Source organism: Pristis pectinata, chromosome 23 (genome assembly GCF_009764475.1).
Source record: "Pristis pectinata isolate sPriPec2 chromosome 23, sPriPec2.1.pri, whole genome shotgun sequence".
Classification (NCBI taxonomy): domain Eukaryota; kingdom Metazoa; phylum Chordata; class Chondrichthyes; order Rhinopristiformes; family Pristidae; genus Pristis; species Pristis pectinata.
The window spans coordinates 4,870,544-5,012,117 of NC_067427.1; the positions used below are offsets into that span (position 1 = coordinate 4,870,544).

At 44.3% G+C, this 141,574-nt stretch overlaps 1 protein-coding gene across 1 annotated transcript; it reads right to left on the minus strand.

Annotated features, from left to right (window-relative positions):
* Window positions 1–13,396: 13,396 nt before the first annotated feature.
* On the minus strand, window positions 13,397–97,584 carry LOC127582017 (nuclear receptor subfamily 5 group A member 2-like). The gene is made up of 7 exons (XM_052036941.1): window positions 97,341–97,584; window positions 86,872–86,990; window positions 86,443–86,584; window positions 71,846–72,489; window positions 30,442–30,561; window positions 22,483–22,630; window positions 13,397–15,129 (listed from the first exon to the last, which is right to left on the minus strand). The coding sequence occupies exons 1-7, from the start codon at window positions 97,402–97,404 to the stop codon at window positions 14,882–14,884; spliced, it is 1,485 nt and encodes a 494-aa protein (XP_051892901.1). The 5' UTR covers window positions 97,405–97,584; the 3' UTR covers window positions 13,397–14,881.
* Window positions 97,585–141,574: the final 43,990 nt, after the last annotated feature.

Consider the following 141,574-nt stretch of genomic DNA (forward strand, 5'->3'; position numbering starts at 1 on the left):
GGGCTTCAAGACCTTCCTGATGGAGAATAGAGGTGTGTAAAGACTTTTAAAGACAGGCATACCCATACCTGCTTCCCCCCTCCAGCTCAAAATGAATTGCCCTCACTAAGTTCCAGGGCCAACAGAAGCAAATAGTGCCCAGTGATAGTGTTTGTGCTGGAAATCTGACAGAAAATGATGGCAATGGTCAGCAGGTCAGGAAGCATCTATGGTGTGAACTATAAGCCCTCTCTAGATCTTGAATGCCCAACTTATGGATACGTGTATGTGCGAAAAAAAACCCAAAAATATTATTGAATTCAAATGAGAACCAGTCTTGAAAACAAAACCTGTTTACATGTAACCTCCCGCAGTAATTATCTCTGAAGAACACAGGCTGCCAGTTTCACCACGGGAAGCCACTTAAGAGAGTTGTTTTGAAAACTGACAAGCAATCGCTTCTGTTGATACTTGTGCAATGATACTCTATTAAACAATGTAGCTTCAAGCCCATCTAAAGCAGCCATTGAGAATGGGACATGCTGATTCTGTCCCATTGTAACTAGGCAGAGGAAGACAATAAACAAATATTCATATTAACTGGCCCTCATTAATATCATTCATTACAATACTGTGGAGGTGCAGTTACCGTATTGAGTGACTTTGTGCATTTTCCAGCTTATGGACAAAATCGACTTATGGACGTCTGTAAGAACGGAACCCGTTCATAACCTGGGATGGCCTGTATGGAGTATTGTGGCTTTCAATTTATAAGCTCTTTGATAAAATTACAACAATTGTAATTTGTATGACGTAATGTGTAAAGTGGGAGTAACTGTGGGTTATTTTGGTTGCTTTTCACTATACAAATTCTTCTCTTTTAGGAGATCGAGCTGACAGCGTTCAGTGTCAGGTACGTGCAGATACAGTGCTGGTGCTTTCCTGCTGCAGTGGGAGAGAATGAACTGGGCTATAGCTCACTCCAAGCCCTGAAACAAAGCAAAACACAGAGGTTCCAGCTACTGCAGTCATGGGCAAGAATACGCACACACCAGTATCTAGAGGATTATTTTTTTATTCATTCAAGGGATGTGGGTTTCACGGGCTGAGTCACCATTTAGTTGCCCATCCTAAGATGCCCTTGAGAAGGTGGTGGTGAGCTGCCTTCTTCAACCACTGCGGTCCTGGAGGTGTGGGTGTACCCATAACGCTGTTAGGGAGAAATGATGCTCCAGGATTTTGACCCAGTGACGGTGAAGGAGCGGCAATATATTTCCAAGTCAGGAGGGTGTGTGGTTTGGAGGGCAACTTCCAGGGGGTGGTGTTCCTCATGCTTTTGCTGTCCTTGTCTTGGTAGAGGTGGTGGGTTTGGAAAGTGCTGTCTAAGGAGTGTTGGTGAGTTGCTGCAGATAGTACAACCTGCTGCTACTGTGTGTCGGCAGTGGAGTGAGTGACTGGTGGTGGGTGGGGCGCCCCTCAAGCGCGCTGCTGTGTCCTGTATGGTGTCGACCCTCGTGTGTTGTTGAAGCTGCACTCACCCAGGCGAGTGGAGAATGTTCCCTCATTCTCCTGACTTGAGCCTTGTAGATGGTGGACAGGCCTTGGGGACTTGGGAGGCGAGTTACTCACCATAGGATTCCTAGCCTCTGACCTGCTCTTGTAGCCACACTGTGAATCGTGGAACATATACAGTTCTGGCTCTGATCTGCTATGATAACCCAGAGAATGCACAATCCAGTCCACTGAGGGTTGAGGCTAATTCCAGGCCGTGACTCTCCATCAAGTAACACCTCACACTTCGCTTGATATTGCTGCCCTCGACAGAAAATAAAATCCAGAAGAGGAACAAGGAAGCGCGAGACTGTGAAGGGATTTGAAAACAAGGGTGAGAAGTTTAAAACCAAGGCAGTGGTAGTCACCAAGCACAGAATTAATGAGGATCATTTTAACTTTGAGTTGAATGACAGGTGCAGTGTGAACAGGGCTATCAGTGAGTCACATCTCCTGATTTTTATTTAACATGGAACAGAGAACACTACAGCACAGTACAGGCCCTTCAGCCCACGATGTTGTGCCGACATTTTATCCTGCTCTAAGATCTATCTAACCCTTCCCTCCCACATAGCCCTCCATTTCTCTATAATTCATGTGGCTATCTCAGAGTCTCTTAAATATCCCTAATGTATCTGCCCCCACAACCTCTGCCGGTGGTGCGTTCCACACACCCACCACTCTCTGTGTAAAAAACTTACCTCTGAAATCCCCCTTATACCTTCCTCCAGTCACCTTAAAATTATGTCCCCTCATGTTAGCCCTGGGAAAAAGTCTCTGACTGTCCACTCGATCTATGCCTCTTATCATCTTGTACACCTCTATCAAATCACCTCTCATCCTCCTTCTCTCCAAAGAGAAAAGCCCTAGTTCACCCAACCTATCATCATAAGACATGCTCTCCAATCCAGGCAGCATCCTGGTAAATCTCCTCTGCAACCTCTCTGAAGCTTCCACATCCTTCCTGTAATGAGGCGACCAGAACTTAACACAATACTCCAAGTGTAGTCTAACCAGAGTTCTATAGAGCTGCAACATTACCTTGCCGGCTCTTGAACTCAATCCTCTGAGTAACGAAGGCCAACACACCATATGCCTTCCTAACAACCCTATCGACCTGCACAGCAACCTTGAGGGATCTATGGACGTGGACCCCAATATCCCTCTGTTCCTCCACACTGCTAAGAGTCCTGCCATTAACCTTGTATTCTGCTTTCAAATTTGATCTTCCAAAGTGTATCACTTCAAATCTTTAGTTTAGTTTTAGTAGAAACTTAATTTAGTTTTAGTAGAAACTAAAATCAGAAAATGTTGGAACAATTCGGAAGGTCCAGGCAGTATGTATGAGAAACACTAATTAAGTCTGTGATCCTTCATCAGAACTGGGACAGGGAAAGATACAAGTTAGTTTTCAGTGGGGAAGGGATGTGTAGAATAGAGGGAATGATTGTGATAGGATGAGTCAATGTGGCTTAATGATAACAGATACCAGCACGTTAAGTTTCTTGGTGTGTGTAATGCGTTGTTAAAGTTGTGGGACCTGCCCAGCAGGCCTATTTAATACGGGTACGATAAAAAACTGAGCCAACATGATCAGAAAATGGGAAATTCAGGAAACACTCAGCAGGTCAGGCAACATCAGGGGAGAGAAATGGTTAATGTTTCAGACAAGGGACCTGAGAAATAAAGAAACAAGATAATTTAGGTATCAGGGAAGGGCGATGGGAGGAGCTTCTCTGACAGGGTAAAGTCTTGTGGAAGGTACGATCAGATTAAGCTGCTACAGCTGGGTGCTGTGTGGCCTTTTGTGAATCATGCACTGGGACACCCAGATCCCTCTGCATCTCACAGCTCTGAAATCTCTCACTGTATGCTTCCATTTTGTTTTACTTTTCCTGTCTAAGTAGATCTTTTCACATTTTCCCACCTTGTATCCCGTGACAGATCTTTGCCCACACACTTAACCTATCTATATCTCTTTATAGTCCCCACTTACCTTCCTGCCTGTCTCTGTGTCATCAACAAATTTAGCAACCACACCTTCAGCGTCTCTGGTGCAGCCCAGCACTGATCCCCATGACACACCGCTCATTATATCTTGCTAACCAGAGAAGAACCACTTATGCCCACTCTTGGTTTCCTGTTAGCCACACAGACTTCTGTCCAGGCCAAAATGTTACCTCCTAGACCATGAGCTTTTATTTTACACAATAACCTTTGACGTGGCACCCTATCAAATGCCTTCTGGAGACCTTAGTATGGTGTATTGGTAATTGGTATTGTCACATGTACCGAGGTACAGTGAAAAACTTTGTCTTCCATACCGTCCACACCGATCATTTCATCACTTCAGTGCATTGTACAAGGGAAAACAATAACAGAATGCAGAATAAAGTGTAACAGTTACAGAGAAAGTGCAGTGCAGGCAGACAGTAAGGTGCAAGGCAATAACGAGGTAGATTGTGAGGTCAAGAGTCCATCTCATCGTACAAGGGGACCGTTCAATAGTCTCATAACAGCAGGATAGAAGCTGTACTTGAGCCTGGTGGTATGTGCTTTGAGGCTTTTGTACCTTCTGCCCAATGTGAGGGGGGTGGGTGAGGAGGTGGAGAAGAACGTATGTCTGGGATGGGTGGGGTCTTTGACTATGTTGTACATTTACCATTCCCCATTATCTGCAGCACATGATACTTTAAAGAATTCCCATCAATTGATCAAACGTGATTTCCCCTTTCATAAGACCATCTAACTATTTTGAATTGTTTTAAGTGCCCTGCTATAATATCTTTAATAATATCTTCTAACGTCTTCCAGATGACATGTTAAGCTAACTGGCCTAGAGCTTCCTCTTTTCTCTTTCTGTTTCTCCTCCTTCGGCCCAACTTGTCCATGCCGACTGTTGCCCAGCGAGCTAGTCCCAACTGCCTTCTCCCTGCCTATGTCCCTCATGATCTTATACACCTCTATCAGGTCACCCTCAATCTCCTACATTCCAGGGAATAAAGTCCTCGTCTGCACAACCTCTCCTTGTAACTCAGATCCCCAAGTCCAGGCAACATCCTGGTGAATCTTTTCCGCAGTCTTTCAAGTTTAATGGCATCTTTCCTGTAACATGGTGACCAGAACTGTACACAGTGCTTCAAGTGTGGCCTCACCAACGTCATTTATAACTGCATCGTAACTTCCCAACTCCTGCACTCAATGCCCTGACTGATGAAGACCAGTGTGCCAAATGCCTTCTTCACCGCCCTATCTACCTGTGACGCCATTTTCAGCAAACTATGCATTTGGACTCCTAGGTCCCTCTGTTCCATAACGCTCCCAGGGACCTACCATTCACTGTACAAGTCCTACCCTAGTTTGATGTCCCAACATGCAATACCTCACATTTTCTGGATTGAAAGCCATTTGCCAATCCTCAGCCCACACACCCAGCTGATCAAGATCCCCCTGTAATTTTTCATAACCTTCCACACTACCTACACCACCACCTATTTTAATATCACCCACAGACTTACTAACCATGCATTGTACATTCACATCCAGATCGCTTATCTAAATTACAAACAGCAAAGGTCCCATCACCGACCCTTGTGGCACACCATTAGACACAGACCTCCAGTCCAAGAAACAATCCTCTACCGTCACCCTCTGCTTCCTACCACTGAGTCAATTATGAATCCAATCCACGATCTCCCCCGGATCCCATGCACATGTGTGCACAGGTGCAGTGAAAAACTTACTTGCAGCAGCATCACAGGCACAGAGCATCAGATAAGCAGCATACGCAAGAAAAGCATAAGTTAAACATAAATTATGCACAATTTTTACAAGTAAGAACACAATTAGAACAAAATAAAGTCCATTGTCGTCAAAGTGGTCACAGTGTTGCTAGACTGAGGTAGTGATTAGGGTTGTGCCGGTTGGTTCAAGAACCGAATAGTTGAAGGGAAGTAACTGTTCCTGAACCCGGTGGTGTGGGACTTCAGGCTTCTGTACCTCCTGCCTGATGGCAGCTGTGATAGGGTGAGGCCAGGGTTGCTATGGGGATGGATTGTTAGTGGGGAAGTTAGAGTGTGACACAGAAGTGTGATGTGTTGTAATTAGGAGGCAGGTTATGTTAATGGAGAAGGGACACAAAGTGAGCCAATAACACAGACTTACAACAAAAATGGCCAGTTCTGATATAAGGCAAATCATTGGAAGTTGGAGAATTCGATATTGAGTCTGGAAGGTTATAACATGCCCTCTCCATTTGATCCCACTGGAGTATTCACACCAAGGTAAGTTTGTACCAGAGATGGTTCTGTGTTCCCAGCTTGTTGAATGAAACCCCCACTTGGTGAAATACATGCTTCGCACTCCCCTCCAAAACAACACCCAACAATCTCACGGCCAATCCTTTAAGGAGTCAGGGTTGATGGTAGACCGACCGCCTCAGAACTCCAGGGACCCGGTTTCGATCCTGACTTCCAGTGCTGTCTGTGGGAAGTTTGTATGCTCTCCCTGCAACCGCATGGATTTCTCCCGGGTGCTCTGTTTTCCTCCCACAATGTGCAAGTAGATAAGACAAGATCTTTATTAGTCACATGTACATCGAAACACACAGTGAAATGCATCTCTTGTGTAGAATGTTCTGGGAGCAGCCCACAAGTGTCGCCATGTTTCCGGCGCCAATATAGCATGCCCACAACATCCTAACCCGTACGTCTTTGGAATGTGGGAGGAAACCTGAGCACCAGGAGGAAACCCACACAGACACAGGGAGAACGTACAAACTCCTTACAGAGGGCGGCCGGAATTGAACCCGGGTCGCTGGCGTTGTAATAGCGTTATGCTAACCGCTACACTACTGTGCCTGCCAGTTAATTGGTGTAGGTCAGGGGCAGGATCTGGGAGGAATTGATGGAATGTCGGGAAAATAACGTGGGGTTAGTGTAAATGGGTGCGTGATGGTTGGTGCACTCTCAGTGAGCCTGTGGGTCTGTTTCTCTGCTGTTTGATTCCATCACTAAAGCTTCCTCAACTTTTACTTTTCTCGTGAACTTCTTACTAAATGAGCTTGCTGTTGTTAAAGCCTCACAGACCCCCTGAAACCTTTGGCACCCCTCTCCCCTCCTGTTGTCAGTGGAATCATGGAAGCAGGCTGAGGACAACTCACCTACAGCCCTACAATTTAACACTGGAACACAACCACTCACCTTCTCTCCTTTAGCTCATCATCCTTCTGAGCAAGGGAAAAACTAGATGCTTCTCTTGGAGCTCAATATTTGTTCCAACAATATATTTCAAACATTCATGTTATTGAGAACAAGCTAATGACATCAAACTCTCAGAGGACTGGATGGGTGGCTGGTGAATGTTGCTTCTACACTGAGATAGGGAGAAATGTCTTAACACTGTGTCTTGTGAACCTTTGGAATCCTTCACTCCCTGAGTGTTGCCGAGGTTTGGGCACTGGATACATTGCTCAGTGTCGGTCCATGGGTTGTAGGGATCAGGCAGGAAAGTGGGAAAGGAATTGAGGATCAGTCATGGAGACACAAGATGCTGCTGATGTTGGAATCTGGAGCAACAAGCAATCTGCCGGAGGAACTCAGCGGGTCGAGCAGCATCTGTTGGGGGGGGGGGGGGGGAGGGCGAAAGAATTGTCGACGTTTCGGGCCCAAACCCTGCATCAGGGGAGATGAGGGGTGGCCGGTATAAAGAGGAGAAGGGGAAGCAGTGAGTCAGGAGCCCGAGGCGATCGGTGGACTGAGGAGGGGTGAAAGATGATGGGCAGGTAGGGGAGGGAGGTGGAATTGGGGGACAGTGGCAGGTGGATGATAGGTGGAGGCAGGCGAAGAGGGAGAAAAACAGAGGCAGATGGAGCGAAGTGGGGGAGGGGAGCGTGAAGGTTGGAGACGGCTGCTGGAGGGAGATACACAGGAACACCAGAGGACCAACCATGATCTTAATAAATGGGCCATCAATCCCAAGGTGCAGAATGGCCTACTCTTGTTGCTTACATTCTCATTATTTGACACCACACAATGCCCAGATCCTTGTATTAATTTGCAGGATTGTGAAGCATTGACACAGCCATTCCAACTGAGGGAATCACAGACCCAGTGAGTAGCTTTTTAGTCAAGATGTGAACGAGGACCAAAGTTCTATTTGTTGAAGTTGGACTTACAAACCAAGGTCTGTGCACAGTCTCGTTTGTATTCCTGGAGTGCACTGTAAACCTCAGCCAAACAAGACCTCGTCCATCAGTGATGGAGCTCAGCAAGATACCGATCACCATCTCGCTAAGTAAATGAAAATCAAAACCTGCAGGTGCTGGAAATCCAAAATAAAAACAGAAAATGCCGGAAACACTCGACAGGTCAGGCAGCATCCGTGGAGAGAGAAACAAGGTGAACATTTCAGGTCAAAAACCTTTAGTCAGTTCTAGAACTGATTCCTTCCAGTCTTTGATCTGAAACATTAACTCTCTTTCTCCCTACACAGATGCTGCCTGACCTGCTGAGTGCTTCCAGCATTTTTTGTGTTTGTTTCAAACCCAATAAATATCTTGTCTCTCTTGTTTGTCAATACATTAAACATTAAGCCATGTAGTGGAATAAATCATGCTCTGGGATAGGAATATGTAAGATACATTTGCACATCTGAGGAAGGAGTTTTGCCTGCTAATACTGTGAACAGAATTACTGGGGAGAAGCCAAACACACAACTTGTGTTTTCAGATGAAATGAGATCTGGTCTCCCAGGCATAATCGACCTGGTGTAAAGCAGTGTTTCATCATGCAGTACCAGTCACTACACATTGGCTCAATGACTTACTGGAGTGATCAGGGAGGACTTGCTGGATGTGTATAAAACTCTAGTCAAGCAACCAGATACTGTTCTGGTCACCCCACCACAGGATGTGATCGCACTGGAGAGGGTGCAGAGGCAAATTACCAGGGCTGGAGAATTATGATGAGAGACTGACTAGACACAAGAGAGACTGCAGGTGCTGGAGATCTGGAGTAACACACAAACCGCTGGGGGAACTCAGCGGGACAGCCAGACTACCTCCATCTACTGGCTATACCGGCTATCTTCCCTCTTTCTTTCCAATCCTGACGACGGGTCTCAACCTAAAACATCAACTGTTCATTTCCCTCCAATAGATGCTGCCTGACTCGCTGAGTTCCTCCAGCGCTTTGTTGTTGTGGGAGATTGGCTAGGCTGGGCTTCTTTGGAGAGGCTAATGGGATAGCTGATAATTATGGGAAGACTGTGGGTGGGAAATGTAGATGGTAGTTGGTCAAAGGATTATAGAAAAGATGAGGAAATGTTTTTCATACAGAGCAGGGTGGAAGGCTGGAAATCACTGAAAGGATCACGGAGGCAGAAACTCTCATCATGTTTAAACGGTACCTGGATGGGCGCTTGATGTACCATCACCTACAAGGCTACAGCCCTAGAGCTGGGAGTGGGATTAGGGTGTGCACCTCATGGGCTGCTTGGAATATTTTTGCTTTGCTGATTCATCGCTTGTCAAGATGAATTTTCTGAAATTTCCTGCATTGGTGCAAGTTTCCAGGCATTCCCGAAGATGTTGCAAACAGATTGGAGACAGGAAAATGGGTTCTCAGTTCTTTTCTGTGTTCAGCCGCTTTAATACTTGTCCTTGTCAATGTACAGTCTTTGTTCATGTCAAGTGGGAGCCATTGTTTTAAACAATGATGTCTGTTACGTAAAATCACAAGGGTAAATATAGTATAGAATGCCAGTAAAGTATCTTAACATTGTAATGATTTAGTTTCTTTATTAACATAATTTATACATTATTGCAAGCACACACAAAAAATTACAAAATTTTAATGCAAGTATGACAGAAAACAGTAATTTAGGGCAGAGATTAAAATACAAACATTCTAAAAAGCAGTCAGTTAAATTTGTTGTCAATGCAAAATATTCTTTCTTTAAGAAAGCACCTTTTTCCAAAAATATATGTAGGAAATCCTAATAAACACTTGAAATAAGCAGTGCTCCTAATTGTAGCACACTGAAATATTATCTTTTGGACTGTTCACTTTAAAATAAAATGTTTCAATGCAGAAGGCATGTTGCTCAAAACACATTTTTAGCATAGTTACACTGATAGCTGGTGTGGAGCATAGTTTTGTTCTTCTGATTCTTAAATATAACACATGAGGAAATACTGTTGTACAGGATGTGCACAACAGCCCAGTTTTCAGAGCAGATTTATTTTTATCAATTATTGCCGGCAAAATATGTCTCTAAATTAATCCTGAAAACCTTCGGAAAACCTAAGACCGTTATTCAAAGATTTCTGAAATGAATTAGATTTTATTTCATTCACTTAGTGTTCAAATGTTACTGTACATTTATCTGCAGGGGATACTCCAAACATCTGTGCACCTCAATTCACTCTAGCTGTCACTAAACATTCCCTGAGCATAGAGATTATCTAGCATTGTATCAAGAAAGTGTAGGGGAGTTTGCATTTGGTATTTTAGGATCGAACAACAGAAATAAAAGGATTACTGTCTCATTACCACGTTGTGTATGGGGGTTGCTGCGTGTTAATTGGCTACTGTGTTCCCTATATTACGAAAGGGACAATCCCCTTAAAAAAATACTGCATCGGCTGAAACCTTCTGAGGTTGTAAAAGATGCCATGACTTTATCGCTATTCCCTGAAAATATTTGATTTCAGAATATATTTTGTTTCAAAAATCTGTATCTGGCACATGTAATAAATTTCTGTGGAATATAAATATGAAGTGAGGGTGAAATGTCCTTTTAAAAAATCTCTTTCAGAAGAGATTCTGTTGGAATCGAGTAATCGACATCTGGCTGTGTTCTGGAGATGTTGCAATGATGCAGTCAAAATGTTACACCCTGTTGGGACTATTGAAGCAGTTTGTAGTTTTGTTGTGTAAAGGTTTGAACGAGCCTATAAAAAGATCAGGTTTCAATAGATAGCTTGTCATAGCTTTACACTGCTCTTCTATGTCGAACCGCAGATGCTGATACTGTCCATTTATTCCTTATGGCTTTGGAGAAATGAAGCATTTAGAACTGAGCATTTGGTCATTGTCAGTTAAGTTTTGGAGGTCATCGTGACTTTTTAAGATAAAACATCAAAAAAGGTGATTTAGAAGCAAATGCTATTTTTACTATTATTTTTGGCACACCTCAACACTTACAGCTCCACACTTAATATTTTGGATATAAACAGTAATTAAATGAATTGTAAATATGATAAACTTTATAGAACTGTCAATATGAATTCAAAATAAAAGTTACAACAAAATAATAGGCCAGGATTTATAAGCATATTTAGTGAGGCACATTCTAAAAAAACATAACTGTCTTGTATCATGAAAAGCAAACTATGCAGTCGCTCTGAAACTGCTGTTAATTGGAGCTTGCTGTGTGTTGATTGGCTGCTTTTATAGCACTGACGTTGCTTCCAAAGCACTTCATTGGTTTTAAAGCTCTTTAGCAAGTCCTGAGCTGGTGAAAGCAGAATGGAGATACAAATCTTTCCCTACCACCTGTCCTTTGCATGAAATGATCAGGGGGACTTCCTGATCACAGTTTCAATTCTAACTGTAAACTACATGCAAATTACAGTCATAGAGCAATACAGCAAAGATACAGGCCCTTCTGCCCGACGAGTCCATGCTGACCACGTCCACCTAGCTAGTCCCAATTTCCTGCGTTCAGCTCAGACCCCTCCCCTACCATGTACCTATCCAAGTGCTCCTTAAGTGATACTATTTATTAAATTCTCCAGAATATATTCTCAAAATAATTTATTCCAATTAAGTGAGTAAGAAATAAATTTAATAAGTCCATAGTTGCAGAATAAGTTAGAAAACCTCAATTAGGTTGTCACAAGATTTGAAAGGCAAGGATGTGAAATGATTATACATTTTGATAAATGAAATGACAGTGGTAATAAGGCGTTTGGTGAAGTACAACGGCCCGATTCAGGGGAATGTATAAGCCACAGTTTGTTTCACTGATGAGGGAATCCCCCTCAACCCGATGGGCTAAAATTGCTTCCGGAGTTCAGATGGCAAATTGCCTTCCCTCTTGTTCCCCATTCCTTTTTTGCAAGAGATCTGCAAATAATTTGTTGTATTACAAGAGCATGCTTTCTTGAAGTGGGAATGATTATAGGCCTCAAAAGAATTTAATAAATGTTTTGTAATGTCTAAGGTTAATTGCTTATGATTCCAGACACATTTCATAATAACGCAAGATGTAATTTTAGATACGTCCAGTCTGAACATTATCATGAATATTTTTCCAAGGTCTTCAGTGATTGAAATGACTGGAAAAAAAAAATCACCATGGGCCCAACCTAATTGTATAGATAGGGGATCCCACTGAGATACCAAGTTTAAAGAGGAAATATTTGGAAAAGAAGAAATTTTAGGAGTCCGCCTTTCAGAGTTAAAAATATCATATAGAGTAATACAGCATGGAAACAGGCCCTTCGGCCAACTCATCCATGCCTGCCAAGGTGCCCATTGCCCATGTTTGGCCCATATCCATCTAAACGTTTAAATGTTGTTACTGTACCTGCCTCAACCACTTCCTCCGGCAGTTCGTTCCCATATACCCACCACCCTCTGCGTGAAGAAGTTGCCCCTCAGGTCACTTTTAAATCTCTCCCCTCTCACCCTAAACCGATGCCCTCTAGTTTTTGATTCCCCCTTTCTCTGGTAAAAAGACTGAGTGCATTCACCCTATCTCTGCCCCTCATGGTTTTATACACCTCTATAAAGTCACCCCTCAGTCTCCAACACTCCAAGAAATAAAGTCTTAGCCTGCGCAACCTCTCCCTATAATTCAGGGCCTCAAGTCCTGGCAACATTCTTGTAAATCTTCTTTCCACACTCTTTCCAGCTTAATGACACCTTTCCAGTAACAGGGCGACCAAAACTGTATGCAATACTCCAAGTACGGCCTCACCAATGTCTTGTATAACTGCAACGTAACGTGCAAACTCCTATACTCAGTGCCCTGACCGATGAAGGCCAGCGTGCCAAACGCCTTCTTCACCACCCTGTCTACCTGTGATGCCACTTTCAGGGAAGATTTACATGTTATATAATGGGATTTCTTCTTCATTTGAGTAAGTTTCCTTGAAAGGCCTGTTGTACAACTTCAGCTTATTCATTGGAAATGAATATGTAGGTGAGCTTTGAACCTTTCACATGCATACTTCACCATCCTGATGAAGAGCAACAATACCTTCCAATCCCCAGCATCACCTGTGGCTTAGTGGCTTGTCTCTTGCCTCTGAGTCAGAAGGTTGTGGGTTCAAGGCCTCTTGGAGACACCTGAGCAAAGTGTCCAGGCAGACCCTACAGAGGAGGTGACTTTCAGAGGAACACAAGAAAATAGGAGCAGTGGAGAGCCACTCGGTCCCTCAAGCCTACTCCACCATTCAATATGATCCATGAGGGCCTCTTCTGCGCCAGTTCCCCTCAACCCTCAATTCCTCGATCTCTCGAATATTTATCTATCTCTACCTTGAATATATCTAATAATCTGGCCTCTACACCTTCAGGGGCAGAGAGTTCCAGAGATTCATTAGCCTCTAACAGAAGAAAATTCGACACACCTCAATTTTAAATGACTGCCCCCTCAGTTTGTAACTAATTCCCCTTGTTCATGACTCTCCCAGCAGTGGAAACTTCTTAACATCTACCCTGTCCTGTCAAGCTCCCTTAGCATCTTATATATTTAGAGTCAGAGAGTCATACAGCATTCTATCCAAGCTTGTCCCATTTGCCCACATCTGGCCTGTATCCCTGTCGAAGTGCCTGTGTTTGAATGAAGTCACCCTTCCTTCTTCTTAACTCCAAGAAATACAGACCCAAACTGTCTAAACTCTCTTGATAAGACAGCCCTCTCATCTCAGGAATTAGCCTGGTGAATCTCCTATGGACTACCTGAATCTCCTTTGGACCATTGGACAGGAAAGGTACAAGTCGAGGAAGTGCAGGGGAGTTTCCCCAGTGTTCGTCGCTCAATCAACCTCAGTATCTGCTGGCACTTGATGTGCAACATCTATACTACTGGACTGGGCTCCAATAGTATTCCATTGGCTGTAAAACACTTCAGGACATCCTGAAAGAGATGTGACAGGCACTATAGAAATGCAAGTCCTCCTCTTGTTTCTAATGTTGACGATATGGAACTGCTGTATCTACTGGGTTGGGTAACCTGAAGTATTTTTATGATTTATAAACAGGAACAGCACTGGTGTACAAATTTTATCAGTTTATTTCTCTAAGAGGTGAGCCAACATGCAAGGGAGCAAAATACAACTGTTTATGCAGTATAGTTGTTATGCAAAAAATGTTAAATATGACGGAATTAGCAGTTGTTTACTCATTAAATATTAATTTCCATAAAACATTTGTTTTACTGTAGTTTTATTTTGTACAATTTACCATAATACTCTGAATAAAACAAACTCAAAGCATAAAAATAACAAATACAACTGCTTGCAACTCAATAAAAATACAAGTGCATTTCAGCTTTCAAATATTAAATAAGGTACAGGTGTGCAGTTCTAGAACTGTGTAAAGAGAATTACTGAAGAGAACACTGTTGTTTGTAATCCTGTTACAGCTTTCAACAGCCAAGGGCTCTGAAAATATCAGGACACTGACTCATTTTACATTCACTGTTACTGCAATTTTGAAGATCCCTGTGTAGGACAAGGCGTCCATCTCACGCACAGTCGCGGAATAATGGGACGTCCATTTGGGAGTGGGATATGGAAAATCTTTGCCTTGTGAATCTCTGGAATCGTGTCTCTGCTGGTACAGGGCCAGTAGATGTTTGCACAGAGACTTAAGGTAGGAGAGTGAAATTCAAGCACTGAATCTGTCCTGACCTTAGTGAGAAGTTCAGGGAAACGTGGCCAACTCCAGCTTCTGTTTCTTACCTTCTTAAGTCTTGAAAGAATCAAGTGTAAACTCTGAACACCCAGTGAACTCCCTGTAATCCGAAGCGGCCACTGCACCGCGCAACTTAATGTGATTCTTGACAGGCTGACAGTTTCACAGCCCCGTTAAACATGAATTAACAATCCAGTTCAAAATAAAGCCAACATTTATGCAATGAAGGGAAAAAGTCAGCATCTGAAAACGTTCTCAGCTATTTCAAGATTACATAGGTCCTGTATACTTAAAAATCATTTTGTTACTATCTAATTACAGTGATTGTTTTAGTAATAATATAAAGTAATATAATATGTATTTATACATATAAAATGGAATCCACAACCTGCCTTCGGGAGTCTGAGGGTCGAGGCTTGGTCCTAAGCTCGTTTAGCGTGAAGCATCTCTATCAGCAGGTTGTTACACGGTACCTCCCCACCCAAGTGTTTGTAGTACAGGTATTCTTCAGCCTGTTTACTGATGGCGTGGATTTCTGGTAACCGCAGCAACAGCTGTCCAAACTTCTCCCCGTGATGGGGGTAGTTGCACATGGTGTAGTCCAGGAGAGCAGCGTGTACCTGCTCCTGAACACTCTCGATCAAGTGCCGGTTCTCTAAAATTTTCACATCTGTTGGGAACAAAGATCGGAGGAGCCTTCAGTCACTCACATCACTCAGTCTCGTCTGACCTGAGACCTGTTTGGGTGCCTCACTCGTAGAGTAATGCAGCACAGAAACAGGCTCTTTGGCCCAACTCATCCAAGATGCCCCTCTAAGCTCGTCCCATTTGCCTGCCTTTGGCCCATATCCCACTAAACCTCTCCTATCCATGTACCTGTCCAAATGTTTTTTAAATGTTGTTATTGTACCTGCCTCAACCACTTCCTCTGGCAGCTCGTTCCATCTACAGACGTGAAGAAGTTGCCCCTTGGGTCCCTTTTAAATCTTTCACCTCTCCCCTTAAACCTATGCCCTCTAGTTTCTAGTTCCCCTTCCCTGTGAGTGCATTCACCCTCTCTATGCCCCTCAAGATGTTATACACCTCCATAAGGTCACCTCTCTGCCTCCTATGCTCCAAGGAATAAAGTCCTAGCCTGGCCAACCTCTCCCTGTAACTCAGGCCCTCGAGTCCTGGCAACGTCCTCGTAAATCTCCTCTGCACTCTTTCCTGTTTAATGGCACCTTTCCTGTAACAGGGTCACACAGCACGGAGACAGGCCCTTCGGCCCACTGAGTCTGTGCCGACCCTCAACCACCCGTTTGCACCAATCCCATTCTGTTACAGATTTCCTGACACAGGAAGGGGGCTGTTTGGCCCGTTGAGACAATGCCAGCTCACGCAGTAACCCATTCCCCACACAGTCCCATCAACTGCCCCTAGATTCACAGGAGGGGGAAGGCTTAGAGGGCGGGTAAGGAAGACTTCTTTCACCCAGAGGGTAGTGGGATCTGGAATTCACAGCCTGGGAGAGGGCAGGGGGCAGAACCACACCCCCCCCATCAGCTAAACAGCGCTTGGATGGGGATGAAGAGCCATGAGGAAGAGACTCTATTGTGGGAGGTGCTTCTCTGACCAGCACAGGAATGAGGGGCTTCACATCTCATTCAGTTGCTCTGACTCGACGACCACGCTGCAGGTGTTGAGAGGTAAAAGAAACCAGGCGGTTCTAACTTCACTATTACAATAACATCCAATGCAAGCTTGAGGAACAGCAACTCTCCTTCCATCTGGGCACGTTGTGATCTGTAGGACTCAATGTCGAACTCTCCAACTTGGGGTAACTCACTCTTTTTTTCTGGGCGCACACTGAGCCTCCTGTTTCCTCCTCCACCTGCTTAACACCCACACACCCAATCTACTAGGTCCCCTATCCCCTCCCACCACTGTTCCCACCTGCCCATGGCGTAACGCTATTACAGCACCAGCGACCCGGGTTCAATTCCGTTCGCTGTCTGTAAGGAATTTGTACGTTCTCCCTGTGTCTGTGTGGGTTCCTTCCTGGTGCTCCGGTTTCCTCCCACATTCCAAAGGCGTACAAGTTAGGAAGTTGCGGGCACGCTGTGTTGGTGCCGGAAGCGTGGCGACACTTGCGGGCTGCCCCCAGAACACTTGACGCAAAATATGCATTTCACTGTGTGTTTCGCCGTACGTGTGACTAATAAAGAAACCTTATCTTATCTTATCCCTGATCTGGTTCAACCCATCCCCTTCTTTTCTTATCAGATCCCATCATCTGCAGCCCTCTGTTGTCTCCACTTATCACCTCCCAGCCTCTGTCGCTGGCTCCACCCCTCCCTCCCCCACCCAGATCTATCTGCCCATCAACCCCTCCTCACCTGGACCCACGTATCGCCTGCCTCACCCCTCCCCGTCACCTCTCCATCCTGACCATCTCCCCTCTACATTCTCGGTCCTGATGCAGGGTCTCGACCTGAAACATCAACCATCCCTCTGCCTCCACAGATGCTGCCTGACCCGTTGAGTTCTTCCAGCAGTTTGTTTATCTAAAAGCCTCCCCTGCCTTCTCTGATACTCAAATCTAGCTTGTTTTCTCTCTTTCTTTCCCAGTTCTGACGAAGGTTCCCAGACCTGCAACATCAGCTGTTTCTCTTTCCACAGATGCTGCCTGACCTGCTGAGTGTTCCCAGAATTTCTGTTTTTTTAATTTCAGATTTCCAGCATCTGCAGTTTTTGGTTTTCATTTACTGGGCATGCACCACCGAAGTTCAGAGAAAATCCAGTGAAAGTGCCCCAAATTATGAAAGAGTTTGTTAAATGCAGAAACCTCGGCCCAACCTTTGAGGGCTACTTGGGTTATGAGAGCTCAAATACCAAGTTTAAGGCAGTTTGTTTAAAGGGCAAATCATGTTTCCATTAAACTGTGCCATTAAAATAGAAAAACGTCCCGAAGCGACTCACAGAGAATTATTAATCCAAATCAACTGATGCTGAGTCCCACAAGGAGATATCAGAAAAGAGTGTTTAGTGGGAGAAGAAAGAGGGAGTGAAGTTTGTGGAGGGAGTTCCAGAGCATTTAGGCCTTTGGCAGTGAAGACATGGCTCCAGTAATGGAGGGATTAAATTCAGGGACAATCAAGAGGTTGGAATCAGAGGAGCCCAAAGTTCCAGCAATGTTACAGGGATGGAGGAGATCACAAGGACAGGGAGAGACTGGAGCAGGATACGGATTTTAAAAACCAAGGCATTGCTTAATGGAGAACCAAAGGAAATATGTGTTGCTGGTGAACTTTAACCTGTTAAAATACTAAATTCAACTAAGAATTGCCCATTTCTGAAAATATATGTACTTCCCCAGCACAGCAGTCAAAATGAACTCACACAAGCCTCCGAATCAGATGGACTCTTCATTTACAAGCCTACAGTTGAAACACTTCCGTGGTACAAAGCTGACCCTAACAATTGTTGACCTGCTTTAAGTTGTTGCCTTGCCTTTCACAGTTCTCATTATTGGGAGCCGTCTTTGTTCATAAGAGGGCTTCTGCTAAATTGCAATCACTTAAGGGAATGTGAGTAATAAAAGCCCTTCCAAGCAAAGGATCTGCGTGATTGAAAGGCAGCATAGGTCAATTTGTTGAGGCTCTATTAAATGCTTCTTTAGAACAAAGCTAAAGCATATCTTCTTCACAACCACTGCTTTTTTTGCAAAATTCTAATTTTAATTAAAACTCTTTACCTGCTCAGGAGGAAAATCAATATGGACAATAAATGTCACACTCTTTTGTAAATATTTTGCTTTGTGTGCACTGTGATCAGCTGAATGTAAAATCCATGCACTCCTGAAGGTAATTAAAGCCTCACAAGCAACATAAAAACCTGGCTGTGGAGCTGATTCTATGGAAAACACAAAACACCTCGACACAATGTTTTCAGATTTTAAAAATGGGTGAAATCCGGTGAAAATAACCCTGAAGGGAAGAGGTGGAGGGGGTGGGGTAGAAAAGGCCCACTTCAATGAGTTTTTTTGTTGGGAAAAAGTAATAAATGGAGCATGTATAGTGAAGCCTTTAATTCCAGTGTGCCTTTGGAAAAAAGCCATGTATCTGCTGTCTGAAAGGAGATTTCTCTGTGTGTATCTCAATAATAATTTTTTCTCTTGCAATTAGCATTGCGGTATTGCTGCATAACAGCTTTTCAAATCAAACTCCTGGATTGTTACAGAAAACTGAATTAAATGCCTACTTGACTCTGATAGATAAGTACGTGTCATAATCTCGGCAGCATCCATTTTCTCTCCCAAACTACAGATTTTGAAAACCACATTTTTATACAATTAATTACTCAATTGGGGTTGTTATTTGAGATCAGCACATTGTTGACAAGGTACCTGACACACTGCAACTGAGACAGACTTCCCAGAACACGGAGTTACCTCCAATCATTCCCAGAACATCAAACCCCGCAAGAGCCATTGGGAAGATATACTTTTAATGGTGGTTCCTTGATTTTAGGGACCTCTATTTACAGGCGGGAGAGACAGACTGGGCAATAGGTAATCCCGACTACTCCTTCCCACCAGATTATTTATTGGAATGTTATTGGGAATGTTCCAGCTTCCCAAACCAGGGAATGTTCTGCAGCCCAGTAGGAGGTGGGGCTTATGGTGATGAGTGAGAGGGGAGAACAAATTGAAGTCCAAACAAGGGTAGTTTGGAAACAGCAGTGAAACGAGACGGCAGTGATTTGATGAATTTTGCAAATGTTCTTCATGACATGTTTTTTGGTGTTGCCCCTGTCAACTGTATCCCTGTAGGGGAGCAGTCAGAATATGGCGGGTCCCATTCCCGGGAAGTCTCCAGTGCAGTGGTGTTGAAGATTCTGAGTGAGATATTGGACTCAGGGCTGGTAGCCCCTCGGGTGCACGTAAACCATTCCTACTCCTAAGAAGACCAAGGATGATCTGAGACATGTTCCCATCTGCCAACAGCCCGACTGCATCTGATGGACGAAGCTGTGATTCTTTCAAATGTTCTGAGCAGAGTCCACGGCCCTTGAACCAGCCAGGTGACTTTGTGAAATGGACAACTAGGAATCCCTCGCAAGGGCTTCTCAAAAAGCCACAGGGAACATTGGTAGACATCAGAAACCTAATCACCAGCACACCATCATCCAGACAGGTGAGAGTAATGAAGACAACTACTCGCTACTGAGGAACCCACACATGAAAGGGTAAGACATCAGCTTTGGGGGGGTGTAGGAGAGAGACTGGAGGAGCTCTCACGCATGGAACAGCCTGTCTCACCAATGTGTATGGGAGCTCCAATGTAAGGAAAAATGGCCAGGAGTTACCAAACCTGCTGTCACTCACTCACACCCTTCCCAGCTCCACCAACCCTTCTACCACCGCTGTAAGGCTCACTGGCCTGTAGTTTCCAAGCTGGTTTCCTGCTACCAGATGTTCTGGTTTCCTCACAAAGATGAGGGGGTTGGGAGGTAAAATGCCCTCTGTAAATTGTCCCTAGTGTGTGGGTGAGGGGTAGGGTCTGGAGGGAGTTGTTGGGAATGTGGAGAGAGTAGAAGATAGGACCACAGGTCCTTGCCTGAGGAATGGCCGACTTCTGGACAGCCTGCGGATAGGAGCCGGCATTTGGGAGACCACTGGGATGGATTCACCGGCTGCTCCAGGGCAGCAGGTATCTTCTGCCGGGTGGGAACTCAGTTCATGGCAATGTCTGAATGCTTGAGTTAAATGCCCCAGGTTTAACTACATGTTGCCCTTGGCTGGCCGATGTTTTTACTTAAATATGTTTCTGGGTTGCAGCATTTCCGACTTGTGAACTGTTCTGGTTATGAACAGTTCTCAGGAACGGAACGGAACTGTGGGATTGGTGTAAGTGGGTAGTTGATGGTTGGTGCGGACTCTGTAGGGTGGAGGGTCTGTTTCTGTGCTGTTGCTCTCTATGACACTATGCTTAACTTGTTGAACACTGAGTATTTGTAGATCCACCGTAGTAGACAGGTTAGTCTTCGACATGCTGCACATCCCTTCAGTGTGATGGCTGCTTCAGAGGTTCAGTGAGGGGGAGTGCAAACTAATTTTCACATTGCCCCTGTGTAACACACGGGTCCTCAGAGACTTTACTTCTATTATTCCTATCTTTCTGGGTGATACATCAGCCCAATCCATCACAGGCACATCCCTCCTCACTATCGGGAGTATCTACAGGAGGTGCTGCCTCAAGAAGGCAACGTCTATCATCAAAGATCCCCACCATCCGGGCCGTGCCATCTTCTCGCTGCTCCCATCGGGCAGGAGGTACAGAAGCCTGAAGTCCCGCACCACCAGGTTCAGAAACAGCTACTTCCCTTCAACCTGCTTCAACTTGCACAACCCTAATCACTTCTGCAATGGACATTTTTTTTGTTCTAATCGTATCCTTTCTTTTATAATTTGTATAGTTTATGTTTATATTTTTGTTGTGGATGCTGCTTATCTGATGCTACGTGCCTGTGATGCTGCTGCAAGTTTTCATTGCACCTGTGCACACACAGACTTGTGCAGATGACAATAACTCGACTTTGACTTTAAGTTTGAGCAGAACTTTGACTCAGCGTGTGGCCCCTTAAAGCTGCTGTCCTCTTCCACAGCAGAGATGGTCAAACTTTGGCTCAACTGCAATGCAAAACCACCGAGATACACAGTTATTTATTTTGTCTACATGGGCTAGCCAAGCACGGGAAGACAAAGCCAGTTTAACCAGGGAGTTCCTGGCCGCTGGTTATGCCAAGTCCGCAGCCTGCGTTAGAAAAGCCATTGGGACGACTCAGTGCGACAAACACAATCATCCCCCATGGCTGAGCCTCAACAAGCTGTTTGTTTTCTGTTCCACTATCGTGTCTCTGTGAACTGTACTGTCTGGTCAGGTGCTTCGAAAGGGAAAACACTGTTTGCCTTTTAGTTTACTTTCTCCATTGCAAAAATTGTGGCAATGAATCAGCTACACGCAATTAATTAATTAAGTAACTGAATATTTAATATGGAAATAATTATTGAGTTCTATAACTTTTCAAAAATAAAATAAGGTTAATTTAACAGCCGACAATTATTTGGCATAATCATAGCAATTTCACGCCCTTCACTGAATGTCAAGGCAGCTACCTTAACTGATTTTACAACTTGACTGTCAGGCTGAGCCCTCACAACATCTAACTGGGTCAGGACTGTCACTGGAAGTGCCGCAGGTGGTTTCCTCCTCCCCTGATCTGGATGCAAAGGGCCGATCAAGAGGCAAATGGCCTGAAATGTGACCCTAGCCCCGCACAACTGCATGAGAGCTTTGATGGACGGCAAAATCCTACTCCCAGCTTTGCCAGCTGTCGATGCTGTAAGGATCTTTTAAGTTTTTAAACATTCCTGACATTTTATAGGCATTTAAAATATATTAAATTAAGTAATACATAGAAAAATATAAAACTGTTACAAATATAACCTTCAAATTAAAAATATTAAACATAAATAATAAAAAATCTTAAACGAGCAGAAATACTCCTTAAAAAAGCACCTGACTTTTGCTCTACTTTCTATCCATCTCCTTACATCCTCCACAGAACCCTGTGGAATCTCAGTGCAGGGTTCTGACCCGGCTCAGGACAGAGAGCTGATTCCCGGCATAACTGCTCGGGAATTTTAAGCGTGGTGGAGTTCCGCGAAGGAGTCAGATCGGGGACTACACCCATGCAGAAACTGCCGGACTTGGTCAGAATCCCACCCGTTGAATGCTCATTCCCAACTCAACACGAACTGATCCTGAGGTAAAAATGCCTCTGTCGAGCAAATGAGCCAGACGTTACTGATGAATAACCCAACACAGTTCTTATCTGTCCCCTCAACTATATGCCAGCAACAGCTGGATATGCAGGGTAGTCCATTCACTCTCTGGATTAATATGGCCTTTCTGTGATCCTGAACATGCCCAAGTGTTGCAGTTAGTAATGAATCAGTGATCAGTGCGCTGTGTCTTACCAGGACTAAAGAGGAGGAGGAACTTGAAGCAGACTATGTCCCTCCGATCGACCTGTAGCGACTGAAGTTTTGCCGCCAACTCTTGAGCTCGCAGCACCAAGTTAATGAGGGTTGACCCCGCCTGGTTGGCGATTGTGGATAACTCAACCTGGATGGGGAGAGGAAAAGGTCACAGGTGGCTGGTGTGAGGACTAGCTGAAGGGTTTTCACAAGTTACACAAAGTAACGCGCTCTTTACTGGGGAACCCGTCCAGTTTGAACTGGCACAATTCCTGACACTTCTTTCCACTTTACAAAAAACACCGTCCCTTTCTCAGAACCAAGAAAACAATTTCCAAGTTTCCAATGTTTCACAATGATCAAATTTCAGGCAATCTCCCAAGCTGTGTACACTGTCAGCCTCATTCATGTTACATCAGGAATGAGTTGGATCTGACTGTACGTAACGCAGGGGAGAGTTACACACAGGCACACAACTAGGAATTCAAGGTACAACTGTGCATCTTATTGGAAACAGCAGAACCCATTTCTTGACAAGGGGTCTTTAACCTGCACAGTGGCACAGTGTATCATGGCTCCAATGAGCCAGGTTCAATCCTAACCTCCGGCGCTGCCTATGTGGAGTTTGCATGTTCTGCTATGAGCACAGGAGGAGTGGCTTCCTCCCACATTCCAAAAACATGCAGGTCGATCTGTTAGTTGGTCACTAGTGTGTAGGTGTCTTCCGCATGTCGTGGAAAACTCTGACCAACTTCTACAGGTGTACGGTGGGAAGCATTCTGACTGGTTGCATCGCAGCCTGGTATGGAGGCTCCAGTGTACAGGAACACAAGAGGCTACAGAGAGTGGTGGGACTCAGCTGGTTCCACCATGGGTACAGCTCTCCCCACCATCCAGGACATCGGCGATATCTCAGGAAGGTGACATCCATCATCAGGGACCCCCACCATCCGGGCCGTGCCCTCTTCTCGATGCTGCCATCAGGCAGGAGGTACAGGAGCCTGAAGACCCCACACCTCAAGGTTCAACAACAGCTTCTTCCCCACTGCCGTCAGGTTCTTGAACCCACCTGAGAAACCCAAACACCACCTCGGACTTATTCTCTCTCTCTCAATCTTACACTATTGTCATATATTTTGTTGTTCATTTCTTACACATGTAAGTTATGTATAACTTATTTTAATTTCAGTTTACATTAACATGTCTGTCTTTGTCTTGTAAAGTACCCTGCTGCTGCTGCAAAAGGCTGATTTTCCTGGCATCTATGCCTGTGGATGTCTGCCTATGACAACAATAAATTTGAAGTTGAAGTGAGTGGTAGAATCTGGGAGGGAGTTGATGAGAATGTGGGAAGATTAGGTTACAGGGAAAATTAATGGGGTGGATGGGATTGCTCTGTGAACCAGCATGGACTCAATGGGCCGAAACGGCCTCCTTCTATGTTGTATGGAACATGAGAAACTCTGTTTCCCTTTCCACAGATGCTGCCTGACCAGCTGAGCATTTCCACTATTTTCTGGTTTTATTTCAGATCTCCCACATCTGTGGATTTTACATGTCGATTTTCTACGTCTGCCGACCAGTCTCTCACAGCCTCGGTGGGCAGGTCACTCGACTTACAATGTTTGATTTCAAGGTTTTCCGCAAGATCTTCTGTTTGTGAAAATCAAACCTGCTGAAGTGTAGCAGAAGGGAGGGTCCTGGAGGATGTGCAGTAGGGCTTGGAACTGGGCCATTGTGCCAGCTTTTCATTCAGTTGAGACGTGGACAATGTGCCATCCTTCAAAGGTAATATTGAGCTGCCTTTTATAGCAGTTTAGGAAAAAACACTTCAGTGATGGGAAACATTGATTAAATGGTGTTGTATGGTTAATCAATATAAGCTTGTTTGCAAAGCACATGAAGTTCCTGATGTTCCAGACACCAACTTCTCCTGAATGTGCTTTTTTAACGTTCCTACTTCTAACTTAAAGTTGTTGAAGAGAGGCCACAAACCAATTTGTGTGGAGGAACATCAGGTCCCTCTGACTACCGATCTCTCTCCATTTAAAAATAGTTTTATTATGTTGTACTTAGCTCCCTTCTCGCCCTGTCGATATCTCCCTGACACCTCTCTGCATCGTCCTCGCGACCTACACTGGCATCCACCTTTGTGTCATCGGCAGACTTGGATATATTACACTTGGTCCACTCATCGAATCGGTGATGAAGGTGGTGAACAGCTGGGGTCCAGCAGTGATACCTGGAGCACGCATTCTAGACACAGCCTCCCAGCACAAACGTGACCCGTTTGTCCCTATTATCGTTCTGCCCGCTTACCGGTCCTCAGTACGTGCCGGTATATTACCCTCCTCCCCCCCCGACTCTTGTGTACTGTCAGTTTGTGAGGAAGGCGTATGGCAATGCTCGTCTTCATCAGCCGAGGGATTGAGTACAAGAATCAGGACGTCACGTAACAGTTGTACGAACCGTTGGTTATGTGCAGTTCTGGTCACCACACTACAGGGAGGATGTGATTGAGTTAGAGGGGGTGCGTAAGTATTCACAAGGGCTTGAGTTATCAGGAGAGGCTGGATAGGCTGGGACTGTTTTCCCTGGAGTGAAGGAGGCAGAGAGGTGACATGATAGAGGTTTATAAAATTGTCAGGGGCATACATAGGGTAGATAGCCGTGTCTGTTTCAGGGGTGTCTAAAACTAGAGGGCATAGATTTAAGGTGAGAAGCAGGAGGTTTAAAGGGAATCTGAGGGGTAAATTTTTCACTCACTGAGTAGCTGGTATCTGGAATGAGCTGCCCAGAGGAGGTGCTGGAGGCAGGGACAGGTGCAACACTTAAGAGGCACCTGGACAGGTACTTGAATGAGCGGGGCACAGAGGAAGGGGGAGCTAGTGCAGGTAAGTGGGATTAGTGTGGATGAGCATGGTGGTTGGCATAGACCCGATGGGCTGAAGGGCCTGTTTCTATACTGCTCTATATTACTATTCAGAGTCAATGAGTTGCTGATTCTTTTGAAACTAATAACTTTCTTATTTAATCATTTCAAGGTCTTTGCCTCAGCCTTCCCTCAAAATTTTGTTTCCAAGAGGTTTAACAACCCATAAGCTCCCTGACAAATTGAAAGCAGCTTTATGAAATGCCTCTGGACCATCGCTCCAGCTCAGGGGCAATTAAGGATGGGCAATAAATGCTGGCATTGCCGGCAATGTCCACACCTGTGAAGGAATGGATTTAAGAAGAAACTTTCATCCTGCCAGTTGCTGGCTTTGTGCCTTCATTTTAGCTTTTATCACTAGCTCAGCAATAATTACTTCTGGCTAAAATTAACTGCAGCCTTGTGAACATTGGGGCTCCTTCCCAAACCACCTGCTGTAAACACCAATGCCAAACGCAACCTTTGTGTGGGAAACGAAGAGTGAGCTGATGAAATCCATCACAACCGTGTCCGCCTGTGGTCTGTGGACACACTCAGTCTATCTGCAGATCAGTGTTTGTTCCCTGCTACAGAAACAATTTCAGACACATCCAACCAGACACGGCGCCAGCAAGGGATAATTTGACTATTTCCCATCTGAGAAAAAGGTTTTATTTTTGTCAAGTCTCCACCAGTTTCAGAAGCTGATCTCTGAAAGGCAATAGTTGGCAAAACAGTGGCAGATTTTTTTAATAAATATGCAGACCCGTGAGTGAAACTTCGTCTGTATTTAAAGTGGATCTAGAAGATCATGGTGATCTATTCAGAAAAGGAGTCTGAGAATATGAATTGGGTCTATAAGTTAATCAAAACTTCAGAACACAACAAGTCCCTGTTCACAGGCTCCGACCCCTGACCTGCTCTTAATCCCCACATTTTCCCCATGGGTAAATTGGTTTATTATTGTCACACGTACCGAGGTACAGTGAAAAACTTTGTTTTGCATGCCATCCATGCAGATTGTCTACTGAGAAATTTTAGTCCAGTCTTTTTTTTGTTTGTTTTTCTTTAAATTTTTCTGTTTAGCTTAGTTTGGTTTGATATATTGTTTATAATTTTTCTTATTGGTTTGAGTTTTTTTCTCTTTCTTTTTTTATATAATAGATTTTTTTTTTTTATATTATATTCATTTACTAAGAGATCATTAGATCTACAGACTTCTTTATCTTTTATTGTTCTTTATGATTATCCATGCCATGGTTGTTCTCCTGATCTCCTTGTATTACATTAATCTGTATTAATTTGAAAACTATTAAAAAGATTGAAAAAGAAAGAAAGAAAGATTGTTTCGTCACATCAGTGCTTCGAGGTAGTACAAGGGAAAAGCAATAACAGAATGTAGAATATAGTGTTACAGTTACAGAGAAAGTGCAGTGCAGGCAGAGAATAAGGTGCAAGGGCATAACGAGGTAGATTGTGAGATCAAGATTCCATGTTATCGTACTAGGAGACCATTCAATAGTCTTATAACAGCAGGGTAGAAGCTCTCTAGGTCAGTCATCCAAACTCATTACCCTTGCTAGAGTGGGGAAAGGGATGCAAAGTGAAGCAGTCGCACCCAGCAACTCCCAATCACCCTGTCCCTACATCTCTCCATCCTCTCCCACCCTCCCCCAACCTGCAGATCTGACCAAAACCTGCTGGTGTTCTGGGGCAAGTTGTCCCCTGCTGAGTGTGACCATCGGTCCAAGACCACACGCCAAGGGACCCCCAGGAGCTAGGCGCACCCACCGCCACATTTTCTATGGGAAAGGGCCCAGTTTAGTGTCCCTCTGCTATTCCACACTGAGAGGCTCAAACCTGGGTCAAACCCCACAGAACATTTGTTCCAGCAATATGCATATAAGAAAATTGATGCTGTGCTGACCACAACATGAAAATGGAATGATGTGACTTGTATGTAGAAGAGCAACAGAGGGATTGTCCCATTTACTTGTTAGTCTTATGAACAAAGTCAATTTTTGGAAACAATTAGAGGAACCAAACCTGTGCAATTCAGATGAATTAACGGAACTCCCTTGAATTTATTCCCCTTCCCACCCCTCCCGTCAGGCAGAAGATAAATTCAAGAACAGCTTCTGTCTCACTGTTATAAGACTCAATGATGAACTCTTGATCTCCCAATCTACCTCGTCGTGGCCCTTCCACTTTCTGTGTAACTGTAACACTATATTCTGCATTCTGTTTTCTTTTTACTACCTTGATGTACTTACGTAAGGAATGATCTGTCTGGATGGCACTGTATCTCAGTACATGTGACAATAATAAACCAATTACTGTAAAATGTCCTGTGTTGTGCTTTGTAACATCTGATGGAAGTTTTTAACGCTGTACTCAGCTGTAAATCCTTGCCTCTAAAAATTTACTTTTGTATGTGGATTATAATTCCCCCACGTGATTATTTCAAGAAAGGAATTTAAAAATAAAAGTGTTGTAAAGTTTATTTATATTTCCATTCAATTCCATAACCGTGACTGGATGCTCTTACCTTCAGTTAACACCGTGTAGTCTTTGAAATGCTCATTAATGGTGGTGCAGTTTGCTTCCTGTTATATTCCAAGAATTGCTCATTGCAATTGGCCATTCAGCATGTGTGATAACATCATAGGATCCTTTTAAGAGTTTAGGATCATGAGGAGTGATCCATGTAAAATCCCAAGGGGGTGTGACAGATTAGATGTTGGGATGTTTCCACGAGTGGCAGAGTTTCAAACGAGGGGATGTAGTTACCAGATTAAGGGTGGTCATTTAAAATGGAGATGTGCAAGAATGTCTTCTCACAGAGGGTGGTGGGTCTCTGGAATTCCCTACCGTGGAAGGTTGTGGTGGCTGGATCATTGGGAATGTCTAAAGAGGAAGTAGATCAGTGTTTGAACGATCAGGGAATTGAGGGCGATGGGGAATTAGCACAGAAGAGGCCTGGGGCAGGTCAGCCATGGTCATATTGAATGGTGGGGCAGGCTTGAGGGGCCGTGCCCTCCTCCTGCCCCTGTTTGCTTGTGTTGCCTTTGAACTGAGACCAGTCAGCAGAAGATGTCAGATCGGAAGCACTTTGTGGTCAGCTTCCTCCGTTCTCCGAGTCCCTGCACACCACAACTTCTGGACCAGTCCTGCTGCTGCTCCCATTTTCACCTCTTTCTTTACTTGTCCCGTTCCCACCCTCTGCCCCCGGCTCCATCATCTAGTCTCTCCTACCTTCCAACCAGCAAAGTCCATTGCCCTTCCCCCCCTCCCTCTACATCTTGTTCCATCCCGGAAACATCTCCCACTCCCGATGAAGGATCGTCAGCCTCAGGTGCTAACTCTGCCCCTCCCTCCACAGCAGCCGCCTGACCTGCTGAGTATCTCCAGCATTTTCTGTTTTATTTCAGGTTTCTGGCATCTGCAATGGTTTGGATGGTCACTGTAACCGGGTGACGCATTTCAACAATATTCATGCAATAAACTTTCATCTGTTTGAAAGCTTGATTTTCACAGCAAATCAGAGCTTTAATCCGAGCATCAAATTCTATTTTATCAAGTTAACTCCATCCCTGTATTTTTCACTGCACTGATCACACGTGGAGGGGGTTTAACCTGGGGAAGAGTAAGCAAGAAATCTTCTACAGGTTTGATTAGTTACTGCCAGAAAATTGGGCCAATTGCAGTTCAGCTCAGCCCGACTTATGGTTGCCTGGTGTCACCTGATGACATCATAGGCTGTATACCTGATGATGTCATAGCTTTGTGCACCTGATGTGTTGTGCACTTCATGATGTCATAGGATGTGCATCTGATGATGTCATGGACATGTACCTAATGATGTCGTAGGTCTGTGTGCCTGATGATGCCATGTGTTGTGCACTTGATTATGTCATAGGTTGCACCTGATGATGTCATGAGTTGTGCACGATCACATCATAATTTGTGCACCTGATGATGTCACAGGTCACACCATCTGCATTTCCCCACTGTTGCCGGGGGGGCAAACTACGACCTTCGTTCTTCGCTCACAGAAAGAGCAGGAGGGCATCGCGCCGGGGACGGAAATGAAACGGTGTGCACTGTGATATCGATGTCTCCGGTGCTCAGCACTGTGGGACATGAATTGGTGGCGCTCTCCTCACCGACCACAACCTCAATGTCCAGAACTCATCTGAGCTGCACACAGTGACCCCTGGACCACCCTACAGCTCATGAAAGTGTGGGACATCCCACAGCACAGGGCGGTCAGGGCAGACCCAGGTGAGCACCTGCCTCCCTCCTCCCCCCCACCCTAGCAGCTTTTCCTGCCGCTGTGTCTATCACATGGACAGGCTGGAACGGGAGGAGCCCAGTGTCTCCAGGGTCTGGAGGAGGTTACAGCGACAGGGAGTGGTGAGACCAAGGAGACATCGGAAAACAAGGGTGAGCACTTTAAAGTTGAAGTAACGATTAACCAGGTGTAACTGAGGGGCTGACACTGGAGCGATGGGTGAACAGGACAAGTGCAAGGTAGCACGCAGACAGGAGAGTTTTCAATTACCTCACGTGGAACGAGGGACATTGGCCAGGAGGATGTTGGAGTGGGCAGGAAGGAGAGGATTGGGAGAGGGAAGCAGGTGGCCTTAGTGATGGCAACAGTGGAACGGGGTGCTTGATGGTTGGTGCGGACTTGGTGGGCTGAAGGGCCTGTTTTCGTCTCCAGGTCGAGTATGTCACGGGGATCAGTGCCCCAGGAACAGTGGTTCCGATGGGGATCAAAGACATTGGGTTTGGTCTTCCCAAGAGTTTTCCCCCTCCAGGCCAGGACATTGAGAAAACAACCCGGGAAGTTAGGGAGACAGGGAGAGAGGAGGTGTGTGGTGTTAACCACCAGCCTCGATGCAACCCTCAATGGGGAAGGTAGGTCAGTGGGCAGACATTCCCAGTTCCTGTGTTCTGTGTGAGTGACCCCCTTTGTCAGGGCTGTGTATCTGAGCACAGGCTCTGGCCCGGGGAGGGACAATGACTGCGCCTGTAACGGTTACCTCTTGGGCGGTCACCAGAAGAATGCTATTCTCCTTCCCGTGGTAAACCTGTCTGCAGATGTGGTCCAGGACCAGCAGCTCGCTCCAACAGTTCTGCAGCAGTTTCATTTGGTCATCCACCTGCAGATCAGAAGACGACACCATCAGCGGCTATAGTGGCTGCCCCAAACTCGGTCCCTCATACAACATAGATCATACAAAATAGAACATACAACATAGAACAGTACAGCACAGGAACGAGCTCATTGGCCCACAATGTCTATGTTAACCATGATGCCAACTTAAAGTACACATCTGCCTACATGTGGTCCGTATCCCTCCACTCCCTGCCTGTTCATGTGCCTGTCTAAATGCCTCTTAAACATTGCTGTTGTATCTGCCTCCACCACTTCCAGGCATATACCGCTCTCTCTGTAAAAAACTTGCCCTGTAAATCTCCTTTAAACTTTCCCCGACTCACCTTAAAGCTATGTCCTCTAGTATTTGACATTTCCACCCTGGGAAAAAGACTGTCTACCCTGTTGATGCCTCTCATAATTTTATAAACTTCTATCAGGTCTCCCGTCAGCCTCCGACGCTCCAGAGAAAACAACCCAAGTTTGTCCAACCTCTCCTTTTAGCCAATGCTCTCTAACCCAGGCCACATCCTGGTGAACCTCTTCTGCACCCTCTCCAAAGCCTCCACACCCTTCCTGTAATGGGGAGACCACAATACTCCAAATGTGGACGAACTGGTCTTTGATGAAATCCACACTGTGATTTGGCAGAGATTTTGTACAATTGCAGCTATGTGCACTTGTTGCAAGTTCCATGGCCTGGACGTTGATCCAAGTCCAGTGTCACTAAATGCATCACATGGCTGCATCATTGTTTGCCTCTGACTCTGAAGTTCATTCTGTTACCTTCACTGGGAATGAACTTCAGAGACAATACACAGCATACTGACACTCCGATAAGTGTGTAATTACTGTGGCTGACTAGGGGGAATTTCTAAGCAACGTGTACACTATCCAATTCCCTCTCTACCTAGCAATAACCCTGCATTGTATAACAAACAGATGTCTTGTGGCATCACACACACCAGTCTAGGAACTGCCATGCAGATTCTGATAGGAAAAGCAAAACAGGACATCATCCAGATCTAAAGCACCCATTGAGATTAATAGATAATGTGCATTATTTGATAAATCAAATTAAGCAGCTTTGCATTTGAATGGTTTGTGTTTACATTCTGAAGTATTTACTTTTTGCATTGCATTCTCAGTGTCCATTGTTCCATTGCTACAAAGCAGGCAGACCTGTGACCGGAAAAGCAGGGAATTGCAGAGGGACAGTGTATCACTGATACTATCTGGAGACACAGCAGACAGCAGATACTGGAATCTGGAGCAACTAACAATCTGCTGGAGGAACTCCGCAGGTCGAACAGCATCTGTGGGGTGGGGTGGGGTGGGGGGTGGGTGGGAGGAAATGTCGATGTTTGTGGTTGAAACCTTGCACCAGGACTAATTCCTTTCTCCTTACTGGTGCTATTGGACCCGCCGAGTTCCTCCAGCAAATTGTTTGTTGCTCCAGATTCCAGCGTCTGCAGAATCTTGTGTTTCCAGGAATCGTTTATCATGTTGTAATTAATTTCTACTCAGTAATGTAAAGACCTCAGCAAACTAGGAACCAGATATTCCAAAATTAACCAGAATTATCAATGGTTCAGTTTGAAAGTGTTTTTGTTTCTCCTAAATAATCATCAAAAAATATTTGTATAATGTGATGTTAAGGATTCACACAAACACATTCACCCATTCCCTGAAGAATATGTGCACACAACCCTCCAAATTCAAAGCCCCACTGGATACCCCAACCAGTTCCATACACTTATTAGCCCCTGTCCTAGTGACCTGCCCTGTCTCCCTCCTCCTCTTGCCCCTGCTCTAACCACTTATACCTCTCATGGGTCTGTCTCTTGCTCCCAGGGATGTCTCATTATTATCTCATTTTGCCCTGCCCTGTCATCACGTTCATTCCTGCCCCCTACCCTGTCACAAACCTCTCCCCATTTGTTTGCACCCCTCCCCCTGATGTCCCAGGCTCCGTCTCTGCTGAAAAGTTGCAAACATCTCTGGTTCTGTTAACGTGTCAATTTTTCAATTGATACATTAACTGTTTCTTTCTCTACGAAGGCAGCCTGCCCTGCCAAGTGTTGTAGATGTGTTTTGTTTTATAAATCAAAGGAACTAGAATCTTTGGGTGGGGGGGGGGGGGGGTTGGTTGGTGGGGGTGGGGCTACGTACACACTATGGCCCTGATTCTGTAAGACCAGCAAAAATGAATGGCTGAATTGTGAGGATCCTGACGCTCACCTCAAAGTAACATCTGAAGGCTGCGCTAATGTTCTATACTAGGGTTGCCCAATGCAGCTGGCGTTTAGCTGAGGGGCCAGGTGTGAAGTGTATGTGGCACTTCAGTTCAGCTGTCATACATGGAAACAGGCCATTTGGCCCATCATGTCCCTGACAACCAGTGGGCATCCATCTGTACTAATCCCATCTTCCAGCACTTGGCCTATAGCCTTCTATACCTGGGTGATTCAAGTGCTTTTCTCAACACTTCTTAAACACTGTCAGTGACTCTGCTTCCACCACTCTCTCAGGCAGTGGATACCAGGTACCCCCCACTCTCTGGGTGAAAAAAGTCCCTCTTAGATCCCCTTTACCTTAAATCTGTGTCCTCTAATTTTATCTACCTCTGACATAGAGGAACATTTCCTGCATTCTGCTCTCTCTATCCCCCTCATAATTTTATATACCTGAGTCATGTGCCTCTTAACCTCCTCTGCTCCAGGGAGAACAGACCCAGCCTTTCCGGTCTCTCCTCATAACTGAAATGCTCCAAAGGTTACTGCAATCATTGCCATCAACAAGGTCAAGTGGGTCACAAGCAGTGACTAGGCCTCAGGTGGTGGAAGCTAAGGTTTCCCTTCACCTTGGCCCTCCTGACCAGCTGTCAAAGGAATATAAATATCTCTGAAGATCAGAGGAAAGAGTGTAACAACTAAATAATTTTTAAAATATTAAATAAAAGAAGTGACACATTCATTTCAAAATATAAAACTGCTGTTAATTAATTAAAACATAAATATACAGTGATATAAAGAAAAATATGCAGAAATCTTATCAAAACATAATGAAGGTCGGTGAGCCATTCAGATGGATGGGGCCGTACCAAGTTTGCTAGATGTGGCTGGCACTAAGCTGAGGGCCAGGTGCGAAGTGCATCTGGCCCCTCAGTTCAGTGGTTGAGGAACCCCTGGATGTGATCATGCAGGATAGTGGTGTTGCCATCTGACCTCCAGCTGGGTTCTGCGTGGCACAACTTGGCAATGTGCCACCATGCCCACTGCAACTCATTGACATCAGGAAACAAGGCAGAGTACACAGCCCTGTCTGTATCAATGGTGCTGAGGTGGAGATGGTTGAGAGCATCAAGTTCCTTGGTGTAAATATCGCCAACAATTTGTCCTGGTCCAGCCACATGGATGCTATGGGCTACGAAAGCACCCCAGCGCCTCTATATCCTCAGAAGGCTAAGGAAATTCAACATGTCCCCGATGACCCTCACCAATGTTTACGGATGCACCACAGAGAGCATCCTATCTGGATGCATCACAGCTTGGTACAGCAACTGCTCTGCCCAAGACTGCTGAAGATGCAGAGAGTTGTGAACGCAGCTCAGCACATCAGGGAAACCAGCCTCCCCTCCATTGACTCCGTCGACACTTCCTGCTGCCTCAGGAAAGCAGCCGACATAATCAAGGACCCCTCCCACCCCGGGCATTCTCTCTTCTCCCCTCTCCCATCGGGTAGAAAATACAAAAGCTTGAAAACATGCACAACAAGGCAGCTTCTATCCCTCTGGTATAAAACACTTGAACGGACCTCTCATACAATAAAGATTAACTCTATCTTGGCATGGCCTTGCACCTCACTTGTCTACCTGCACTGCACTTTCTCTGTACCTGTAACACTATATTCTACATTCTGTTTCCTTTTCCTTTTGTACTACCTCAATGTACTTACGTATGGAATGATCTGTCTGGATGGCACGCAAACAAAAGCTTTTCACTGTACCTCGGCACATGTGACAATGATAAACCAATTACCAATGGCCAACTATATGACAATTCTCTGTAGACCCACCAGCTGTCTGGCTGGATGTCCGCCCTGGCCAGTGACAGGGATTAGAGGTGACCTCCCCCGTCTTTACATTCCCATCAATGAACAGCCATGACCAAGACAGCTGATCTGTTCCAGATCGGAAGTATTCACACAGCACCGGTTCTTAAAAGGAGGAATCGATGGAAGTTGGGTGCGGTGTGAAACTTTTCAAAGGACATTTCAATTTGCTTGAACAGTAATCCACCATCAGCACACAGTGCCATCTCTGACAAGCCAGCTCTGCAGATACTCCACTACGATACTCCAACACCACTTCCCAAACCTGTGATCCCTACCGCCAGGAAGTTGGTGCATGGGCACCGCCACTGGCAGGCTCCCCTGCAGACTTGGACCCATATCGCCATTGTTGCTGGATCCAAATCCCTAACAGCACTGTGGGAGTGTCCTCTACACAGCTCAAGAAGGCAGCTCAGCACCCACCTTCTCAAGAAGAACTACAAACATCAAGTGAACGCTGGCCAGTAATTCCTACATCCTGACAAACAAATGTTGATTCCAACAGCAAGCAGCTGCTTCTGCTTCTCAGCAGAGCAGCCCAAGAGCCAGGAAGTTACATTACAGCTTTATCAAACTCTGGTTAGGCTGCATCTGGGGTATTGCATTCAATTCTGGTCACCCCATTATAGGAAGGATGTGCAGGATTTGGAGAGGGTGCACAAGGGGTTTACCAGGGTGCTGCCTGGATTAGAGGAGAGGTTGGACAAACTAGTGTTGTCTTCTCTGGAGCAACAGAGACTGAGGAAAGACCTGATAGAAGTTTATATAGAGGCATAAATAGGTATAGATCTTTTTCCAATGGTTGAAATATCTAATACTAGAGGGCATTCATTTAAGGTGAGTGGGGGTAAGTTCAAAGGAAATTGTGCTCAGTTCTGGTCGCCTCACTACAGGAAGGATGTGGAAGCCATAGAAAGGGTGCAGAGGAGATTTACAAGGATGCTGCCTGGAATGCGGAGCATGCCTTATGAAAGCAGGTTGAGTGAACTCGGCCTTTTCTCCTTGGACAGACGAAGGATGAGGGGGGACCTGATTGAGGTGTATAAGATGATGAGAGGTATTGATAGGGTAGATAGTCAGAGGCTTTTCCCCAGGGCTGAATTGGTGGCCACAAGAGGACGTAGGTTTAAGGTGCAGGGGAGTAGACATAGAGGAGATGTCAGGGGTAAGTTTTTTACTCAGAGAGTGGTGAGTGTGTGGAATGGGCTGCCGGCAACGGCGGTGGAGGCTGATATGATAGGGTCTTTCAAGAGACTGTTAGATAGGTATATGGAGCTGAGTGAAATAGAGGGCTATGGGTAAGCCTAGTAACTTCTAAGGTAGGGACATGTTCGGCACAGCTTTGTGGGCCGAAGGGCCTGAATTGTGCTGTAATTGTTCTATGTTCTATGTTCTATGAAATGTGTGAGCAGGTTTTTTTTACACAGAGGGTGGTGGGTGCCTGGAATGTGCTGCCAGGGGTGGGGGTGGAGGCAGATATGATAGCGGTGTTTCAGAGGCTCTTAGATAGGCGCATGGATGTGCAGAGAATGGAGGGAGATGGACCACATGCAGGCAGAAGGAATTAACTGCCATTAGCTTAATTATTAAGGCATAACATTGTTGGCTGAGGGGCCTGTTCTTGCACTGTACTGTTCTATGTTCTATGTTTTATGTTCTAAACTGCACTAATAGAAGTTCAGAAATAAAACCAGATGACTCATCAGGTCAGGCAGCACCTGGTGGAGAGGAAAACAGATCTAACGTTTCGGGTCAAAGACCTATCATCAGAAATGTTTGTCTGCCTCTTTCTCTCTGCCTGACCTGCTGAAATCTCGACTATCTCCTGTCTTATTTCAGGTTTTTGTCATCTAAAACATTTTACTTTTATATTATTGGTTGGGAGAATATGCTTGGGATCCAGAATTTCCAAATCAATCTGCTTTTTGGACAGAATTTTATCCTGACTGTAAACGCCTGTCCCTTTAACAAACTTGCAATCTGTGCACTGATTTATTCTAAGCATGCAAAACAAAAGCTTATTAGCAGTGTTATGTTTCATCATTTCTGGCCCTGGAGCCAGAGAGGTTTTGGGTAAGTGATTACCTTTATGTAACATCAGCAGAGGTATCTGCAATCTGCAAACCGAGCCCAGCTGCCAGCGGAGAGTTGGTGGGATTATGTCTCCCAATCTCCCTCAGACCCTTGGTCTTTGCGAAGATGCAAGGAGCAGCCAGAAGCCACACATTTAAGTATCTGCCGCAAATGACAGGCTTCCCAAAACACAGACTAATAATTAAGGGGGCTTGTTAGGGACACCCAGTCTGAACATGAGCAGTCAAAACATGATTAGGAATTTAAAATTAATCTTTGTATTAAATTGGGTGTCTACAAACGTTCAGTAAAAAAAAATCCCCCTTTCACGCCATCTCAAAGCTCTTTACAGCCAGCGAAGTACTTTTGATGTCTGTTGTAATGCCCAATCTGTGCACATCAAGATCCCACAAACAACGAGCGGTAGTGATAATTCATCTACTGGTGGCGAGCTTAGACCCAAGGCACTGGGAAGAAGTGTGCCATCCCTCTCTGAAACAGCACCAAGGGATCTTTCACGTCCACCTGGGAGAGAAGACGGGGCCACACTTTCACAGCCCGCCTGAAATCTGGTACCCCCGGCGGTGTGGCACTCCCTCAGCTGTCCACCAAGTGCCAACCGAGGTTTCTCTGCTCAGGTGTCTGGGGTGGGATTTGAACCTCCTGACTCAGAGGCAAGAGTGCTACCAGGTCAAAGCTTAAGCCATAACGCTTCAGGTTACATTACGATCCCCCTCCCCTCCTTCCATCTCACTCCATCTGCCTCATTTTTTTTACTGCTCGGCCTCCATCCACCTGCCTATCATCTCTCACCTCTCACCTCTCCTCTTTATACCCGCCACCTCTCCTCTCCATTTTCAGTCCTGATGCAGTTTCGACCCGAAACGTCGTCTGTTCCTTCCTCCCCCACAGATGCTGCTCGACCCGCTGAGTTCCTCCAGCAGATCGTGTGTTGCTCCAGATTCCAGCATCTGCGGTCTCTGGTGTCTCCACATTACAAGCACCATTGTTTCACATGTGTATAATTACATTCTATAACCTCTTGTACTGGGGCATTTCTCAGTCCAGTAAAAAAAAGCAGCTGAGATAAAGAATTATTGGTCGTTTCATCCCAAAGTGGAAGGGTAATGAAGCAACACCAGACTGGTTGCTGGGAGACCACATTAGGAGAGTTTGGATGGACCAAGTATTCACCAGAGTTTAGAAGGATGAGAGGAGATGTACACGAAACATACAAACTCCTGACAGGGCTCCACAGGTGGGGTTTGGGGGTTGGGGGCCAGGGGGTGGGGTATCAAAGTCTTAGGTTACGGGCAAGAAATTTAGAACTGAGTGAGGAGAAATATCTTCGCTCAGAAGGTGTTGAACCGATGGGATTCTCCAGCGCAGAGGGCTGTGGAGACCAAGACTCTCAATATATTTAAGAAGGAGGTAGATAAATTTCTAGGCACAGAAATACATCAGGGGGTATGAGGGGAGGTGAAGAGTGTGGTACTAAGATCAACCGAGATTCAGCACAGTCCTGAAGGGCTGAATTGCCTATTCCTGCTCGTTGCATTTCTACATCGTTGTGTTTGTGTCGAAGAGCTTGCTGCCATTCCTGACAGTGTGTTTGCAGGTTGTAGGAGAATTAACCCTGACAACTGGAAAATGGATGCCTGTCTGGAGCGTAAATGACCTTGTTGATTCAGAGTCTATAATGCAGGAACAAGCAGAGTGTGCAGAGCATTACAGGGGAATATAGGGACCTCGAAGAGGAATGTGTTTTTTTTTAAGGGTTCTTCTACAGTGTGGTGTTGGGTGACCAAAAGGCAATACCTCAATCCACTTCATTGTGTAGAAAGTGTTGGACTCCCATTCGTTTCTTGTCCACGGTGGCCTGAAGTGCCTTGGGTGAAGACATCACACCGTAAAACAGCTGGATATGGTACCAAAGCCCCTCATGGGTGTTGATTGTTAGGTAGTGTTGACTTCCTTATCCACAGTTAATTGAACATACATATGGTTCAGGTCAACTTGGTAAAGACCTTGGCCCCTGCCAGTTCAGTACACACATCCTGTGATGTGGCTATCGGGTGTTGTTCACCACCCAGCAGTTGGTGAAGGGTGATCTGATAACGCTGCAGATCTTTGGGCACCACAGCATTGGGAGTTGCCCAGTGATTCTGTACACAGTTGACCAACACACCGTCTCGTTTGGCTCCTCCTCCACCTGAGCCTTCAGAGCACATGGTGCTGGTCAGAGTCTGCTGTAAATTTGTTCCAGAGGTTTATCCAGATGTGGTTCCAAAGTGCTCATGCCAAATAATTCTTCCATTCCATCTTCAACTCTTCAGGGCAACCTTTCCTTCACAGAATTGGTCTGTTTCTGCAGTTGGCTGCTGGGATTGGTAGCTTCGCATTTTGGACCACAATGAGAAACTATACATCGTATTGACCAGGAGATCCCGTCGTCCTGACAGAACGTCTTCAGATTCAGCACCCTCTTCATTAATGGCGCTTTGGTGAGCCTTTGATAAGTTGGACCGACCATTGACATCTGGGTCAGACTCTTGATGTATGGCTCAGTCCCTCGATGTGTGGGTCAGACCCTCGATGTGTGGGTGAGACCCTCGATGTGTGGGTCAGTCCCTCGATGTGTGGGTGAGACCCTCAATGTGTGGGTCAGTCCATCGATGTGTAGGTCAGATCCTCGATGTGTGGGTCAGACCCTCGATGTGTGGGTCAGACCCTTGATGAGTGGGTCAGTCCTCAATGTGTGGGTCAGACCTTCGATGTAGGTGTCAGTCCCAACACAGTGAGGACCTTTGCCACTGCCAATTCAGCGTACACACACTGTGATGTAAACCACAAGCCAGCCGTCAGCAGCTGTACAGATGTTCACACTGAGATACTGGTCACTAACTTCCATCTTAATTTTAAGACTGCTACCTTTCCCACAGCTGCCGCTGGTAACACAGATGTTTCAGCTTCAACACCACGTAAGCCTCTCCCCTCAGGCTTTCTGCAGTCGGTGCTGCATTTACACTGGGAACCCACTCGGCTGACATTATTCAGACTTGTCATTCTGGCTCTGGCTTTGACTGAGGTCATGTGTCCCTCCCTTTTGCTCCAAAGTGTCAGACCTGTGCAGCCCTTCCCACCTGTCTCCACTTCTGCACCGAACCTGCTCACGTGACTTAACCCCCCCCCCCCCTTTAGTACGAGACGTCTGCTGCCGCTTTTTGCCAATGCGCTGGCTGAAACTCTTTTGCAACAAACAATCTGCTGGGGGGATCTCAGCGGATTGAGCAACAGAACAGTCCTGATGCAGGGTTTCAACCCAAACTGTTGACAATTCCTTTCCCTCCACAGTTCCTCCGGCAGGTTGTCTGTGGCTCCAGATTCCAGCATCTGAGTCTCTTGTGTTTCCTGAAACTCTTTTGTGCTTTTACAAACCAGCTCCATCGAGATGGTGATTTTAAATGCTCACTTGAACATTGAACCTTGTGTCATTAATTTGGATTAAAGCCACCAGTTTGTTAAACTTCAGGTGAACTTGCCCTGTGGTGTTTGATCCAGGAAGGTGCGAGCAGATTCTTCAACCCCACGATATAATCACTAATGCTCACACCTGCCTTTGGCTCCTAGCTCCAAATTTATAGCCCTCTGTCATTTCCAAGGGTGTCAGGTTCCCCATCCCTCCATCACCTCACCCTCCTCTGCAAGGCTCTGAGACAGCGTGTATATCCCAGCTCCGTATCACAATCCCCACTGGTCAGGTTGCATTCTTATAGCTGTGGCCTCCATCCTGTGGCCTCCTTCTTAGGAGACACACTTCCACCCTCACCCTCAACTTTAACAATATTATTTGCCCTAAAGAACATTTCGACCCGCCTTACTGAAGAACTGAAGGGCTTTGTCATAGGCTCCAGGCCTCCTGATTTGGGGTCTGATCTGCCATTTTGCACCGTTCCCACTTCAATAGTTGCAAGGTTTCTCGGCGATCTGTGTCACCCTTTTCTCCTGCAGCTGAACCCCAGTGCTGTCACTTCAAGTCTGCCTGGGGAAGTGATGGTGACCAACCATGAGCTCCCGGCCACCGACCACCACCAAAAACACGGATTCATTTGACAACTTCTTCACTTTGGCTGCTTCACATCTCTGCCGTCCCATCCTCGTTGCCAGTGTAGAGATCTGCCGCTGTGCATCCATAGTCCAGGATGGAGTAACAGGCGGACCAACACACAGCAAACACAGAGATCTAAAGCGTGTGCTGACCGACACAGTCATGCATAATGACACATACATGATCGAATACATCACGCTGTAACAAGGTTTAGAAGATTATGGGCCCAATGGAACTAGCTTGCATGGACATCTTGGTCGGCATGGAGCAGTTGGGCCGAAGGGTCTGTTTCCCTGCTCTATGCTGTATCACCTACTCCTGCTTCTATCCAGAGTTATGGAGTCACACAGAAAGGAAACAGGCCCTTCAGCCCAACTAGTCAATGTTGACCAAGATCCCCATCCAAGCGAGTTCCATTTGCCTGCATTTGGCCCTTATCCCTCTAAACCTTTCCCATCTGTGTACCTGTCCAACTATCCTTTAAAAGTTGTTATTGTACCTGCCTCAACCACTTCACCTGGCAGCTTGTTCCACACACACCATCCTTTGTGTAAAAAGGTTGCCCCTCAAGTTCCTGTTAAATCTCTCCCCTCACCTTAAACCTCTGCCCTCTAGTTCTTGATTCCCCAACCCTGGGAAACAGACTGAGTGCGTTTACCCTATCTATGCCCCTCATGATTTTATGCTCCTCTAATAAGATCACCTCTCAGTCTCCTATGCTCCAAGGAATAAAGTCCCAGTCTGTCCAACCTCTCCCCATAACTCAGTCCCTCAAGTCCTGGCAACATCCTTGTAAATCTTTTCTGCGCTCTTTCTAGTTTAACATCACCTTTCCTACAGCAGGGCGACCAAAACTGAACACAATATGCTTCATGGACGATTCCACATAGTTGGCCTGGGAGCAGCGATTCACACAGCCTCGGGCAGTAGAACCTCACTGCCCTGGGCCCCACTGAAACAGCCCCATGTCTCCCTTCCGATGCCACTACACCACGTGCTTCGACCCGCTGACAGATTTCCCAGCCGAGCATCTTTCTACGAAACAATCTCACAACCATTCTTGCTATAAATGTACGTTTCTTTGCCAGTGACACAGCCCTTGTTTATTTCATGTTTTTATAACATGTACTAATAATTGTGCTGTTCTTGGCAGCAGGGTTATCATTGCCAAAACTGAATGATACATTGTGTAAACACTAGAATTGCAAACTGGATTCTTTCTGCATCTAGCACTGAGAAACATTCCCTTTCACAGGTTTTCCAACTTTTTCATCAACCTCCCACCACTTGCTGATAGTAACTGGGCAGGACACGGTGGGACTGCTTGCTGCCTGGTGGATTGTGTGTGCTCGGTTTTAGGGGAGCCATCGTACTTGATAAGACAGCAGTGTCCAATTACAGTGGGCAAAGAAAGTAGGTTTCATTCCATGTGGAGGGGTAGCCAAGCTTCACCCTATACCACCTGCATCTGACACGATGCACATCCCCGAAGCTCAGTCCCAGACAAAGAACAAAGCACATCTTCTGTGCTTCTCCCTTAACTCTTCAAGTTCTCTGCTTTCTGGCTCTGGTGGTAGTTGTTGAATTGTAGACAAGCTCCCCCTTCATTACAAGGTTATCTATTTAAAGCCTATTCAAACAATCATACAAATTGCAAATGTTCTGTCACTCTCTAATGGTGCTGACAGAGCCATTGCTCCTTTTCATACCAGCAGTCTCAATTATTAATTTCATATTGCATCCTCATTAACTCTCAATGCCTACTCCCAGGCCTGCCTCAGGTTCTGGGAAGGAGGAAATGCTTCAAAGTCCCCCTGTAATACATGCTGCTAACTGTGATTGAATGTGGTGTCAGTGCTTATGCACTGCCTCTGAAATTCACTTCTATAAGGAATAGAAGCAGGGCGAGGCCATTCAGCCCCTCATCTTGTACCTTTCAATAATATAGAACATCGAACGTAGAACAGTACAGCACAATACAGGCCCTTCAGCCCGCAATGTTGTGCCGACCTTTAAACCTCGCCTAAGACTATCTAACCCCTTCCTCCCTCTATTTTAAATTCCTCCGTATGCTTATCTAGTAATCTCTTGAATTTGACGAATGAACCTGCCTCCACCACCACCTCAGGCAGCGCATTCCACACACCAACCACTCTCTGGGTAAAAAACCTTTCTCTGATATCTCCCTTGTACTTCCCACCCATTACTTTAAAGCCATGCCCTCTTGTATTGAGCATTGGTGCCCTGGGAAAGAGGTGCTGGCTGTCCACTCTATCTATTCCTCTTAATATTTTGTACACCTCTATCATGTCTCCTCTCATCCTCCTTCTCTCCAAAGAGTAAAGCCCCAGCTCCCTTAGTCTCTCCTCATAATCCATACTCTCTAATCCAGGCAGCATCCTGGTAAATCTCCTCTGCACCCTTTCCAACGCCTCCACATCCTTCCTATAATGAGGCGACCAGAACTGGACACAGTACTCTAAGTGTGGTCCAACCAGAGTTTTATAGAGGTGCATCATTACCTCGTGGCTCTTAAACTCAATCCCTCGACTTATGAAAGCTAACACCCCATAAACTTTCTTAACTACCCTATCCACCTGTGAGGCAACTTTCAGGGATCTGTGGGTATGGACCCCCAGATCCCTCTGCTCCTCCACACTACCAAGAATCCTGCCATCAACTTTGTACTCTGCCTTGGAGTTTGTCCTTATAAGGTGTACCACCTCACTGGCTGATCTTTTACCTCAGTACCACTTTCCCAATCTAACCACACATTGGACTTCCCTCCATATCTAAAGGCCTTTCGCTCCATCGCCAACAGGATTAAGTTCAGAATACTGACTCTCTTGATGGGGATGGATAATCCCACTGACTGCTGTGGATATTTGCAAGCTGGCTGCTGTGGGTCTATCCTTTGCTCCGGACTTCCACACCCCCAAGTACGGAATGCTCAGCAGGCCTACCAGCTGGACCACAGTGTTGTCCTGAGTTAGTTCTGGCTGTCAGATGAAGGCTTGCTTTGCTCTCGGAGGGAGGGGTGGGAGGTCCACATGTTGGTCCACAGGACGTGAACCCTGGACACTCTGACACCAACACCGGTGATGCTGGGCTGGAGCCCCTGTGTCTGGGGCTGAGCCTGTCAGCTGGGAACTGGGGAGATGTGGACGTCAGATCATCGTGAGGAGACTTTACTGAGCAATAACAAACATGCTCATGAATTCACCGACGTGTCAACTTACAGAATTGAGGTGATTGTAAATGAGGTCGGCAATAAGATCTGCACTAACGAAAGTCTTGCAGCTTTCACACCCCCTTTCAGAATCTCTCCAAGCTCTCCACCACCAGTGAAGGGCTTGGGCGAGGTGCAGACACCATTATAATGCAGGAAATGCAGCAGCCAAAGTGCGCACAGCAAGATCCCACAAAACAGCATCGGTTAAGATGATGTTAAATGAGGGGTAAATATACCAGCAGGGAGAAACACCCTTTAACATCCACGGCGGCACGGTAGTGTAGCGGTTAGCGCGACGCTATTATAGCGCCAGCGATCGGGGTTCAATTCTGGCCGCTGTCTGTAAGGAGTTTGTACGTTCTCCCCGTGTCTGCGTGGGTTTCCTCCGGGTGCTCCGGTTTCCTCCCACATTGGAAAGACATACGGGTAGGTTAATTTGGGTTTAAAATGGGCGGCGCGGACTCATTGGGCCGGAAGGGCCTGTTACCATGCTGGAAATAAAATTTTTTATTTAATTTTTAAAAAAATTTAACTTAACATCAGACAGCGCAGCACCCCCTCTGTGTTGCCCTGGTTCCTGTGCTCAGATCTCCACAGTGGAACTTGAACCCACAAACTTCTGAGACTCGGGTGAGAATCCAATCCATAGACCACAGGTGAAATATTACAGAAGGAGTCCTATTGATACCACAGGGCAGTGGATCTGAAAGGGTTAACGTTAGTTCTTTAATTTAAGGTACAGAAGTTGTGGATACAGAGGAAGCATCCAGATAAACACACCCCACCTCATCCATCATTACCTCGTTCAGCCCCATCACCCTCACTTCCCAATGATGGTCTGGGTTTGATGAGTCACTGAGAGGAAGCCGTCTCCGAGGCTGAGGATCAGTGACCAGAAGCTGCAGGCTAACAATAATTGGCAGCAACACCAGTGGGAGAGATGAGGGAAAGTTTTTACACATCCAATTATGACATGGAACACATTGTCCGAGAGGATGGTGCAAGCAGATTCAGTCAGAGCTTCCAGCAGAGAATGGGCTCTGTTCACAGACACAGTTGTGAGGCAAGTGCAGGGAGTGGGCAAATTGGATAGCCCCCAGTGGGCTGTAGGACCTCTTCCTCTGCTGTATCACATAGAACATAGAGCAGTACAGCACAGGAACAGGCCCTTCAGCCCACGATGTTGTGCCAAACTAATTCAACTAATGACGCCTAAATAAGCTAATCCCTTCTGCCTGCACATGGTCCGCATCCTTCCTGTCTCTACATATTCATGTGCTTCTTAAACACCTCTATGGTACCTGCCTCCACCACCACCCCTGGCAGCACATTCCAGGCACCCACCGCTCCCTGTGTAACAAACCTGCCCCGCACATCTCCTTTGAACTTTCTCCCTCTCATCTTAAATGTGTGCCCTCTAGTATTCGACATTTCGACCTGGTGGAGAAGTCTACTCTATCTGTGCCTCTCGTAATTTTATAAGCTTCTATCGGGTCTCCCCTCAGCGTCCGCCGCTTCAGAGAAAACAACCCAAGTTTGTCCAACTTCTCCTTATAGCACATACCCTCTAATCCAGGCAGCATCCTGGTGAACCTCTTCTGCACCCTCTCCAAAGCCTCCACATCCTTCCTGTAATGGGGTGACCAGGATTGAATGCAATACTCCACATGCGGCCTAACCAGAGTTTTATAAAGTTGCAACATAACTTCTTGAACTCAATGCCTCGACTAATAAAGGCAAGCACGCCGTACGCCCTCTTTACCACCCTGTCAACTTGTGCGGCCACTTTCAGGGAGCTGAGGACTTGGACCCCAAGATCCCTCTGTACAACAATGCTGTTAAGGGTCCTGCCATTAACTGTGTACTGTCCCATTACATTTGCATCACCTTATGACTTGATGTACACCAGCTCTCTAATGAGTTCTTCAAGAGCAATAATGGACTAGTGAGGAAAATATCATTAATTAATCATTTTGTTCTGCTGTTACACAGACACTGTGTTGGCAGCTGGAATTTTATTCTGATGTTTTTTTTTACTTTCATTTTGATATTTGTCGTTAGGTTGTCAGGGCCAAGGAGACACAAGGAGTCCTGACGCAGGGTCTCGACCCGAAATGCCGACAATTCCTCTCCCCCACAGATGCTGGTCGACCCGCTGAGTTGCTCCAGCAGATTGTGCGTTGTCAGTGCTGAGGAACTGGGTGTTTTGTATAGTGGGCACTCAATGCCACCTCCAGAAGAATCACAGCTCAGTGATACCTCTTCCACTCTGACGGGCCAATGAACTAGTAACCAGTGGGGCAGGACTTCCCCAGTGTAACAAGGTGACTTTTCCTGTTTCCTCACTTGTTGGGATCTCTGAGGCTAACACCCTGTCACTAACTCAGGCCTGTTTCAAGATCCTGGTCGATCAGAGTAACCCGTATGGGACTGAGGTGACATAACTAACCTCAAGTTGCCTGATTGATTCAGACTTGAGCTGAAGGAAGACCCCAAAGGTGAAAATTCACCATTTTGATTATTTGCTTTTCTGTTCGTTCGGGGTACGTGGGCATCGCTGGCAGGGTCAGAGTGCCCTGCCCGTCCCTAACTGCCCTGGGTGAGCCCCTTCATGAGCCACTGCCACCCCTCTTGTGAAGTGCCAGTGGGAAAGGAGTCCTAGGATTTAGAACCAACGATAATGAAGGAACGCCAGTATGCTCCCAAGACGGGACATGACCTGCAGGGAAAGCTGCTGGCGGTGGTGTCCCCTGTGTCTGCTGCCCTTGTCCTTCTTGCTGGTAGAGGAATGAGCTTGGGAGAGGCTGGTGGAGGACCCGAGGCGAGTGACTGTAATACATTTTGTTTCAGGTTTCCAGCATCCTCGGTATTTTATTTTTGGATTCTAGATCATTGATGACAACTTACCAGGGAAGGGGCAGTCATTGGGCACTGATCCTCCTTGGAATGGTGAGTGGAAAGGTCCAGCTCCTTGCTGGCGCTGACCATCCCCCTGCAGAGAGCAGCCACTGGCAGCTGTTGGTCAGCTGGACTCTGCCCGTGGGCTGTGGGCGGTGGACATGACCATCAGGGCAAGCAGAATGTACCACAGCCGTCGCTCTCCCTCATCTCACTCTGCACCTCCCACCTCGGGACACCGGGACACCACTGCCTCACACAGGGGTGGGGGGGGGGGCAGCACTGTAGCTTGTGGGGAGGATGGTGCACTGGCCGAAAGGGGGATCTCTGACTGGTCTGACAGGAGGGTTCAAACCCGAGAACTCGAGGCAAGCCCAGCTCAAACCCAGGCACCCAACTCAAGCCCAGTTCCCAACTCAAACTAGTTCCCAACTCAAACCCAGGCACCCAACTCAAACCTAGGTTCCCAACTCAAACCCAGTTTCCACCCGAAACCCAGTTCCCAACTCAAGCCCAGTTCCTAACTCAAACCCAGACACCCAACTCAAATTCAGGCACCGAACTCAAACCCAGCAGGACCCAATTCAAACTTGAGGACCAGACCCAAACCCAGATATCAGACCCAAGTCCAGGGACATACCAGGATGTGTTGAGTTAGCTTGAGCCGGGTGCATGTTCTGACTGTACAACTGGGTCAGGATGTGCCGGGTCAACTCAGTACAATGCAAATAAAGAAACATATTTTAGCGATTCTTGTTTTATCTTTCAAGCAAACAACCCCTAAATTACTACCAACTTCCTTAGAATTAACCCCAGTGAGGAGAGTATAGGGCCAGCAGTGAGAAGCATCCCCAACCGATGGGCAAGTTAGGTGTGGAAGGTATTATTAGCCCTCGGTTGGCTTCAGATTGGTCAGGGACAGACTGGACTGGAGACAGGATTTTAATGTCAGGCCTGAGCAGGCCACTGCAAGGAATCAAGGATGCCCAGTGTTAAGGGAGACTGGATAAACTCTGCAGAGTAAACTATGTTTTACACATTTATTAACTCCACTTAGTAATGCGTAGTATCAGTAAAGTGGGCCCGTAGCATTGTCAAGACCAAATTCACAGATATTGTCCTCAGGAACAATTATCCGTGCTCCAAGGTTTATAGAAAACCACTGTGTATGTATTGGAGCCAGTGACCCTGCAAACACAACTGACTGACAACCTCCCAAAGCCGATCACTGCTCTGCTTTTCCCTCCTATATATTGGGCTTCCCCTTTTCCTATCTTCAGTCCTGAAGAAGGGTCCTGACCCGAAACGTTGACCACCTGCTTTTCTCCACAGATGCTGCCTGGCCTGCTGAGTTCCTCCAGCATCATCATGTTTTTCATCTAGATTCCAGCATCTGCAGTCCTTTATTTCTCTCCCAAGCTCATTGTATCTGATAAAGAGTCTTCAACTTGAAACATGAACCCTGTTTCTCTCTCCACAGACGCTGCCTGACTTGTTGAGTGTTTCCAGCATTTTCTGTTATTATGTCACATTTCCAACACCTGCAATTTTTATTTTGATTGTCACTTACTGTGTCCTTTGGGCATCATTTATTTTGATGAAGCTTCCTCGAATTGAAACATTGACTCTGTTTCTCTCCCTGCAGATGCTGCCTGACCTGCTGAGAATTTCCAGCATCTTTTGCATTTGTTTAAGATCACCAGTGTCTGCAGTTTGTTGCTTAATGATTATATGTTTTTAACTCTAAATACAGGAGAGAATTACTGTTTCAAAACCCTTAGTTTCACTCCTTGGAAATAGCAGCTACCCAAACAGAACATTATACAGCCAGCATGTAAAAATGCCCATCTTCACAAAAATATGTGCCCGGAGGAGCACATAGACCTGGGAAGGGTGACAGCCTTTAAATAGTTAGTTTCCTTTTCAGCATTTCCCTTGTAAGATAAGATAAGACATCTTCATTAGTCACATGTACATCAAAACACACAGTGAAATGCATCTTTTGTGTAGAGTGTTCTGGGGGCAGCCCTCAAATGTTGCCACGCTTCCGGCGCCAACACAGCATGTCCACAACTTCGTAACCCGGACGTCTTTGGAATGTGGGAGGAAACCGGAGCACCCGGAGGAAACCCACCCAGACACGGGGAGAACATACAAACTCCTTACAGACAGTGGCCTGAATTGAACCTGGGTCTCTGGCGCTGTAATAGCGTTACACTAACCGCTACACTACATGGATCTGCACAACACAAGGTTGCAGGGCTCCTGAAGATATGACTCTGAAGGTAGTGTGACAAAAGTCATCACACTGCCATGGTACTCTCCGAGCTCTGTCAGCCCTTGGAGCATACTCCAGGCCATGTTTTCTACAGTCCTCTCCAAGCACTGTCAGCTATGCCCTCGGGGTAGACTCCATGCCATGTTTTCTGTGAGCCATGGGTGAAGGTCCTAACACAGATACAGACTGTATCTACCCCTTCACACCAGAGAGGTATCCAGGCTGCTTATCATGAGCATCTCACATGTTGTTCCTATGAAATGACTCTGACAGAGACATTCAAAGACTGTTCAGACAGATTTAAGTAATTTAAAAATATATAAAAACACCTTAAAATGGTGGAAAATAATTAAAAACAAAACAAAGTAAAACAAGTAAACCAACATAGTTTCATTACCTTCCTCCAAAGGGTCAGTGATAGTCTCTGGTCCCCAGACTCAAGGTGGAGGGGCCAGGTGTGAAGTGCATGCTGATGCTATAATCGATATAACAGAGCTCCAGAGCTGTGCTCAAGGGACGGCACCTGAGCTTCAGCTCATCTCAAAGTTTTGCATTTAACCTAGCATGCACAGAAATCTAGACTGAGGTAGGCCGTCAGTTCCCTACCAAACCACAGGTAAACCCAATCTGCACCATTGTACCTACTCAGTGAGGAGGGATTATGAAATTCCTTCTGTTCTCTGCTCCCCAACTCACACAAACACCCAGTGTACATTCTGTCAGTGAGTGATGGTTCCATCCCTGCACCTTTCACCCACACCCAGGCTCGAAGTTAACTTCAACTTCTCACCTGTACAATCATATCAATAACATTTAATCCTCTGTACTGATGGTGTCGGGCACTTCCTTACCAGGGCACTGTGCCAGTCTGTGCCAGCCTAGTCTCCCCTCTGCCTGTGCCCAGGGGCCATAAGAGCTGGGTGAGCAGGACGAAGAAAGGTAACTGTGGACAACTGGTGGCTCAAACACTGTCACAAAGTCATGTTGCTCTGAATCAGGCCTTTCGGTCCATCATGTCGTGTTCACCACCCATGTACCCAGCTATACTCTGTGGAAAGAATTGGCAAAGCAAGGTGCGTGCGGTGCCAGAAAATGATAGAACATAGGACAGTACAGCACAGAACAGGCCCATCGGCCCACAATGTTGTGTTGACATATCTATTCCCTCCTACCTACAGAATGTCCATATCCCTCCATTTTCCTCTCATTCATGTGCCCATCCAAGCCCCTCTTAAACGCCCCCAGTGAATTTGCCTCCACCACCCTATCAGGAAACACATTCCAGGCATCCACCACTCTCGGTAGTGTAGCAGTTAGCGTAACGCTATTACAGCACCAGCGACCCAGGTCCAAATCCCGCCACAGTCTGTAAGGAGTTTGTACGTTCTCCCTGTGTCTGCCTGGGTTTCCTCCGGGTGCTCCGGTTTCCTCACACATTCCAAAGATGTACGGGTTAGGAAGTTGTGGGCGTGCTATTTTGGTGCCAGAAGCATGATGACACTTGCGGGCTGACCCCAGAACACTCTACATAAAAAGATGCATTTCACTGTGTGTTTCAATGTACATGTGACTAATAAAGATATCTTATCTTACCTTATCTCTGAGTGAAAAACATACCCCTCACATCTGTTCTGACCCTACCCCCCTCATCTTAAATGAGTGCCCTCTGCTATTGGATCACCCAATAATGGGAGAAAGATATTGCTTGTCCACTCTATCTACATCCCTCATGACTTTATACACTTATAGAGCTGAAGATAGTGGTAACAACCAATAAACGCATCCGAGAGACGGAGACTTGTCCACAAATTCTCCCAACCCTTCCTCAAGCAGCAATCTTGTTCCTGTGCACAACTAACATGTGCCCTTGTGGGGGAAAGCTAATCCGGAGTCTGGTGAACCATTATCATGTTGGTCAACACCAAAGTGAAAATGTTGGAGATATCCAGCAGGTCAGGCAGCATGTGTGTGGATGAGAGATGGTTAATATTTCTGGTCAATGACTTTACAACAGAACTAACACATTCTGGGTCCTAATGGAAGATTGACAGCTCGAGATCTGCTCTCTCTCCACAGCCTCTGGCTGACCTGAGCATTCCTACCACTCTCTTCCCCTGTGTCACACTTCTGGGATCACTGTATTCCCCATTTGCCTGCTGCATTGCTGCAAATGTTGCATGAGGTGCAGTGAGTGGTGAGGTGGTGCTAACCTCTGACGCAACTCCACCCCACACACGGAGCAGCTGTCAACAGGAGAAGATGCCATCAGTATCTCAGCGCTGTGCTTTCACAGCCTTCACCTCCTCACAGATCAGGGCTAGTGTCCACCCCTGTCTGATACGTAGCAGCTTACAACAAGTGAAACATTTATTGTGATTGGAAAAGTAACACATTTATAGCTCTGTGATGCCATCGTCAAGCACACAAAACAGCATGCCAAATTTACTGCTAATTTGCATCTCAAGGCCGTTAATCCCAAACATGGTGTCAGCAGAGGGGAAACCAGTCGCCATCGTTACTACTTCCTGTCTCTGTGGCCTTTGGCAGTTTGGATCTGAATTCATCTTTTCTGTTTGCTCAGTAATCTCCCTGTGCTGTTTAAGTAGCTTCCCACAATTTTGTGCAGCATATATCTTTCAGATTAAACATTCTCCTGGGTTGTCTCAGCCACCACCCTGTGTGGAAACAACTTTTCATGTGCCAACACCTCCACCTGGTTCTTAACGTGGTACTACAGGCCCTTCAACCCATCACTTCCATGCTGACCTTTTTGCCTGTCTACACTAATCCCATTTGCCCACATTAGAACTGTTATCCTTCCATGCCTTGCCTTTATAAATGCCTGTTTAAATGCCTCTTAAGTGTAGTGATTGGACCTGATTCCAACACCTCCTCTGGCAGCAAGTAAAACACACCACCAGGCTCAAGGACAGCTTCTATCCCACCACTGAACAGAAATCTTGTATGATAGAGATGAACTCTTGACCTCCCAATCTACCTCGTCATGGCCCTTGCACCTTATTGTCTGCCTGCACTGCACTTCCTCTGTAACTGTAACACTTTTCCTCCGGGTGCTCCGGTTTCCTCCCACATCCAAAGACGTACGGGTTAGGAAGTTGTGGACCTGCTATGTTGGTGCCGGAAGCGTGGCGACACTTGTGGGCTGTCCCCCAGAACACTCTACGCAAAAGATGCGTTTCACTGTGTGTTTCGATGTACATGTGACTTATAAAGATATCTTACCTTATTCTGCGTTCTGCTATTGCTTTTCCCTTGTACTATCTCAATGTACTGATGTTTTGAAATGATCTGTATGGATGGCATGCAAAACAAAGTTTTTCACTGTACCTCGATACGTGTGACAATAATAAACCAATTACCGATACCAAAGTTCCAGATATCAACCACTTTATGTGTAAAAAAATTTACCCTTCAGATCCCCTTTGAATCTCCTTCCTCTCACCTTAAACCGATGCATTGTTTTTCATCCTCCCACCATGAAAAAAAAGATTCTGATGCTCTATCCTATCTATGCCCCTTATAAAGTTATTAACCTCCATCAGCCCCCTTCAATCCAGGGACAAAAAGCCCAGCCTGTCCAATCTCTCCCCATAACTAAAGTCCTCCAATCCAGGCAACATCCTGGTGAGTCTCCTCTGCACTCTCTCCAGGATGTCCTCAGGCTCTGTAACATCCTCCACACAGTTTCCCGACCTCACTACTGATGGAGGTAGGCTGCATTTGCATTTAAAGGTTGTTGGATTCATCTCCCAAGAGGTTTTCCAGATCCCCTGCCAGACCCACATTCCCCCCTCACTTGCTGCAATGTGACTTGCTGCCATAACTTTGGATCAGATGACTAAGCAGTGACAACTGAAAGACCTTTCAGAAAAACAGCTCTGCCGCTTGCTGTCAGGACCACCAATAACAATAACCATTTCCGTTTATATAGCACCTCTGCCAGGGCAAAAAACATCCTGAGTTGCTTCACAGGACAGTTATCAAACCAACATCTGATGCTGAGGCACAGGAAGAGGTATTGGGGTTGATCAAAGCTTGATCAAAGAGATTGGTTTTAGGGAGCTTCTTAAAGGAGGAATGAGAGACATTGAGGTTTAGGGAGGGAATTCTGCAGCTCGGGACCCAGGCAACTCCATCCAGTCTGGTCTATAGTCAGGTTTAGGAGCTTCTAGCAGGATATTATTAAGGTGACATACAGAGACAATGAGTGGCAGTGATTGGTAAATTCCCCTGTCAATTAAGCTTGGTGACCATACTGTAAGTGAGATTGATTTTTTTTTGCACATACTTTGCCTGTAACTATCCTCCACTCACTGCTACTTTCTGGAAAATTTACCCTGCTTTTACTGGGAGAAGTTGCTGTAGCTCCTCTTCCCTCTCTTCTTTAAAAAGACTCAGCTTTTCTGAGTGCCCTGGCCTTGTTCGCTGTGCGGTCGGCAGGTTACTGTTGGTCACAAAGCCTATTCCATTTCCAACTCACTTGGGGGGAACAATGTTGTCATTAAACGCTCTGCATTATGATTAAACTGCCAAAGGAATCGACTTGTGGAGGACACACTTTGTGCTTGAATTTCCATCATCTTTGACACTGCATCAACAGATTTCAGGCAAATTACACTGAAACAAAGTAAACACAGCCCTCCGGGAGACCAGTGGCTGAGCGAAGGATTTTGCAGCTTATTCTGTGGTATATTTACCACATGACTTTGCATGACAACAGTTGACAAAAGCTATCGACTCCTTAGTGCATTATACAAATTACTCAATTCCAGAAGTTAGGTCCATGGAGTGGCATAGATCCAATAGGCCAAATGGTCTCCCTCCATGCCTATAACAACCCTAGGATCTCTTGACTTCAAAGGATGCTGAAGTGGAGATAGAACATAGAACAGTACAGCACAGGAGATGCTTCTTAGAATTGGCCATTTAGTATCTGAGGCTGGGAGGAATTTCTAATCTTCATCTCAGGGAGTATGGATGGGAGGGCTACCCATTCCCACAGAGTCATAGTATGGCATGGAAACAGGCCCTTTGGCCCACCAGGTCTGTGCCAACCACCAACCACCTATTGACACTCATCTTACGTAAACCCCATTTTTATTCTCCCCATATTCCCACAACCTCCCCCCACCCGGATTCTACCCCTCACCCACACACTAGGGGACACTTACAGTGGACAGCTAACCTATCAACCTGCACGTCACTGGGATTTGGGAGGAAACCGGAGCATCTGGAGGAAACCCACGTGGTCACAGGGAGAATGTGCAAACTCCACACAGACAGCGCCGGAGGTCAGGATTGAACCCGGGACTCTGGAGCTGTGAGGCAGCCACTCTACACTGTGCCGCCGTAAAACAAACGCCTTGAGGCTTCTCTTCCTGTTCACCCACCCACCCCTTTTCTCCAGGGAAGGGTGGGTGATCCACATGTTGGTACCGATGCGCAACCATGCCACTGATGTGACTCTGGGCACTTTGATGGCAATGCTGGTGATATAGGGCCTGGTATTGCCCTTGTCTGGGGCTGACCCAGGAGCTGGGAACAAGCCACACCACTTTGCCTCCTCTGTGTTGCTGAGGTGGAAATGGTTGAGAGCTTCATGTTCCTTGGTGTAAAAATCACCAACAATTTGTACTGGTCCAACCATGGATGCTATAGCCGAGAAAGCTCGCCTGTGCCTCTACTTCCTCAGAAGGCTAAGGAAATCCAGCATGTCCCCAATGACTCTCACCAATTTTTATATATGCTCTGCGGAAAACATCCTATCCGGATGCATCACAGCTTGGTACGGCAACTGCTCTGCCCAAGACTGCAAGAACCTGCAGAGAGATGTGGACACAGCCCAGTCCATCATGCAAACCAGCCTCCTCTCCGTCTACACTTCCCGCTGCCTTGGGAAATCAGCCGGCATAATCAAGGACTCCACTCACTCCGGACATTCTCTCTTCTCCCCCCCCACCCCATTTGTATCTTGTCAGGCAGAAGATACAAAAGCTTGAGAGCACATACCACCAGCCTCAAGGACAGCTTCTATCCTGCTGTTATCAGATTCTTGAATGGACCTCTCATACACTAAAGATGAGCTCTTGATCTCCCAATCTACTTCATCATGGCCCTTGCATTTTATTGTCTACCTGCACTGCACTTTCTCTGTAACTGTAACACTATATTCTGCATTCTGCTTTTCCTTTTTGAACTACCTTGATGTACTTTATGTACAGAATGATCCATCTTGATGGCAAGCAAACAAAAGCTTTTCACCATATCTTGGATTGTGTGACAATAATAAACCAATTCCCAATTACTGAGTGGGTGCATACTGAAAATCCTCAGGCAGCTACCATGTCCTGCTCCACCCCACTCCTCTCCCTGTGTGTTTGGTTCTTGCATGTGTCAGGGATGGATGCAGTGCCCAGAGCCCTGTTGCTGAACAAATTAGTTTCCCTCCTGAAGGCCACACATGACAGTAATTCTCAGCGGGTTGACAGTGTGTGAGAGCTCACTGGTAGCTGATGGTCCAGCCTGATCATTTGTCAACTGCAAAGTGACAGAATTACTGTCACTTAAATGAAACAATATATCTCAGGAAGTTAAATCTGTTTCCAATCCGGTTACTGTACATCGTGGTCTTGGCATCGGCTGTGAGCTGGTGTCAGTCCATTAACCCACACCTGCGTTCCCCGCTCTTTATGTCAGGACCATTTGCTTCAAAATATCAGCCAAATTTCAGCTCGCTGGTCGGCAGCTGATTGCAATATGGCAACTGTGCCAGGGGACCAGGGCAGAGGTGTGCGCGCGCGCGTGTGTGCGTGCACGCACGCGCATGTCACAATTCAACCGCAAAAATAAAGAAATGAGCAGAGAAAGCAAACTCAGCATCACTCTCCCAGGTTGGTAAGGCAACTGTATAGTTCAAATATTCTCCTTTGGGCCACTGTCTCTGGATTCACTCTGGGTCACTGTCTCTGGATCCACTCTGGTTTTGCCCATGAAACAGGGTCTATAAGAGCAACCTAGTGACTGGGAGCAGACACAGGCCATTGGCTGTTCGAGCCCACTGTAAGGTCACAGCTCTACATTCCTCCCTGTTCCCCATTATCATAGACTTGCCAAGAGCCTGAAACCTGCGTGACTTCCCTGTGAATGTGTTCAACAGGGTCTTTAGCTCTCTGTGATAGACAATTCCAAGGATCCATAACCATCCAAGAGAAGAAATTCCTTCTCATCTCCACGTTAAACAACCAATCCCTGGTTCTTAAACTACACCTCTGGAAATCCAGATCCCACCAAGAGGGAAAACGTTCTTTTAGCAACTCCCCCACCACACTCCATGTCCAAGGTAATCTGGGTAACAGAGTTAAACCTGGTCATTTAGAGTTAATTACCATCTTAGTTTATAGAATGATACACGACCCTTCTCATCCCTCCCATAACTTACTTGTCCCACTGCCATCTGGCAAGCGGTACCAGAGCATCCGGGCCAGAACTACTAGATTGCACAACAGTTTTATCCCCCAGGCTGTCAGGCTCCTGAATACCCTGGTGGACAAATGCCGCGTCAAAAGCTCTGGTTTGCACAACGGCGTATAAGAACTTTGGCTTCTGCTGAACATGTTTATACAATGAGTACAACACACTGAGCTTTGTATTTCTCTTGTCCAACTCGGTTTTGCACTAACTCCGCACTAAATTTGTGTTTTGTATATACTGTTTTTTTGCACTATTTGTACTTGCACTATTTTTTTTTTAATTTTTGTTTTTTGTCTGTGTTTATTGTGTGTCTTCTGTTCTATGTGTGTCCTCTGTCGTGTGAGTCCGAGGGAAACGACATTTCGTTCCGCCGTGCGTTTTTATAGCATGGATGAATGACGATAAAATAACTTGAACTTGAACTTGAAAAAACAACTAGTGAATGTTAAGGCAATGCTATTCACAACCTCCAATCCAGAATGGGAACAGCTTCAACAGTGGAGTCCAATCCTGTCAGCTGATAAATTGTTCTGAGCGTTTGAGAAACTTTGCATTTCCTCTATTTTTATCTTCTGTCCAGTTTTCTCTCTTTCTCTGAAATCAATATCTCTTTCCCTCTCTTTATTTTACTTTCTAGAGTTGTTTAACATTACATTCACACTCTCTCAAGCATCCTCCTTCACACTTCTCTGCTTTTTCTCAACCTATGCTTTTGATTATTTAAGAGAGGGATTTCTGGCATGTGATTCACCGAAGTCCCAGTTGCCTGTTGCATTCTTTGCTGTCATTAACCCCACCCCACCCAACCCCCCCACTGGAGTTAATGATCAAAGAGAACACTCTTGCCTCAGAGTCAGGAGGTTGTAGGCTCAAGTCCCACTCGAGATAGCTGAGTCCAAAAATCCATCCTCTAGATTAGGAACTGGGAGTTAATTGGCCACTGTAAATTGTCCCTGGAGTAGATGGGATGGGAATGTGGGCAGAACTGTGTTCAGGGAAAGTTAGTGGGGAGGATGGGAATGTTCTGCTGGCTGGCAAAGACTCAATGGACTCAATGGTTTCCTTCAATGGAAATTTTGTCAGCCAGTGCTGCCTTTTAGGCAAGACATTATATTGAAAAAAATTGAGTGGAAACAGTTTAACTATCGGGCCATAGTGTGAAATGAAGTACAATTAAACCACACATCTGGGCTGCTAATCCAGGGACAATGATCCAAATCCCACCACGGCAGAGAGGGAACTTAAATTCAAGTAATTAAGTGAACTTGGAATTTAAAATATCAAAGCTGGTCTCAGTAACAGTCAGCACAAAACCACTGGATTGTGATAAAATCCATCTGGTTCATGATGTCCCCCAGGGGAGGTAATCTGCCACTCTCAGCTGGTCTGGCCCATCTGTGACTCCCCACCCACCAACTACTCAGAGGCAATTAGGGATGGACAATAAATGCTGGTGTTTCCAATGATGTCCACATCCTCTGAATGAATAAATTAACTAAATGAATACATGGAATAAAGGTAGGGAAATCTATCCCACACCACCAGGTTCAGGAACAGCTACTTCCCTGCAACCATCAGGTTCTTAAACCGACCTACACAACCCTAAACCTACCTCAGCACCGGAACACTACGGACCACCTCTTGCACTGCCATGGACTTGTTTCTAATTGCATTTTTACACTGATGTCTTGTTTTGCATTGTCTTTTTCTTCACTGTCTTGTATCATTTATATTCTGTGTGTTGTCTGTACCTACGTGTCTGTGATGCTGCTGCAGGCAAGTTTTTCATTGTACTGTACCTCACCATACTTGTGCACACGACAATAAAGTTGACTTGACTCCAGGAAGAAACCCTGTTTGTGTGAAATAGATCAATTAATCCTTACTGTCCACTCAGAGGGTTACTGGACATTCTATGCATCACTTGGTGTATGTGTTACTTTTCATAGTGGCGCCTGGCACATAGAATCATTCACGCCCATCTCTGAAGTTTGACATATGTGGTAGACCCCGATTTTTAAGCTGTAATTTGCTGCTTCGTTCTGAAGCATAGTGGAAATCCCCAATTTTCCTCACCTTCATAACAGTTTGTGTGAAATATAAACATCATGAAGATATTTAAGCAGAGTGGGCAGGGGATAGTTGCCAGGGTTCGCTTGATAAAGACTTAGAGTCCTGCCTAAGCAAACATTGTGCTTAAATTTGACAATATTCGCTGCATGCTCTCCCTGCAAGCTGTGCAAGATTGCATACTGTTCCCATGAGCAAATAATAACCTTGTGTGGTCATTTGTTGAATTGGACTGGACTCAGTTCTCTCAAAACATAATTACTCACTTGTCGATAGTGGATGAAACCAAAATTCATTACAGGTCGGGGTTGGGAAACAATCAAAGGTTGCTAGTGAATCTCCAAAACAATGGACTTCAAACTGGGCAATATCCATCTAACAGAAAGTGTGGCCACAGATTTTTCTTTCCTACCGAATCCATGCAAATAAATATCACTTTCAATCCGGCACAGCGACACAACAGTTGATCCGCTGCCTCACGGATCCAGAGATCCGGGTTTAATCCTGACCTCCAGAGCATTGTCTGTGTGGAGTTTGCACGTTCTCCCTGTGACCGAGTGGGTTTCCTCCGGGTGCTCTGGTTTCCTCCCACATTCCAAAGACGTGTGGGTTGGTAGGTTAATTAGCCATAAATTGCCCCTGGTGTGCATGGAGTGGTAGAATCTCGGGGTAGTTGATGGGATCAGTGTAGGATTAGTGGAAATGGACAATTGATGGTTAATACGATGGGTCGAAGGGCCTGTTTCCGTGCTGTATCTCTCTATAAATGTGGCACAACGTACATTGGGCACAGAACCCACTGACGCCTAGGCTAAGTTTCAATGACTTTCTTTCCATCAGAAGGTCAGAACGGGAATGTTCGCTGATGAATGTACAATGTTCAGTTCCACTTACAACTTCCCAGCAAATGAAGCTGCCCCTGCCTACAGACAGTAAGACCAAGGCAGCATTCAGGCGTGGAGTGGAAAGTGGCAAGTAACACTTGTGTCACAAAGCTTCCAGCCAATAACCAGTTCCAAATAAAGAGAGTTTAGCCACCTACCCTCGACATTCAATGGCATTATCTCTGCTGAGTGTCCTACCATCAACACCCTGGGGTTCACCACCAAAGGCTCAAGTGGACCTGCCACATGAATACTGTGGCTACATGAGCAGGTCAGGGGTGCTGGTGAGTGACTCACCTCCTGACACCCCAAAGTCTTTCTACCATCTATAAAGCAAAGTCAGAAGTGTAATGTATGCTCTCCACTTGCCTGGATGGATGTCACTCCAAGAACATCCAAGAAGCTTGACAGCATCCAGGACAAAGCAGCCTACTTGATTAGTATCCAATAAACCATCTGAAGTAGTTGTTCCCTCTACTGTTGGTACACAGTGGCTGCAGTGTGTGCCACCTACAAAATGCACTGCAGTTACTCAGCCAGGCTCCAACAGCACTTTCTGAACCCATGATCTTTACCGCCAAAAATGACAAGGGCAGTGGGTGCAAGGGAACATGGCCACCTCCGATTCCCCTCCATCTCACGCACCATCCTGACTTGGAAGTGTATCCCTGGTCCCCCATTGCTGATGGGTCTAAATCCCAGATCTCCCTCCCCAACGGCACAGTGCAGCCCCTTCACCAGAGGTAGTGCTGCCACTCAAGAAGGCAGCTCACCACTGTCTTCTCAGGGGTAACAGGGCAATAAGTATTGGCCTCACCAACAATGCCTGCATTCCAGAAATGAATAAGTGAGTGAACAATCGTGTTTAACTATAATAATAACCCAACAAGCCATCTTGTGCAATATCTCATCCCATTGCAGAGCCAGGTTTAATCCAGTTAAGTCAACCTTGTTATAAAAAGAAATTTTGTTCACACATCCTGTCTGACAAGACATAACACATTGTTTTCCTTGGTTACCTTGACTGATAAGACATACGATTGCAGAAAATAATTCATTTATTATGCATGTTTGGAAATAAGGTTGAATCTGCCTGCCCTGTTGTTCCATGGGAACACCTTTCCAACCAATGTATCTGACACATGTTTGATACATCTTCAGAACGCTACAATGTGATGGGTCAACTTTATCCTTGGTAAGCATGCCAGCCTGTGAATATATGGGCACAGCATCAGTTCAGCTGCTGACAACACCAGCTTCACGTCACCCTACACAAAGAGGAAAATGAATAAACTAGAATCTTTGTAAAGGTATGTCCGAAACAAACAACAAAAACTGAAGTATACAATATCACTTTGGAAAAGAGTGTTAGACTTAGGAGCAGGACTGGGTCATTTGGCTTCTCAAGCCTGCTCCAACGTTAAAATAAGATAAGATGTCTTTATTAGTCACATGTACATCGAAACACACAGTGAAATGCATCTTTTGCATAGAGTGTTTTGGGGGCAGCCCGCAAGTGTCACCGCGCTTCCGGCGCCAACATAGCATGCCCACAACTTCCTAACATTCAATAAGATCCTGGTTAATCTGGTCGTAGACTTGGCTTCAGTTTCTCATCAGTTTCTCTTAACCTTTAACTCCCCAGTAGTCCAAAGTTCTGCCAGTTTGTATTGCATTGCCAGTTTGAATGCATTCCTTGAATACATTCATTGACTCTGTCTCCACAGCCTGTGGTGGAAGAGAATTCCAAAGATTCACGAGCCTCCGAGAGAAGAAAATCCTTTCTCCTAAATGGGCAACTGCTTATTCTGAAATTATGCTCCAAGTTCCAGATATCCCCTCCAGTGACACTTCCCTTCAGTGTCAAGCACCTTCAGGACCTTATATACAGCTCAGCAAACTGCAAAATATCATTAGTGGGTTAACACATTGGTCTAGAAATCCACCCAAGCCAGCAGTACTGTGCGACATGGGATCCACAGTGAGTTGGTAAACTTGGCTTGGTCATAGAAGACAGAGGGTGGTGGTAGAGGGGTGCTTCTCTGGCTGGAGGTCCATGACCAGCGGTGTTCTGCAAAGATCAGTGCTGGGACCTCTTTTGTTTGAATATTATATAAATGATGATAACGTCGGTGGACTGATGAGTAACCTTGCAGATGACACGAAAACTGGTGGAGTTCTGGACAGCGAGGAAGGTTGTCAATGGATACAGCAGGATATAGATCAGTTGGAAATGTGGGCAGAGCAGTGGCAGATGGAGTTCAATCCGGACCAGTGTGAAGTGATGCATTTTGAGAGGTCAAATGCAAGAGGAAAGTATACAGTAAATGGCAGGATGCTTGGGATAAATGATGTACAGAGGGACCTCGGGGTGCAAGTCCATTGCTCCTTGATAGTGGCAACACAAGTGGATGGGGTGGTAAAGAAGGCATAAGGCATGCTTGCCTTCATCAGTCAGGGCATTGAGTATAAAGTTGGGAAGTCGTGTTGCAGCTATATAGAACTTTGGTCAGACCACATTGGGAGCACTGTGTGCAGTTCTGGTCACCACATCACAGGAAGGATGTGGCAGTTTTGGAGAGGGTGCAGAAGAGATTTGCCAGGATGTTGCCTGGATTGGAGTGTATTAGCAAAAAGGAGAGGTCGGACAAAGTTGGATTGTTTTCTCTGGAGCATCAGAGGCTGAGGGGAGATCTGATAGAGGTTCATAAAATGATGAGAGGCATAGATAGGGTAGACATTCAGTGTCTGTTTCCCAGGGTGGAAATGTCAAAAACTAGAGGGCATAGCTTTAAGGTGATAGGGGAGAAACTTTAAGGGAGATGTGCGGGGCAAGTTTTTTTACACAGAGAGTGGTGGGTGTCTAGAATGCGCTGCCTGGGGTGGTGGTGGAGGCTGATGCAATCGTAATGTTCAGGAGACATCTAGACAGACACATAAACAGGCAGGGAACAGAGGGATATGGACCATGTGGGAGTAGCTTGGATTGGAGTAGTCAGTGCCGAAGTGGTGTGCCGTAATGTTCTATGTTCTATCTGTGCCCCGTCGTAGTTCTAGCATGTTCTGTCCCAGAATTTCTGAGACACAGTGCCAGACACAGCCACGTAATGACTGCTCCCAACCACCAATGAACTTCTGGGAGGAAGAGGGGTCACTCACCTTTGTCCTAGTCGCACGTGGCTTGGATATGAGGACAACACAGTAATGGTGAGAGTCACCGGACAACAGTGAGACCACAGGTACTTCACTGGCCATACAGTGAATTATGGCATTCTGAAAGGACACGAAGAGCACTTAAGAAATATAAGTTTTGTTGGCCAGAAGTTAGCCTCATTTGCACACTTTTTTTATGTGCAACTTGCACCTCAGTGGTGTGTTTCACACAACAGGTGGTAATCGCCAGTGGTTATGGTCCTAATGCATGTAAACGGACAAGGGTCCATTTCTGTCCTGTACAACTCTATGACCCTATTATTCCGTCCAAGACAATTAACTACCTTTGGGGAAAAAATCGCTCTGCATGATTCACCTCAGCTGATGTTTGCCTGGATCATGGTTCATAATGTCACAGGAAAACCCCACTGCGAGTTGGAACTTCTGCTGGGCATCTACTACCTTCTTGATTAATTCTTTATTTTCAGGAGAACACTGGAACAGTCAGGACCAGAGGGGTGGATGAGGGTTTCAGCAGCAGAGAAAGTGGTGCAGGGTGGAGCTGGGCAAAGCTACAGAGGTGAAAACAGGGGAACTTGGTGATGGGATGGGAAAGTGCCCTGAGCTCATCTAGGAGGTCAAATGGAATGCAAAGATTGCCAGCAATTAGGTTTGGTCTCAGGCAGTTGCTGAGAGAGAGGTTGGGTCAATGGCCAGCAGTATGGACCAAGATCAATCCTTCCAATACTTAGTGGGAAGAAATGTCTGCTCTTCTGCCACTGTCAGGTAAGTTGGTGGAGAGATTGAGAAGTGTGGTTGTGAGGTGGATCTAGGTGTCCACAATGACTATGGGGGAGCTATTCTACGGCCACCCTACAGGAGGAGGGGAAGGGAAGGGTCAGCAGTAGGTCTTTGAGTCATAAAGTCACACAGCACGGAAACAGGCCCTTCGGCCCAAATAGTCCATACTAACCAAGGTGCCCCATCCAAGCTAGTCCCATTTGCCAGCATTTGGCCCATATCCCTCTAAACTTTTTCTATCCATGTACCTGTCCAACTGTCCCTTAAAAGTTGTTATTGTATCCACCTCAACCGCTTCCTCTGGCAGCTCATTCCACATACAAACCACCCTCTGTGTAAAAAAGTTGCCCCTCAAAGTTCTGATTAAATCTCTCCCCTCTCACCTTAAACCTATGCCCTCTAGTTCTTGATTCCCCAACCCTGGGATAAAGACTGTGTGCATTCACCATACCTATGCCCCTCGTAATTTTATACAACTCTATAAGATCACCTCTCAGTCTCCTACACTCTAAGGAATAAAGTCCCAGCCTGTCCAACCTCTCCCTATAACTCAGTCCCTCAAGTCTCAGCAACATCCTCGTAAATCTCCTCTGCACTCCTTCCGGCTTAATGGCATCTTTCCTATAGCATGGCGACCTAAACTGAACACAATACTCCAAATGTGGCCTCAGCAGCACCTTGTACAACCGCACCATAACCTCCCAACTTTTATACTCAATGCCTTGACTGATGAAGTCCAGCCTGTCAAAAGCCTTCTTCACCCTCCCCCCCCCCATGAGGAACATGGACATGTTGTGCAGGAGAGGGAAGAGAAGACATTACCACTCATCACCGTGATACAGTTGGACAGGTGAGCAAGGAACTGGGACTGCAGGCTCAATGTTCATTGGAGGACATTGTCAAAGGTTAAAAGTCATTTATCAAGGACAAAGGGAGGCTGATTTTCGTCACGGTCACTTGTGGTGCTAGTTGTGACTTCAGTTGTGACAGGGCCAGAAACCTGTTTGGAAAGTCCCAGACATGGGGTTCCCAGAAGGACGGCTACATTTCTGGGAGGTGACAGTGCATTCAGGGAGGTTGGAGAGGAATGGAAAGTTGGGTCATTGGCAAGGATAGAGAGTCAAATGTTTTTGAAGGGGGGGGGAATTAATGGTAGATCTGAGGGCGAGGCGGGGAGCATTGCCTGAGGGGAGATACTCTGCTCGTGGCCAACCAGAGACAGTCCATTAAAAAGACCAAGTTAACATTATCAGGGCAAGACCACCATGGGGATAGTAAAGGGCTCCAGATGGCAACTCACCACCACCTCCCCAACGTCGAGAGCAGAGCAATAAATGCACCCTTGCCAGTGTTGCCCACATAAGATAAGATACCTTTGTCCATCACATGTACATCGAAACACACAGTGAAATGCATCTTTTTGTGTAGAGTGTTCTGGGGGCAGCCCGCAAGTGTAGCCACGCTTCCCACGCCAACATAACATGTCCACAACTTCCTAACCCGTACGCCTTTGGAGTGTGGGAGGAAACCGGAGCGCCCGGAGGAAACCCACGCAGACACGGGGAGAACGTACAAACTCCTTACAGACAGTGGCCGGAATTGAACCCAGGTCACTGGCACTGTAATATTGAAAGTGGATGAAAACAGTGAAAAAGCACAAAATGTAGAGAAGGTATTCAGCCTTTCTGTAACACTGAAGGTGATGTTAAGTCAATCTCCCTGCCAACCTCACCAACTGGTAAGCTTTAACGATGTCTTAAAAATCCTTGAAAAGAAAATGTAACATCTGCTCTGACTCATAAGAATACCTCGTCCAAGGTTGTGTGAAGTGGTTGAAGTCAGTGCCATCAGCTTCTTAAACCAGCCTGAAAATCTCTAACATTACCTCAGACTACATTTCTTTTTCTCTCTCTCAACTCGTGCTAGTGCCATTATGATTATTTTGTCTTGTAGGTTATGTGTAATTTATATTAATTTAAGTTTCTGTTAACTTATGTTTATAATGTACTGTGCTGTTGCACAAATAACTAATTTTAATGGTGTTTATACTCTGTGTACGTATGCCCAATGAACTTGAACTCTCACCTCCAATCTCACACCATCCTGCCCTGGTTGCCTCTCCAGTGCTGCTCTGATTTAACCGCACCCAGCCACTTTACGGGAATTTGCACACTCACCAAGTGGTTGACTTGGTCTCCATTACTTGCTTCACGTTTAAGAGGCCGGGTTATCTAACAGAGAGCAGGATGCACTTAAGCATTTAATTTTATTTTAGTCAAGATTCCCTGAAAGTACAAGTTCTCACTTTAATCCAGGAAACAAAGGAATTGCAACGCAGTTATCGTGGTGCACCAGTCAAGCAGAATAAGGGAAGTGGAGAGTCGAACCTCCTTAAACCATTGTTTGAGTTATCTCACTTACCTCGCTACCAAAATTAACCTCGCACAATCATATCACTTTTTAAACAGGGCATCCCTGCAAGAGTCCATTGTGAAAATATTACTTCCTGTCACTGTTGTTTTGTTGGGGTTATTTATTTTAAAGAGAATTTCCACAGCTGCCAGGATTAAATTTCCACCTATAGTTCTTTATCGAGGCATGATGAAGTATGACCACAGCTTCAGCTGCAAGTGGCGACTGACCTTGTCTTCTCTGGGCCACCACTAATGTGACCCAGAAATGAGAGGATCGATCTCCCCCAATCTCTGCGGATAGAATTTTCTCAACTATAATTCCTCAACGTGACATCTTTCAATTACATTTTTTCACTTGACACCTTGCTTCACACCACTTGTTATTGCAGCCTTTGACAGTGATGTATTTTAAGTCATTATCCAAAGGAGATTGGTCAAATTATTTTGTAACTTTTAATTGTTCGTCAGTACAGCTGTCTGCACATTAGAGATTACAGAATCAGCGATTTAGACAAACAATGCATTAACCATGCAGGTGCTAATAACCATTTCTCTTTCTTACAAGAACTTCTCACCAGAAAGTAACTATGAAGTAGACCATGAGGGAAAATTGTTTAAAGTAAAATTCTTCAAACACCTGGAAGCATAGAACTCGATGCAAGGTATTAGCAATTTCTTAAATTCATGAGCTCCATGTTTAGAGGTGCCAGTCCGGTTATAATTGGGGCAAAAGATTTTGTTGTCAGACTCCACAGGAGACGAGTCAGTTTGGAACCACGAGTGAAGCCTTGGGAGATCTTGCAGGCAGCATGAGGAGCATCAGAAGGGACAATGGTATAAAATTAATGATTGGGAAAGCTTAGTGTGACTATGGAGAAGACCGTGCTGAGGTTCTGAATTATGATTGCCAAATGCAGCCAGGTGATCAATGGGGAAACGCGGATCATTTCTGGCTGAAGCCTAGACCAATGATCATCACCACAGCTGTCTGTAGGCGGGAGATCATCATGCAGACATGAGAAGAAGAGAGGATGCCGATTTCAGCAGTTTGGACAACACTTGCTGGGAAATGCAATGAAATCAATAACACAAACCATGTTCAGAACTGAAGTTGCAGGTTTTAAAATCCTAGTTTAGTGTTGCTTCAATTAGGTTAATCATTGGAAGTCCCGTGCAGTTGCTATCTTGGTAGACCTTGTTGCTTTGCAAACCTCAGTATGTGGGCATTACTTTAAGAGCAGAATTTATGCGTAGAGAAAGCAACAATATTCTTCTTTCACCACAGCAATGGGTTTAGTTCTACCTCGACAATATCATTCACCTCCACCTGGGCCTCAGCTCGTCAGTTGTCGACCCTTCACCCCTGCCTTATTGCCTCCAGACTTGACAATTCCAACGACCTCCAGATCAGTGGCTTGCCTTCCACTCCTCCTTAAACCCGGCTGCCCAAATCCTAATTCATTCCGTGTCCCATTCACCCATCACTCCCGTGTTCCCTGATCCTGATTGGCTCTAAAGCTAAGGCAACACCTTAGTTTTAGAACTCTTCCCCCTTGTTTCCAGATCCCTCACACCTCCCGATGTTCATAACTACCTCCAGCTCTACAATCCTTCATTATCATTACCCCCTTCCAATTCTGGTCTTTGGATGTCCCCAATTTTAACTCCTTCCCCACCAGCGGCCACACCCTCATCTATCAAAGCCCTCAATTCCCTCATAGAAACCACACTTCACTTACAAAACCGCAGGACACTCAGCCCATTATTTTTATGTTGGTCAAAATGATGCTACCCAACGTCACCTCACCGTCCAACACTAATTCTGTTGTCCTGCAGGTCAGGACTCTTCAAGTACATGTCCAAGCACTGTTGAGTGAGTTCCACACCACCACCATCCTCTGGGTGAAGAACAAGGTCCTCATTTCCCCTCTACTCCTTCAGCTGGCCACTTTAAATCTCTCCCCTGATATTTAATCTGCTAAGGGAAATTCTCCTTTCACTAGGCTCCACATAATTTTATATACTTCAATCAAGCTTTCTCTCAGTCTCCTCTGTTCCAAAGAAAACAACCCCATCCTTAACCAATCTTTCTTCATAGCTACAATTTTCCAATCCGGTTGCAATCTATGTACATCTCCTTTGCACTCTCTCCAGTGCAATCACACCTTTGCAATAACATGGTGACCCTCCCATAATGGAGACACAAGAGACTGCAGATGCCGGAATCTGGAGCAACAAAAAATCTGCTGGAGGAACTCAGCGGGTCGAGCAGCGTCTGTGGAGGGAAAGGAATTGTCGACGTTTCAGGTTGAAACCCTGCATCAGAACTTTCCTCCCACAGATGCTGCTCGACCCACTGAGTTCTTCCAGCACATTGTTTGTTGACCCTCTCTTAATCCCATCATATCTATACCTTTCGCTCTTCTGAGACATGCATTAAAATCTTCTGCTTTGGCCAAATGCATGGGTCCATCAAGTTTCATTTGGTACCCACCTCCAAGTGACTGCAAGTTGTTTCACTGCTGCAAGGATGCAATACAGTTGGAAGTTGTTGCTGAAATTGACAATATAACTGAGTGGTTTGTAAGGAAGAGATAGTCGTGGGAGAACCATTAGGCTGTGAAATTGGATCACAAGGTAAGGACAGCAAGTTACCCTCCTACCAGTGATTTTTTGATGTTTATGGGAAAGATTTGAATCATCAGTTTTACTGATACAAGTTTGTTAATTCTCAAAAATAGTTCAAATTCTTAAACTGCGTGAGGGATTTGAACTCTTTGAAACATCTCCTGAGTTGCCAGAACTAAGGGGGTGTGATAAAATTGGCAGGAGCTGCCGGGGGAATTGAGTGTGTGGCGGTGAGCACAAGTATATGTGATTAGTGCACACGACCAAACACAAACTTCACCCCAGCATCTCTGGGTAATTTGTCCAGGACCCTGGAGGAACTAATCCAGTATCACAAACACAACATGCCCTGGATGAGAGCCTTCAATTTCAATTTCCCCAAAAAAATGATCCTGACCACCACATTATCACTTTTTGTGTTTTTAAGAATTCTGAACAAATATGGATTTTTCAAAATGGCCAATACAAGTGTCTAAATACTTAAACCTGTGGACTTTTTTGTCACTTTTTGGACGTGTCAGATATTTTCTGCGATGCATTGGTTTGTATTTTTTATTGACCTCCCACAGAAGTGATCTCTATACCTGAACTTTTTCTTGTGTAAAGGAAATACATCGAATGCAGGATAGAGGAAACTTGGCATTTTAAACCTTCACAATATGCAAGATGGTGCCGGAGCATGATGACTCGTTGCAAGCTGCTCTCTACAGCCATAGAAAGCATCCTATCTGGATGCATCACAGCTTGGTACAGCATCTGGTCTGCCCAGGACCGCAAGAAACTGTAGAGATTTGTGGACACAACCCAGCGCGTCACGGAAACCAGCCTCCCCTCCTTGGACTCTGTCTTTACCTCTCACTGTCTTGGTGAAGCAGCCAACGTAATCACAGACCCCACCCCCCCGAATCATTCTCTCTTCTCCCCTCTCCCATCAAGCAGAAGATACAGGTGCCTGAGGGCACATACCACCAGGATCAAGGACAGCTTCTATCCCACTGTGATAAGACTATTGAATGGTTCCCTTATTCAATGAGATAGACTCTAACCTCACGATCTACCTTGTTGTGACCTTGCACCTTATTGTCTACCTGCACTGCACTTTCTCTGTAGCCGTGACACTTTACTCTGTACTGTTATTGTTGTTACTTGTACTATCTCAATGCACTCTGTACTAACTCAACGTAACTGCACTGTGTAATGAATTGACCTGTACGATCGGTATGCAAGACAAGTTTTTCACTGTACCTCGGTACAAGTGACAATAATACTATACCAATACCAATACCAATACCAATGTGTTTTTTTTTCAAATTTTCATCCTTAAGATGAAACAAATGACCAAGAATGGACCAGGAGCCTTGAACGTGGTTGATTAATCCGACGACTCTTTCCTCCAATGTGGCTGGAGTGAATACGGCACAGAGCTCAGTTCCATTTGCCAAGCCTCCAATAACGAGGCAGTCTGTGCCCACATGTAGCATGACCCAGACAACATTCAGACATGGGTAGATAAATGCCAAGTATTCCTCATCCCAGACTAGTGCCAGGCAACCACCAACTTCAACAAGAGAAAATCGAAGCACCCCCAACTCACCGACTCTCACAGGTTTCTGCAGCTGAATCCATATCAATGCCTTGGGAGTCACCATTGACCAGAAAATCAACTAGACCAGTCACATAAATATTCCATTCACAAGGACATGTCAGAGACTGGGTGTCCTGCAGTGAGTGACTCACTTCCTGATGTCCCAAAGCCTTTCCACCATCTATAAGTCACAGATCAGGAATAGGATAGAATACTTGAGTGGATGAAGTTCCGACAACACTTTAAGACACTTAACATCATCCCAGATTAAGCCTGCCTGGTTAGATCTCCATACACCACCATAATTATTGATTCTTTCCATTACTGGTGATTTATGGCAGCAGCCACTAGCCCAGGTTCTCCAACAGCACCCCATAAACCTCCAACCTCCACCACCAATATGGCACCTGGGAACACCTTCCAAGCCACACACCATCCTGACTTGGAAATATACCGCCGTTCCTTCAACGTCACTGGGTCTAAATCCTGGAACTCCCTAACTTGTGGAGAAACCTTCACCGGAATGACTGCAGTGATTGAAGAAGGCAGCTCATAACCCACCTTCTCAAAGGCAACTGGGAATAAAATGCTGGTCCCAGATCCTGGAAATACAATAAAACATTCCACTCTCCACTTTCAATAAAGAATATCTCTTCAGCCTGTAAAAGGTTAGAAACTATACAAAAGTAACTAAAATTATATGATATTGCAAGGATTTTCCATCGATATAATATATTTCATACGAGATTACTGAAGGAATGATATTAATAAATGGATTTTACATCTGAAATCCAATTCAACATTTGCAACTTAAGTACTTTAATGCTTTTAACATCACTACTTTACTCAAAAAAAACCTAAATCTAGCTTTAAAAAGTACTCAGGGTCCAACTAAAATCATTTCCTCAATGGATGTTAAGGGAACTGAGGGATAAGGGGATAGTGCAGCAAAATGGCACTGAGGTAGCCATCATCTTACTGCCTGCTGGAACAGGCACAAGGGGCCGAATGGCCCATTCCTGCTTCTAGTCCTGACTTCCTCATGAAACAAAAGGAAGACCAAAGGCTCACGGCTGGTCCGGTCATTACAAGTGGAACACTGAACATCTTCATTTGCTGAATATCTCAGCATCACTATGTCCAACAACTTCCACTTACATAGCACGTTTGATGTAGCAACAGCGCCCAAGGATGCTTCACAGTGGTTTGGGAGGTTCAGCACATTTTTTAACCAGGAAGCTGAAAACTGAAACCATTTTCCCAAGTGCCTGTCACTCTGGTAAGGAGGAGGGGGACTTGGGGAAGTCAGGGTTCATGTAACTGAGGCAGAAAAACTAGTTCTGTCTGTCTCCAGTAAATCATACACACTACAAAAGACCACGTATAATAGTCCTGGATATACTCCCAATGCAGCCTTCCCAACTGGAACTGATAGTGCAATGCGGGTCTGTACAGGGATAAGTGGTCGACATATCACAAGGGCCACCATCGGTCTGGGTGACCACTAAACAGCACAGTTGACCACAGCATCGATTAATATAAAGTTGAAGGGTGTCTTACCTTAAGTTCTCTGAAGAAAATACAACTCCGTGCCCATTCAACTATGGAAAAGAGGGTCTGGTCAGCCATTTTGCACATCAACCCAAAGGTGCTAAGCTTCTCGTGTTTGCCCCTGCTGGCCTGCTCCTGCTGTAGATGGGCCAAAATCTTAGCCTGGACTTGAGGTTCATCAGGTTCACAGCGTAGGAGTTCAAGAATCAGCTGTGGTATGGTAGCGGGAGAGCTGGTCTGGTAGGTGTCTGGGTAGGGATAGCCAACTAGAGATTCTGGTGAGCTTGCGTAGTGGTCTGGGTACTCAGACTTGATTGTCCGGTTATGAAATGATGGGTATTGGTAGCTTGGCAGTGTTCCATGGTTTGGCATGGCCATGCCTACCGATGAAGATCCATACAGGCTTCTATCGTAATCTGTAGCTGGTAAAGAAGCTGGGTTGGGAGGAATGCCTTTGGATACAGAATGTACATTGTGTATGGCAGTTGAGAGTGAATATTCATTCTGTACCGACGATACCATTTGAGGTACGGTCTCCAACTTAAAGCCATTTGCCCGAATCAGCGCTTTCTTTTGCTGTTTTAAGGCTCGGTCACGTTTGTACATGGGCCCAAATTTGTTTCTTCCTCCTCTCATTCTGTCGGCGCGGACAGCTGGTTGAGAAAGCAAAAGAAAACTCAGTAACTGAACCTGGGCAGAAAGCGTTATCGTACCATTTCAAACACATGATATCTGGAGTATACCCACCACAAATCTTCAAAGATTCCTGAGTTCAAAAGTCAACAAACCTTTAAGAAGTTGTTTGACTTGCAAATATTTATTTCTAAATTCATCAACTGATCTCTGAATGGGGATGAAGGAAAATTAATATCAAAAAGAGAAAATATCACTAGTTTTCCTTAAAGCTGAGATAAACCCATTTTCTTTCAAACTTTCAACAATTTTTGGCAAAACTTCTGAACCATCTTATTTTGCTTCTTTCTCTCTTTTATTTTCAATACTGAACTCCTAACAAAATGCTGAGTTGCCAACTGGTTTGAGTTATATTGTTTGATGTGCTGATTAGGTTCTAGTTAAACAGGGACTGGAATGCGTATTCGAGTGTTTAGTGTCATTAATCAGTTGTCTGACTATAAGATAATGTCAGCGTCATTGTCCCATCACCACTCCCAGCACACCAGGAAGAATTGACTACTGCGTTCCATGTAATTATTGGAGATTACTGACTCCGTCCGTTGCAACAGCCAGGACCTCCCGGTGGCCACCCACTTCAATTCCACATCCCACTCCCACACTGACATGTCCATCCACAGCCTCCTCTACTGCCCCGTTGAGGCCAGGCGCAGGTTGGAGGAACAACACTTCATATTCCGCCTTGGGAGACACCAATCTGATGGCCTCAACATCGATTTCTCTAACTTCCTGTAACCCCTCCCCTTCTTTTTCTCCCCCCCCCCAACACTCCTTTGTCTTCCCTTATTCCTGTGGCTCCCTTCCCCCGCCTTGACGACCTGCCCATCTCCTCTCCTCCCCTCCCCCATCCTTTATTCCATGGTCTACGGCCCTGTCCTCCAGGATTCCTTCTTCTTTAGCCCTTTTCCTCTTCTACCGATCACCTCTCAGCTTATTGCATCTTAGAAACACAGAAACATAGAAAACCTACAGCACAATACAGGCCCTTCGGCCCACAAAGCTGTGCCGAACATGTCCCTACCTTAGAAATTACTAGGCTTACCCATAGCCCTCTATTTTTCTCAGCTCCGTGTACCTATCCAACAGTCTCTTAAAAGACCCTATCATATCCGCCTCCACCGCCGTTGCTGGCAGCCCATTCCACACAGTCACCACTCTCTGAGTAAAAAATATACCCCTGACATCTCCTCTGTACCTAACCCCCAGCACCTTAAACCTGTGTCCTCTTGTGGCAACCATTTCAGCCCTGGGAAAAAGCCTCTGAATATCCACATGATCAATGCCTCTCATCATCTCCCTGTCCACCACCCACTACTTTCCCCTCTCAACTGAACTCACCTCTCCCCTGCCTGCGTGTGCTCCTCCCCTCCCCCCATCTTCTTATTCCGTCTTCTGACCTCTTCCTTTCCAGTCCCGATGAAGGGTCTCGGCCTGAAACGTCGACTGTTTACTTCCCTCCAGGGATGCTGCCTGACCTGCTGAGTTCCTCCAGCATTTTGTGTATTGCTCCAGATTCCAGCATCTGCAGAATCTCTTATGTCTCAATATTCTCCAAGAGTTGTTAGTTGTCAAGTTACACAGAAAATGTCCCAATTCATAAGTTTGCATGATACCAAATCCATGGATTGCTCGAAATCTATTCTTTTAATCAATGTTCAATAATGGTGAGATTTCAAGAATGAGACTCCCACATATTAAATAAAGATTGGTGATGAATGTAATTCATTTCTTGTCCTTTACCTAAATGCTGCAGATAAAAGTTACGGGGACTGAGATTTGGGATTTGAGAACACTTTCTAGCTTTTGGCAGTTTTTGAAGGTTTCTAGTGAGCCACATAATGTTTTTTTGGACATTACATTCAGGAGTTTTAAAAGTATGCATCATTGGTTAGAACAAAGGAAGGGAAAGTCACTGTCTATTACAGAACTGGCTATCAAAGAGGAATACAATAGGTGACCAATGCTAAACTACTCATGTATCACCACTGAATAAAGACGAATTTCTATACAAAAGGACCTTAGTGGTTATACACAGAGTAAAACAGGATCTGCAAGTCCCCACCATCATCTGGAGAGTCACCATGGAGCAGAAACTCAACTGGACCAGCCATATAAATATTGTGGCTACCAAACCAGGTCAGAGACAGGGTACCCTGTGGTGAGTGATTCACCTCCTGACACCCCAAAGCTTTTCCATCTGGAATGTGATGGAATACTGTACTGGCGGATTGTAGCTTCAACAATACTCAAGAAGATCGGCACCATCTGGAATAAAGCAGCCCCCTTGATTGGCAGCCCATCTATCAGACTAAATATTCAGTCCCTCCACACCTTCGCACAATGGCTGCAGTAAGCTCGGGCTTTTCTCTTTGGAGAGAAGGAGCACGAGAAGTGACTTGATAGAGGTGTACAAGATGATAAGAGGCATAGATCGAGTGGACAGTCAGAGACTTTTTCTCAGTGCAACAATGGCTAACATGGGGGGACATAATTTTAAGGCGATTGGAGGAAGGTATAAGGGGGATGTCAGGGGTAAGTGTTTTTACACAGAGAGTGGTGGGTGCGTGGAACGCACTGCCTACAGAGGTTGTGGAGGCAGATACATCAGGGACATTTAAGAGACTCTTAGATAGAGACATGAATGATAGAGAAATGAGGGGCGATGTGGGAGGGAAGGGTTAGATAGATCTTAGAGCAGGATAAAATGTCGGCACAACATCATGGGCCGAAGGGCCTGTACTGTGCTGTAGTGTTCTATGTTCTATGTTTAAAATGCACTGCAGTTACTTCCCCAACAGCACCTCCCAAACCTGTGACCACTACCACCAAGAGGAACAAGGGTAGCATGCACAGCAGAACACCACCACCCACAGGTTGTTCCCTGAATCCCACACCCTCCGGATGTGGAAGTATATCACTGGTCCATCACCATCACTGGGTCTACATCCTGGAGCTCCCTCCGCAACAGCATTACACTGGAATCATAGGATCTCAAAAAAATTATAACACAGGACAAACCTACTCAGCCATTCAATTGATGTGTTCTGAAGCATAATAACTTCTACTGCTCTTTCGAAGGCACACTGGCAATGCAGCTGAAGTGACGCAGGTTCGATCCTAACCTCCACTGCTGTCTGTGTGGAGTGTGCACGTTCTCTCTGTGACTCAGGTGCTCCCACACCACCAAAACATACTTGTTGTTAGATTAGCCAGCTACTGTAATCGCCCCAAGTGTGTGTGGGTGGTCGGAGCATCAGGGGACGTTCATGGACTCTTGTGAGAGTATAGGTTGCACAAGAAAATAAATGGGGGAATGGGATTGCATTGAGAACTAGTGTAGTCTCAAAGGGCTGATGAGTCCCCTTTGGTGCTGTAAGGATATCTGAAATATAAAATTAGAAAAGGATCTGTCATTCACTATGGAAACCCCATCCAAGCCTTCTGCAGGACAGGGCCATAGGATTTCAGTAAACACTTTAGAGGCTGGACCTTTTGAGTTGTTCAATGGGGAAAGGCAACTTGCTGCTGTGAGATGGTGTAATTGAACTGGGGAAGTGCAGTGTTCCAACACTGGTTTGTCTTCTGTTTGGAGATGTTAGTCATAGGTGACAGATTGATCTTAGTATGCCCAAGGTGGGCAAGATGACTACCCAGGGACCACATCTGGAAAGTGCTTAACTATTGGACAAGATTAATTGTGTTGTCATAGAGACATAGAGAGATCCAACATGGAAACAGGCCTTTCAGCCCACCTAGTCTATGCTGTCCATCAAGCACCCATGTTTATATTAATATTATCCTAGCCCATTTATTCTCCCCATCTTCTTGTCAACTCTCCCCTGATTCTACCACTCACCCACACACTGGGGCAATCTACAGTGGCCAATTAATCCACCAACCTGCACATTTTTGGGAGGTGGAAGGAATAGAGCACCTGGGGGAAACCCATACAGTCACAAGGAGAACGTGCAAACGCCATACTGACAGGACCAGAGGTCAGGATCGAACCCAGGTCACTGGAGCTGTGAGGCATCAGCTCTACCAGCTGTGCTGCCCATGTCTTCAGGCAAATAAGCAGCTGACATTCAATAAAGCAAACTAAAACAGCAGATGCTCGAAATCTGAAATAAAAAGAGAAAAAGCCAGCGATACTTTGACTGTCCTGTGGAGAGAGAAACACAGTTACCTCTTCTCCCATCACCATAAAATATTAACTCTAACACTACCTGGGTGGAAGCAAGAGGCAGGTCACTTGAACAAGACACCTGCCTTTGTGTAACTTTATGCATCTGGTATTGGTATTGGTTCATTATTGTCACTTGTACCGAGATACAATGTTCTGATTGAAGTGCTGTGTGAAATTGGGATGGCCTGACCCCAAAAATTCCATGAACAGCAATTCCAGGAGGGACTGGACTAGATGGTGCCTTCCAGAAGTGAACCTATCACAGGTTGTGTGGGCACCGAGAAGGTGTGCCATTAGAGAAACAGAGGACTGCAGATGCTGGAATCTGGATGAAAAACACGACGATGCTGGAGGAACTCAGCAGGCCAGGCAGCATCCGTGGAAAAAAGCAGGTGGTCAACGTTTCGGGTCAGGACCCTTCTTCAAGACTGAAGATAGGAAAAGGGGAAGCCCAATATATAGGAGGGAAAAGCAGAGCAGTGATAGGTGGACAAAAGAGGGGAGATGGGGTGGGCACAAGGCGGTGATAGGTAGATGCAGGTAAGAGACTGATAGGCAGGTGTGGGGGAGGAGGGGAGAGCAGATCCACCGGGGGATGGGTCAAAGGGAAGGAGAGAGAGGGGAGAAAAAAAGAGGCTAGGAAAGGGGAGAAGAGAAGAAGCCTGGTGTGGGGTGGGGAGGGTATGGGGAAGGGGGGGTGAGGGTTACTTGGCAGAATTCAATGTTCATGCCGTTAGGCTGCAAGGTTCCAAGATGGAAAATGAGGTGCTGTTTCTCCAGTTTGCACTTGGAATTCTCCTGGCAGTGGAGGAGGCCGAGGACTGACATGTCAGTACAGTGCATGGGTCAGGGAGGATTAACACAAGCCCAGACCATCAACCAGAGAAACAAATTCTTCTTTATTGCAGTAACAGGAAATATAATAACTATAGTCTCTGTGAAAATAAGATATGAATGGCTGTACAGTGAAGCCTGAATAATTCTCGTTGTACACTTATTTAAAGATACTGTGCCTTCTTTCACATATTCTGCACACAAATATTAAACATAAAATTACTTAAATGCTGTAAAGCAGAATGTTGACATAGATTTTCTCCCTGTGTACACCACTGTTTGCTACTTCATATGGATTTACCTGGAGGTAAACTGAGGTCATCTCAGGCATGGGTGAACAGTGCCAGCTCTGACCATTCAGATATCCGAGCACAGCTCTGGATGGCTGCACTCCAAGCACCATGGAGGAGGGTTTGTGGTTATGAAAATAGGCTGAGAGTAGCTTGATTAAAGAGTACATCTGTTCAGTCATCCAGCCAACTGCATATCACAAGTGAGGTGCAGGAGAAACATACCAACGCATATCTGAATATAGCCAGATCACACACTGTGATGAATATCACCTCTGACCTTCTATAGTGATATCCTCCACAAGGCTTTGGGATATTGGGAGGGGTTTAGGAGGCTGGAATTTGTCTGCTCAGACTTTCTATGTTTGACAACGGAAAACTGTTATAGTTCTGTTAGGCAAACCCTAGGTAGGATATGGGGACATGCAGGAGGTTGTCTTCTGAGACAAGGTTGGAAAAAACGTTTTGTGAGGTTTTCCTGCATTGGGAAAGCATTGTGCAGTTTCTTTCCCAAGGAATGGGGAGGTTTTCTTCCACTCTCCCAGATGTGCCAAACCTGTACTCCCCTGGAATAATGAAAGCACCATTCATGCAACAACATACAGCATTATTTGCTGCCTCAGAAAATCAGCCAACATAATCAAAGACCCCCTTCCACCCCAGACGTTCTCTCTTCTTCTCGCCTTCTTTCAGGCAGAAGATACAAAAGCTTGAAAACATGCACCACCAGGCTCAAGGACAGCTTCTATCCCACTTCATAAGACTCTTGAACGGACCTCTTGTACATTAATGATGAACTCTTGACCTCATGATCTACCTTGTCATGGTTTTGCACCTTATTGTCTACCTGCACTGCATTTTCTCCGTAACTGTAACACTATATTCTACATTCTGTTATTGCTTTTCCCTTTGTACTACCTCAATGTACTGATGTTTTGAAGTGATCTGTATGGATGGCATGCAAAACAAAGTTTTTCACTGTATGTCGGTACACGTGACAATAATAAACCAATTCCAATTCCAGTTTCAATTCCAATTCAAAATCATTCATGAAATAACAAATGTATTTGAAGTGCTCAGTTTGAAAGAAAATCTTATTAAGAAAACTAAAGCTAAATGTTTTGTTATTTTTTTTCCAAAGAATGAAATACGACCAATGTTTGTGAATTTAAGGCTGAAGTAGGATTTGAGCAAACTTTCTTCTCAGTAGAAGGATCCAACATTGTTAAAACCCTATTCAGATACATTGAAGATTATGTGGGGGTATATTGGATGCAGAAACTGCATCTACCCTTTATAACATCGTTGTCATCACTTGGGGCATGGCCAGGGTCAGGGGTCGCTCAGTTATGGTCTGCAATACCTTATGGGGAGAGCTAACGAGAACACTGAGTGCATCCCCAAGTGAGATAGAGTGGTGGAGGCATACAGCACAGAAACAGGCCCTTCAGCCCAACTCGACCATACCAACCAAGGTGTCTTCCTGAGCCAGTCTCATTTGCTGGTGTTTAGTCCTCTAAACCCTTGAGAGGGCTCAAGGGTTTAGAGGTTTATCCATGATAGCCCTCTGAACCCTTCCTATCCATGAACATGTCCAAGTGTCTTCCAAATGTTGAAATTGGAGCCACCTCTACTACTTCCTCTGGCAGCTCGTTCCACACACCCACCAGCCTCTGTGTGAAAAAGTTACCTCTCAAGTCGTAAATCTTTCCCCTCTCACCCACGCCCTCTAGATCTAGACTCCCCTACCCTGGGAAAAAGACAGTGACCATCTACCTTATCCGTGCCACTCATGATCTTATAAACCTCTATAAGGTCACTCCTCAGCCTCCTTCATCCCAGGGAAAACAGTCCCGGCCTATTCAGCCTCTCCTCATAATCCAAGCCCTCCAGTCTCGACCGTCGATTCTGCATGCTCTCCAGTTCAATCACTCTGCAGATGGCGCTAGATGAGCTGCCATCAACACAATCTGCAGCCTCTGGCTAGGAAACTCCTCACTGAGTTGTGGGATATGGTCATGCTTTGGACAGAAGCAGGACAACTGGGACAACATGCATTGTACAATGAGGTGGGCTGTTCAAGACTATTGACTGCCTACTGGGTTCAAACCCAGACCAGTTGACTAATGACGAGCTAGTAACTACACACTAAGAGCAAAACTAATCATAAACTATTTGGAGTCAATAAACAAACTGATGGAGGAACTCAGCGGGTCAGGCAGCAGCTATGGAGGGAGATGGACAATGATGTTTGGAGTCAAGTTGGTTTGTCCAGTTATGACAGATTGAACCCAAATCAATCAGCACATGCAGACTTGCCAACCCCAGAGGCTAAACTCCGCAGGGTTCCCTGATTGTCGGGTGTTAGCTGGTGTCTTGTTATGGGAAATTTGCAATTGTTTGGCCTGGAAATTCATATTCATGGTTCATGTGTTGAAATTAAGCTAGTTCCGGTATTTTGAATGTTGAGCATTCATGGCTGCAGTTAGACTGATCCAGCAATGTAATTGTTAATAAGCCTGGTCAACTTTTCCCTATATATTTTAAATGTTTTAATTCTTAAGTGCTTTGGTTTTTAGCAGTAGGTTCATGGACAAAATGCACAGATGAAGTCAGAAACACATCAGATTTACAAAGTATTTAATTTATCATCCCTTGTCATAAATAAGTCCCTTAAAACTAATTCAATAATGAAGGTCAATAATTTATTTCCTCTATATTATTCCATTAATGAATATGGAGAATAGATTCCCTCTAAACTAATCCACACACCATGGCACGGGTAGCAGAGGTGCTGCCTGCAAGCAAAGAACAAATTCCTGGAGGAACTCAGTGGGTCAGGCAGCATCTGTGGAGGGAAATGGACAGTCAATGTTTTGGATCAAGACGCTTCATCTGGACTGCTACCTCACAGCTCCAGTGACCTGGGTTCAATCCTGACCTCTGGTGCTGCCTGTGTGGAGTTTGCACGTTCTCCCTGTGACTACGTGGGTTTCCCTGGGTAGCCCAGTTTTCAACACATCCCAAATATCTGCTGGTAGATTAGTTGGATTAATTGGGACAAGCTCCCTAATTTTTGTTCGCTTGGGAAATGCACTTTGATATAAATTCATTTCAAAATCATAGTGACAATTGTTACTTGGAAAATGTGTTTTCCTTAAAACAGAATCTTTTTTTCTTTCTCATACTGTGAAATTAGTTTAACAGATTACACTAATTTGTTGGGCTCAGGATCTATCCTGGGCCCAACACATTGATGCAACCACAAAGAAGGCATGCAAGCAGCTCTACTTCATTAGGAGTTTGAGGGGATTTGGTATGTCATCAAAAACTCTCACAAATTTCTATGGACGTATGGCAGAGAGCATTCTGACTGATTGCATCACCACCACAGGATCGCAAGAGGCTGCAGAGGGTTGTAGACTCAGCCAGCTCCATCACGGGCACAACCCTCCCCACCATCGAGGACATCTTCAAGAGGCGGTGCCTCAAGAAGGCCGCATCCATCAGTAATGACCGTCACCATCCAGGGCGTGCCCTCTTCTCATTACTACCATCAGGTAGGAGGTACAGGAACCTGAAGACCCACACTCAATGATTCAGGAACAGCTTCTTCCCCTCCACCATCAGATTTCTGAACGGCCCATGAACCCATGAACACCACCTCGTTATTCCTTTTTTTCTGCACTGTTTATTTACTTCTGTAATTTATAGTAATTTTATGCCTTTGCATTTTACTGTTGCCACAAAACAAAAAATTCCACGTCATCTAAGTCAGCGATGATAAATCTGAGTCTGTTAATTAACATGCAACCTGGTGCTAAGAGAGTTAAAAGGATTGATGGGTTGATTTCATGAATTCAGCAGGTCAGGCAGCAGTTGAGGAGAAAAAGTACTGAGCAATGTTACAGGTGACATTACTTTCACCTGTAACGTGACATTAAACTGTTTGGTTTATTGAAGTCATTGTCGAGTCCTAAGGGCTATGCCATTCTTGATCAGAAGATGAGATGTCATTCCATAAGCCTACGATTGGCTTCGTCTGGAACTGTGCAAGGGACCAAATGCAGAGCAGGAATGGATGGAGAATGTGTGGAAGCTCAGGGTCACCCTTTCAGCCTGAACTGAGGTGTTCTGGAAAGCAATCACACAATCTGTGTTTGGTTTCTCCGATTAACAGGAAACCAGATTGTGAGCTGTGAATAAACTAAACTGGAATTCTAAGTCAATCATTGCATTCACTGTTCTGATGCAAAATCTTCAAAGTGTAACGTTAACTGAGTATATTTTTCTCCCTAGATGCTGCCTGACCTGCTGAATGTTTCCAGAATTTTCTGTTTTACTTTCAGATTTCCAGCATTTTCCATTTTCCCCTTTTGAATGACTTCCACTCGCTCAGAGAAATCTGTTCCCTCCAATGTGCACAGCACATCAGTCCAATTGGGTGACAGATGCCTCTGTGCAAACAAACCTGAAATTGGAGAATGTTTTCCTTTCACTAAATCCAAAGGCACAGTGCAAAATTACATTGAATCAGAAATTATTGAAATCTCCCAGTTTCATGTCAAAAACATATTGAATGTTTCCCTATGAAGATCTGACCATGTTTGGTACTTTGTTTTTCTATGTTTTAATAATGTTTTGTGCTTATAAAAGAGTAAAATGAAACCGCACAACCGTATAAGACACTTAAATCTAAACGGAAGTCCAGAGCTTCTCACAATTGTTCTTTCATGTTATTTTTAGTAAGCCCCTCCTCTTTAACTTATTCTGGTTCAAAGGACACTCGTTAACCCCTCCATCTTCCCTTCTTTCATCAGTGATAACTTAAGGCTGAGGCAACTCAATGGCCAGCATTGATTCAACTTGGTAATTACACGGGGTCTATTCAATGGAGCAAAATGGGTCATGTTCCCCAGGTAATCTATTTCTTTTATACTTCGTTTTGCATCAACTGCAAGATTTTGGGCTCACGCATAAAGTTCTCCACTGACTGTAGTACCAGGCCTGTTCTTTGCTAGTGCTTCTTCTTACCAAGGCTGCATTTTCATAATATAATTCAAATATATACTAGATTTGTTTTCTGTAATTAGTTATGGATTACTCTAATATGATTTCAAGAAATAGCCTTAATAAGTAAGACCTCTCCTCCTACTTAATATTGGTAATAATCCAATGATGTCTGTTTGTGGGCTCTTATCGTGGCTACTTTACCTGGCAATTTAATCATCTAAACATAAGAACATAAGAATTAGGAGCAGGAGTTGGTTATTAACCCTTTGTGCTAACCCATTAACCAATCCGTGCTGTATGACTCTATGACCTGTTCCACCATTCAACAAGATCATGGCTGATTTTTTACCTCAGCTCCATTTTCCTGCACTATCCCCATGCCCCTTAATTCCTTTAACATTCAAAAAACTATAGATCTCTAATCTAAATTAAGATTTTCATTGCACCTTGTGCCCGTGACAATAAACTCGACTTTGACTTTAACTTTCGACTTTGACTTTAAATGTGATGTTCTAAACTTCTCAACTCAGTGAAACATCTTCCCTACATCCAGCTGGTTGAGATCCACAGGAATTTTATAAGTTTCAATAAGATCTCCTCTTGTTCTTCTGAACTGTAGAGAACATAGGGTGAGTCTGCTCAATCTCTCTTCACACAGAACAGTCACCCACTTGGAACCACCCTGGTGAATCTTTGCTGCTCTTCCTCTCAGACAAGAACAAGCTTTCTTCGGTAAGAAGACCAAAACTTTACAAAACTTCAGGTACAGTCCCCCCCACTCCCTGGATAATTGCAGTAAACTTATAATCCCCTCCTCACGCACATTAACAAGTTAACCACTTAACCATCCAATGATTACCAAAATGAATGTGATGTCTTCAGTGGCTCCAAGCCATAAGACAATGGAAACTATGAACTCAACAAGTCAGAAATAAAACAATCTAGAATTCAGAAATTAAACCTTCTGCAGCTTATAAAGAAAACCAAATGGGAAAAAATTACATCAAATAATGATTAAAAGGACATAACTATGATATCCGCATAAACCTGAGAAAGCCATCTTAAAACATGTCACTTTATTCATCACCGACTGTCATCAACATTTTACTGAGACAGTAACATTTAAGATGTAACTTCACCATTGTAGATGGTCCCAAACAATACCTATATATAATACAATGCAGAAGCAGATTAGAAAGATTTTAATGATTGCGTGAGATACAATCAAATTTTGTATCAAAGGTAAATAATAAAAACTGCAGAAATGCTGGAAATACTCAGCAGATCAGGCAGCATCTGTGGAGAGAGAAAAGGGGTTAACTTTTCAGGTCCAAGACCATCCTACAGAACCGATAAAGGGTCTTGGACCTAAAAAACTCCACTTCTGTTTGCACAGAAGCTGTCTGGCTCCAAAGTTTTCTGCTATTATTTTGTATCAAAGGTAACCTACACTCCACAATAACTTTTGATGTATTAGTTAGAAAAACGATGGGATCATAAATTAAGTTGAAGTGAAGCAAAATCTCCAGCTGATTCAAACTCAGGTTTTCAGAAGACCAATCCTGCTCCTTAAATAAACCTCTTGTCCCAGGCTGGTCACACATAAACCTCCTGTAATGAGCTCAAACGTCTTGGATGATTTAGTTCTGGTGGGCGTAAGGAGAACGTAAAGCTTTTGTTAGGAGATAAAGGGACATTAATTGCTCAGCAAACTATTCCTAGGGCTTGAATTTTAGTTGTGTTTGGTTTTTTTACTTTTTATTACTGTTGAGCAAAGTCAGTTCTTTAAAAAGTCAATGAAGGGATACACCAACTCCATAATGTGCAAACAAATTGATATTGTGAATTATGACAATATGCACATTCTAAATCGTATTAACATTGAAATTTATGACATTACCAGGTCACCCCATTGAACTATTACACAGCACATCCAACAAACAAATGGGTTTGGCCAGTAATTTCCATGTTCACTTCCAGAGACATGTGTAGCATTCGTAAAACGAAATGAATGAAGATGTCGACCCCAAGAATTTACATGTATTGCTGTCATGCAGTTTATTGGTGAAACAGACAAAATCAATTTTTTCAAGTAGGATTTCAGAGTCTTTTCTCATTAGTTAAAACTGTAAAAGTCAAATGCTAATTATTTACAATTGGTTTGCTTTCCAAGGGAATTGCATTTGTGCATTTTTTTAAATATATGTCTGTATAAAATATACGGTGTACTGTAATCATCAGACATATAGATTATGACCCACAGCTAGCAAAACGAAGACACCAGGCCATAATCAAAAAGAAAAAAATAATACTCCAGAAGGACTTGATTAAAAAATAAATATTATGTGGTGCCAGTGTAAATACAAGTTTACTATTTCTCAGATGCCAATGATATACCATTTTGATAACCTGTATTAACACTACAACAATACCTCCCTTAATTCTCCAGAACAAGCCAAATCTTTTCTCATTTGTAAAGCAATCAAGGATGGATATCTCACCCTATATGATGCATATTTGTGTCATGTATTTAGTTTGCATTCATTGTAAAAGTGTCTGGTATACTATTATTCTGTTTTATGGTTTCATAAAAATATAATGGTTATTTTAAAGATAAGGTGTTACATAATGAATTCAAAATTCTGATGTAGAACAATTCCTTTAAAAATACTCTAACTACTGTACAAACAAAATGATAGTTTCTATTTTAACAATTATACTTATGATTAAATTTAAAGCATGTACATCCCCACTTTAACTTTGGGAAGCCTTCCAATTGTTATTTCTTTGAGTATTTGAATACTGGAAAAGTTAAAGCATTTTTCGGATAATACTTGTGTCGGCCTAACGATTGACGCTAACTAGTTCTGCTCTTATTTTTCACTGGTCACCCTGCACGAAGTTCTATATTTTCTCTCACCGGGAAACACAACACAAGTATAATTATCTGTGGACTTCGGATAAAGGATGAAGGACGTTTATCATTTTCAGGTAAGGAACCTGCTGTGATGCATATATGAATCAAATATTAATCCAAATTCAACTCAGTTGGACAACTCAAGTCGATGAATATCTGAATCATATGAACTCCCATCTCGTTATATTAACACCCGGAATATCTGCCGGTTCTGACATTAACTCACGCTGTTTTTGCTACCGAATGAAGTAAACTGGGGTCAATAATAGTCTGAAAGGCTTATTATCTCCGGCACACGAGTTTGCCTTGTAGATATTCTGTCGCCAATGGAATATTCAGTGATCCGGGCACGAAAACAAACCAGCTCTAAGGCTCAGTAAATTAAAAGATTTTGTGGCAGAATACAAACTGTTAGGAAAATCCAATCTTAAGGATTTTTGTTTCTCTATAATTGTGGCCCATAGCACTTCGGTTTACATTTGTATAATAATATTTTAATACTTTAAAGATAAAAAGGTTTCTTTTCAGCCACACATCTTTCAATATATAGCACTTGCATGTAGCTGCCATGTTAACTGTTTCCAGATAACACACTGACCATCGGAAAAGATTAATTTCAGGGTTTCGGTGCTCCCTGATCTACAAAGGTGAAACGGGAAAAGTGAACACTGACCTTCCAGTCTCATGCCCACGGTCAGGCACTTCTGAAATCTGCAATACGGGCATCTCTTCCTCTGGGTTTTGTCGATTTTGCAGTTTTGATTCTCGGTGCAAGTGTAGCGCTTGCTGTTCTGCACCGTCCTCTTAAAAAATCCCTGTGGGGAGAAGGTGAGAAGTTGTTGAAGACCCCAAGAAGAAAGAATCCTGACCCACAGTGATACAAAACGGAAAGCTTCCTCTTCACCTACTCCCCAAGCAGGAATGCAACCCATCACTCTACACTGTACATTGTCTAGAAATTATAAATATGATTTCTTAAATGTGCATTTTCTGTAATACTCTCTTTGGGTTACTTGGGGTAGATTTTCAACACGAATTCAGTCTGAAATTGGCACACTTAGTTATCATTTATAATTAACTGGAATCCAACCTCTAAACTCACCTTGCAACTTTCGCAGGTCAGTAGTCCATAATGATAACCGGATACTTTGTCTCCGCACACTGGGCACAGTTCATCAAGATCATCGTCGTAAACGTAATCCATCACCTTGAATTGAAGAGCTGAGCAGAAGGAATCAAAAAACAGTACAAGGGGGTAAAATGTACGGAGGTTCGGTTAAGGATCAGAACATCCAAAGGTACCTGGATATTCAAATGTCTTTTTGCTTCTGACCCTGTCTGAAGACAGTAATTTATAGAAATCACACAGTTACACATCAGTTCGCCATGGAGACAGGGGCCAGCCCACAGACGTAACTGAGAAATGGCCCTATCGAAGCAATCGATAACAAACGATTATTTGAGGACCTAACACACTTTGACTGTTGTCCACTGTGGCAACCCTTAGCATCTCACATTTAAGCAAACTAAAACTGAAATCTCTTCGTTATTAAGTACCTGAACATTACGAACTTAAATTTAGAAGATGCAAATACTGTTAACCTTGTAATACGCCCGTTTGTAAAACAAAATTCCTTAACGCAAACAAATATTGTTGCAAACAATAACTGCAAATTTGTTGTATTCATGCATCTGCGGTGACACTTGGAATTAACTCATTCTTAATGTTAAATCTGGATTCGTTCAATAAAATCATTAGTTAAAATGCTCCATTCTCAACCACTAACTGCAGACTCTAAAACCTGTAAGGGTTTCGTTTTTGGTGAAAAGGGGATTTTACGATTAAGAAAGAGCTCGGCTCGCCCTCAGTCACAAGCAGAAGACTAACGTGCAGGAAAAAAGCAGTCAAACCACACGAAACGGCCTGAATTCAGAGAACTGGTGGAAGATGTTATTTTAAACAGAGGACGTGTTTCTGAAAGGAGTTAAACTAAATCCTAGCTTTTTATTGTCAGGAGAAACAATGCCGTGTCATTCAATGGACGTTGTTTCTGCCGTAGTTAATAATGAGTCATATAAAGAATATTAAAGCTCAATGCATCCACTCCACTGAAACTCATCCCATACCGTCGACGCCGTTCGCGGTCTGGTTTAAGTACCAGCACATGAACGAATAACGTAAGCAACAAGCAATCTGCTGGAGGAACTCAACGGGTCGAGCAGCATCTGGGGAGGATCTGTCCACGTTTCAGGACTGTCCTGATGCAGGATTTCAACCCCAAAACGTTGACAATTCCTTTCCCCCCCAACCACAGACGCTGCTCGACCCGCTGTGTTCCTCCAGCAGATTGTGTGTTGCTCCAGATTCCAGCGGCTGCCGTCTGGTGTCTCCCAACGAATAACTTAAGTCCAGTTACGGCATAGACCTTCTTCAATATTTAAGCTCCAGCGAATTCTGAGGGTGTGATGTAATTTAACGGATGTTAAATTGACCAGACAGTCAGGTCACAGAACCGGGAGATGGAGGAAATGATAGACATTTGATATCCAGGCCATTTTATGGATAGTGTCAATGTGCGCGAATGGAAAGTATGGGTTTTAATTTGTTGCTTTTTGTTTAATGGATTTCACAGATGGTTTCACACACACGGGTGAGCTCCTAGATGTCAAAGTTTCTCTTCCTGTCCAAAGATGCTGTTGCTGGGCAGGACAATCGTAACCGCCCCCCCCCCCACCCCCCACCCCCGCCCTCCTGTCCACTTCCTCGGTGGTAGAACCGAAGAAAAACTGAAGCCAAAATCCAGGTTGTTTGCAAGGTTATCACCTGCCAACGCTGGGATAACCCAGGTGGGAGCAGCCGCCACCTCTCCCCCCTCTCGCTGCCTGTCCCCCGCGGAGTGCGGGACCGCCGACCTAATGCACGGCGCAGTCACTCGTGGGCTCAGCATGAACTGCCGAACCCTCGATGACTCACTACTATTCCAACTGTGGGGCAGAGAAAGAGCGAAGGGAGGCACGCGAGGGTCTGGGAGGAAACAGCCCGCTGTGGCTTGAATTTATTTCGACAACTAAACGGGAAAAGCTAAAATATGCGAGCTTGATATTAAACGGGGTTGTCGCGAACGGGAACTCTCACGCCAGCCCGGCTGGGGACAACGCGGAACGAAGTGTCCCTGTAAGGATTGGGAGCTGTGATTAGTATTTTTTTTACTGATTCTGAACCCAAATTCCCTCTCCCGATTACAGGAACCCAGAATCCCAGAAAACAGTAAATGTGTGCGAGCGAATCTTGCAAAATTATATCTCTGAAGTTAATTAATCCAAGACATTTAAGAAGGGTAATACAGGTAATATTTTCCACAGTAACCTTTTGTTTTACTGATTCCGAATTTAAAGTCCTTTTCTCAATCACTGGAATATTTTGCAGAAAACCGTAAACGTGTGTGAGCGAATCTCAAATCTTGGTAAATTATATTTCCAAAGTTTAATCAGTCAGTCTGCCTGAGACACTTCAGTGGGGTAATAAAGGTGACTTTATTCGCATTTATCAGTTTAGCGGCACCTGTCTTGTGAAATCGATATATTCAAATCAACACTCAACACTTGAATGTTTCACAATGAGTCAAACTGGATGTAGCCATGGGAGTACTTATAACATACAGGTAGGATGTTTCACTCGATTTGCATTCTCTATACCAACACATTAAACAGCCCGTCCGTATCTCGGGAGCCACCAGATCTCCCCGCTCTCACATCGCCTACAGATTAAACCTTACATTTTCCAACATTACGGCAAAGAATAAAATGCACAAGGCTGCCCATTCCAAGCCTACTGTCCCCGGCTCACGGGCAGAATACACACTTTTTTTTCGCACTGATGTCTCGTTTTTGCAGAGTTTTTTTTCTCTTCTCTATCTTGTATAATTTATGTTTCGTGTTTTTGCCTGAACCTACGTATCTTTGATGCAAGTTTTTCATTGTACAAGAAACTCGACTTGGCTTGAAGCTGATGGATGTTGTCAAAGAAGTTTTCAAGTCATCTTTGCACAGAGAAGATATTATTTTGGATAATATAATTTTATTGATATTTGCATGTCCTGACAAGAAGCTGAAACGTTTCAGGGGAGATGGGCTGCTGTTTGGTGACCGATTTTGTTATCTCAGAGGTTCCAGTTCATCCCTAAAATGTCCCAACATCTGAAAGCCCCAAAACTGCCCAATGCTTGTCCATCAAGCATTGGGGTTCGGCCATAGGCTGACCTGGACTCCCCCTTCCCTTAGCCCCGCCCCTTCCCCGGGGCTCAGTCGGGGAGGGGGGGAAGGGGGCGAGCAATGATTGACATCGATGGTGGAGGCTGCTGGCCCCGCCCCTCCCTCCAAACCTTTGATCGGCAGCGTAACCAGGTAACCGGGAGCCCGTAAGGCGGTGTCGATACATTGGGGGGGGGACCAATCAGCGCGGGCGAGGAGCCGGCGCCTGCGCGACCAGCTGGTGCTGAATGGCCAATGAGCTCTGGAGTTGTGAGGTTGCAGGTGGAGGTGAGAGTCTCCGACCCAAAGCCCCCGGAGTCGGTGGATGGAGGAGATAAGGTGGAGGTTGTTGAACCCGACACAAGCAGGTGATATTTCTCTCCCATCTTACCGTGGCGTTTGGTGGGCACCACTCCCAATCCCCGGGCAGAAAGTTGTGGGTTCAGGGTTTGAGGGACCTCGGTAGAGCGTGCAATGCAGTACTGCAGGAGTGCTGCACTGTTGCACGCGTTGTCTTGTGCATGAGGTGTTCGAGCTGCTCATACAGCAGGTCCTTCGGCCCCACTCGTCCATGCTGACCATCTAGGCTCATCCCATTTGGCCCATATCCCTCTAAACCTTTCCAATCCATCTACCCGTGCTTTAAAAGTTGGTATTGTACCTGCCTCAACCACTTTCTCTGGCAGTTCGTTCCATATACGGACTGCTCTCTGTGTTTTTAAAAAAAGTTGCCCCTCAACTTCCTGTGAAATCTCTCCCCTCTAACCTTAAACCTATGCCCTCTAGTTCTTGATTCCCCAACCCTGGGAGAAAGACTGAGTGCATTCACCTTGTCTATGCCCTTTATGATTTTATACATCTCTATAGGATCACCTCTCAGTCTCCTATGGTCCGAAGAAAAAAGTCCTCGTCTGTCCAACCTCTCCCTATAACTCAGTCCCTTGAATCTTGGCAACATCCTTGTTAAACTTTCCTGCACGCTTTCCAGTTTAGTAATATATTTCCTATCCATCTTTCCTAACCAAAACTGATCACAATATTCCAAATGCAGCCTCACCAGCGTCCTGTACATCTGCAACGTAACCTCCCAACTTCTGTGTAAAATGCCCTGACTGATGAAGGGCAGCATGCCAAAATCTTTCTTCACCATCTTGTCTACCTGTGACTCCACTTTCAGGGAACCGTGTACCTGAACTCCAAGGTCCCTCTGTTCTATGACACTCCCCAGTCCCCTTTTGCTCTTGGAGGTGGAAAAGAAGTTAGTAAGATTGAAAGGAAGGAATATTTCCAAGGAGGAGAGTTATCCCTATTATTCTGACCAATATGCATCTCTCACAGCTATCACTAAAACAGATTATATGGTCATTATATTGCAATGGGAGCTTAGTGTGCAACACGGGGTTGCTACATTTCTTACATCTATAACTTTTATCGAGATGCGATTTGCTGACTGTAAACTAATTTCAGAAGTCTTAAAAGGACATTTAGCAGAAAATGCTAATTCCTTAAATTATAAATGTTCATTTTTTGACTTTTTACATTAAAGCCATTGTCATTTTAGGTTATGGTCAATTTACAAAATGGAGATACAGGAGTCTGCAGGTACTGGAATCTAGAGCAAAAAACAAACTGCTGGAGGAACTCAGTAGGTTAGACAGCATCTGTGGAGGTAGAGAGATGGTCGATGTTTCAGGTTGAGACCCATCATAAGGACTGCTGCCTGACTCACTGAGTTCCTCCAGCAGTTTGTTTCTTGATTTACAAAACTTTTTTTTGCCGTAACAGATAGCCTATGCTCTCTCTAAGTAGGAATACATTATACCAAAATTTTCATAATGCACTTGCCTGGTCATTTTGATTTATGAAATTTCCCCTAACAAAATATTTTCTAGTATGTGGATAGGAAAGGTGTAGAGGGATATGGGCCAAATGTGGGCAAATGGGACTGGCTTAGATGGGAATCTTGGCCAGCATGGACCGGTTGGGCTGAAGGGCTTGAAAACTCCACGACTAATTCATCCTTTTTGCAAATTTTACATCTTCATTTCAACGTTCCTAACTCCTTCTACAGCGAATGAGTATTGTGCTTCAATATGGACAGTTCTTAACGACAATATTTTAAAGGCTGCATATCATGCAGAAAATGCCAATACTATAACTAGGCAAAGTAGTGATGTTTAGGTAACTCCTCTGGGACCCATATTCCTTTCTTTTTCTTTTACAATTACAGAGTACATGCATCAAAAAAGAGAGTAAAAATATTACAGAATACATTGTGTTAAATCATACTTAAGATCACAGTACTCTGAATTAATAGTCACATGTAATAGTTAGTTAATAAATGAAAAATTGGAATATTTTATTATTAAAAAAGATCTACTCCCACTACCAAAAACCGAAGCTGTTGGATTAAAAAAAACAAGGAAAAACCCTTGAAACGTAACAATGTCAGCCAATGTCTGTGTTCCAGTCACCAAATCAAAGATTTTGAAAATAATTCAAAAAAGATCCCCACAGGGTTTGAAAGTCTACATTAGATTCAAAACCTGAACAACAAATCTTCTCTGGATTCAGGTATGACATAACATCCCGTAATCACTGAGCATGAGTAGGAAGAGTAACTTCCTTCCACCATATTCCTTTAAGTTGACCTTACGTGTAGCTGTATTACACGTTGCATGTTTCTGAGGAAGTCACCTTGCTTTTAATTGAGAAAAGTTGCCCTAGTTTCTGTTTTCTGTGTAGACTGTAATACCATAAGAGATAGGAGTTGGCCGTTCAGCCCATTGAGTCAGGTCTGTCATTCAATAAGGTCATGCCAGATCAAACTTCCTGTTCTCTCGCCAAAACCCTTGATTCCTTTAAGATTAGAAATGTGTTTACTTCAGATTTAAATATATTCAAGGACTCAGTCTCCACAATATCCGGGGCAAATGACTATCATCCCTTTGAGAATAAGGTCAACTATTTTTTTTTGCTGTAGGACAGTTCGAGTTATTCACTCATCCACCCTCCAAGTGACTGCCCTCTTCCCCCACCAACACCAACTCCAACCCCTTGTTTATGAACAATGCATCAACGATTGTTGTTTTTAAATTTATTATTGGGATGTGAACATCACTGGGCTATAATGCCCCTACTTTGTTGTCACACAAAGGTAGTGATGAGTTACCCTGAGCTCCTTGATACAACCAAGTTACAACCTTGGCTGTTTTAGTGCACTGTTACGAGCCAACAGGGGTTGTTACATACAAGACCAGAATGGCTGCAAATGACAGATTTCTTTCTCACGAACTCAATGAATCAGATGTAATTTTATGATAATCATAATAGCTTACTGAACCATTTAAAAAAATATATGAATTAATTTTGAAATTTGAATTTAAAAGAAAGTAATGTTAATGTGACTGGGTTCCAAATGAACAAATGCTTGATCTTGTAAGATTTAGGTTTACTTCCTTTACCTTGAGTTTCTGAAGAAAAGTTTGCTTTATTTGTTTGTGGACTGTTTAACGTCCGAGTTCTGTTTTTAAAATTGCTTTAGCGTGACTTTCATAGCATGGTACAAATATGGCATAGATTTTTGGAATTCATAAACAAAATACTTGATACTGAATATGCGGCTAATGCACAAGGATTGCACAGTCAGAAGACACTGCAATTTATTTTTTTTTAAATTTACTATTGTATTTTACACTTTCACTTGTTAAGTATTTATCCAGGTAGCTAAGAATGCATTTCCTTTGGATGGGAGTTTCTTTGTAAGTTTCATTGATAGTTCACGAAAATTGCACAGTTTAAACTGAAAAGTCAATGGAATTGTGGATAAGGTAAAAAGGATTAATAAGAGAGGGTTTTAAAGCAAAGTATTCTTAAAATAAGGCCAGACAATCTAGATTATTAAAATCTGGACTGTCAAATTAATTTCTGCTTGCCTTTTGATAACACTTTAATGTAATTTTTTTAAAGTCCTCAGCCTCTCTGCATATCTGTTTGTCAATTTCACTTTGTTCTTTTTTTTCCTTGTGTCTGTCGCTCTTTTTTTAAAATCTATTTCTCATTAATTCCCTTCCTTTGCTTTTTACTACGTTCTTTTAATATCCCCCCCATTTTCTTTCTCTTATTTGTCTTCGTCTTGTCCTTTATCTTTGAATTGCTTTCAATCATGCATTTACATTTTTTGATTTTGCCGACTCTATAATCTCCCGAGCTTTTGTTGTGCCCTATCTTTTGGCTTTGTTCCTGAATTATTTGTTTCATTCCCGGTTCTGTACCAGTGGCCTCTCTTCTGTCTTTCTTTGTTTCCCATCTTTGTCCAGAAGATCTACAGGCTGGAGTTACCTCCCCAGCACAGAAACATGGATGTTTCTACCACCAATGCTGTTAATATCATACCCAGAGCAGGATCTTTTTACTAAAATCCTAAATGTTTCTATTTATTGCAGCTACTTTGAAAGACCCAAGAAAGGACAAAATGAGCAATGCATTTGCTACAGCAAGGTAAATTTTAACCCTTTGTTAATAACATGCCTATGATTAGATATTTGTATTGTTGAAAATCACATGGCCCTTGGCATTTTATGTTTTCAAATGTCCTTAAAACCTATACAGGTTCTAACAAAGATGTGCCAGGATGTTTGCTAATAGTTTCAGTTTAAGCCTTTGCATAAAATCATCCTTAAATAAATATTTTGAAGAGAGTGATTTTCAAAGATATTGTTATATACTGAATGGCAACATACGTAAGCAGTGAAGATTCGTCTTTCAAGCTCTGTTTTATATGGAAAATGGTGATCTAACTAAAATGGGTCTTATTTCAGTTTACGCACAAAAGCTTTTCATACAATAAAGCTTTTAAAAAGAGCAAATCATGTTTGAAGTAATTATTGCGTATATTGGCCTGAAAGAGAAAATCTTGTTGTTAAGTTAAAGAAAACTCACTTAAAGGCTTTTAGTTTAGTAATCTCATAAAAGTTAACTACCAGTGTCAAATTATAAATACACATTTCTCTTTTAAAACAAAAATTCCCTTAACGATGGAAACTGACATTATTTTACCAACGAGATAAGGAGCACTCGTGAACTTGTGGCTGGGACACTAAAATCTGTTATCTCATTGAGGTGTTGATCAACTGTCAGTTGCTTCATTATATATTAAATGCGGTGTTTTCATTTCAGTGTGGCCCTGTGGTAATTCAATCATAAATTATAGTTAAGTTGCATTCCTCCGAGAACACTAAAACCTTCAAAGTTCTGTGCAGTTACCTTTCCAGATTAATTCAATTCTGTTTATTTGTCAAACTACATTTGAAATAATGTTTTTCAATCAAATGTATTAAAGGAGCAGCACAGACTAGTATCTTGAGAAAACCTCAGCCACAATTGACTACAGTTAATATTTTCAATGGACAATAGTACCCCTCTGAATTTGCTGTGCTCTCATTTCAGTATATCATTAAACTTAACTAAATGTGAATATGCATGTAAGTTCATGTTTTCAAAATAAATGGCAAGATTAAATGTTTATTTTCTTTCTTCAAGAAAGACGTATTTGAATAAAAATATGTTTGGAATTACTCTATCAATTATTCCTCATTATTAAACATTATTTGTCATCTTCCAGAGAATAAGCAAAGTATGGATATGTTGAAATATATAATAAGGAAATGCATTTTGATCCAAAAACAGTTATTATTCCCAGATACAACACAATGTACAATGTGTCATGTACATAACTGTGCTAAGCAAACACAAAAAAAAATCACCGCCCACCACCACTCTAAAGATGCAATCAAAATGGTATTTTTCTGTTAGGCTTTCAGTAGATCTTGTGTTGCCATGATTTTTAAAAAATATTTTAAAATATCTCCCTTTACCAAATGTCTTTTAAGTCTTCACGAAACAGCAATAAACAATTCTACTTTAAGAAACGTTGCCACACAAATCAAAAAATCTGCAAAACATACAGCGATGTTAATACCTCTTAAAGAATCTTAGTGAATAGCAAATTTGTGTTTATGTGGTAATTATGAAAAATGACAATGTATCAAATCAAAGTTGTGGGGATTTTTTAAAGGCAAAGCCAAAGATTTTAAAAACATGAGTTCTTTCTACAATCCTGGGAGCTCTGCAGTGAAATAATTAACAATAATATAAAATCATAGCAATTGGCTTCTAAACTTTGCATTCATCAAAACATATTTTAAAGTGGTGATCTCCTGTAGATTGTTCTCTTTAGATTTATTTGCATAACTCCAGTAGAGTAGAAATATTTGAGTACCTGAAACCTATTTATAATTTTCTAAATATTTTGAAGAATTCTTTTGAAGGAGTACATTTGTAACAATATTTATTAAACAATGTATTTGCAATTTTATGACAACATTGTTTAAAGTATGTTATTTCTAGGTGCTGAACAAGTAGTTCTGTAACAAATGTACACTGTTAATTTTTTCCAGAATATAATGTGTTTTCTATTGATTCATTTTTGCCTCTGCTATCGCAGTGTAGCTTCCTTGTTATCAGGACAAGCAAGTAGCAAACCTCTACCATTTTACAAATATGAAGTGCCCTAGCATTCTAAAAGGTTGCAGCATTTATTTAAAAAAAACACTCAACTTCTTCCCACTACTAAAACATCCTCTGTATTTCTATGCATTAATGAGAACTATATTTTTATAAAGACACCATTGGATGCAGCACAAAATTTAGCGCACATCCGAAATAGCTAATAAACCTTTTGCAGTATTTTTGTACACAAGCAAAAACCAAATGGTGAAATAGACCACAATTCTGTACGAGCAATGCAAATGCTATAAATCAGACTGAGCTGCAATAATTTTACATGCCACCAGTCGAAAACCAAACATTTTAAGATAACATGATGTGTTCCCCCAGAAACCTGTTGACTCTTTTGATCACTCTACCACTAACCATTTATTTTTTTTTAAGGTTCACATTTGGAAACAACAAGTCCTTGCACAATTCGAATGTTTACATTTTGCCAGGTAAGATTGAAGTGATTTTAATAACTTATGCTTACGAGTCATTTGGAAATATTCTGGCAGTATAAAATATTATAATTATTGCAACAAAGTGAGTAATCTCTATGCATTTGCCACGGATATTACAAATCTCAGTTACGCTTGTAATAAATTTTCATGGGCTTAAATGTAGAATACTCTCCAATTCAAAAGTCGTCTTCCATTGATATATAAAGTTAGAATCACGTAATCCATTGTACTGTCCTTCATTTAACCAATTCTCTCTAATGATTTAAATTTTGGGTGTGACTGATTGAATACGTTTGAAAATACTTACATGTGTCTGGAAGGGTTTGTTTGATGGATTTGCAAGGAACTGCTGCGGAAGGACTATCAGACATTACTGCTTTAAGAGAATCCGCTCCAAACAGCTTCACCTCTGGCCTAGTTAAAATGATCTTCAAATTAAAAGAAAATCAAGAGAGTTGGAAAACTGAAATGATATGCTTGCTACTGAACTCTGATCAGGATGTGTGTCAGTACGACAGTAAACTGTACCAGCAACTCATGATGGGGCTAATAATGAAATAAGGGTCCGGTGTAGAAATTTGATTGGCTCTTCTGGTCAGGTGACTCATGAGAGATAAGAAATCCTGGTTACAAAATGACAGAAGTTTTTTTTTTGAAAGAACAGATAATACAAAAGAAATAATTAACCAAGTCTGGTAGAGAGAGAATGGATGGGAGATGTCTTCATAAACTGGGGGGCTGTACAAGGCAGGAGTTTCTGATCTCTGTTGTTTAAATAGCTGTTTTCAGCGAGGATCTGTGTCTTCCAACTAGTTTCAGTTTTGTTTGCTACCTTTTGAGGAATGGATTTTGCATTGAAATATAAAATGACAGTGCACAATTCAATCTAGAGTCAGAAAACTATGTGATTTAACAAGAGGTGTGAATTCTTACCTCTACAGTTAGCAAAGGAACCAATATTTACGTCAATTCTTATTGAGCCAACAAAGGCCATGTTGAACATATATTAATTTTTCTTAATACGTTTGTCAAAGTTATTGTATTTTAAGTCTGTCTGTGTATACAATTTTACCATTATATTGATCAAACAGATTAGTATGTATTAATTGGTGACACAAGAGACTGCAGATGCGGGAATCTGGAGCCTCAAACAAAATGCTGGAGGAACTCAGCGGGTCCCACAGCATCTGTGGAGGGAGATGGACGATTGATGTTTTGGATTGAGATCCTTTATTTGGACTAAGTATTAATTGGTGACTGAAGATGTGGGAAATCCGTTAAGGTAGATCATGTAGGAGATGAACATAATAACAAAAGGTTTTCCCACCATTGGTGGGTTGGAGGCCCTTGGGGAAAGAGGTGGCCGCCTGTTGGAGCAAAGCCTTGAGAGAGCTTGAAAGGGAGAACAAAGGTTTTGACGTCCAAGTGTTGGGAGATAAGGAACCAGCTGAAAGAAGCAGACACTGGACTTGGCTATGATGGGTGTGGTTTTGGACGGTTTGTGCATATTGGCCTTCTGGTTCTGTCAGTGTTTACACAGGGCTCACATCAGCCAGCCAGCGAGATGTTGGAGATCAACCCTGTAGGTGACCAAGGCACAGTCACTTTCAACAATGATCTGCTAAGATTTGTGTCAGAAGAGCAGCTTTATCTTGGTTGCACATAACTGGACCTTCCTGTAAATATGAATTGCACAGATGTGCTTTATGCAATAATAATCCTATCAAGGTCAGGACGCGAACTGACCATGCCTTGGTACCTTCAGGTTTGACCAGCCATTGAGTTGCAAGTGATTGTGCCTTGGTCACCTACAGATTTGATCTCCAAGATCTTGGTGGCTCGACTTAAGCCCCATACATAGAACATAGAACAGTACAGCACAGGAACAGGCCCTTTGGCCCACAATGTTGTGCCAAACTAATTATAGTAACTAAAAGCCTGCTAAATTGGTTCCTTCTGCCATATCATCATCAAAGATCCCTACCATCCGGGCCATGCCATCTTCTCACAGCTACCATCGGGCAGGAGGTACAGAAGCCTGAAGTCCCACACCACTAGATTCAAGAAGCTACTTCCCTTCAACCATTCGGTTCTTGAACCAACCGGCACAAACCTAATCACCAGAGTTTAGCAACACTATGACCACTTTGATCACTTTGCACTAAAATGGACTTTGTTTTTTCTTCATTTTAATTGTTCTTTCTTGTAAAAACTGTTTGGTTTATGTTTAACATGTTCTTCTTGTGAATGCTAATAATGCGATGCTCTGTGCCTGTGATGCTGCTGCAAGTAAGCTTTTCATTGCACCTGTGCATACGTGTAGTTGTGCATATGGCAATAAACTCGACTTTGACTTTAAACTTGACTTTGACTACATAAGTCCATATCTCTCCATTCTCTGCACATTCATGAGCTTCTTAAATGCCACTATTGTATCTGCCTCCAGCACCACTCCTGGCAGCGCATTCCAGGCACCCACCACACAGTGTGTAAGAAAAAAACTTGCCCTGCACATCTCCTTAAATGCATGCCCTCTAGTATTAGACATTTCGACCCTGGGAAAAAGATACCAGCTGTCTACTCTATCTACGCCTCTCATAATCTTCTAAACTTCCATCAGGTCGTGCGCTACAAACACTAAGAGAACCAGGAGGCCACTGTTCACAAGCCATCCAATACTATGTCCATCTTAACTAAGCTGGTGTCCGTTCTTTCAGCTCGTTCCCTATCTCCCAACACTTGGACTTGAAGATCCTCGTTCTCAAACGGTCTCCGTGTTTTGCTGCAGTCTTTTCCTCGTGCCTAATTTCAAAAGATTTACTGCACACAGAGTTTGCAGCAACTGCTGTAAAAGTTCCTTGTAACAGGCTCATCCATTCTGAATGTTATTGACCCACCACTAAACGTGACATTTACAATTGTATCTGCCACATTTCAAAGTACCACAAATAGCTTAAATCTCTTTTCTATCAAATGAAAGGGATTGAGACAGCAGAACTTGTATGAAGTTCCACGACAGAATGCTTTTAAAGGAAGTGATTTCACAAGGTACATGAGTGGGGGTGTGGGTTCTTTTTAGCATACTCGTTGCGAAATTAATTTTGAACAAATGCACACTGAGTAAGTTTTGAATACTTTGTTCAAATTGAATCATAAAGGAACATAGTGTGTTTCTGGTGACTGTTATTGTGGAAGTCTCTGAAATATAGGAGGTGTTTCAGTTCCACAGCATTCCCCAGTTAAATGCAAGGGGCAGCAGAAGGTTGGCAGAATGTTGGACGGCATGTCACAGATGTGGTCTTCACCGTTGTGGATATCCCCAGATCTCAGAGGGACCTCGCTAGGAGAATGATTCCAGCATCAAAGACCCATTAAGCGCTCGCCTGGGAGTGTGTGCTGGGCTTTTGACCATTTCCATGACTTGGAAGATTGATCACCTCCACAAGCGATAACCAAAGTCTGGGTGGTCAGGTCTGATGAAGCAGCCAGGGAGCTCTGCAATGGTGCCGCATAAGGCACAGTCACAAGCTTGGAAAATTAATATCAATATTAACACAAGTCACAAAAGACATTTGGTGTACAGAGGGATCTTGTGGTCCAAGCCCATAGCTCCCTGAAAGTGGCTGCACAAGTTGACAGAGTGGTAAAGAAAGCGTACGGCGTGCTTGCCTTTATTAGTCGAGGCATTGAGTTCAAGAGTCAGGAAGTTATGTAGCAGCTTTATAAAACTCTGGTTAGGCCACCTCTGGAGTATTGCATTCAATTCTGATCGCCCCATTACAGGAAGGATGTGGAGGCTTTGGAAAGGGTGCAGAAGAGGTTTACCAGGCTGCTGCTGAGATTAGAGGGCATGTGCTCTAAGGAGAGGGAGAAACTTGGATCGTTTTCTCTGGAGCGGCAGAGGCTGAGGGGAGACCTGATAGAAGTTAATAAAATTATGAGAGGTGTAGGTAGAGCTGACAGCTGGTATCTTTTTCCTAGGGTTGAAATGTCTAATACTAGAGGGCATGCATTTAAGGTGAGAGGGGGAAAGTTCAAAGGAGATGTGTGGGGCAGATTTTTTACCCAGAGAGTGGTGGGTGCCTGGAATGTGCTGCTGGGGTGGAGGTGGGGGCAGATACGATAGAGCCTCGTAGATAGGCACATGAAGTGTACAGAGAGTGGAGGGATATGGACCATGTGCAGGCAGAAGGGATTAGTTTAATTAGGTGTCATTAGATTAATTAGTTTGGCACAACATTGTGGGTCGAGGGACCTGTTGCTGTACTGTTCTACATTCTATGTACATGGATAGGGAAGGTTTGGAGGGATGTGGGTCAAACGCGGGCAAATGGGACTAACCTAGATGGCCTTCTTGGTCGGCATGGACGAGTTGGGCCAATGTTAAATGACTCTAGGAGTCAGCACTTTGGGATCAACGGGACTCTGTGGTTCAGGGGTGAGGAGAGGCCTGTCCAACATCTCGACAGATGTAAGGTGACCTGCCAGAGTTTCGGAGAAGAGACCCTGAGTCACAAACCTTCCCACTGCCGCTTGGAAATTGGAGCATCCTGGCCTGACGACAGGACCAGCATGGGCTCTCTGGAGGTTCTCCACAGTGCCTGTACCCACCACCGCGACCTGGCTTAGAGTCGGGATTCCCTCAGGCTTCAGTGGCAATGCTGAATTCTTAGAGAACTTAATTGATCTTGTTTCAGTAGTTGAATTAGGACCTCTCCCTGCCTTACTGTTGGTGTGTGTTGGCCAAAGAACAGCTTTTCACAGACAGTCTTGAAGCATATGCTCCACATTTCCCAGTCCACAAAGGCCAAAAGTGCCCAACAGTCTCCAGAGACTGGTTGGCTGGTTCCGTCAATCATCCAGCTATTGGCCATGATCAAGGACAACAATGCTCTACATTTATATAATTCTCTTTGAACTGGAAGAATGTCTGAAAACGATCCACAGGAGGGTTGGATGTGGATGGGTTAACATTTATAGCTGATGAGTCTGGTTGACTTGAGAGATGACTGAGGTATTACCGTGGGGTGGGGGGAACACTGTGCAGTGTTACCGAGAGGGAGAGTAGCAACATTTTCTAATGGAGAGGGTTGCAGGCTAAAGACTTGACTCGAGCTTGTGGGCTGTCTGGTTCCGCTTGTCCCGTGGGGTTGTAGGGAAGAATTTTGATTTATTTGGTCTTTAATTGAGAGAAATTACAGCGCATCCAAGACTGAATGTCATTGATCCTGACAATGAGAAGATGGTAGGGGGTGGGGGAAGATGATAGGTAATTACAGTGTGGATGGTGATGCTGTATTTGCAGATCTTCGAGCCATACAGCACAGGAACAGGCCCTTCAGCCTTCTGAGTCCATTGCCAACCAGTGACGATGCCTTGGGTCTGATTTCTCAGACGTCTCCACTGAAGGTAGCCCAGAAAAATTTCCACAGCCAAGTTCCTACTCTTGCCAAAGAAGAAATCATTGTTTTCTGCATGTTAATCCCTCTACCCTGGTAAAGCATTGGAAGCATCAACGTATTTAAAGTAAATTTGCCAATGCCTGTATTAATGTAAGTGACAGAGGAACTTGATATGGAGGCCTTAAACATTCATCCACAATTAGCTTTGTTGTATCTGTGGATGTGGTAGCCATGTGAATGTGTCATTTAACAGCTGAACCTTGGGCACTGAGTAATGACTGGCAGTCAAGAGTTCAAATCCCAGAGTCGTGCTGGTTGCTTACAAGCCACTGTAAATGGCCCAGCTGTAAATGGCCCAATTATGACTGTAGAATTGGAGGCAGTTGATAGACATGTGAGAAATTAAGAGTCGTATACATTGAAACAGGCCTTTCGGCCCATTGAGTCTGTGCCGACCATCAAGCAGCGATTTACACTAATCCTACATTAATCTCTCGTTTTATTCTCTCCCTCACTCCCATAAATTTACCCCAAGTTCTACACCTCACCCGCACGCTGGGGGCAATTACAGCGGTTAATTAACCTACCAATCCACATGTCTTTGGGCTGTGTTTCACACAGAGGCCGGTGGGTATATGGAACGAGCTGTCAGAGGAAGTGGCAGAGGCAGGTTCAATTACAATATTTAAAAGACATTTGGACAGGTACATGGATAAGGAAGGTTTAGAGGGATGCAGGCAAATGGGACTGGCTCAGGAGGTCACCTTAATTGAGTTGGGCTGAAGGGCCTGTTTCCGTGCTCTGTAACTCTCATGTGGGAGGAAACTGGGAGAAACCCAGGTGATCACAGACGGGACAAGCAAACTCCACACAGACGCAGCGCCCGAGGTGAAGATTGAAGACCACTGTGCAGCAGGTTACAGAGAAATAAGTGGGAGAATGGGATTGGTCTGTAAACTGGCATATACTCAATGGGCAGAACAGCCTCCTATGTCATAAGAAAAAGAGTAATATGGCATTAGCTGAATTGTAATTCAGTTAATAAATAGGAATTGGAAAGGTAATATCAGTAATGATGATCGGTGCTTGTTGTACTATTGACTGGGTTTAGTGCAGGGATTGGCTCCAGTTACTAGTCTGGCCAGTGTGAATGTGTCTGAAATGGCCACTCAGGTGTACGGAAAGCACTGTGCATGGTGTAAGTGTCTTCACCACATGTACTGCGGCAGCTCATCATCACCACCAGCTGAAGAGCAACTAACGAATGGGTGGTAAATACTGATTGCGCCGGTGATAAACCTCACATTTAAAAGCAATAACTTTAATGAGGGAAATTGCAAGTCTGTCAAGATCATGGAGGCAAAACTGCATTCACTTCAGCATTAACTGCAATTAACATTTGTGATTTATTTTATGTAAATTATATTTAATCAATTAATTGCAGGAGTAAAAAAAGAACTGATAGGGAAGTGAATTGGAGCAGAAATATTGTACCAAAATATAACTTAAAGCACTGCACAATCCTTCTGAAAACTGATTTAGCTGGACAACCAGGGTTAGGGTTAGCACAATAAATTAATGGCAACCTTCCCGGACAAAAGTCTATTCAGACACAGAATCTGCAGTGGGGTGAAGAGAGAGAAATTTAGATTAGCAATGACCTCCCACTGAAAAATTCCGGACACTAGGAATTTTCATGGCCTAGTCATGACCAATGGCACCTACTCACTACCTTTCAAACCCTAAAATACAACCCGTGGGCATGGGTCAGGAACCTCTAACCTGCTGGAACAATGTCCTCACTGAGAGAAAACACTCATCTCTGTCCGAATGTGAACCAGTGTACATCATACACCCACTTTACCAAGTCTGTCTTGGGGAATAAAAACACCCTGTTGACAGTCTGGGTAAACCAAACCAAGAGACATTTGGGAAGGAAGTATTATTCTTGTCAGTAATATATTTTTCTAGCCAATAAATTTGAGGAAATATAGGCTTTGCCTACCAGCTCATTTGCCTTAATTCATTTACCACACTCATCCAGGCTGAATGACTGAAGTGTTTCACTCAAAGTATAAATAAAACCGTGATTGAGTTTTTTCAGGAACCTTGTGGTTAAGTAACAAGTAGATAACCTTTGGGACCTTTGACTCAGTGAGAAACATTGTAAAATAGCAATACTTCTAGAGTACTAAATCATAAATTAGGATGAAATCTATAATCTCGTGTTTTATCTTTCTTCTCAGCCTTTCTGCATTGCCTGCTTCCTGGGCTTTGATCACAAGATTGGAGTGGCCTTTGGTTCCTTGCCTCTGTGCCCATTAAGCTTTCACACACCATTCATGTGCTGTTGGAAGACTACTTGACCCTGAAGTCCACTGTAGCCAAGCCCAATCAATTGACCAACCAGTGTCATGAATAGTTGTGCAAATGCCAACGGCGCAGCAAGACTTGGAGGCAATGCATCCTCGCTGCCATGCAGTAAACATGCGACATAGTAGTGGCTATACATTGTACTCTATTCTATTAAGTTTGGAAGCAGAGTGCTCAGACAGTCTGCCTGATCATATAACTAATACTTAACCAGCAGGGAACAGACCCTGAGGAAAATGGTTCTCCAGGATGAAACCAGGGGGTTGTGATGCTGGTGATTCCCAAATGTAGACTACATGACTGAACAATTATTGTCATGGACAATCCCATTCCCACTTCTGTGTGTGTGTGTGTGTGTGTGTGTGAGAGAGAGAGAGAGAGAGACATGATTCCCCTTACCTCTAGGGCCTGGATGTGTGGGCCATGTTTGATCTTGACAGCATTGAAATATCCATGCCCTAGTTACCAGCAAGTTTCCCAGCTTCCTGAACTTTTCCCAGCCACCATCTGTTCTTGGGTTATGGGTTTCGTGTTGGACTTAGCCTTCAGGTGCCCATAGAACTGTTCCTTTTCCCTTGAGACATTATGTTTGAAGTTAATTAGCTCCTGAATATCCTGGTCATTCTCATCATGTGTTCCGGTGGAGCGGCAAAGACCTCTTCACCCTGTGAAGGGGATTCCCGGGAGTCAGTGGGGATGTTGCATCTCCTCAGGGGGATGTTGGGCTCATCCTTGGACCTTTCCCTCTGTCCTTCTGCTAATCTCTTCCCAAGCTGCAGACTGGTTGCAGAGGGGGAGAAATTATCTCCAGCTACTGGCAACAAACACATGCCCAACTGTCCACTGCCCATTGCCGGCTCTGCCCTACCCTTGGTTCAAGTGGGTCTCGTCTACAATGCGCACTGCAACGACTCTCCAAGGCTCTCTCTGTAGCAGCTCCCTGAGCCCCACCACTTCAGGACCTCAGTGGGACCAAGTGACAAAGGGGGAATTTCCACGATTTGGGTTTGTGAGATGGAGACGGCTTGGGAGGAGATTTCACATCAGATTGGTGTGGAGGTGGACTTACCTGTCTGAGGTGTGAATGCAGAGGCGCTGGGGATATGAATAAAAGGTATGACAGGAAGATACGGCCAGAATTTCCACAGCAAGTGCAACTAATGATGTGATAGAAGTGACAGCAATTTGTTAGAGCTGGCTTGAGAGCTCTTAGCAGTGCAGCAGTGGATGAAGTGAAATGTATAAGGAAACTAGGTCCCTTTTCATTGCTCTGGAAGTTCTCTTCCCCACAAGGAGAGAAACTGCCAAAGAGTACCTCATGACCTTGGCTCACCTTTGTGATCTTTTAACATCCCCATCATCTTCTTTCTTAACGTTTGCTGCTCATTTATTTACAGAGGTTTCTGATGTGTTAGTTTGCCCTTCTCACTAAATGTTGTATTGATTGCAACCAGTTTGTGAATGGAAGCAGCCAGAGAGAAATGATATTGAATCTACAGAAAGGGAAGAAAGGAAGGCAAGGAATACTGACCCTGCCAGCAATATCCGGATCCTGAAAAATGAACTAAAAAGCAACCCCCATTGGCATGCAGATGGCCTGGGTTAAAAGAAAAATGCAAAAACTGGATGGAATTAGATCAGAATGCTGCAGATACTCAGCAGGGCTGGCAGCAGATGTGGAGAAAGAAACAGATTCAACGTTTCATGTTGAAGACCCTTCTTCAGTACAGAATCTGAATCAGATTTTGACAAAAATACTGGGATTTGCCCAGCTGGGTATGTGGTCTTGTCCAGTACTGTATTCATAGTTCCGTGGAACCAGACATTCAAAAGCATTCCCTAGTAACCAGTTACTAAGGAGCAAAGGGAGACACAATAGTAGTTGACTTGAGAATGCATGAAATCATGGGGGAGGGTGGGTGGGGAGACTATTGAAAAAACACACTTTAAAATCGTTTTGCATTGGCTTTATTAAAGAAGAAAATAGAATTGCAAACTCTGTGGATTCTGTTGCTGAGAATCATTTTGTCTATGGGTTTATCTCGGTGTAAGAGTTAAGACACAATATTATAAAACAGAAATTGAAAGACTAAGCACATTTCCGTAACAACTTTCTGCAAATGAACAATGATCTTTGGTAACAGTCAGGTCCAAGGATTGATTATTTCTGATTGATTCATCTAGTTTTAGCCAATCGCAAGCCCAGTTCATGAATTGCAAAGAGAACTACCCCACTTACTAAAGGTTCTGGAGAGGCCAATTTTCTGAAGTCCTGCACGGATATCAGGAGTACCAGATGTTTAGATTCCCATGCCAAGCTCAAATAAATCTTTGTGGGCTCAAGGCTGTTGCAGCTGTGGATGTGAGGGTTAAGGTATTGCCTCATTATTGTAACTGCTTCTATAATTGCAGCTCTGTGTCCATTGCCTAGTGCTGTACTTAGAGTTGTTGCAACACCCTTGTCTCTCACAAAATGAGCAGCACAAGGCTGCACACTGCTGCAGCAGAAAATAACCTCCACGGAAAGCAGCTTTGTAGATCTTGTGCTGAGCCTGGTACCTTCGGCTGACCAGGCAGGAGGGACCAGCTCAATAAAGCACCAACACAAACTGAAAGCAGCAGAAAGCATTTGTAAGTGCATGATAGTAACACCGTGTGATGATAAATGATTTGACAATAAAGCTGTTCTGCAGTGTTCTAGATGAAAATTGTAAATGACTTAAGATCTTCAGTGCAAAGTCCTGTTAAGCGTATTGATCGCCAACCCAATATCATTTTAAGGAGAAGCGAATCATGGGGATTTTCAACACACATGCCAGTAAGCTGCTAAGAGAGAATTTCATTTCTTTCCAAAATTATTTTGAAGTTCAGATATAACCAGACGTAAACAGAATTATTTTTAAATAAAAAATATAACTTTCAATGTTTAAAGGACATTTCAATGTTTAAATGCAGGGAAGTGGGACTAACTCAAGTAGACAACAAGTTGGGCTGAAGGGCCTGTTTCTGTGCTGCATGACTCTATAACTCTGAAACAACTTCAGTTTATATTTGTAAAGCAATAAAAAAAAACCTGCAGATGGCAGGAAATCTGAAATAAAATATTAGAGAGATACTCAACAGGTCAGGCAGCATCTATGGAGAGTAATATATTCAGCACTATCCCGACCAAACAACATTGAAATAAGTCTCATTTTTTAATTTTGCTCATTCTGCGCTGAAGTAGACATGCAAGGTTATTTGTATAGTAAAGTGATTCACTTCTGTGTCTTCTAAAATTATGAATAGATGGGGTTAATTTTTTCATTTGTCCATAAGAAGGGCACCTTACTGCCAGTGCGAGCAATTATTGCCCATCCCTAGTTACCCCAGAACTGAGGAAGAAGTTAAATGTCAATCACACCAGGTAAGGGCCCGTGCTGTGGTTGACAATTTCCCTGAAGGACATCACTGAACTGGATGTGCTGATGTCGTGGACATAAGCCTTTTCTTTTAAAAAAAAATCCAGATTTATTTAAATTCCAGAGCTGTCATGGTGGGATTTGAACTCTGGTGTCTGGATCAATGAACTAGACTACAGTGTCTTAATCACTACAGTACCACTGGTTACGTTACTAGACTGTAGATCCAATGACATACATTTGAATCTCCTATTGCCTGCGGGAAAATTAAATTTAATAAGTAAATAAGCTAAATCCGGTAATGGTGAGTGCTGGATTTTGTTGGCTAATGTCTCAGAAAAGGAAAATCTACCTGATTGGTTGACTCAAAACTGCCCTCTGAAATGACCCGGTAAGCCAGCCGGTTCACGGGCATTTGACAATGGGTAATAAACGCTGGCCTTGCTGGTGACAGACGTGTCATGTAAATGAATAAAGAAAGGGTAATCTAAACAAGAATTTTTGAGAAGAGCTGTCACTTGAACTGTCAGATGTTTCAGCTCTAATAAGAACGTTGGAATGCTCTGCGTGAGTGGGTTGTGGAGGCAGGTGCTCTCACGACATTTAACAAGTATCTAGAATTGCCAAGGCTTAGAAGGCTGCAGACCAAGCCCATGGGGAACTGATGGTTGACACAGACATCATGAAAGCAGCTTTGCTGCCTCTTCTGGAATGTCCCAGAGCCCTTTATAGGTAGCAACGTTCCCTTGGATGCTGTTGTCTTGGCAAAATATCTTTTGCTTGCAGCTTCGGTTGCTGAAAATGAGAGAGATGTGAAGTTGTACAAGTTGTTTTGGTTGAATTCTGACGTACATTAAAGGTGTTACTGCAGGACGGAGAGCTGGCGGGCTGGATTAATGCAGTTCCAGGTCTAACAGACCAGTTCTTGTTATGTTGAAACTCCTGGGAAGCAATTCAGGTGCTGTTGTTGACTTGCTGAAAGGCTGTAAAGCAAATGATGATTTCTTGACTACTGAAATGATCTTTATACTTCTAACATTCGCTATGCGTAGACCTCCAACTAATGTGGACGTTGTCCAATCATTTCCACCTCCAGGTTTGCTATAATGCAGCTGTAATATTGAATAACTAACTCGGAATGAGAGAAATGGTTCCTGAATTAAACTTGTGTGTTCTCATGGTCAGAGGAACCAGATCACAGCTGCACAGATTAATAACACTTAGGACTGTCAACTGTAAGAAGTTCACCAGCATGCGACTCTGAAGTTGAAGTGCCTGGGATTTATTTGCTAACCATTGTCGAAGGAATAAGCCAAAATCTGACTTCCCGTGACCTCGGCCGCCATTGAATGCCCTCTGACCCAGGTCACCCATTGTGTGACGGGCAGCCAGCAAGAACGTGACAGGGATGGTTCTTGGAAACAAGGCAGGGAGACACGTAGGCGATATATAGCTCTGTACGAAAGCAGAGATGTTTTTACAAAAGACCCTACCTCTTTGCCTCTCTCCTGGCAAGGTCCACCTATCGTGTGTTTCATAAGAACAAGGAAATAGGAATGGGAGTAGGCCACTTGGCCCTTCAAACCTACCCCACCGTTCCATCAACCATGGCTGATCTGCCTCATCTCCTGTGCCAGTTCCCCAAGCCCCCAATTCCTTGATTTTTCAAAAAATGTATCTACTTCCTTCTCAAGTACCTCCAGCGATCCGGCCTCTATAACCCTGTCAATTGGAGAATTCTAGAGATTTTCCATCCACTGCAAGAAGTTCCCACACACCTCAGCTTTAAGTGACCCTCCCCCTAATCTTGTAACTGTAGATCATGAGGTCATAGTCCATCTTATTGTATAAGGGAACTGTTCAATAGTCTTATCACAGTGGGGTAGAAGCTGTCCTTAAGTCTGGTGGTACGTGCCCTCAGGCTCCTGTATCTTCTACCCGATGGAAGAGGAGAGAAGAGAGAATGTCCCAGGTGGGTGGGGTCTTCGATTGTGTTGGCTGCTTCACCAAGACAATAAGAGGTAAAGACAGAGTCCAAGGAGGGGAGGCTGGTGTCCGTGATGCTCTGGGCTGTGTCCACAACTCTGCAGCTTCTTGCGGTCTTGGGCAGAGCAGTTGCTGTACCAAGCCGTGATACATCCAGATAGGATGCTTTCTATGGTGCATCGGTAAAAGTTGGTGAGAGTCAAGGGGACAAACCAAATTTCTTTAGCCTCCTGAGGAAGTAGAGGCGCTGGTGAGCTGTTGCTTTCAGCACATTTGAACTTGGTGCATCTTTTCAAACACAGGTTTACAAACCTGTTGCAGTGGTTGTAAGTTGTGTAGGGATCTTGGCTTTTGCTGTGGGACCTGTGAACGGTTCTCGTGCTACGGACACCGAGTAAAGCCATGTGAATTGGGATCTCTCAGTTCTGCGGTCACAACTCTCCTGTTTCTGATGTTTTTATCCTCGTTCATCCCTTGAATTATGATGTGGATCCTGTGTGTACAATACCAGACTGCAGATTTACTAAATCCTTGCTAAAAAGACCTTTTCAATCATTCTACACAAATTAATAGTTCATATGGTTCACTGAAAGTGGAATCACAGGTAGACAGGGTGGTGAAGAAGGCTTTTGGCACACTGGCCTTCATAGGTCAGGGCATTGAGTATAAAAGTTGGAAGGTCATGGTGCAGTTGTACAGGATGCTGGTGAGGCTGCACATGGAGTATTGTGTTCAGTTTTGGTCGCCCTGCTATAGGAAAGATGTTATTAAACTGGAAAGGGTGCAGAAAGGATTTTCAAGCATGTTGCCAGGACTTGAAGGGACTGAGTTATAGGGAGAGGTTGGACAGGCTGGGACTTTATTCCTTTGAGTGTAGGAGACTGAGATGTGATCTTATAGATGTGTATAGAATCATGAGGGACATAGATAGGGTGAATGCACTCTGTATTTTTGTGGGGAATCAAGAACAAGACGGCATAGGTTTAAGGTGAGAGGGAAGGGGTTTAATAGGAACTTAAGAAGCAACTTTTATTTACACAGAGGGTGGTATCTTTGTGGAACGAGCTGCCAGAGGAAGTGGTTGAGGCAGGTACAATAACAACTTTTAAAAGACAGATTGACAGGTACATGGATCGGAAAGGGTTGGAAGGTTATGGGCCACTCGCTGGCAAATGGGACCAGCTTGGATGGGGCATTTTGGTCGGCGCAGACTAGTTGGGCTGAAGGGCCTGTTTCTGTGCTGTGTGTCTCTATGACTCGAAATTAATGTTTTTATTCTGACAGAATGAGGCTTTCAATAAAAAATTCTCATTGTACAGTGCAGTCCTTATAAAACAAAAGCCTATTTGTTGATATACAGTACTTTATATTCAAATTTGTTTGACTGTTCTGAAGAAAGCCTCGACTGAAGCTGAGAGAACAGCCTGCGTCTGTGGCCGGATCCCACAGCCTGCGTCCGTGCCCGGATCCCACAGTCTGCGTCCGTGCCCGGATCCCACAGTCTGCGTCCGTGCCCGGATCCCACAGTCTGCGTCCGTGCCCGGATCCCACAGTCTGCGTCCGTGCCCGGATCCCACAGTCTGCGTCCGTGCCCGGATCCCACAGTCTGCGTCCGTGCCCGGATCCCACAGTCTGCGTCCGTGCCCGGATCCCACAGCCTGCGTCCGTGCCCGGATCCCACAGCCTGCATCTGTGCCCGGATCCCAAACCAGCACATCTCCTTACCATAGAATCAGACAGAATTGTGTATCACTGCAGCTACCCTAACTAGTGCCAAAATTGCTAATTAACATTGAACTATTATTTGACCAGACGGTACTATTTAGGGATTTGATTCAGAAATGTAAAACCCATACAGTTCGGTCTGTAACATCAGTAAATTGCCCACATCATGAACTCGGTTCCAAACACAAGAGCAACAGCTTACAGTTCTGCCTGCTGCCAATGCAGAGAGACAGTTGATGAGGTGGGGTTATTTTTGCACCAGGAGTCTTTAGCATATTCGCTATGAGTTTATGTTTACTAAATGTGCATGTGACATCTAGTGGCAGAGCAGTACTACTGCGCCAACTTTAATTTTTGTATTGGTATTGGTTTATTATTGTCACTTGTACTGAGGTACAGTGAAAAACTTGTCTTGCATACCGACCGTACGGGTCAATTCATTACACAGTGCAGTTACATTGAGTTAGTACAGAGTTTATCAGTTCGATAAAGTCTGAAGGGAACCACCGTCTGCCCTCCACCGTCCATCAAGCCTTTGACATCCACTCTGCTGTGGGGCTGGGCACTGGGGTCAGGGCACAGCTGGGGAAGGACACTCTGTGTGAGTCCCCTGGGCTTTACTCCAGGCACGGAGACTCCAGAGACTACAGAGGCTGGAGCCTGCAGCAACAAACAATCTGTGGAGGAACTCAGCGGGTCGAGCAGCATCTGTGGGGGGATTCGACCCAAAACATCGACAGTTCCTTTCCTCCCTCATGCTGCTCGACCTGCTGAGTTCCCCAGCAGACTGTTTGTTGCTCTTTACTCTAGGGTCGTCTATTAGACAACATGACTAACTTGAAAGGGGTCACTGGGAAGTGATTTTTTTTATCTTTAACTAGAAACATTATTATTTAAATAAACTTTTAAATATTTAATATGAAAATAATTTATTCACATCTGTTTTCAACCCTTTCCGATCGTAAGAGAGATTTAGATGCAGTCAAAAGGCCTGTTTCCAACATAAGTCAAAACGCCCTCGGGGCAGTCGGGAGCCACAGTCTGGGGCCTAGTCACCACTTGAGGACTGTTCTGCCTTGTGAACTAGTGCAGGAGGAAGTCCTCTGGCTCGTTAGGACCTGTGCAACCACAGGGATCCCATGGGGTGGAGCACATGGTGCAGCTTGGACCGAGCAGGATCCAGTCCTGGTGTGAATATTCTGTGATTGCCACCCAGCTCTCTTCCTCCTGAGTTATCTAATTTGTTTCAATGCCTGAGCATTTGTGGGGTCAGTGGGAAATAATTCATGCCATCCTTAGCTGGCATATGATCTGATGGAAGGGACTATGTAGCATGGCACATTTAACCAAGGCAACAGCTTGAGGAACACTTAACCCAATACATCTGAGAGCTGCTGAACAATTTTTGGGGAGATGGTGTATTCCTGTTTGTGTAAAGTATGAAGAGTCTTTAATTCTTTGAAAGACTGTTTATTTTTGTCTGTGTAAGTACAGCCAATGTACTTGGCTTCCTGGGACATCAGAGGGAACTGTGGCCCCTTAACTCCACAGTGGGTTTCTAACGTACTCAGCTGCTCTTTGCTGAAAGTGTTTGGTGTGAGAGTTAGTCCTCCTGTCTGAGGTTTCCTCTAGGATCTTTAAGCTCCTGTGTTTTTAAATTACATAAAGCTGGTGTGTAATTGCTGAATCTGATTTTGAATTAGAGGAAAAAAAATCCTAAAGGAATCAGTGGTGCTAAATGTCTTGTGAAATCTCTGTGCGTTTCCTCTTTAATTGCCTGCATTGTGTTTAAGTAGCATGAAGTAATGTAACCAGGTAATGGTGTGATGTGAGCATTGCAGAATGGGCCATAATCCAGTGCACAGTGGTTGCAGTGTGTGCCATCTGTGAAAAGCACTGCTGTTATCTACCCAGGATACTCTGACAGCACCTCCCAGGCCTGCAATCTCTACTGTAAGAAGGGCAACAGCTGCATGGGAACACCACCGCCATCAGGTTCCCCTTCACATCACGCACCATCCTGACTCGGAAATATACCACTGACCCTTCATTATCACCGGGTTTAAAACCTGGAACTCCCACAGCACATGGGAGCACCTTCACCAGAAGGTTCCAGAAGGCAGTTCACCAACTCCTTCTCGAGGCAACAAATGCTGGCCTCGTTAGCGGCACCCACATCCTGGAAAATGAATAAGTAAGAAGTAAACTGAGTATGGATCAGAAGAGTCGTACAAGAGCCAACTGCCAGATATCATCAGTCACACACTTTTATCATTTCCCCAACACCCCACCCCCCCACCATGATTTGTCACCTGTGCTCTGAGTATCATTAAATAGAGGAAATGTAGGATTTTTGAGGACTCTGATGTCCCATTTATCATGTCAATTAGATTTCTAAGAGGTTGGGTGTGCACAGTGGTTCCCAGGATAAGGACCAGGCTTCCCCTCAGTCAGAGAGTAAGGGACATACAGAAACATGCTGAGAAAGTACAGTCAGGAAAAAGTAACAAAGGACCTGTAAAATAATAATATTCATCAACAACTTGTGCAACAACACTGTTACTTCTTGGTATTTGCTTCAATGGAATTGATGGCATTTCACTTCTACACAGTTAAATTCCCACTTTATTGTCCTCTGTGATCTTCCATACTGGATCTATGGCTTTGCAAATGAGAATTCACACTGGGTAAACAGATTGAGAAATTACCTGGTGTATCCATTGAATCCCAAATCTAACAGCAGCTGCTGACACAATGAACACTATCGAGTCTGTGTCCAAACATTGGGCAATACAAGACGAGACACGAGGTACCCAGATTTTTCCCAGTGTGTTGGACTGCAGTATTGGAATTGGAGGAATGCTTCAAAGAATTGATTTTGGAAATCTAGACACTATCAACATAATGTCCAGATGTTGCTGTTGGTTCCAGAACAATAGCACCTGACACTGATCCTGAAGAAAGTTGCCCACACAGGTGAGAGTATCTCTGGTTATCGGTCTAACGTGCAGAGCCCTGGGTCACTGATCTGGAAATACAAGTTCAAATCTTGCAGTGCAGCCATGCAATTTAAATTTTCAGAACATCTGGAATCAGAAATGGTGTCTGTTAGTCTGGTGTTTAAAAACCCAGAGTCTGCAGATGTTGGAATCTGGAGCAACAAACAATCTGCTGGAGGAATAGCATCTATGAGGGGAAAGGAATTGTTGACGATTTGTGTCGAAACCCTGTATCTGTACTTGAGACATTGACAGTTCCTTTCCCCACACAGACGCTGCTCAACCCGCTGAGTTCCTCCAGCGACTTGTTTGTTGTAAAAACTGACTTGATTCACTTTAATGCTTTCTACTCATTCTGGAATGAAGCTGTATGTGACTCCAGACCCACAGCTGTGTGTTTGACCCGGCTGTCTTCTGAAATGGTTCAATAATCCCTCATTCAAGGGCAATTAGAAGTGAGTTGGAAATGTTGAGTCTGTCATCAACACCCGCAGGTGAAGAGAAAACTTCTTTATAACTTTTGCTTGCAAATAAGATTCACGTAGAAACTGGAATATAATTTTCCAAAACAACTATTATTTTGAAATACATTATTATTTGAAATATTTATTCAAAGGAATTTTTAAAAATCACAATAGTGTTTTTGGGGGCAGGAAGTTTACCATGTGCCACTAAAACTCACAGCTCGTGAAATAAAGTGTCACATTTTCAGGGTGCTTTACAGAGAGTGGTTATGGCACCTGGAGTTTTCAGCAACTCGCTGCTTCCTGCTGATTGCATAGGAAAAGGCAGCCAATGAAGAGGAGGGAAGTGCCAGCACCAACTTCGGGATTTCTGCGCTCAGTGTGTATGCCTGCTTTCCAGCAGTTGGTGTTGGTTGGAGTCATTCAGCATGGAAATAGATCCTTCAGCCCACCGAGTCTGTGCCGAACAACATGCCTTTCTGTACAGGTCCCATTTGCCTGCATTAATTCCATATCTTCTAAATGCCTCTTAACTGAAATCATTGTATCTGATTGCACCTCCTCTTCTTTCAGATATCAACCACGCTCTGTGTTTTAAATAAAAATTGACCCTCATATCCTCTTTAGAACTCCTTCCTCTCACCTTAAACCTTTGTGTTTTTGGTATTCCTACCATGGGAAAGAGATTCTGTCTACCTCCCCTATCAATGCCTCTCATGATCTTATATATTTCTATCAGGTCACCCCTCAGCCTCTTTTGCTCCAGGGAAAACAAGCCCAGCCTGTTCAATCTCTTCCCATAACTAAAGTCCTCCAATCCAGGCAGCATCCTGGTGAGTGTCCTCTGCATCCTCTCCAGTGCAATCACATTCTTCCTATAGTGTGGTGACCAGAACTGCACACAATACTCCAAGTGTGACCAAACCACAGTGTAATGACAGAACACAGCCTCACAGTTATTTTTACTTTCCATTTTGACTCTGATGTTAATGGCTAGGTGATTGATATTAAGTATAACTGGTCTATTTTAAACCTTGTTGAAGATATTGTACTTTGAACAAGTATCATACTTGAACCAGCTTGTCCACTGTTCTGCTGATGAATGCACTCAATATTCATCAAATCCATTGGCTTTAATATTCTAAATGCAACCGCACCAAGTGCTACACCTGTCCCTACACCTCCTCCCTCACCACCATTCAGGGTCCCAAACATTCCTTCCAGGTGAGGCAGTCCTTCACCTATGATTCCGAGGGTGTCATTTATTGCATCCAGTGCTCCCGGTGCGGCCTCCTGTACATCGGTGAGACCTGACGCAGATTGGGTGACCGCTTCGTTGAGCACCTTCGCTCCGTCTGCTGCAACAGCCGGGACCTCCTGGTGTCCACCCATTTCAATTCTACATCCCACCCCCACACTGACATGTCCATCCACGGCCTCCTCTACTGCCGCGTTGAGGCCAGGCACAGGTTGGAGGAACAACACCTCATATTTTCCTTAGGAGTCTCCAACCTGACAGCCTCAACATCGATTTCTCTAACTTCTGGTAACCCCTCTCCTTTTTTTCTTCCCACCCCCCCCACCCCCTCCTTCAGACCTTTGCCGCTTCTACCTATCACCTCTCAGCTTATTACATCTTCTTCCCCCTCCTCCACCCACCTACCTTCCCCTTCTCACCTGGACTCGCCTATCACCTGAACTCACCTGTCACCTGCCTGCGTGTGCTCCTCCCCCTCCCCCCACCACCTTATTCTGGCTTCTGCCCTCTTCCTTTCCAGTCGTGATGAAGGGTCTTGGCCCGAAACGTTGACTGTTTATTTCCCTCCATGGATGCTGCCTGACCTGCTGAGTTCCTCCAGCACTTTTTGTGTATTCTGCAGATTCCAGCATCTGCAGAATTTCTTATGTCTCGGATTTAATATTCTCTAACCTTTCTGATCCTATGGCTAATTCCCTCATGCAGGAAATGTCTCTGCTTTAGATACCAATTCCTCCATATCTTTTACAAGTCCAGACAACTGCTGCCTGTGACTTGATACCCTCATCTTGCTGTAATCACAGTAAGGTGGTTGGATTTGCTTTCTCTGTTGGGTAAATCTGACAGCAAATTCTTGTGCCCAGAATAACTCCAGAGAATAGATGAACACTCAGCAAGTGAGGAGAGAGGAAAAATCTTCATCAGAACATTGAAATGTCAGTATTACTATTGGTGTTGGTTTATTATTGTCACATGTACCGAGGTACAGTGAAAAACTTGTCTTGCATACCGATTGTACAGGTCAATTCATTCCACAGTGCATTGAGATAGTACAGGGTAAAAACAATAACAGAATGCAGAGTAAAGTGTCACAGCTACAGAAGAAGTGCAGTGCAGGTAGTCAATAAGGTGCAAGGTCATAACAAAGTAGATTGTGAGGTCAAGAGTCCATCTCATCGTATAAGGGAACCGTTCAATGGTCTTATAACAGCGGGATAGAAGCATTTCCTTTATAGATAAGCTGGGCCACTGGAGGTTTTGACGTATCTTTGAACTCTGTTGCATGGTTTTTCGACCACTACAGTGAGAAGATTGCTGTGGGAAATATGGAGCCAGTTTGCGCACAGAAAATTATAACTTGTCCGGTCAGAATTCTGGAAATCTCCTTTCGTGATCCCTCGGAAAAGCAGCCAACGTAATCAAAGACTATTCAAGGAATCAAAGAAATGTTCTATCTACATTAAATTGTGCTGATCCCATCAAACACTTTACTACTCATTTTTTTCCCCCAGACCTTAACATTATGGAATTCATTGTGTTCCTCAGTCTTCCTTCCCTCCTGGCTTTGAACAGCCTTTCCCCTCTGGAGCAGGGTTTCAGATCCAGAACCTAATGGGATGGAAAATTTGTCAATGACATGTTAATGTGGCCTATGGATTGAGCTGGAGCAAAGCACCATGTCAGTGTAACTACGGTTACTTGGGGCAGTGTGGATTTTTTAAAAAATTTTATTTACAGCATGGTAACAGGCCCTTCCAGCCCAACGAGTCCGTGCCGCCCATTTTAAACCCCCATATTAACCTACCCGTATGTCTTTAGAATGTGGGAGGAAACCGGAGCACCCGGAGGAAACCCACACAGACACGGGAGAACGTACAAACTCCTTACAGACAGCGACGGGAATCGAACCCCGATCGCTAACCGCTATGCTACCGCGCCATACATGCAGTGTTGGATATATTAAGCAGATATTACATTTCTAAGCACTAGCATTTCACCTGATGATCAATCCATGTTTAGCTGACACAGTTCCTGTGCCATCAAGCACTAGGAAGCACCTGTAGCTCTCTCTTATGATTAAAAAATATGCAGCCATTATTTCAATGCATGTAATGAATGGAACCCACTTACCACTCACACTGATTGTCAAGACTGAGAACAGTTAATCAATCTATGTAAATAGATAATTTTCTGAGATACTTTCCGTTTTTATTTAGACTAAATTGCCGATGGGAGAGGTTGCAATACAAAGATTAACCGATTGCCTGTTTTACGGAAATCCTGATCCAAGCACATTTCTGATTTCAGAGGAGTATATGTTTATGAAGTAGCTTGAATCTATCAGGATTTCACTAGATTAGTGAGGCAAGTTTAGTCTTCAGATTTACCAAGCCAAAGTCTTGAACCTGCACCCAGTAATCAGGTGCTTCAGAAGGTATAACGTAATCTCTAATATGTATGGAGCATCAAAGTACAGACATTTAATTCCATATCTGCAGCCACTTTAAAGTAAATTGTGGCTAGGTTTATTTTTAACTCTGTATTTTATCTTTTTTTGGGTGAATTTTGTTAAATATGTTCTTACTGGAGTATCCAATTTCTGATACTGTTAGGTCATTTAAGTGGAACACAGATCAAAACTTCCTCTGCACTGTCTCAATGACATTATTTAATCCCAATCCCTTGGCGATATTAGTGTGATACTTCTGTTTACTTTGTTTTCAATTCTTATGACGTCCCTCGATTCCACATCAATTAATTCCAAACTTTGATCAGTGTTGTATTTTGGAATTTTGACTGAACTGCATTCAGTACCAATATTTGTTACGAAGGAATATACTGATCAATAGCTCGGGGGCACATGGATGTAGAGAGTTTAAAGGAAATATTTCTTCGCTAACATTTGAAGTCGGCGAGGGTCATGAACTCTGCCTGAAGGGATGGAGGTGACAGAAACCCTTATCACTTTTAAAAGGTGGACATTTGTGAGGCCATGGACGGAGAACTGGAAAGTGGACATAGTTCTTTCTCCCCAAGTCCCGTGAATAAAAATATATAGTTCTCTGCCTTCAGATCCTCGTCCCAATTGTGAATCAGCGAGCGTGAGACAGCTGTACTTTCCAGTAATTACACATTTTGTAACAAGCATGCGTAAAGTAAAGGCAGCTCAATAAGAGCAAAGCCTTCGTGTACTTGGGCTGAGGAGAGGGCAAGAGAAAGCTGGGTAGATCAGTAGTCCACTACCTCCATACAAGTGCAAGGTCTGGAGGCTACAGAGTCCTTGGCCTTCACTTGAACCTGATCCTGCCACATTTATGTTGCTGGCAGGGTAAACATAACATCGACAATGGAAACGGTGCCAAATGTTTTGGACAAGCAACCATGCATCTGCTTAACCAATGAAGCCAAATGGGAATCCTGGAATCGATATGGCAAAGTCTGTGGCAGCTCCTAGTGAAGCAAAGCCGTTATTCTGATTCCCGTGCTCTTTTCCCACAACTAATTTCTTGGTTTCTTGTGGTTATCGAGTTCTATTCTGCAGGCCTTGACCAATTCTACATCCAGCACCCCTATCGGTTCTACATCATAACCACTGAGGGGAAAGTGTGTTTCCTCAAAGTCCTCTTGTATCTTTTGTCCAACATTTTAAATCAACACTCCCTGATTCTCCAACTATCTACTAATGGGAACAGCTTCCCTCAACGTCTAAACTTGATCTAAACCAGCCACGATCTGATACCATCATCAAATTTCTTAATGCATTGGTGCAGAAATGACCTATCTCAGGATCAAAGCAGGAGACGTATCTAGATTGATAGTACAATATAATGAGACAACAGGAGCTTTGCCACAAACATGAATGGATTTTTTGTAAATACAGTGATAAAAGTGATGAAAGATATATCCTTTTAAATATTTCAGTTCTGCATCTTGGAGCTATTTTATCTCATGTTTTATCTTGCATTTGTTGTTATTCATAGGATATGGACACCATTGATAGGCTTTGAGAAAATGGAGGAGAGATTTTGCAAGGGTCTTGTTGGGTCATTTCAGAGGGTAGTTGAGAGTCACCATGATGCTGTAGATCTAGGGTCACATGTAAAACAAGATGGGCAGTTTTCTTTCCCTTAGACACTAATGAAGCAGGACAGGTTCTCAGTCAATACGGTAACTTCATGGTGGATACTGCTTGTGGTTCCTTTGTTCCAGGTTATTCAGTAACTGAGCGAAATCCCCAGCTACTGTAGTGGCATTCACATTTGTGTTCCTGATAATTAATTGCCTCTGCACCAGTGGTTCAGTAGTTTTACCAATTGCTCACCTATAATCCCATTAGAAGAGAGGCTCATCAGAAAACCAATAAACCTCAGACACCAGGTCCTGATAAACCCACTGTTGACTGAGAGCTGGGTAGTGCTTTAACTTCTCTCCTGAAGCAAATGAATCCCCTCTCCTCCCCCACCTCGTTGATGCTGCAAGAGATATTGCAATCTGCAGTTCCTGCCTCTAAATGCTTCACAGTCAAGCTGATCTTAGACTTGTTCCCTGTAAAAATGCTTTTATATTTCCTCTTATTATTAAAATATCTTGCTTTGATTTCATTATTACAAGTCGTAGAAGAGTATCTATCTCATTCCAAATCAAGTGGAGTTTATTGTCACGTGCACAAGTATGGTGAGGTACAGGTACAGTGAAAAACTTGCAGCAGCATCACAGACACGTAGGTACAGACAACACAGAATATAAATTGTACACAAATTGAATGAGACAGTGAAGAGAGAGAAAAAAACCTGCGAAAATAAGACCTTATTGTAAAAAAAAGACACAAGTCCATGGTAGTGCAAGAGGTGGTCTGTAGTGTTCTGTTTCTGAGATAGGGTTAGGGTTGTGCAGGTTGGTTCAGGAACCTGATGGTTATAGGAAAGTAGCTGTTCCTGAACCTGGTGGGGTGGGACTCTGGTTCCTGAACCTGGTGGGGTGGGACTCTGGTTCCTGAACCTGGTGGGGTGGGGCTTGTGACCCTCTCATGCACGTTCTGGCTTCTGCTCCCTCTCCCCCTCCCGCGTCACACTGTGCTGCTGCTCTCTCACATCACATGCATATACGTGTCCATTTAGTAATTGCAACTTACTACTTCATTTGAGACATTGATTTAACCAATATGAAGTTAACAGTGGAGACACAAGAGACTGCAGATGCTGTATTCTGTATGCAAACAAACAAACTGCTGGAGGAACTCAACGGGTCAGGCAGCATCTGTGGAGGCAGAGGGATGGTTGATGTTTTGGGCCAAGGCCCTGGAACAGGAGGAAACTAACAGTGGCCTCCTGATAACCAGACTAAAGTTATTCTTCCAACGCTGTTCAGACATCTAGGACTAAGCAGATATTTCACCAGAATTGTTTTTCTCTGTCTCTCCTTCTAAGGATTTGTTTCATGTGAATCAGATGTTAGTTTCTTACTGCATATTCAACAAATATTAGCCAATGTCATCTTAATCACCATCTAACTGGAAGGAAGGTAGTAACACTGTTCTGCCTCATTTCTGAACACAGTGTGGCCTTAATGACGGTAGATTTCTAAACACATATATTACTTTTACAAGCCATTTGAAGTTATTCACCAAATTTACAACATTGATGAAGATAAGGTTTGTGAGGCAATGTTTCTTGACAGAAATGGGTTTTGGCATTGTCAAGAACATGTTATTATGATAACCTACAAAAAAATTGCCTTATCAAATAATACCATGAATGACTTCAATCTTATCTAATGTGTTGGTGTCAAAGATTAAATCACTGCTACAACATACATATCATAGACAGTGATGTTTCTTGCAGTTCTCCATGGGACCTTTACAAATCTTTTGTTATATTAATGACCTCATAAAAGTCTTTACTCAATCTAAAGTTTATGTGTGCACAGATAACTCAAGTGTGTAATGTGGCCACAAATCCTTAAGGACTGTTGGAAGCTCTTTAACCAAGAGATGTTATTATTTTGTCCAGTGAATGTGAACTGCAAATAAAACCAAGGATTTATTATTCATGTGATAGATTGTCTCTGTCCTTGCATTTACTAATGCACCTTATTTTTTAAGGCTCTGTTTTTCTCAGAAATGATGAAGGTGGAGCCCTTGAATTTGAATCAGTCTCTGCCCTTTCCCTATTTGGTTAAATGTAAAGTTGTCCCAACTGCAATAGCTTACAGCTCCGTCAATCAGCAACAGTTTGCGTTTAGGAAACCCCTTAAACAAAGACAAACATCCCACAAGCAAGATCAAGAAGTAAGTTCAGGAAGAGAGGTGAAGCGAGCTGAGTACGAGCACTGATACCTCGACTTCCTCAGGAGGCTAAAGAAATTCAGCATGTCCCCGCTGACCCTCACCAAGTTTTGTAGATGGACCATAGAAAGCGTCCTATCTGGAAGAATCACAGCTTGGTACAATAACTGCTCTGCCCTAGACCGCAAGAAACTGAAGAGAGTTGTAGACACAGCTCAGCACATCATGGAAACCAGCCTCCCCTCCATGGACTCTGTCTACACTTCTCACTGCCTCGGTAAAGCAGCCAACATAATCAAAGACCCCACCCACCCCAGACATTCTGTTTTCTCCCCTCTCCCATCAGATAGAAGATGTAAAAGCCTGAAAGCACATAGCACTGGGCTCAAGGACAGCTTCTATCCCATTATTATAAGACAATTGAACGGTCCCCTAGTACGACAAGATGGACTCTTGACCTCACAATCTACCTTGTTATGGCCTTGCACCTTATTGTCTGCCTGCGCTGCACTTTCTCTGTAACTGTAACACTTTATTCTGCATTCTGTTATTGCTTTTCCCTTGTACTACCTTAATGCACTGATGTGATGAAATGATCTGTATGGATGGCATGAAAAACAATGTTTTTCACTGTACCTCAGTACATGTGACAATAATAAACCAATTTGTGTAGGATTTTACAGAGGTGGAAGAGACAAGGGCAAGTGGGTACTGTCTGTGAATAGAAGAAGGATTTATGTCAGGAGAATAGAGTCCTGGGTCACATTGGGTTGGAGGTAGGTGCATGGTAGGACTGAGCCCAAAGAGGGGTTTCAGCCCAAGGTTGTGAATCCTAAATGTGAGGTGTTGTGGGACCAGGATCCAGGTGCAACTGAGTGAAGGACTGATGGATCAGTGAGACTTCAGGGCAGGATGCAGCATTAATGTCTCGGAAGAGCGGGAGGAGAGAGACGAGAGCCAGCGGGGGGAGTGTTGGAAAGTTCTCACTGGAGGCAGCAGAAACATACATGAGATTTCAAAGACATCTGGACTTAAGTTGGAGCAGACGAATGGATTTTTTTTGAAAGAAGTTTGTTTCAGGGTCTTTGTTAGGGAGACTATGCCAGATACAAAGGCTGAGTAGGATTCTGGATTATGATGTGGACTGGTGACCTAAGAAACATTGATTATCCTGCTTCCCCATACACTCCTAAAGTCCAGACCAAAGGGTAAATAATCACTCTGATAGCAAGCTGAACATTGTCCATTGCTAAGCTGTCAGATATCAGACAATCCCTCCCCATTCTGTCAGGCCGACTAAAAATCTATGCATTTTAATCCAAATGTAGCAATCTGATAATTTCAGTCATCAATAATGAACAACTCAGAGCAGTTGAAGAGCCATGTCCATGATTAGGAAGCTATGTGAGAATTTAATGATGTCTGTGGCAAAGAACTGTTGTGCAAAATACTACCATAAGGGCATAAGAAAATAGGAGCAGGAGGAGGGCCACTCAGCCCTTCAGTCCTGCTCTGCCATTCAATATGATCATGGCTGATCTACCCCAGACCTCATCTCCTCCTCTGTGCCAGGGTCAAGAATTCACCACCTTCTGTGAGTGCTTCGTGTTAACATTTACCAGAGCAAATCTGAACCATGACAATTTGACCACTCTGGATATCCATTTTCACTGGTCATTAAAAATCTGTTAACCTGAAACTCTAAATGTTTCCTTTGAGTGCAAATCACTCAGGAACAGCCAATGATCCCAGACCCGTAAGTGGAACTTGTCTCCTTTGAACTGGAGTGTAAATTTACTGTCTGGTATCTCATTAAAGGGTGCTCACTGTGACCCCACATGTGGGTTTGTGAAGCAGGCTGCTGACCCCACCCACCTAACCATGTAGTAAGTCGATACCAATGTAAACCAACAACAGCTCAGTGGGACAGGGGTTTCAAGTCGAGTTTATTGCCATGTGCACAAGTACGTTGAGGCACAGGTACAGTGAAAAACTTGCCTGCAGCAGCATCACAGACACAAAGGTTCAGACAACACATGGAACATAAATATGCATAAATTATACTAGACAGTGAATAAAAAAGACGCAAAACAAGGGAATAGTGCAAAACAACACGATCAGTTACAAGTCCACGGCAGTGCAAGAGGTGGTCCATAGTGTTCTGTTGCTGAGGTAGAGTTAGGATTGTGCAGGTCGGTTCATTTACTCATTCGTTATGGTAATAAAATACACAGTTCTGTCCTTTTGAATTGGCTCAATTTGCATGAAAAATCTAGAATTGTTGAACTGGTATTATCTTTCTAAAGCTCTGTCGAACAGTGAGTGAAAAATGGAATTTTGGCCTTGGACATGATTAATAAAACTGTGGGAGTGCACTGCAAGCAGTTAGGTTTTAAGAATTATATCTGGCAAATTAGAGTCATAGAATTGTACAGCATGGAACCAGACCTTTCAGCCCATCGTGTCTATGTTAACTGTCATGCTAATCTACATCAATCCCACTAGCTGCACTAATTCCACATCCCTCTATCCCCTGCTCGTTCAACTACCTGTCCAGGTACCTCTCAGGTGCTGTTACTGTTCCTGCTTCCACTACCTCCTCAGGCAGCTCATTCCAGATCCAACTACGGACTGTCCCCGAGTTACAGACGCCTGATTTATGGACAAACATCCCTACATATGAACAAGCTCCCATAATATTATTAGATTCAAACATCCAACATATGTACATACATACGTTGGTTCCTATGAACAGCAGAACTAGTTTCATCTCTCTCTGTTTTAGTAATTGTTCTTATCAGTCTTATGTGTTTTTGATGCCATTCGTTACAATACTGTGGAGGTATGGTTACCGTATCGAGGGATTTTTGTGTATTTTCTGACTTACAAACAAAATCGACTTATGAACATATGTTAAAACGGATCCCGTTCGTTACCTAGGGACGGCCTGTACTCTGTGTGAAATTTTAGATCCCTTTAAACCTCCCTCTCATCTTAAACCTTTGCCCACTCTTTTAGGCACCTCTGCTGGGGAAACAGACTCTGATTATCCCCCCCATCTATGCCCCTCATAATTTTACGTACCACTATCATGTCACCTCTCGGCCGCCTTTGCTCCAGGGAAAATATATATAACTTGTAGCTCAGGCCCTCCGATCCAGGCAACGTTAATCTTTTCTGCACCTTCTCTAGCGTCGTCACAGCAACCAGAACTGCACACGGCACTCCAAGTGTGGCCTAACCAATGATGTTGATGTCCCAGCTCTTGTACTCAGTGCCTCAGCCGACGAAGGCAAGCGTGCCATATGCCTTCTTCACCACCCTGTCCACCTGCGTTGCCACTTTCAAGAAGCTATGCACTTGTACGCCCAGCAACGCTCCCCAGGGCTCTGAATTTCACTGTGTATGTCCTGGCCTGGTTTATCTTCCCAAAAGTGCATCACTTTGCATTTGTCTAAATTAAATTCCCTTGCCCGCTTTCCCAGTTGATCTAGATCCTGTTGAAACCTTAGTCAACTTTCTTAACTGTCCACTATACCACCAATTTTGGTGTCACCTGCAAACTTATGAATCACGCCTCCTACACCCTCATTCTATCAAGTCAGGTCGAGTTTATTGTCATGTGCACAAGTACGGTGAGGTACAGGTACAGTGAAAAACTTGCTTGCAGCAGCATCACAGGCACATAAGTACAGACAACACACACAATATAAATTATACATAAGTTATACCATACAGTGAAAGAAAATACTGTGCAAAAGCAAGGCCTTTGTGCAAAGCAAAAGACACAATTGAAGACAAGTCCACGGCAGTGCAAGAGGTGGTCCATGGTGTCCCGTTGCTGAGGTAGGGTTAGGATTGTGCAGGTCGGTTCAAGAACCTGATGGTTGTTGGAAAGTAGCTGTTCCTGAACCTGGCAAGCAACAGAGGACCCAGCACCGATCCCTGTTCTACCTTCATGGCCTCGCTAAACATTACCCCTGATATCCTCTCTGTACTGCTGTGATGGTCTCCCTAACCGACAGTGCAAATCCCCCCCTCCTCTCTGACCTCTAACTCTGTCACAGCAGAAGCATCGGTACCCTTGAGTCGCCAGTCCTGCCCATCCTTCAACAATATTTCCGTAATATATCACAATCCCATGTGCCAATCCATGCTCTGAGTTCATCTACCTTAACCATGAGGCTTCTTGCATTAAAGTAGATGCAGTTTAGTCCATCAGACCTTCCTTGCTCCCTGTCCTGCCCCTGCCTACTGGACTTGCTCACTTTAACCTCTGTATTTGCTTCAACGTTCTCATCTGATACATTACTACTTTGGGTCCCAACCCCCTGCCAGACTTGCTTAAACCCTCCTGAGTCGCACTAGCAAACTTACTCACAAGGCTATTGATCCTCTCCCAGTTCAGATGCAACCTGTCCCTCTTGTACAGTTCGATCTGCCCTAGAAGAGACCCCGATGATCTAAGTAACTGAAGTCCTTCTGCTTACACCAGTTCTTCAGCCAAACTATGAATCAGTAATATTGTCCATAGCCTGCATTCCTTGCAGACCGGAATGGTTTTATGGTTAAGGGTTGTAAACAGTGCTAGCAGTAGACTGGTATGGTGGTTATTGGACTGGGTCGCTTAAAATCTAGAAGCCTAGACAGGTGATGTGGAGACTGAGGTTAGTTCCCATGATGACGTTAAATTCAGTTAATTAATCGATCTGGAATGAAGAGCTGGTCTCTGTAATGGTGACCATGAAGCTCCAGATTGTGGTTGACTATTGTCCTTTAGGGAAGGAAATCTGCCATCATTGCTTGGTCTGGGGTATGTGACTTCAGAGCCACACCAGTCTGGACACATCTGCCTCTGAGAAGGACCAACACGCCTGTCCATTCCAGGGCAATGAGAGGTGGGCAATAAATATATACAGACACAAAAATAGAGCAAAGCCTCGAGGAAAAATATATAAGTGACAGGGTTTGTTAAGTATCTGGGCCTTGACCTCTGCAACCTTGATTTAGATCCAGGCCAGACATCTGTGATGAAGGTTTTTTCTGGTTGATGACTGTTCCAAGTCAAGTAGGATTGGACAGCAGACCGGTCCCTTACAACAGTCCAAAAATATCCTCTCACTCGGAGCAGCTGGACACATTCAGTATCCATTTAGACCTGAAATCCCTCAATACAACAACAACTTCAACTGGTCTGGTGCACTTAATGTAGCAAAATGTCTCTGGCGAATTCACGGGGGTGACGTCAAAGAGAATGGAGGGAGACATTGTTATGTGATGCTTATCTGCTTCACATCCTAGGCATTTGCAGATGGGGACGGATGGAATGTTTCCTTCCATAGATTCCTTTATATTTTTACACAAACCATTTGGAGAATAAGCTATATAAAGAGAGAATAAAAGATGCTGTTAAGCAGATGTACAACACATTTATAACCACTGGGGTAGTCATCACCCCTAGTTGCATCGGTTTCTGGCAAGGATTGTAGTCCTCGATTCTTGGTCCACATGGAACAACACCACTTGACAAGCTAATCTGTGGTGATGCCTCAGTATTACAAATTCACAAACAGAGCATGTGAACTGTTGGATTGAACCCCAGACTATTATTGTCAAAAGATTCCGCCCCCACCAAAGTGGTTATTATTTTGTGTGTTGTAGGTGCAGCAGGACAGATCAGCACAAGGATGGGCTGTGTCTATGACCTTCTTATGAAGTCATACAGCACAGCAACTGGTCCATGCCGACCAAGATGCCCATTTGCCTGCGCTTGGCCCATATCTCTCTAAACCTTAGATGTCCATCTATGCTAGTCCCAGCCTGCTCAAGCTCCCTCTATAAACTCAGTCCCTCGAGCCCTGGCAACATCCTAGTCAATCTTTTCTGTGCTCTTTCCAGATTAATGGCATCTTTCCTGCAGACATTTGATGAAGTTTTGTGCTGAGAGCTACGGTAATGGGAAATCTCTTTCCATGCTGGGCCCTTCGGGAGCCTGTGGCCCATAGGAACAAGGCCAGGGACTTTGCATCATTGTCATCCCCTATCAGATGAAAGAATGATGATTGAAAGATCCAGGGTCTGAACCAGAAATTGCCAGTTAGAATATTTAATTCAAAGTTCAATTATGTTTGAAAAGCAAAATATAGAGAAGGAAATTGCTGTTGAGAGTGAGGAAGAAGAACATTTGTTAAAATCTTGAATACCTTTTGAAGGTCAAGGAGTGAAGACTTTAATATTCAGTGCTGGAGAGGTTGGCAGTGACAAAGATCCATCACAACTTTAAATTTATCTGCACTGGGATGGACAAGCTCTATCTTATTCCTGTCTATCATGGCATTGAAATGAGAGCTGGATGATTTTCTTAAAGGAGAGAATTTGCAGGGTCATGGGGAGTGGGACGAGCTGGATGGTGGGGAGTGGGACGAGCTGGATGGTAGGGACTTGACAGGCTGAATGGCCTCCTTCCACTTCTGTGTTCCAATATGCTTGGTGAGTTTCTATTATGTAACTAAAGCAATTTCACACCATTCTATGTGTTTCAGTTCTGATTCTCTGGAGGAACAGAGAGATTCGGGCTCTGTGGTTTCCAGCTGCACGTTTGGTCGCTACAATTTGCTGCCCTGTTTATGCTTTGTCGATGTTGAGTGCTGATGTCCTTGCTGTCAATCTTACTGCAAAGTCTAGACCAACATCACTTTACAGGGTGGTCGTTAGTAGCACGTTAGTGATTCTGCAAACACTGTAAATCTATCACTGTCCTAGCCCCATTATATTGCATGTTAACCAACCATTGGCATGAGGGTTAAATTCATTAGTAACTCCAAATCTCAAGTGGTTTTGTTTAACCTTGATATTGTGTGTTGCAAGATATCCTTCAGAATCTTTATCATCCTCCACTGCATTTTATCTAACGTTGACTTGGCTAATTCCTTCTACTTCCTGCATAATTAATAAAACATGCCTACAACAGGTGTGGTCTCTCTACCGTACGTTTGTCCTTTATCTGCTGTTCCACAAGGAGTCCCTGACATCCAAAACCTCTGCTTGTGGTTGGCTGCGCTGTAGCCTTGTTTCATTGACAGATCGCTTGGTAACTCCAACCTTGCGTTTCTCAATCTGCGCCCTGAAACCTTTGCACTGAGTTTTCACATAACAATGGTTATTTACACCTGCCTCAGTGTAGATGAGATACAAGCCTGGTGTTCGTGTGGATTGCATGGAAGGTCCTTAAAACGAGCTAGAAAATGCTAAATGCATAATTGAGTTCAATAAAAGCTCATTTAAAATGAAACTTTTAAATAATGGTAACAACCTGGTACGTTCCTCATTGACATCTCATAGAATTCCAATTGCATTTAAATAAAAATCCATATTTTTAGCCTGTTGCAAAGTAGCAAGATCAGTGTAAAAGGTGGAGCAGGAGGGATTAAACAATATCCACTGTAAGTGGAGTATTGATGACTTTAGGGGTTAGACAGTAAAATAAAAATAACACTGTTGTATGCAGTGTACATTATTTACTGTTAGCCTTGCTTGGTTGTTGTGGCTGTGGGACTGGGTCCCACATCAGACCTCAGATGCTGAGCAATGTTTCATTGCTGTACCAAGGGAGTGCTGCACAGTCAGAGGTACAGGTTTCCAGAGGAAATACTAAAACTGGGTTCTTTTTTTCTTGGATGGCTGTAAAAGATCCCATAGCAATATTCCAGAGGGATTGGACTGATTCCCGGTGACTATTAATCCCTCAATTTCCATCATTAAAAAAAGCTAATTATCTAGACCTTGTGGGAGCTTACTGTGCCCAAATCTGACTGCAGGTTTTCCTGAATTACAGCAATATCAAGAAGAGTCTGTGGTTCCCACACCAGGCTCGTCAGCCACCTCAGAACCTAAGGACTAGAGTGGAAACAAGTCATCCTCAATCCCAAGAGGTCACGGCACAGTGACGCAGCAGGTGGTTCTGCTGCCTCACAGTTCCAGTTACTTGGGTTCAATCTTGACCTCCCCGTGACCATGTGAACTTCCCCTGGGTGCTCTAGCTTCCTCCCACATCCCAAAGGTGTGCTGGTTGGTAGGTGAATTGGCCACTGTACATTGTCTATTGGAAACTATAAAGTGTGTAGGTGGGTGGTAGACTCTGGGGGGTTGATGGGAAAGCGGGGAGAATAAAATGGGACTGGTGTAAATTGGTGCTTGATAGTCAGCACAGACTTGGTGGGCCGAAGGGCCTGGTTCTATGCTGTATGACTCTGAGTCTCTGCCTATAAAGAAGAACACTAATGCTTTGGGATGTGGCGAGACACATATTTTTATAAATGGAATTTGTGACACTGAATCTGTGGTTTGTTTCCTTGGATGATGAGTTTTTGACTCATTGAGGGAAGGAAGGACTGGCGGCTTAATGTTCTGGGGTAGAGGAGTTTCAGATGTAACAGAGGTGGATGAAAGGGGAGCAATGGGGTTGCACTACTGATTGGGGAGAACGTAGCAGTACTGTGAGAGGATATTCTGGAGGGATCGTCCAATGAGGCTATATATAGATACAATTTAGGAATAAGAAAGGGGTTATACTGTTGGCCTCCCAAGAGTCAACAGGAACCAGAGGAACAGATATGTAAGCTAATCGCAGAAAGGTGCAAGAGCCAAAGGGCTACAGTAGCGGGGGATTGTAACTTTCCCAATATTGACTGGCATTGCTTTGGTGCAAGGGACATAGATGGGGCAGAACTTGTTAAGAGAAGTTTTTGAGACAATATGTAGAGAGTCCTGGGTAGTACTTGACCTTATCTTAAGAAATGAAACTGGGCAGGTGGCAGAGGTGTTGGTGGGGGAGCACTTTGGGAACAGTGACCATAATTCTGTAAGTGGTTATGGAAAGCAATAAGGTTGGTCCTTAAGTTAAACTCTCGAATTGGGGGAAGGCTGATCTCAATCGTGCAAGAGAGGGCCTGGTGAAAGTAGATTGGCTGGTAGGGAGGCAAAATCCGGGTCAAGGTCAACCCACAAGCCAATTATCTGGTTCTGCTCTCACTGAGAGGTTGAATCAGTGACCCTCTCCAAAGCACCCTGTCTATTGTGTTTGCACTTTCAGGGAGCTATGGACTTGCACCCCAAGATCGCTCTGCACATTAGTGCTCTGATGTTTGTTTAACTGCTGCCATGTTATTACTCACCACTTGGATCCCAAGCTGGTAATGGGAACTTTAATCAGTCTTAGCTGATTAAAAGCTACAGTCTAAGCTTGAATCTACCCTATCGCCCATTGCAAAGGATCTGCCATGTATGACCAGACAGGAAGGCAGAACATACAGTCACACAGCTAAATCTGAAAGAGTGCCTCTGACAAATTGGCATTCCCTTAGCACTGCGCTGAAGTGGGAATTGGAGTGCCTGGGAATATGGTGTCCTAAAGTTGGAAAGTGACGGGAGGTATGGCCTGGGAGTTACTGTGGGAGGTGTTATCCTGTGAATCTACAGACACTTGTGGTATATCCTTGCATCTGATCATCGAGTAGAAGCTTTAATGTACATATTTAAAATCGACAGACACATCCATTTTAAATTAGCTGAAGGGAGATGAGTACTTAAATGTTGATGCATTTCTAAGCAAAACCAGCAAAGTGTGTGATACCCCACAGCTAATAAAGGAAGAGCGTTCAGCCCATCGATTCTGTCTCACACAACCGTGGCAACACCAACAGGTATCATTGGGTAAAGAGCGCTTCAGTCTATCCTGGAACAGATGTGAAAGGTGCTATGGAAATGCAAGCCTTTTTGATCATGGCTAATTATACTTCTACTCTGTTTACCCATGTTTGTTTCATATTCTTCATGCCTTTACCTTACTCAAAAGTTATTTATCCCAGCCTTGAAGATATAAATTGAGTCATAATTCATCAGCTGTGTGGAAGAGAGTTCCACCTTTCTCTGGTGTGAAGAATTGCTTCCGAAATTCTTTCACATTAATTAGGAACATTACTCCTCACAAACCAAGCAGGCAACGCATGTTAATGCTTTCCTGAACACATTCTCTCCACATCTTCTACTCAAAGTGGTTTTCAAGTAATGCATCTAGTTGACTCCAGGTTGTGTGTTTACGCAGGCAGACAGCAGACCCAACTCCCAGCTTACAACCGAGGAAAGTTGTAAACTGAAAGGTCACAGACCTGGTTCACATTTTCAATTTTCTGTTACATGAAAAATTTACGTCCAAGATGAACTCGATAGCTGTTGTTAAGATTAAGTAGACGTTTTGCTGACATGAGTTCACTTTATACATTGCAGGCTTGTCATTCATTCAGAGTAAAAAATGGCTTTGCTTTTCCTGACTGTAAACAATTTCAATACTAGGGACACCCATCTTAGCCTTGAGTTTATTGTATGAAGGTCGGAATCTGGTGCTGTAACAGGACCTGCCAAACACATCTAGCAAGGGCCTTGGAGCTGATAATGTATGTTCTATCCTAATGATGACACGGCTTATCCGCCAAAGATCAGGTTAACAACTGTGACGTTACTGAAAGTGTTTAAATGTTCAAGTCCCAATCAGAAATTATGGAATTCTAACCTTCAGTGATAAACTGTGACATCCACCGTCAAATCAATTCTGCTTCACTGGAAAGTATTTCAACAGAGGAGAAAAATGTAGCTTAATTTTGGAAATTACGCTGGGTCAGTCAACAAACGTGGAATAGTGTTTTAAAGAGGAATATTTAAAAGCTGATGGAGCTGGTGACGGTTTCCATTCAATGTGAGGTTTAAAGTTTGACCAAGATTACACGTTCTGTCCGTACACCATAACATAAACACACAAACAGAAATAAAATCTAACTTCTAAATGAATGAGACACCAGAGGTGGCAGATATTGGAATCTGGAGCAACAAATAATCTGCTGGAGGGACTCAGCGGGTCGAGCAGCACCTGTGGGGGGGAAAGGAATTGTCGACGTTTCAGGGCGAAACCCTGCATCAGGATCGACCAGAAACATCGACAGATCCTTCCCCCACCCCCCCACAGATGCTGCTCGACCCGCTGAGTTCCTCCAGCAGATTGTTTGTTGTTGTCAGTGAATGAAGCAGGGGCAGCTCTTGGCTGAGACAGAGTCTGGGGGTGTCTGGTGCCGGGAGGTGGCAGGTCTTCTGGCAACTGGGAGGGTATGTCTGATGGTCAGGAGGACGTCCCCACCCCCACAGTTCCCACCCCCCCCCCCCAGTTCCCCCCCCCCCCCACAGGTGTTTCAGATCATTGGCAAATTTCAGACCTCTTGGGCAAACAAGGACAAACCTAACTGTCCACACAACTGCCCTCCCTGTCACAGAGTATCTGCTCTTTAAGATAAGATAAGACAAGATCTTTATTAGTCACATGTACATCAAAACACACAGTAAAGTACATCTTTTGCGTAGTGATTTTGTGGGGGCAGCCCGCAGGTGTCGCCACGCTTCCAGCGCCAACATAGCACGCCCATAACTTCCTAACCCGTACGTCTTTGGAATGTGGGAGGAAACCGGAGCACCCGGAGGAAACCCACGCAGACACGGGGAGAACGTACAAACTCCTTACAGACAGTGGCCGGATTTGAAGCCGGGTCGCTGGCGCTGTAAAGCATTGTGCTCTTCTGGAATCTGCCACCTAAACCAAATGGAGACTGGCCGAGCTTTTCTTTTTGACTGCCCACTCTCCTTGCGCGATTGTGTCCTCGCCACGGCCGCAGGACAACTTCCTGTGGACTGTGGCCAAAGCCCCCCGTCCGAGGGATGTCTCACCCTGACTGAAATAGTTCCAGCCCATCTGAAGGGCTGGAAAAAGCAAAGGATTTCCTGACAATAATGTCTGAGGCAGCTGCTATCCTGGGACAGACTCTATAAAACATCCAAAGTGTCCTCCCTTCTGATTAACCCTCTCTGCCCTGGGGTTCTGCTGCTCGTCTCACACAGACTTTCGCAAAATCTTCAACGTTACAAATCATCGCAATTTAATAACTATCCACATTGGTATCTCCAACCGATGATTGGTCTTGCATTTCTCCCCTGTATATATTAAAAATAATGATTGAAGGGGCAGCCCTGAAGACACTGTGCAGGCACTGCCTTCAACTTCACAATTTATTATTGCATCTTACTCCTGAAACTGGAAAAAACTTTGTCAGAAGTAATTAAGGAACCTGATTAAAATTAATCCAGATCCCGTGGTTGTCACAATGTGGAGGTAATTGTCAGTTATTTAGCAACTTTAATCAGATTTTTTGTGGGGAAAAGATTTGGCTTGAAGTTTTATGTTGTGGGACAGCTTAGATCTGCCCACTACACTTGGGAGGTCACGGTGTGGTTGGACAGGACACTGGTGAGGCCACACTTGGAGAATTGTGTTCAGTTTTGGTCGCCCTGCAGTAGGAAAGATGTCATTAAACTGGAAAGAGTGCAGAAAGCATTTACAAGCATGTTGCCAGGACATGAAGGACTGAGTTATCGGGAGAGGTTGGACAGGCTGGGACTTTATTCCTTGGAGCATAGGAGATTGAGAGGTGATTTTATAGAAGTGTGAAAAATCATGAGGGACATCAATAGGGTGAATGCACACAGTATTTTTCCCAGGGTTAGGGAACCAAAAACTGGAGGACATAGGATTAGGGTGAGAGGGAAAAGATTTAATAGGAGCTTGAGGGGCAACTTTTTTACACAAAGGGTGGTATGTATCAGGAATGAGCTGCCAGAGGAAGTGATTGAGGCAGGTACATTAACATTTAAAAGACAATTGGGCAGGTCCATGGATAGGAAAGGTTTAGAAGGTTAAAGGCCAAATGGGACCAGCTTGGATGGGACATCTTGGTCGGCATGGACCAGTTGGGCCGAAGGGTCTGTTTCCGTGCTGTGTAATTCTATGACCCAACTTGTTTGTAACCAGTGTTGTCCGAGGAAAACTCTTGTACATGTACAAATGTCAGATGTGTCCAGTCCTCCCTTCACACAGGAAGGAAAACTGTTGGTCAGCCAGCAGGTGTAAACTCATCAAACCAGAATTTTCTTTTCTCAGTGGCCACCCCTCAACTTTTCTCTCCACTGAGCCAGTGAGTCACACCACTGTTCAGCAGAATTCTCAGTGGGAAGCTGCCACTTTCACCTGCCTCGCAAGCAGTAATTGACCCATCCGAGTCACTGAGTCGGTGTTGAGTGTAACACACCTGTCATTACAATAACCTGCTCTGTCCCCTGGAGATATTCACCCTCACCCTACCCCCACACCTGAGCACCAATGGGAAAACCATCACACAGTAGTGCAACGCTGGGGACTTACTAACAAAAGTGTCTGTTATCTGAGGTTCTTGCACCATTGCAATGCTCCTGAATGCATCCAATCAATTCCTGCAACTGCACAAAATGTATATGCGCTGGTGGTCTTGGTTGGTTTAAGGGCAGCTGTAAAGGAAAGCAATCTGTGGACCTCGTGTCCACATTGATGCTGCGGGAGTTCTCACCGGGATGTGAGGGGATTCTTACACGGTGTTTGTTAATGCATTACCTCCTGAGGAAGGAAAGACAGACCTGCATTTGCATAGCATCATTCAAATCAGTAAATGGTATATTGCCGTCACATGTACCGAGATACAGTGAAAAGTTTTCTTTTGCATTCCATCCATACAGATCATTCTGTACATTAGTATATCAAGGTAGTACAGAAGGAAAAAAAAACAGAATATAGGGTTACAGTTACAGAGAAAATGCACTGCAGGTAGACAAATAAGGTGCAAGGGCCATGACAAGATAGATTGAGAGATCAAGTGTTTATCTTTATTGTACAAGAGGTCCATTCAGGACTCTCATAACAGTGGGATAGAAGATATCCTTAATCCTACTGGTACATGTTCTCAAACTTTTCAGAAGAATTATCGGGTGGGAGGGGTCCTTGATTATGTTGGCTGCTGTCTCAGGGCAGTGGGAAGTGTTGACAGAGTCAACACCTCGTTACAGGAGATTGGTTTTCACGATAGACCTGGGATATCCTAAAGCACCTTAAGGCCAATGACATACCTCTAACGTGAGAGCATTGTTGCAGTGTAGGAAACAGCAGCACACAGCAAGCTCCCACACACGGCAACGTGAGACTCATCCATTTGGTGCAACAATGTTGATTTAATAATTGTTGTTAGCACTGTGGGTTCTTTCACATCCACCCGTGAGTGCAGGCACAGCCTGGGTTTGACCGTCTCTGAGAGAGAGCACCTTCAGTGATGCAGCACTCTCTCACGTCAGCCCTGGCACATGAACCTCATTTTTGTGCTCATCAACGGACCCGCAATCTTCTGCCTCAGGCAAGAATGGTACCCACTGAGGGGCTAACCGATGTGGCCAAACAGAGGGACCTGGGAGTACAGGCACATGGTTCCTTGATAGTGGCGTCACAGGTAGACAGGGTGGTGAGGAAGGCTTCATGCTGGCCTTCATCAGTCACGGCACTGAGTATAGAACTCGGGAGGTAATATTGCAGTTGTATAAGAAGTTGGTGAGGCTGTATTTGGAATATTGTGTTCGGTTTTGGTCACCCTGCTATAGGAAAGATGCCATTAAGTCGGAAAGAGTGTGGAGGAGATTTACGAGGATGTTGTCGGGACTCGAGGGACTGAGTTATGGAGAGAGCTTGAGCAGGTTGGGACATTTTCATTGCATCGTGTGAGATTGAGGGGTGATCTTATAGAGGTGTATAAAATCATGAGGGGCATGGATAGGGTGAATGCACTCAGTCTTTTTCCCAGGGTTGGGGAATCAAGAACTAGAGGACATACGTAGGTTTAAGGTGAGAGGGGAGAAATTTAATAGGAACCTGAGGGGCAACTTTTTCACCCAGAAAGTGGTCAGCGTATGGAATGAGCTGCCAGAGGAAGTGGTTGAGGCAGGTACATTAACATTTAAGAAGTACTTGGTCAGGTACATGGATAGGAAAAGTTTAGAGGGATATGGGCCGAGCATGGGCAAATGGGATGAGCTTAGATGGGAATCCTGGTTGGCATGGACCGGATGGGCTGAAGGTTTCCGTGCTGTCTGACTCTCGGTGTGGACACGGCTACACTGCACCTTGGTTAGGATGCTGCCGCTGCTCGCTGTGTAGGGGAGGTACCCAGCCGATCTGTAACGGTGGGGGTTCTGTCTGCGGGGATCAGTTCGGCTGGGAACTTCAGACAGTGGTCTGTGAAGTGGTTCCGGTCTCAGGGGAAGGTTCGCTGCAGAAAGTGATCATGTGGATTGGAGAGATTAAACACAGTGGGTAATGAGGAGGTGCAGACAGCACTGATTGATGTGAAGTTTGCTGGCAAGTGTCGTCAACTGTCAGGCTATGGAGGGAGAACATGGTTACAGAGTCAGGCAGGGGGCAGAGTCCAGGAAATTTGGGGGAGGGGTTTGATTGGGTGGAAGTTGATTGATTCTCTCACAGGTTCTTTATTGGTTGCCTGGTGTGGCTTAGTGATCACCCCCTCACACACCCACGTCCTCCGCACTCAGTAAACCCCACACCAGACTTGAACATAAATGTCTCAGTTGATACCCCCACCAGGGAGAGGTGTGGAGCCCAAGCCCTGTGAATGTGAAATATCCCATGGTGATATCTCAGTGATGAGCAGTTGAGGTATCCCCTTGTGTTCTGGCCAGTTATCTCCCATAAACAGGTTAACAACCACTGAAACAGGTTACCTGGTCAGTATCACCTGCTTGTTTCTGGATTCTTACTATGCTTCAATTGGTGTCGCGTTTCCAGTGTTACAAGAGAGGTTACACTTCAACCTGAGTTAATTGGTTGTAATGTGTTTCGGAACATTGTGAGGGTGTGAACGGTGCTACAGAAATGCAAGCCTCTCTTTTAAATGAACCTTGTGGTCCACTTGGACCGTGTCAGAGCAAGCTCCTGAATGTTACTTTAAATTGAGAAAAGTTTGGTAGAATCTCCAGTGTGGGTTCCACCCCGTGCTCTGGTTTCCTCCCAGACGTGCAAGTTGGTGACTTTATTGGCCACTGTAAATTGCCCCTAGTGCGTGGGTGAGGGGTAGAATCTGGGGCAGTTGATGGGAATGTGGGGAGAATAGAATTGGATTAGTGTAAAATGGGAGCTTGATGGTCAGCACAGACTCGCTGGGCGGAAGGGCCTGTGTCTTTGCTGGAGGACTGACTCCATCCACTTTCCCGGTACCGATGCCTTTAGGTGTGGAAAGATTTCCTTATGCCCATGTGCAGCTCCAATCTACAGACCTGACCAAGACTGTCCCAAAACAAGACTATCCCTTACAGCGGTGTCCCTGCTGCCATTGCCATGTCCATTTCTGAACTTAAGAGCTGACTTTGGTTCTTCTCTCACCATTCTGCTCTTTCTAATGGGCAGAGATAATGAAAGTCCAGGTGGATTTGGAAACTTCACTCAATGCACGGGCGTACGAGCAGCCCTGCTGTTCGTCTGTCCTGGTTCAATGGGGAGAATGTTCACTTCTGATTCAGAGGGTTGTAGCTTCCAATCCCACTCTGGAGACTAGAGCAGAGGAGTCTACCTGACACCCCGGTGCAGGACCACAGTAGTGCTGCAGCACCTGACAGTAATCTTTTGGACAAGACATTAAATCAAATGGAAACTGCAGATGCTGGAATCTGGTGCAACAACCTACCTGCCGGGTCGAGCAGCATTTGGCGGGGGGGGGGGCAAGGAATTGTCAACGTTTCCGGTCGAGACCCTGCCTCAGGACTAATCCCCATCCAATTTCCTTTCCCAAGTGGGTATAAGAGATTGAAGAAGATCAGGGAATTATCCATGATGCCTTGGCCAGGTTTGTCCCTTCAGGGTCACTGTAAAGAATATTCTACAGCCTCTCCTACCACGTAGCTGTGTGAGCTGACTGCACAGTTTCCTACATTATAACGGTGACTCTAATTCAAAGTGTGCTTAACCAATTGTAGGGAGCTTTAGGATGTTTTGAAGGGGATGTGAAAGGCACTATATAAATGCAAGTTTTTTTTCCTCAATGGGAATGTGAGTCATCACCATAACCTCATTCTCCCTAAGTATGGACAAATGAATTCAGTTCTGCTACAAAGCTTAAATAGATCTTGGACAATGGCAGCCTAGTTTAAGTATTCTGTTATTAATAGCTTAATTAATTTGCACACGAATTTTGCATGAGGAAAATTTCCCTTTGTAGATTTCCCTTTGTCCTTCAGGGAAATGGTCCTCGAGTCCATTTGGGTGAAGCTGTTTCTTTTTTTAAAAAAAAGAAAATCAGTAATTTTAATATCTAAAATATTGGGTGGGTGACCTTTGAATGTATCTCCACTGCAGGAGACCTCCGGAACTGAGCATTAAATACCAACGGTGGTTGGGAATGTAGTGGGAAGGAATTTATCGAATTGTTTTATAAAACTAAGTCTGTGCTGAAGGTTATTTATAAAACATGCATTAAGTTTGTACTATTTGTGCTTTAAATGGTGCTGACATCAATTTTGTTGACTAGGAAATAAAGGATGTGTGTAAGTGGGTACCAATTATTGTGCGTGACTGCAGCCAAATAGTGTAGTCCACACTAGGAATGTGTAGTTAATGCAAATTAAAGGACAAATTATACAATTACTTTCCTGGCACTAGATTTTTATATCTTTAGAGTTGGATCTCCACTGAGTTCAAAGCTGATTAATTTTCTGTTTTCGATCACCAGCATCTACACAATTCCCATCCCCCTCAAAAAACATAAGCCACAATGGTAGCAACTGAGGTGGAGTTTAAACCAAGAGCTGACCCTCTCTCGCAAACCTTCAAATATAACGCCAACATCTCCGGACCCGACCTCTCTGTTCATTTACCTTTTGCCTTCCTCTGAGAGCGTTAACAACTGCTAAATCCATGACTCAAAACTTCGCATTTCCCTGAGTAACATTTCTCCCCGTTTCTGCTTGTAAATAAAGCGCCTAATGTTGAGTATTTCAGAATAGACATGCAGGTATCAATTCCCCCCACGTAGGTAAAGTGGATTTAATTTCAAAATTGGAAGGTTTTTTACAGTTTTAGTTGTCAAATTTATGAATGTTTACCATTTGACTTCAAACTGTGCATCTATATAGAGAGGAGACAGAATACTGGTCATTTTAATGTGGTAGTAGGAAAAGTAATGGAATTATTTTGAAAGGAAAAAACAGAAGTACATCTTGAAGTGTGAAATCTAACAATGAATGAACAGGATGGATTTTGGAAGGGAACAATCTTGATTGAGCAACCATTCTGATTTTTTTTTGAGGAGGTAGCAGAGTACGTGGCGGCAGTGTAGTATAGTTTATCTGGATTTTCAGTAGGTCTTCAAATAGGCAACTATTGGTGGTCTTGAGGCACATGAAGGTGGATACCTCCCTGGGGCCTAACCAGGTATATCCTAGGATGTGATGGGAAGCAAGGGAAGAAATTGCAGTGGCCTTTGCAGAGGTTTTTGTCTGTTCCTTAGCGATAGGTGAACTATTGGAAGGTGACTTATGTTGTGTCTATTTAAGAAGGGCTGCCAAGGGCAAGCCAGGGAACCGTAGGCCAGTGGGAAAGTTACTGGAGGGGACTCTGAGGGACAGGATCCATCTGCATTTGGAAAGGGAAGGATTGATTTAGGGATAGTCGGCATGACGTTGTGCGTGGGGAAATC

Excerpts from the sequence above, each read along its gene's own strand:
- LOC127582017 (XM_052036941.1), bottom strand. The coding sequence starts at position 97,404 with ATGTCTGATAGTCCTTCCGCAGCAGTTCCTTGCAAATCCATCAAACAA. Across the intron at positions 86,991-97,340 it reads ACAAACCCTTCCAGACACAT|CTCTTCAATTCAAGGTGATG; the intron begins GTAAGTATTTTC and ends CCTTCTGCTCAG. Across the intron at positions 72,490-86,442 it reads CGTGGGCATGAGACTGGAAG|CTGTCCGCGCCGACAGAATG; the intron begins GTCAGTGTTCAC and ends TTTCTCAACCAG.